The sequence below is a fragment of the Trichechus manatus genome, unplaced genomic scaffold, assembly GCF_000243295.1.
Source record: "Trichechus manatus latirostris isolate Lorelei unplaced genomic scaffold, TriManLat1.0 scaffold00006, whole genome shotgun sequence".
NCBI classification, from domain to species: domain Eukaryota; kingdom Metazoa; phylum Chordata; class Mammalia; order Sirenia; family Trichechidae; genus Trichechus; species Trichechus manatus.
The window spans coordinates 9,640,505-9,747,342 of NW_004443942.1; the positions used below are offsets into that span (position 1 = coordinate 9,640,505).

Consider the following 106,838-nt stretch of genomic DNA (forward strand, 5'->3'; position numbering starts at 1 on the left):
AAAAAAAAGAGTGCTAAGGGAGCTTGCCATTGGAGTGGAGAGATGAGAGACTGAGAAATGGAGAAAAACAAAAAGAAAAGGTAAAATAAAAAAATGAATAAATAAAGATTAGAAAAAAAGAAAAGTCCCCAGGGATCCCATATGTGCAGCTGCAAGGACTAGGGAAGTTGCTCCCAGGCCATGAAGTACAGCCTGGCTAGAAGGGGTAGAGGTGTCATCCATTGCCGGGTATTCAGGAGACAGAGAAGGTAAGTATAGAGAGATGAGAAACTGAGAAATGAAGAAAAACAAAAAGGGAAAAAGTGAGAAAAGAAAAACACAAAAGAAAAAAGAAATGCTCTCAGGGATCCCACTGTGTGGCTGCACAGACTGACGGAGTAGCTCCCAAGCTGCGCAGTACTGCCCAGCTAGAAGGGGCTTCCAAGCCGAGAAAAGAAAAAGAAAACAAATCAAAACAAACAAAAAAAATCCCTGGGGATCCCGCTAGCGTGGTGGCACTGGCCGGGAAGCAGTTCCACAGTCGAGTTGCATTTCACAGCCTTTCAGGAAGAAGAAATAATGGCACGCAGAGCCGGGTATTTGAGAGAAAGCAGGGGGAGGTGGTGAGAGGTATGGAAGAAACCAAAAGAAGCAGGAAGAAGCAACACCAGCAACCAACAAATGGCACTCAGGGAGCTGGCCAGTGCAGGCAGGTGGAATCCAAGTGGCACAGGGGTGAAGCTTGTGCTTCCCAGCCAAGAGACTGTGGCTGCAGGAAACAGAGGAGTCCGAGTGGGGATAAAGAAGGGTAGGGGGTGGGAAAGCTTGTATCGCTGGTTACCAGTTGTTCTGTCTCCTGCTGGGAGCTCCATGAAGCTGCTTTCCCAATGGGTCATCCAAGATGGCAGATCAATGCTGTGTTAGCTGATAGGGGACCTCTGCATGTATCTTTCCTCGCTCTCTGTTCTCTGTCAGTTCCTTATTACATTCGGTGCTTGCCTGAGTTCTTTATCTCTTCATTTGTTGCTTACGGTTTCAGGATTGACGTTTGTCTCTGTTTGAGTTAGTTTTTCGGATCTTTGCTGTGGAGAGATGGTGTGGTGCTCCTGTCTATAGCGCCATGTTGCCCAGAAGTCTAGAGTTCAGATTCTTAATATGACATGGAGGCGGGTATGGAGTGGGGCTGTGAAGGATGGGCTGGATTGTTAGAGAAGAGGGCTAACTATACAGTTCTAGTCTGTTCTTACATGATACTCTGTCAGTTGGAGTGCTTGGCCCTTGCCTTGTTTTCTGTGATTGAACCAAGGTAGCTGATGCCATTCCTAACTGGACATAAGTGTGGAGGCTTACCTAGGACAGAGGCTGACAGGGCTGTGGAGGGTCTCATGCCAGGTAATAGACATGTGTAAAGTACAGCGTAGTTCTGAGTGCAAGTTATCAGGAATCCTGTGGTTGTGTTTCAGTGCTTTTGCAGGGCAGAGAAGCCCTGTTCACATCTCTACTGAGAGTTTGAGTAGTGACCTGAAAAACAGTTCTTAGTTCACTCTGGAGGGATACAACGAACACATATATGTAAGTCGACATGGCTTATGACTGTCTCTTGGCTTAGAGACATGAATAGAATAGACTCCCCATAGCTGACCTCCCACCTGGGGGTGATTTAGAGTGGCTTTTAGCGGTGGAATATGGGGGATGCAGCATTAGTGTGTTTGGTGCCTATTACAAGAATGTACTATAACTAGAGGAGCCAGTGAATCTCAAAGCAAGAAATGGAAGGAGGAACATGGCAACAGTTAGAACCATGGGACCATGAAGTAGTCCAGAGCTGTTTTTAGTGCTCAAGAGAATGACACCCTTTGGAAAAAAGTAGAAAGGCAGTTAACATCTTATAAAATTAAGTAAAAGAAATTATATAATGTAAAGATCATAATGGAATAGTAAAGTAATATGAGGGAAAAATAGAAATGAAATAAAGTTAAATGGGGAAAATCACAAATGGGCTCTTTTCATAGGAAGATTAAAAAAATTAGATGTAAAATGTGGGTGATTGTTGAATGGACATTATTGATTGGGTGGGAGTCTATCATATAGAAAAAAGAAAAGGCATCAAGGAGTTGATAAACTCAGAAATAAGTATGCTGGCCAGACCTTGAGAGTCCTGAAGAGAGAGACACAATAGGCAGAACTATGGAATGCCTGGCATTCTGCTTCCGAGAGTGGGAAACCAAGGACACAGTAGGGATTTAGCAAAAAAGAATCAAAGTCTCAGTCAGAACTGCATTGCATTTACTTTTCTCTTGGTTGCCCTGAATTGAAACCACCCCTTACCCCCCACAACCATGTGTTATGAGAAGAGCTGGAATTGATCAAATGAGGTAAAGAGCAAACAGAGACTGTTGGTAGTGGCCGTAGAGTTGACTCTGACTAATGGTAACCTTATGTACAACAGAACGAAATGTTGCCTGGTCCTGCAGCATCCTCACAATTGCCAGCATGTCCAAGTTCACTGTTGCAGCTATTGACAGAGGCAAGGCTACCCAAAGTCCAGTTAGCTTCACCTTGGGTACTGATGGTCTGGGAAAGAGGAGTTTGGGATGTGTTTGCGCTACAAAGAAGGATACCAGTTTATGAAGGGGAGGTATATGACTAACATATAAAAGGGTTTTATAACTTAAGCCTGAAGAAAGCTTCTGGGTACTGCTGACCTCTTGCTTCTCCCAGTGAAGGTAATAAATTTTGTAGTTGCATATGTCCTTTTTTTCCAGGAAAAAAGAGCCAGAATTTATTAAATTTATACTACATTACAGGTATAGAACTAGATGTTAATCTAATTTTCAATATTATTTAATCACATCTACTCTGTAATATAGGTATTATCCCCACACTTCACTTCCTAACTCCTAATATCCCAAAGCTCATAAGAAGCATAGCTAAAATTTGAACCCAGATCCTTTTAAAAAAATCATTCATTCATTCCTATAATTAACCATTAACTTTCATGTACAATATTACTTGTATTTTGTACACAATATTCTTACATAATAAAGATATAAAAAATCAATTTTAAAATTGGGAGACATTTTAGCAATCAGATTGAATCAATGGTATGGCTTAACTGGTCAAGTGGTTGTTGAAATAGCCCCACAAGGTAAATCAGTGATGCCATGCTATGTAAATATATGTCCTGGAGTAATAAGCAAATACATGCCTTTTATAAAATCTAAAGATATGCCTAATAACTATTTATTGTAGTAAAATATACAGTCATGCGCCGCATAGCATCCATTCAGGCAACATTCAACTGTATATACATCCGTGGTCCCATAAGGTTATAATAGAGTTCAAAAATCCCTATCAGAGAACAAGACGTAGCAGATGTAACTGGGTGGAGCGAACATAACTTCTCGCACACAACATGTGTATCTCATGTCTCTTGTATACAAAGCGATTGCACTGCCAGGCGTATAATAGTAAAGTACATATATAACCTATAATACATATGTCTTGATAGTCATAATAAACGTCTATGTTACTGGCTTATTCATGTACTGTACTGTACTTTCAGTTGTCCTTGGGTTATGAATATCTGACTTAACATACAACCAGTAGTTATGAACCAACCCCCACAAAGCCTATTATATTAAAAATTCAAGATACATACAATGGTTTATAATAACAAACAGGTGCTACTTCATGACACACATCAAAACATTATTATTATTACTGTATTATTAAGTTAAAGATGTATCTGGAATTGTTTCTTTAATGTCTTCTATGCATAGAAAGGTATACTATACACTATATACTAAGACAAACATTTGACTAACTGATGTTAGATACGAACCATACCTAACTGTTCCAACTTATGTACAAATTCAATTTAAAGACAGACTTAGGAGCAGAACTCGTTTGTAATCCGGAGACTGCCTGTATATAATAGGGTGTTCTTATAATGTCCAAATGACATAGTGTCTTATTTCACAGAATGTATCATGGACATTAAACGACGCATAACTGTATACAGTGCCTGGAAGGAATCAAGGTCAAGGGAAGGCAATAGTTCATACTTCTGTACCCAGGTTGGCCAATCTAAACAGCCTGCACTTAACATCACTCCAGAATTGGGCCTCCCCAGGGTGGAAATAGAATAGGATGTAGGCAACATCTGCTCCCCTTTCCAAGAAGCTATACAACACCTCAGATGGGTGCACCTGGCAAAGAGACTTCTCGTAACCTAGCTTCTAGGGCAAGAAAACCCACTCTCTGATTCTGATTCTGACTTTAATCCCACGGTTCTTCCTTCTCTTTCAAACTGGAATAAATCTGTTGTTCTTCAGACCTGCCCTGGTTTGGGGTCAGCATCACCATGACAGGCAGAATTCGTATCTTCTTCCTCAAAGTCTTCTGTGTGCTTTGGTAGAAGATAGGATGTCTGATACCTGGACCTGGGGAGACCTCAGAGGCTCTGGTAAGCCCAGAGACCTGTGGGGAGCCAGGCTGCTCTGTTCCTGTGACAGCGAGTGGAAGTTCTTTTCCCTAGGAAAGAAGGAAGATGTAGGGCGGGCAGCTCCAGTGCAGGGCAGAGTTGGGAGGATGCCACCTGTGGAGAGGAAATGGGTCCTGCAGAAGTGGGGTGAGTCCTTTCTAGCAGAAGGGCCAGAGTGCACCTTGTGGGTCATATGTGCGTCTCATGGTGAGACTGGCTGGAGAAGCCAACTCCATATGCTTAATGGGCTAGTTTTTCCAGACTAGCAATTCCATTTTACTACAGGAAGAAGGTGGCCTGGCTTCTTCTCCCTTGTTGAGCTCAGAACTAAGGCCTAGGACAATGTCACACCATCTTGTGTGAGTTGGGGGAAGACAAGGGTGGCAGATGTGTCCCATCAGGCTGCATTGCCACCTGACTGGCTTGGGGGAGCCTAGGAGCAAGGGGGAAGATGGAGTGTTCATCATGCACATCTCATCTGTGAGTTCCTTCCGGTTCTCTGGACATGTTGGACATTATTTAGGCTGTTGGCACAGCTAAGCCTGCCATCAATCTCAAAATCAGGGATCTCAGGGAGGCCCAGGGACCTCCTGAGTTACACTTTCCCTCTTGTTCTTGGTCTGGAGACAACTGTCTCCCTGTGGTGACTTGACACTTAGAGAAAGGTGGCACCCCTACTGAAAGCTGAAGCTCAGGTCAGTGGGATTGAGGGCAAAGAGCAGGGCTTTGGCATTGGGCAGACTCAGGCCCAAAACTTGGATCTGCTACTTCCTAGCTGTGAGACTTAGCAAGGTAACTTCTGATCCTGTTTCCTCACCTATAAACTCGCAGGAGAACAGCACCTCCCTTGTAGTACTGGACCACAATGCTTAATGCTACTTGCCTTCCCCTTTCCGGGGGCCTGGAGTGGAGCTAGCTCTACATACAGGGTGTGGACTAGCTTGGACTGACATGTGATGACCTATGCAGTCCTGGAGGCAGAATATCAGAAACCAGATTCTCACTGAAGTTTCTTTTGGGCTCAGAGGAGCTCCCTTGTCCAGGTTAGGCCAGTGCCTTAGAGAGGGGGGTGCCTCTAGTTGGAGTAGCATCATCAGTAGGCAAGTAACCCCAGTGGGGGAAGTCAAAGAGAGCATGGTCCAGCTGCCTCCCCAAGCTTGGAGTTTTACAGCCCCTCCCTGAGCAAAGCCTTAAGCCTTAGAATTGGTGGAAAGCCTAGGACCAGTGGCCTTGATTTTCTGCGGTCAAGTAGGTTATCCCTGTGGCCAGCAGGTGGCAGTGAGTCCTCAGTTCTGCCAGCCTCAGGCTCACTGTCACCAGCCTGTGTGCCTGTGAGCACACGGGGAGTTTATTCCTGATGGGGCCCAAAGAATGGGCTGCTGAGGGGCTCTTCATCTGTAAGTCTGGCCCCTCCCCTGGCATTAAGGACAGCCAAGCTGAGTCTCAAGAGCCAGGCTCTGAGCAGCTTTTTATCGCTTCTCCCTCTAAACAAGAAACAGGGCAGCTCAGCAAAGAAGAGAATCAACAATGGGGAACTCTGTGGAAGCAGGGATGGGGCAGCTCAGAACTTGGACCAGCAGCAGTAACTTCCTGGAGCCCTGCCTCTGGAGCAGCCTGGGACAGATGCTTACTGATCAGACGAAAACCCAGGCCTTACACTGCAGCAACAGCCCTGGTTTATTGTCCTGTACACTTCTTCCACCATTTGTTCATTCATTCATTCATCTGTTCATTCATCTGGCACCTACTCAGTTCCTGGTATAGTGCTGAATCGTATATAGTCCCTGACCTCAAGGAGGGAAAGAACCATTTCTTCCCAGAGGAATCAGGGAAGGCTTCAAGGAGGCATCATTTGGTCTAGACTTCTCTGGATTTCAACAGGCAGAGATGAGGCCTGGGCAGTCCAGGCAGAGGGAATAACATAACAAAGGCTCAGAGATGGGAAGGTCAATGTTATGTTCAAGGAGGGGATAGTGAGGCAGCCAGGGCAGTGGGTGGGTGCACAGGGTCCTGGCAAGACAAGTGTAAAGGCTAACATGGCTGGCTAAGGGGTCTAGCCTTGACCCAGAAGGCGATGGGAAACTACTGAAGGTACTTGACATGGGAGGGAATGATCACAACCATCTTAAGAGGACCACTCAGATGCACTGCTGGGGGTGAGACTAGAAGAAAGGAGATCAGGCAATAAGTGTCCCAGCACCTGTAATCAGGGTCTGAGTTGGGAGGGACACTGTGTAGAAAGTAAGATCAGACAAACTCATTACTGAGAGGAAATAAAAAAGGACCTTCTCTCTTAACATCTGCTTGGTCAGTTTTCTCATCATGTGGCTGATTCAATAGCAATTACAACTGTTAACATTTAATGAACACTTATTATGGACCAGGCACTTAAGCATTTTACAGACATTTTTCACTTACTCCCCACAAAAATTCTGTGAGGTAGGTACTATTAGTATACCCATTTAATAGATGAGGCAACTGAGGCACAGGGAGATTGAATTACTTGACTAAGGTCTTGTAGCTAGAGCTCAAGAGCTCATGCTCCAATTACCACACTGATACATACGACATCCCCGCCTCTCTCTCTGAGCACCCCAGCCTTCCAGCAGGGCCCAGGGGTATAAGTCCAATGAATGCCCAAAGGTAGAGATGTCCAGAGGGCTGGGCCATGTGAGGCATAAGGCGGAATGTCCCTCTGACCTGGGGGAAGAGGAGTCAGATCCAGGTTCCTTCCCTGGCCTCCTTGCTAGGGTCCATAGCACCTCTTGAGTGTGGGGTGACAGCTGCCAGCCCCTGCCCTCCCTGTCCACCAGCACACTCGCTGCACCAACGTCTCTGCCTCCCCAAGAATAGCCCAAAGTTTATGTCATGAAGGGAGAGGCTTTATTGACAACGGAGAAGGCAGAATTCTGGGCAAGTACACACAGCGCTGCCCCAAGAATCCAGGTTCAGGACCAAGGGCTTCCTTGCCTCAGGGACCTTGTTCACGCCCACCATCCTGAGCTTTCCAACACCTCCTTTTCCAGCAACCCAAAGATACCCATGGCCATCCTCTGGACAGACAAGGTGAGCAGCAGCCACAGTCAGGGGAGCCAGAACCCGAGTTTGGTCTGAGGCCTGTAGTGTGCGGCAGGCCCCAGGATGCCTCTCCTCAGCCTCTAACTGGCATGTCAGTGTTTGCAGCAGCAGTGGCAGCTGCTGCCCCAGTCCACCCCAGCCTCCCAGGGAGGGGGACAGAATGGGCACTGGCAGATGCAGCAGCCCCAGCTCATGGATCCCTCACTTCAGAAGGCTGCTGTCAGGGGCAAGGGGCAAGGGGCACAGACTCCATCTCCTCTTCCCTGTGCCTGAGCACTTGTCCTCCCATGTCATGAGCTTCCCAGGGCTCAGCCAAGGGAAGCCTCCTCATGTCATTTCCCTCCACTCCCTCCCGCTCCCTGGCCTGAGCCTGCCCCTCAGAGGGGAGCCCTGTCCTCAGCCTGTGCTTGTCTATGTAGGCTCCACAGCTCCAATCTTCCAGCTGGAATGTGCTCCCTCATCAACCGCCCTCCCTGGCTGGCTGGGCCCACGATTAGCCCATCATGCTTCCAGGGACCAAGTAGGGCTGGAGCCTGATCACGGGCATCTCTTGGTGCCACAGAAACAGAGCAGCAGGCCTCCAACCTGGGGATTGTTCTTCCCCACCCACCTGCCCACCTTGTGGTTGGTCGATCTTGGGGGCCTCAGACTGGAGACTCAGCTCTAGGTCCCAGCACCCCCTACAGCCTCGTGCTGGGTGGGTGGGGCACGAGCCAGTCCTGAGCTGGGGCTGGGAGGAACAGGGACAAAAATAACCCAGTACAGGATCCTGCTGAGGCCAGAAATAATGTAGTGACAGTGCCTTGTAACACCGTGGCCACGTAGCGGTGGGGGAGGCTGAACTGAAGAGGGCCCAGCCTCACAGGTCCTGGCCTCACCATGGGGCCCACATCACATCCACTCTACATACCATGCACACTGCCCATGTGAACACAAGGGTGTGTGGGGCCCGAGGGTCCATGGCTCAGGACAGGACATCCGGAGAGATGCTAAACTTAGGCTTGGCTTTAGCCACAGCTACGCTGCGCTTGCGCAAGGGCCCACGGGCTGAGGCGAGGGGTAGGGCATCCAGCAGGCTGCGGTCGTCATCAAGCTGACGGGCTGTGCAGAGTGGTGTGGGCACTTTGATGGTGTTGCCAAACTTGGAGTAGTCCACAGAGTAGCGGCCATCCTCCTCTGCTACGATGGGCACAAAGCGCTGGCCCCACAGAATTTCATCAGCCAGGTAGGAGGTGCGGGCCTGGGTGGTGATGCCCGTGGTTTCCACCACACCTTCCAAGATGACAACGATCTCGAGGTCCTGGTGGTGGTGCAGGTCACTGGGTGCCAGGTCGTAGAGTGGGCTGTTGGCATCAATGACGTGGTAGATGATGAGGGGGGCCACCAGAAAGATGCTGTTGCCCCCCACACCATTCTCCATGGGGATGTCTACCTGGTGGAGGGGCACCACTTCGCCTTCAGGGCTGGTGGTCTTGCGCACCACCTGCATGCGGATGGTGGCACTGATGATCATGCTCTTGCGGAGGTCGCCCACACGAAGCATGAAGCAGAGGCGGCCGTGGCGTATGGCGATGACTGCATGCTTGCTGAAGATGAGGGTTTCTGCCCGCCGGTGGGCCTGGGCTGTCTTCATGAAGATGCAGCCCAGCATGATGGCATTGATCATGAGCCCCACAATATTCTGCACAATGAGGATCAGGATAGCCAGTGGGCATTCCTCAGTCACCATGCGCCCGCCAAAACCGATGGTCACCTGGACTTCGATGGAGAAAAGGAAGGCGGATGAGAAGGAGTGGATGCTGGTTACACAGGGCACTAGGCCGCCCTCACCGGGGGCCAGGTCACCGTGGGCAAAGGCGATGAGCCACCAGGCCATGGCGAAGAGCAGCCAGCTGCACAGGAAGGACATGGTGAAGATGAGAAGCGTGTGGGGCCACTTCAGGTCCACCAGCGTGGTGAACACGTCCTGCAGGAAGCGGCCCTGCTCCCGGATGTTCTTGTGGGCCACGTTGCAGTTGCCGTTCTTGGAAACGAAGCGTGCCCTCCGTTCACGGGCATGGTACCGGGGTTCTGCAGGGTCCTCCGCAAGCCGAGTCAGCATATACTCCTCGGGAATGATGCCCTTGCGGGACAGCATCTCTCCAGCGGCCCCCTGGGAGGGGTTCCCCCATGGGGGGTGGGGTGCCCCCTGACCAGACCTAGGGCACCTGAGCGGGCTTCACTCTGGGGTCCCTTCTCTGGCACCCTCTCACCCTGGGACCACCCTCAGCCTGTGCTGGCCTCACTTTTGACTCTTCCTCACCTCCACCTGGTCTCTGCCTCACTTCTCTATACCAGCTTCACACCTCAGCCCACCTGCCCATGCCTACTGAGCCCTTCACCTTGCCTATTCTCCACCTAGCCCTGGATCCCACCGCAGCACCTCCACCAGCCAACCATTCCTGGACTTCCCCACCCAAGACTCCTTCTCCCTACTCAGCCTTCTTTTCAGCCCACCTCCAAACTTACCACCTCCATATCTTACTAACTAGCCAGACCTCACACAACCCCCACTGTATCTCCCACCTCACCTACCCCTACCTCTCCGCTCCCCTCCAAGCTCCTGTTTCATAGCCTGACCATCCCCAGTCTCACCTGCAGATAAGCCCCTATTTCTCCCGGTAGCTCTCCCGCCGCTCTTCGGATCCCCCTCCAGCTCTCTCCTCCCCTGTCTCCTGGGGATCCCGCGCCCTCCGGAGTCGCCACCCCGCCCGGCTCCACTCGGATTCCCTCGCCCCCTGCGCGACCTGGCCCGCTCAGTGAGAGTCGCGGCCGCCCGGCTCCCCGCCGCCCGCCTGCCCGCCGGCGACACCCGCCCGGCGCTCCTCCCTGCCCCTCCCGCTCTTCGCCGCGGCACCTGCTCCTGCCCCTCAAGCTGCAGCCGCAGCCTCCCTGCCCCCTCTCGCCGACGGGGCGCTCGCCGCGGGCCAGCCCCTTGTCCGTGCGTCGGTCAGTGCATCGGTCCGCGGAGTCGGACCTGTGCGAGGTGGGGGTGGAGGACTGCGGGCCGGGGGACGCCCGAGGAACGGAGGGCGGCTCCGGGGCCGCCAGGGGGAGCCCAACCTATTCCTGAGCTGGAGGGGGGCGGGCACAGGCGCAGGTCCCGCCCCTTCCCGCCCTCTCCGGACTCTGCCTCAAGCTCCTTGAAGTTGGGAGGAGGGAGAGGAGAGCCATCTCTCCTTGACTCGCCCTTCCAGTCTGGAGACCGCAGCCCCTGTCGCTCCGGCTCCCCTCTCCCAATTTTCTCATCTGCAGTTGGGTCAATACCCTCCTCGAGCAGTGGTGGGCTCTGCGGGTCACCAGGGAAAGGAGGCGCCGAGCGGCTGCGCCACGCATGGGGTAGGGGCTGGAGAGGGATTAGGTGGTCCGAAGACTTCTCAACTGACCGTTTCTTCCTTTTGGGGGACGCTCTTAATCTTTTCTGGGGCATAGACCCTTTGAGAATTTGATGGAAGCCACGGACTCTCCCCAGACGATTATGTATCTTAATGGATGCAGGAGCACAGTTTAACATTCACTACAGGGGATGCTAGATGCTCTAGCTCAGAAGCCGAGGTGGTTCCATTCTATCAGGACCCCCTCTCCCATCCAGCCCCTGCATGTTAAAGAGGGCTTGAGCTACTGACATTCGCTTTACACCTCCTCAAATCTGAAGTCTGATTTCTTGCACCTTAGGCAATGGGAAGGAGCCCTGGCGGCACAGTAGTTAAAGCGATTGACTGGTAACCGAAAGGTCGGGTGATTCAAAACCATCAGCAGCTCCGTGGGAGAAAGATGTGTCAGTCTGCTTCCGTAGAGATTTACAGCCTCGGAAACCCTGTGGGGTTGCTATGAGTCTGAATCTACGCAATGATAGTGGGTTTTTTGGTTAGGTAATGGGAGGCACCTGGATGTGAGTGGTGTATTGGGGCTAGCTTGGGCATCCAGGCTCTTGGCTGGGACATGGGTAGTGTTTCCATTGCATGCATCAGCCTAGGGTTGCCCTATGGCCTGGGTCCCAGATGGGGTCCCCAGTTCTCAGCTGGGAGGGAAAGCCTGCTGTTGGAATAGTAATGGCCTCACCTTCTCTCTGGGCTCAGATCCTTGTGGAGGAACCACTGACCCATGTGTGGCCATTTGTTAGAGTGAGGACTTCAGGCAGGGGCTGAAAAGATAGGGGGCAATGGGGATGTGGGCCACAGTGGGGGCAGGGTCTGACTTTCATATTGAGTTTTGCTCTTTCTCTCCTATAAGCACCTGCTGGCAGAATGGACACCACCACTTATGGTAAACATGATCTTGGGCTATATTAATAGAGAGGTTCAGTGTCTAGGCTGGGGAGGGGAAAACAGACTGAGCAGAGCGGGGAGCTCAAGGAGACAGAGTTACATGGGAAACCTCTGAGGCGACTATAGTTGTTCAGTTATCAGAAGAGGAGCATTAGAGTGTCCCCCGGGAGGTTTGGGCACTATTGCAGACATCTCTGGGGTTGAAAAAGGACACACTAGTTTGTTTTGAGTGGCTCAAAGGGTAGAACCAGGACACTGGGTAGAACAGAGACAGGCTTTGATTCACTTATGGAAGAGACAATTCTAATAACTGGAGATGTCCCACAACTGTGGGGTATCCAAGCCAAGGTTGGTGGACCATCAAGGATGCTACAGAGGGCCTTGGGCATCCCTGCCCTGCCAGTTTCCTCCAATTCCTTGGCATGGGGAGGATCCTCTTTTCCCTCCCCCATTTCTGCTCTTGGGAGGGCCACAGTGAGGGGAGCTGCTGGGCCCCTAGAGGCATCTCAGAGCAGCCTTGAGGCCACAGCCACTCCCTGCTCCACCCAGTCCAGGAGGGTGAGCCCTCACCCAAAAGGTTCAGCCTCCTACTCTGTTTCATTCTACATCTGCTCACACTCATCTCCTCCAAACACTGTACTTGTCATGTCACTTCTTTGTTCAAAACACTTCTCCAGTTCCCTTTTGTCTATAGGTTTCTCCCAAACTCCTTGTCCTGACATTCAGGTTTCTCTGATGTCCCTCCCTTCCACCTTCCTGACCAAGTAACACTCCCAACTCATTCCTACCATCACTCTTTAGCTCCTGCTGCCCCACCCTAAAGACCTTTTCTCTACCCTTCTGCCTATCCAAATCCTACCCCTCTGCCTATCCAAATCCTACCCCTCCCATTGCCCAACACAGATCCTGCCCCTTCCAGGCAGCCAACCATGCTTCACAGAGCTCTCCTTTCCTGAGCTCCTCTAACTCCTGGAGCATCCAGAAGGATCTGTGCTGGGCCCTCTTCCAATGACACTGGTAAATTATGGCCTTGATGCCCCTGGACCCAAGACTCCTGGGTCTGCACCCTCCGGGCCTGAAACAGCCAATATTAGAGGCAACATGTAAATGATAATAAAATGATGTATAAATGACATCTGACATTTCTTGGTTGAGGGTAGGTGTACACTCCTGTTTCATGATGCAGATGGAGTCTGAGGATAGCTGTTGTTTTGGTCTCCCTGGTGTCTGGGCCCCAGCATCTCCCAGCCACTACCTGACCAACTTGTGGTACGTGTACTTTGCGTTCCCTCTGAAAAACCACCTTTCTCTCACTCTTGAATGTCCCTGCTTGAGGAACTGAGATGGGGCCATGTGATCCAATCCTAACCAATCAGTGTATTCTATCCCTCTGGTCACAGATTGTGTGGGGGTGAGGATGTGACGCAAATTGGTCCATTGAAATTCACTCCTGGAATTTTTGCTGGAGCTATTGGGAAAGAGCATCTCTTTTTCCTCTAGGGCTACTAAGTGGACAGGATGTAAGCTGGAGCTACTTAGTGCCACCTGTCAATGAGGAGAGGAAAATGGAACCCAAAAATCGGGACACATTTCTAATGTCAATACCTGGATCCAGCCATGCTTGAAGTAGTACACCTCCTGGCCTTTTCATTTACCTAAGACAATAAATTCCAGCTTTTGTTTAGGCCACTTTGCATTGGGTTCCTGTCATCTGCAGCTGAAATACAGCTAATCCAGGGTACCCAGGCCCCATACTTTTAATCCAAGAATGAAAATGGGAAGGATAGGGAAAGGGACCAGGCTGATGGGGTCTGATACCTTATCTGATGAGATCCTCACAGAAACCCTATAGCTCTCATTGCACAGAGAAATACGCTTTTGTCCAAGGTCACACAGCTTCTCCAGGTGTACCCAATGCCAAAGCCGAGTCAGCTCCACTGTACCCATGGCATGCCACCAGCCCCGGCCCACCAGACCGGGGCTTTTGGTAAGAAATAATCAATCTCTTTATTTACAAGTGATTTACAGTTAGAAAACCCAGTTGAGGGGTGGGGCGGGAGTCGGGGATGGCACTTGGGTGCCAGCTGGTCACTTGTCTGCGCGGACAAAGGAGGCAAAGACGCTGTCCTTCCGGCTAAGTAGCTTCTCTGGCTTGTCAAACTCAAGGATGGCCCCACGCTTCAGGACGATCACCAGGTCTGCACTCAGGATGGTGTGCACACGGTGCTGGGCGGGGCGGAAGGAGCTGGTCAGGGTGGTGGGCGGGGGAAGGGGCGGGGCGGGCAGCTGAAGGGCTTCCCTCCTGCAGCCGTGAGGAGGCTGTTGGGTCGAGTGGCCAGAATGCTCTATCTCTGTGCTGACTGCCTTTTACCGAGATGACTGTGACTGCCAGCCCTCCATTCCCTAATACCACCATTCGCCCCTCATTCTCAGCTTTGCCCCTACCTTCAGGCCTCAAGATTCAGAGATTCCCCTGATACCCCCACCTCCCACTTCTCATGGAGAAGTAACCCGAGCCTAGCTCACAGGGCCTGGGAAACTGGATAAAGAGGGGGGTGTCTAAGGGAAGTACAGGTGCAAATCCTCCATACCCCAAATCTTGCAGCCCAGGCTCCCTGTAGCTCTCCAGACTCCTTGCCCTGCACTGCTCCAGGGTCTTCTCTTGATTACTAGGTCCAGGTGAGCCCAGGGGCTGCCCCACTAATGACAGCCCCGGAGGCCAGCCCTCTCTCCAGGTGTCCCCTCCCAGCCCATCATTGAACCCCTTACCGCGATGGTGACCACAGTGCGGTCTGCGAAGGCTGTCATCACCACCTTCTGGAGGATGTTTTCCTGCCAGGTGGGGGCAGCAGCTGTTGGCTCACCTGCCCAGTGGATGGGGTCAGGCCTGGCTTTGGGGACTTGGGGCCCAGGTTTATAGCCCAGCTCCCATCTGACCCCAATCCCAGCTCCACCTCCACCCTCTACCTCCACCCAGAGGACTGACCAGGTTCCCAGCATTCAGGAGTTGGAATCAACCTGTTGGGAGCTTAGCACTGTGTGTGTATGTGTGCTGTGTGTGTGATGTGTGTGTGTCTGTGTGTGCATGAACATGCCCTAAGACTAGACAGAGTCAGGGGCCCCCAGCCTTTGCCTTTTCTGCCACAAATGATTCTGGACATTAAATGTAACTTGAGCTTCAGGATTACTTTGTGTAAACTTCTCCCTAAAGTCCCCCTCCCCGAAGACCACTGCCCCATGGATGTGCCCAGGACCGACCGTGGCCATGTCGATGGAAGCTGTGGCCTCATCCATGATGAAGATGCTAGTCTTCCTCACGAAGGCCCGAGCCAGGCAGAACAGCTGCCTCTGGCCCTGGCTGAAATTCTCCCCTCCTTCCGTGATGATGGCATCTGAAAACAGCCCCGGGAGGGGAAACAGTGCTGAATAGGGCAGATGGCATGGCTTGGGGGGTGTTGAGGAATGTGTGTATGAGCGTGTATATTTGGGTGTGTGTGTGAGTACAGGTGTGTGCAAGGTTGCCACACCTTGTACAACTCCATGGGCACCATTTGCATGGATAACCATGAGAATGGTGCCCCCTAGAGTTGTGCACTGCTGCAGCCCTGGGCAGCACCGGGAGCAGGCCATGTGTGCACTGAGCATGTATGTGCTGCACGCATGTGGACCTTAGTGGGGCTTCTCTGGGTGACTGTCTGCAGCCAAGGCTTGGCCAGACCCACTGCTCCAGGAGCTGTAGCAAATAGACCAGGGCTCTACTGACTGCTGGGGAGGGGCAGAGTCTTCCCAGCACCCTTGCTGAGTGACCTGAGCCTGTGATTTCTCAGTCTGGCCTCTCCAACCCCAGGGCAGAACTGAGCAGGCAGGTAGATAAGGCAGGGCAGTTCTGAAGCCACTACCATCATAACAGGGACTTGCAATATGGGACCCATAGGGAGCCCAACTTTTCCCCTGAACCCTGCAGGAGAGGCTGGACCTTGAACTGACCAATTATGTGACTTGAGGCAAGGCACTTATCCTCTCTGTGCCCCTCTAAATGGTCTCTGGGGTCCTGCCAGAGCCCAGCCTCCAAACTCTGGGCACACTTAGGACATGGGTGTGAGGTTTACCTCCCCAGCCCCTACAGGGGTCCTTTAGAGCCCAACCAACCCAGCAGCTCAGGCAAGAGTAGATACCAAGGCCTCCCGGCAACGCCTTTACCACCAGCTTCAACTGGGCGATCTCCAGGGCCTCCCACAGTGTGCTGTCAGAGCATTTCTTCTCAGGGTCTAGGTTAAATCTGGAAGGTGACACAGAAAATCCCATTAGGGAGAGGAGCAGGGTCCTAGCTCCATCCCAGGGAACTCACAGAGGGTGAGGTTCTGAAGGAAGCAGTGACTGAGAATTAATTGACTTGGGTAGTCTGATTGGTATAGGAGCACCAATGTGGTAGCAGTGAGTGAGGAGGGCATCTCAGATCTGTGAGTTGGGGTACCTGCCTAGACCTAATGGGAAGAAGAAGAGCATGAGGGTAAAACGTGGATTCTCTGAAGAACCATTGCCAGGCCACAGTGCCCACAGCCTGAGCAGGGCTACTTCCCTAAGAAGCTTGGAACCTGGCAGGGCTCTCCTGGCCTGCCCTATCCTTCTCTTCTTCATACCCTAGATCTGCTGGAGGTGAGCCAGGCACAGGCTCTCCTGGCCTACCCTGTCCTTCTCTTCTTCATACCCCAGATCTGACCGAGCTGAGCCAGGCACAGGCTCTCCTGGCCTGCCCTATCCTTCTCTTCTTCATACCCCAGATCTGCTGGAGGTGAGCCAGGCACAGGCTCTCCTGGCCTGCCCTATCCTTCTCTTCTTCATACCCTAGATCTGATGGAGCTGAGCCAGGGACAGGGTTGGGGCAGGACAGGCAGTGGAGTGGGACTCACCGGATGGTGCCACTGAAGAGGACGGGGTCTTGAAGGATGATGGAGAGGCGTGAGCGCAGGGTGTGCAGTGGCAGTTTGGCAATATCAATGCCATCAATAATGATTCGCCCTGCATGGAGATGACGTCACAGGTGGGACACTGCTGGGGGGAGCAGGGCTGGGGACCAAGGAGGCAGGGGAAGGCAGTGATTGCTGGGCCTCCCGTGTGATGTCTGACCATACACTAGGACTGATGTCCTGTCTGGTGGCTGTAGGTACACGTGGGGTGCTCACCATACAGTCAGAGGGGCTGTTATGTGTGTGTGTGTGTGTGTGTGTGTGAGCATGTGCATGTGGTCAGGGAGGCCGGTCTCACCTTCGAACATGTCCACCATGCGGAAGAAGGCAAGAGAGAAGGACGACTTCCCACTGCCCGTGCGGCCACAGATACCAATCTAGAAAGAGAGAAGCAGGCCTACCTCTGGAGCTCAAGGGGCTACTGGGAGTGGAAGGGCTCCCCCTAGTCAAGCTCTGAGGGTGTGAGCAGGTGTGGGAGGTCACAGCTTCTCTTCTGGTCCTGGTGTTTTGACCAGCTTCTGTCTGGCCAACGCTAAGTCCCAGGTTTGGGCTTGTTTCCTGCAGTGGGTCCAGAGGGGCTCACGCAGGGACCCAAGAGCATGCACAGGGGGTGTCTGCATGTGCAGGGGTGTAGACGTCTGTTTGCCTGGGCCTTGGTGTGGGTCTGGGTAGGTCTGGTACTTGGCTGCAGGGAAGCTGGGGGCACTGGTGAGTCTCCACATGCATGGGTGGGTCGGGAGGGCGTGGGGATGGCTAAGTGTGGGAGTCCAGGGATGCGTTTGTGCCCTGCTTTATATTTGAGCCATCGCTGACTCCATTGCTGCCTGGCTCTTTGATACCAGAAGAAATTAAGGGACTTATACAGAGACAGAGATAGTGACATAGAAGGATGAGAGAGGCCAATACAGAGATATAGCCAAAGGTCAGAGATTGTGAGACTGACAGCCACAGATAATGACCAAGCGACAGAGACAGAAGAAGAGTGGCAGAGGCAGAGAGAGACACAGGGGGAGTGAGGATGGAGTCAGAGTTGGGTCACAGCACCAGACTAGGGTTCCCTCCCCAGGGACCAGGATGGCCTCACTCTGCCTCTCAGCCCCTGCTCTGAAGCTCAGAGACGGGTGCCCTGGGGAAAGCCCCTGACCATTTGCAGGGGGGCCCTGACAAAGCCTTCTAAGCCAAGGGAGTCCCGGGTGTCTGTCTTGTTAGTGGACGGGCAAGGAGGCAGGGTCTGAGGGCAGCAGGAGAAGGGAAGAGGGAAGGAGAAGAGGAGGGCTGAGCCTCGTCAGTGTGAGGGGCCTCGGCGAGGAGACTGGGGGGTCTGAATGGCTAGGAGGCTGCACTGCACACTGCTCACTGCCCTTACGTCAGAGCTGCCATCTGACCTTCTGTCCTGGGGAGATGAGGGCATTGACATGCTTCAGCACAGGCTTCAGGGAGCTGTCGTAGCGCACACTCAGGTTCTGGATCTGGATCTTCCCTTGGTCTGGCCAGTTCTTCGGGATCAGTGATGGTGCTGGGGGCCAGGCTTGGGGTCAGCTAATGCCCAGGAATGCCAGCCCGCCCCCAGGCTCCCTCGGGGTTTCCAACCCAAACGCTTCCCTCCTCTGGGCCCTTCCCCCAGGAGTCCTCTTCTGGTGCTCCTCACCCAGCAGCCCCTCGTAGCTCTCTGCCTCAGTTTTCAGGAGCCCATGGATACGTTTCACAGCCCCCAGCTGGATCTCCATGTCTGCCAGGTTCCTCACCATCCAGTTCAGATAGTTGGAGACCTGTGGGGAGAACAGGGCATGAAGTGGCAAGCAATCAGCCACAGTGATCACCTGGTCCTATCTCCCACCACCAGGATGGCTCTTCTCATAGCTTGAGGAGGGGAAAGGAGCCCTCAGATGCCTTTTGCTGCCCATGAATTGGCCATTAAGGGTGGCCCTCCCTGGAGGTAGGGGGAGGGTTACAGTGAATATGAGTTCTTTCCCACTGCTTCTCAGGCTTGGGGCTTGAGTAAAGAGGGATCTACCAGTCTGCTTTCCTGCCCACATGGGCCCTCTGGCATCACACTCAAATCAGCTTAGGGTATGGTCTAGGGGTGTTTTGGTTGGTGAAAGTGCCCTGGGATTTCCTGAGTGCTAGTGTCTGACCCTCCCCTGCCCAGCCGCCCACTCACCATGAGGGCGTAGGTGAGGCCAAGGCCCACCAGGCCAGCTGAGAGCTCCCTGTGCAAGGAGTTGGAAATAGAGGTCACGGCTGCAATGAGGACCACGCATGCACCAATGTACTCCTGCAGAGGGAGAAGAGATGGCCTGGGCAGTCAGGGGTTGGCGCCACAGGGCCCCCCACCCTACCACATACTCACTCCCTTCCAGGGCAGAGAGCAGCCCAGCCATGATTCAACCCCAGCCCCCATCAACTCACACACACATCATCAGACGACACAGGGGCCCCCGCGAGACAAGTGCACACAAGCTTATGCTTTCCCTACTCCCCATCTACCTGCACACACCTAAACACATGTACCTCATCAGCTGGCTCATGCATGTATACAACATATATGTCATATGACACACACTCATCACAGTTAAACACACTATTCTTGCACACACCTCAGATACACGACCCCCTAGGCAGTGATATGGAGGAAAGGGTCTCAGGTTAGACACTGGGAGGACCACTGGGGCTGGGCAGGAGGGTTCAGTGTCCACTGCGCACATGCACAATCCTATATCCCTTCCTCTCTTCCCACCCTCTGGTCCACATTTGGCCCTTGCTCTGGCTCCACACCACTATCAGAACCCCTTGTTCTGGGACCCAGGGTAGAGGTGGGTAGCACTTGCCATGCGAACTTCCAGCCATCTGTTGGCGGCTGTGAGGAAAAGGGAGGCGATATTGTTGGAGTCCGTGTATTCCAGGAGCTTCTTCTGGAACCGGGCCTCATACCTGGAGGGAAGATGAGGAAGGTCTGAAGGAGTAATGTTGGTCTACAAGGTCTCTGGGACTCCCTAACTACAGAGGGGGCCATGTAGGCCTCCCAAACCCTTTGCCACCGAGTTGATTCCAATTCATAGCGACCCTATAGGACAGAGTAGAACCATCCCATAGGGTTTCCAAGGAGTGCCTGGTGGATAACTTTTGGTTAGCAGCCATAGCTCTTAACCACTGTGCCACCAGGGATTCCATGTAGGCCTCATCAGCCCCCAAACATGACATCTCTGCCACCTAATGAATGCTTTTCCTCCCTGGAATGCCAACTCCTTTATACTTGTTCAAAGTGGTTGAGTCTCCTTCAAACTCTTGTTTTTCACCCCAAGACCCATTCTTTTCTCCAGGTCTTCCCCATTACAATAAAGGGCCCCTCCACCCATCACACTGCGCAGGCCAGAAACCTAGGAATCATCCTGGATTCATATTCGATTTATCACCAAATCCTCTTATTTTCTACCTCCACAGTAGCTCTTGGCTCTGCCCACCTCTCTTCAGCTTCCTGTCCGCCACAAGCTCTCACCTGGAGTACTGCATCAGCTTCCTAACAGGTCTATCTGCTGTCTCCTTACAGTCCCCCTTTGCACCCAGCAGCCAGCATCTTTCTAAATCACAAATTGCATCATCTCTCTCTACCTCCTGCTTAGAATATCAATTGCTTCCCACTGCTTTTAAGATAAAGAATCATCTCCTTGCCAGGAGCCTGTGAGAACTGGCCCCTGCCAACCTCACCAAACTCCTCCCATGCCACAAGTCCCTTGGCTTACTATGCTGCAGCCACTCCAGACATTTTTCAGTTTTGTGACAATACCAAGTTCTTTCCCACCCCAGGGCCTTTGCACATGTTGTTCCCACTGCCAGGAATGCTTTCTTCCTTGCTGTACACAAGGCTGACCGCTTCTCAACCTTCAGGGCTTATCTTAAATGGTGCCTCCTCAGAGACGCCTTCCCTGACCACTACCTTACCTAAGGGATGTCTCCCTTATTATTCTTTATCTCTAAAGCCTGTTTTCTTCATAGTCTTTAGCTATTTGCTTCATTTCTTTAGCTGTTTATGATCCATCTCCCTCAATAGACTGCATACTCCAGAGGACTAAGATCATGTCTGTTTTGTTCACCAATGTACCCCAGAACCTGACACTATAATAAATATTGAATTAATAATTGAATGGAACCTTCCCTGATCCTCTAAGGTAGATCTCTCAGTACATGGAACTCTGGAGGGCTCTTTCCTACCCTTGTTTCCTCATCGTGTTCTCCCCTGTGTTACTGTTCATGGACCTGCCTCCTCTCTCTGACCAGCCTGTGTCCCTAGCATCACGCTCCTTGGCCACCCTCCTCAGACCTGGCTGACTTGAGCAGGGACCAGAGGAGGGGGCAGGGGCACTTGTTTGATGATGAATAAAGGAATAAATGAAAAGCTGTCTCAGCACCACTGGACCTGAAGACTAAACTCAGGGCACTCAGAGGGACTTAAGACATGCCTTGTTGGCTATTGGCTTGTCATTCCCAGAAGGTGTTTGCTCTGCTTTGATGATTTCTGGGTGGAGAGTGTGTGTCTGAACTATGTGTCTGAGGAAGTTGAAATAAATCTGGTGTGAGAGACTGTGCGGTTGCACAGCCAAGGGGTGGACGTGTGCATGTGAGTGATGTGTCTGAGGTGAGTGTGAAATCATACATCTGATGGGTTGAAATGAGTAAGTGCATGTTGAAGATGTGTGTGTGTGTGTGTGTGTGTGTGTGTGTGCAAGTGCACATGTGTGAGATGAGGGACTGGAGCACTCAGTGTATGTGGGTCTGAGGGCCCTGTGTGACAGGAGGGTCTGAGGGGTGTGTGACTGATCTGAGGGGTGGGTGTGTGCATGAGGATGTGTGACTTGGGAGCTTCTGAGTGTGCGACCGCGTGTCTGAGGACTGAGGAAAAAGCTCCAGCTCTGGAGCCATGCAGACCCAGGTTGGAGTTTCAGCATCATTACTGGCTGTGTGTCAGGATCAAGCCACAGTTTCCTCATCAGTAAAATGGGAATAATACTGCCTCCCACACGGACCAAAACAATCTCTGTAAAACACTGAGCCAAGTGCTGGGCACTCTTGAACCTCTTTTGGGAAAAAGCAGGGTATCTCGGGAATGAACAGAAGGTTCCAAGCTCAACCCCAGCACTCACTGTCTATGTGACCTTGAGTTAGTTACCCAGCCTGAGCCTCGGTGTCTTCATCTGTAGAATGTGGCTTCTCCTACCTGTGTCATGGGGATGTTGTGAGGATTAAATGCAATAATACATGTATTGCACTTTTTAGTGTCTGGCACACAGTAAGAGCACAATCAATAAATGGTAGTTCGCTCTCAACAGAGCAGGCTAATGGGCTAAAGCCAATTAATTAAACACGTACAGAGATGATTTAAATTTACCCATCACGTAAGTGCAGGGTGTGGGAGGCCTCGCTGGGCAGCAGTTCCTCTGGCTGACTGACCACAGGCTTGGCCTGAGCCAGCAGCATCTGAGAGTGGTTACAGGATGTTGGGATCCACTCACAAGAGGGTCTGGCCCACTCGCGGAAAGTCACAATCTCTTGGCCCCAGGCCCAGCACGAAGGCTTCTGGGATACCAATTATAAGGGGGACATTGCCAAAACAGAGCAGAGGCTGGGCCTGAAACCTGAAGGAATAGGGGAAGTTCAGGTCAGAGAAGAGAAGGAGGCTCAGAGGTGACCCTAGAGTCATTTGCTAGTCTCTAAGGAATTTTTATGTGGAAGACATTGCAGGCTTGTATGGGGCTACAGGGTGTCCAGGGAGCAGAGCCAAGGCTGGCTTAGAGCTGTGCTTCGCTTTGCTTTGTTTAGACAGGACTCCTAAGAGGTCATCTTCCCACTGGCCCTCTAGAACCCAGGGAGTGAACAGAGGCTGCAGTGCTGCTCCAGGGGGTGGGGTGGGGCTTGGCATCTCTCCCAGGGCTGCAGCTGGGCCTTGGAAGTTGGGGCGAGGAGATGCAAGCCTCTCTGAACTCTCGGCTGGTCCTTGAGCCCTGAGGTTACCTCCAGACACAGGGCTTGGTGTCGAGTGGTCACTGCCACACTGTGCAGCTGTGCCATCCTAAAAATAACCTAGAATCACTCTCTGGGTAAGACTGAGAAACCAGAGCCCAACTATCTGGGTCAGGGGTCTCTGGCCTGCCTGGCTGGAGGAGAGATGCCCTATAAATCAGATGGAGGTTAGGTAACAGCCCCCCTCCACCCCCAGGCAGCCTCAGATGTTCCTGTCCAGCCCACCATCACCACTCAGAGTGTTGGGAGGATGGCATGGTCACTGTAGTTTTGAGGGAATTCCTCCAGCAGGGTGAACTCCTACCCATCCTTTGGTCTCAGCTTTGATGATACCTCCTCCATGAAGCCTTCCACAACTGCCACTCTTCTATACTGCCACAACCCATGTTCCCGCTTCTTTCAGAGTATTTGTCACATGGGTTTGTCCTGGCCTGCTCAGGGTCTGGACTGTAAATGCTTCCAGGGTAGGGGCTTGCCTGACTCATCTCTGTCCTGGCATGGGGCTTAGCACAAGGTAGGTGCTCAGTAAATGTTTGTTGAATGAACAGCTATGTTCAAGTCTGAGCTTTGTAGGACCTTACACAGAGAGGTCTGAGCCTCAGTTTCCTTGTCTGTGAAACAGGAATAATCATGCTCACCACCTAGGGTTGCAGTACAGAATGAATGAGATTGGCATGTAAAGTACTCAGCATAGTGTCTGGCACACAGGAGATTCTCAATAGTAGAAGGCCTCAGGGCCAACCCATATGATCTAAAGGCCTCTCTAGCATTGATATGTGAGGACTTGTCCCAGCCTTGCTTCTTTTCGTGTTCCGCCTTAGTTCACAGAGGCCCTGGGCTTGTCTGCAGGGCTGAGGTTTTTCTCTCTGGGGCTTCTCCTGGATCATACAGCTGGAGCCCACCTGGCTGACCCATCTGGTGGAGATCTTGTGGGCCTTGGGGCCGAGGAGGGGTTGGCAGAGGTGTATCCTGGGCCTTACTAAGTGAAGCCCTGATAATTAAATCTAATGACCTGTGACCCTGGCCCCACCCACACTCCACCCCCAACCCTGGAGGGAATCTGGACTCACCTGAAGGCCCGGATGGTGGTAAGGCCTTCCACAGTTTCAGCAAAGTGCGAGAGCAGCGGTAGCTGGGTGGTGTCATCCAGCTGCTGCAGGTCCCTGTGCCACGGGGAACAGAGTAGAACGGTTAAGAGGGTAGGCTCAGGGTTCAGCCAGCATTCGAATCCTAGTTCCACCCCCTACTAGTGGGTAAGCAAATGACTTCACCTTTCTAGGCCTCAGTTTCCTCATCTGTGAATAGGCAAGACAATGGCACCACCCTGTGGAGCTGTTGTGAGGAGTTCATGGAAAATGAGTAAGCAGAGCATGCTAGGCGCTGTCATTGTCATCACCTGCCTTACCACATCTCTATCTGGCTGTGCACATTTGCTGCACAACCTTGCTCTGAGGTCAGGCTGGCAGGCAATGCTAGTTCCGTTTCACAGGTGAACAACCTGAGCCTTCAAACAGCTGGTCAGAGGAATCGAAAGACCAAACTCAAAGCTTTCAATACACTGCCTCACCACCCCCCACCCCCAACCACAATAGGTTTCTGCACATCGCAAGCCAGGATCTAAAGCGCCTTGGGGAGGAAAAGCCAGAGGCTTCCATGGCAACAGAATTGCCTGCCGCTCCCCACAGCTGCACCTAACAAAGTGCATTAGCGCCAGGAGGCCAGGTTGGGATGGAGGAAGCAGCTTCCTGGACCAAACGTCTCCAGGGCCAGAGTGAGCGGCAGAGGAATGGGCGGCTTCTCTGGCAGAAGACATGAACTTTGTAGAACAGCTCATACAATGTTTAAAAAGTCACCGTAATTTTGTGAATATCAGTGCGCTATGTTCCTCACGGGTGCCAAGGGGATTCAGGATCACACAGGCAAAAAGCCAGTTAACAAAAGTTGATCCTTGTGGGTAAGGTAATTATGGCCAAAATGAATCTGAATTTAATTATTATTGTTGCTAATCAGCATTTTTCCCTCCAGTTTCTAACCAACTATGTGCCCTGGGGAAAGGTACTTAGGATTCTGACCACAGCTCAGAGTAAGACATTTCACGTTGCCCATCAGTACACATGCACACCTACGTGACCAAAGGTTTCACGCAGCGAAGCTTACTGTTACTATGTGAATACAGTCTGATATTTTCTACTCTATTTCATTAAAAAACAAAAAAACAAAACATGCTGATTGTGAGCCACAATACTGATTTCATGACCCACTAGCTGGCAGTTTGAGAAATTCTGGCCTCAAGGTCCCTTAAAATGTTCCCTACAAATCTTTGAATCTTTGAGTTAAACAGAATGATTCCCAGAAAGAACTTCCTAGAGAACGTTCTTAGAAAATTTTGAGTAGGAAAGAGGTGAACAGCTCCAAGCCTCACGAGGGCAAACGCAATCAACAGGAATGGCTGTGAGAGGCTCCCCCGAGTCAAGGTTTCCTGGATCACGTGGGCTGGGAGATGTGATTGCTGTAACATCCCCCACACCAGGCACCCTCTGATCACCAACCCCCTGATTTCACCCATTAGCAATTAGCCTGGCCACTAGAATCACAAAACCCTCCTGGAAGCAGTTTGGCAAAATTTAAAAAGAGCATAAACATGTACCCACCCTGACCTAGCAATTCCAATCCTGACCGTAACTCCCAAGGAAATAATTCTGATATTAACTGTGGCGTGTGTGTGTGCTAAAGGATAGTTATATTAGAGCAGTACATTACGAGTATTTCTATTTCCATTTTTATTTTTATTTTTTGAAGAACATGACTGTAATACCTTTATGGTGCTAAGTCTAATAAGGAAACCCCGGAACCCCGGTAAAGAGCTACAGCTGCTAACCAAAAGGTCAGCAGTTCAAATCCACCAAGTACTTCTTGGAAACCATATGGGGCAGTTCTACTCTGTCCTATAGAGTTGCTATGAGTCGGAATTTACTCGACAGCAACAGGTTAGGTTTTTTTTTTTTTAATCTGATAAATGTACAAGCTGTCCACTACGACGTATCTCCCACCCCTCAACCCGCCCCCCTTCCCACTTGAGGCTGGCATAGAGTGCCATCACCTGGATGCCACCCGGAAGTACTTCTGTATGAAGTAGCACACGATGGCCAGGGGCAAGAGGGCCACGAGGAACACGGGTGTGACATAGGAGATGACGGCCAGGGCTGAGACACAGAGCAGGGTGGAGCGGCTCAGGCACTCCAGTGTGGACGGGATGTGCTGGGGGAAGAGAGAGCGGGAGATGAGGTCCAGGAAGGGGTGAGCTCCAGGAAAAAAAGACCTCAGGGAATTCTCAACACTCCTTAGGGGAATTTCTGTTCCCACATGGAGCATCTTGTTTAATTAAGGAGGCAAGTCCTTCCTGTAGGGTTAGGGCACATTTCAAAGCAGCCATGAAGCCTAGTCCAGTGCCTCAAGCCCTACACTTCAACTTTTAACCGCTCACTGCACTTAAAGGTCCTGTATGTTTTGGTATTTAGTTATGTTCAGTGTACCTGCCACCATGTTTTGCTCCCTCACTTTATTACAGGCACATGTCTTAATCTCTCCAGCTACACTGTAAGCTCCCTTAGAGCAGGGATCAGGGCTTTTTTTCTTACCATCTACCACAATGGCAAATAAAAAATACAGACTGAATGAAAATGAATATTCCCTACAAAATCAGCCACCTTGGTTCAGAATATGCTGGAACCTTACTGGAGTGAACCAGTGGGGTCTCAGACAAAAGCCAAAGTGGTCTGGTTTTCCTCAGCCTTATTATTGGAAACCCTACTGGCATAGTGGTTAAGAGCTACGGCTGCTAACCCAACCAAAAGGTCAGGAGTTCGAATCCACTAGGCGCTCCTTGGAAACTCTGTGGGGCAGTTCTACTCTGTCCTACAGGGTTGTTATGAGTCGGAATCGAGTCAACGGCAACGGTTTTTTTGGGGGGGGGGTTTCATTATGAGGTTTGACCAGAGAGGCCCCAGGTCCTGAGACAGCATTATAATCAGATGGAGGGGCACTGGGTTTCCCCCTCGGGGCTCTGATCACCTTATCTGGGGAACCCTGGACCAGGCGGGAAAGGCCCCCAGGAGCTTGGCCTCTCTCTGAACTGGGGGAAATGGGTCACGGTCCTGTGTACCTGGTCGATGGTGTTACAATCAGATGAAAATCTGTTCAGGATGCTTCCCAGGGGTGTGGTCTCAAAAAACCTAAGAGGCAATCAGAAGAGCAGTTACTCATTCGTTTGGTCATTTACTTCCTGTTTATTGAATGAGAGTAGTTATTTATTTGATTTAAGTGTCTCTGAAGTCATCTGTGGAATGTCTAGGGAGCCGGTTCTGCCTCCCTGAGGGCGGTGACCTTTGCAGTTTGGCAAACATCTGGCCTGTGCCCCTGAGAATTCTTTTAGCCACCCAAAGGGTTGCTAGCCCCTCATCAGTCTGTCTATAAGCCCATGAGTGACTGCTGCCACCTGTCTCAGCTCCTAGGCCCGCCTGACTCATTCAGCAGCTGTCCTCCTGGGGACACACAGGGCCCTGGGGACAGCCTGTCGGCTGGCTGACCCTGCAAGGCCACTCTGGCTGTCATCCCTCTGGCTGTGACCTGGAGTCAGCCCAACCTAGAACCACAAGTCTGGGGCAAGTGGAGGATAAATAAACTTTGAGGCCATGTTGGTGGGACATGGAGACAGCTCATAAGGCTGAAAAGTAAAACATGTAGTCAGATGGTGAAGTCTAGCATTGACAAGGGGCCAGATAACCTGTCGGCCTATTGTGGGTTTTTGTTTGTTTTTTTTTAATAGACTTTATTTTTTAGAACAGTTTTAAGTATACAGAAAAAATTGAGCAGAAAGAGAGTTCCCCTGTACTCCCCTCCCCTGGCACATTGTTTCTCCTATTATTAAAATCTTGCATTCCTACGGTACATTTATTAATACATTATTATTAACTAAAGTCCCTAGTTTACAGTAGGGTTCAAGGTTTGCGTTGTACAGTCCTATTAGTTTTGACAGGAGTCCCCCGAGTGGTGAAAAGAGTTAAGCACTCAGCTACAAACTGAAAGATTTGTGGTTCGAATCTACCTGGAGGCACCTTGGAAGAAAGCCTGGTGATCTGCCTCCCAAAGGTCACAGCCATGAAATACAGAGCACAGTTCTACTCTGCAACACATGGGGTCGCCATGAGTCAGAATTAACTTGATGGCAGCGAGTTTATGGGTTTTGACAAATGCATAACATCATGTGCCCACCATTACACTATCATACAGAATAGTTTTGCTGCTCTTAAAATGCCTTGTGCCCCACCTATTTGTCCCTCTTCCTTCCTCCTGACCCCCTGGTAACCACTGAACTTTTCACTGCCTCTATAGTCTGGGAAATGCAAAAATATAGACACTGAAAAGTTCAGTGGTGGCCTGTCATGTTTTTAAACTGAATTGGCCAGCTGATCTGGCAATGGGCAGTGGCAACCTTAAAACTCTTTCACACCAAGAGGAACAGCTCCCTGTGTCCCCGTGTTAGCACCTGCAGGCTGGCTGAAGGAGAAGAGAGAGGCAGGGGAAGGGTGGGAGCAGAGCTCGTGGGTGGAGATGGGCAGGTAGCATCTGCCAAGGGAAGGGAAACAAACATTTACCCAGAGCCTGCAGACACTCACTTTGAAGGGCGGTTGTGACAATTAGGTGAGATAACCATACAAACTGCCTTGCACATCTGGCTGAGTAAATACTAGTCTCTTTCTGCCTCTTGCACCAAGGACACTTTTACACACACTATATCCATGGGTCCTTCCCACTAACCAAACCAAACTTGTTGGCCATGGAGTCGATTCTAACTCATGGCACCCCCATGTGTTACAAAACTGCTCCATAGGGTTTTCTTGGCCCTGGTAGTGTAAGAGTTAAGCACTCGGCTGCTAGCCAAAAGGTCAATGATTCAAACCCATCAGCCACCCTGCAAGACAGAAGACTTGGTGATCTGCTCCAGTAAAGATTAGAGCCTAGGAAACCCTGTGGGGCAGTTCTACTCTGTTCTATAGGATCACTATGAATTGGAATCGAATCCACGGCACACAACAACAATCTTTAAGGAAGCAGATTGCCAGGTCTTTCTTCCATGGCCCCACTTGGTGGGTTTGAACCGCTAACCTTTAGGTTAGTAGCTGAGAGCAAAGTGTCTGTATCACCCAGGAACAGAGGTCATACAGCCCCATCTTACAGATGGGAGAACTGAGGCTCAGAGAACAGTGACATGCCCACAGCCCCACCACAGCTGGGGGACAATGGTACCTCATGGGGGCTAGTATGATCCGGTTCAGCAGGCTTCGGTGCAGCCTCTTGGCCACCTTCAGTCCCGTCCACTCCACGGTGACAGACGTGATGAGGCACAGCACAATGCCCAGGCTGCAGAGCACCGTGAACACCATAGCGTAGACTGTCTGGTCAAGGGAGCACTCCTGGGCCAGGCAGAGAGCGAGGCTGGTCCCTGAGCTGTCTGCTGGGTCAGCCCCACCCCCACCCGGTCAGTGCTGAGGGACAGCCAGCCACACCTGGCTGAGGGAGCAGTTCCTGGCCATGGGGCTCAGGGTCAGGGCACTGTCAGTCCACTTGGCCAGCCAGTAGTCGATGGCCACCAGGACCATGTGCTTGAGCAGCTGGGAGAAGACCAGCAGTGACAGGAGCAGGATGCCAGCGGAGGACAGGTACTTGGTGCAGGCTCGCCACGGGATCTTGGCACGCTGGTGCAGCACCGATGACAGGTTGTCTTCCTCCTCGCTCTCAGCCGCTTCCTCTACAGGCACCATGGACCCACCCTGTTGCTTCACATTCCACATCCCTCTAGGGATGAACCAGGGGGTATTTTATCCCCACTTACAGATGGGAAAATTGAGGCACACAAGGATTTCATCAAAGGCTCACTATCTCACCACCCAGGAATCCCAAACCTTAGTGTCCCGTGGTTGATCAGGCCTCAGGCCAGAATCTCACACTCAACCCCACTGCCTGTACCTTCCTCCTCTTCCTCATCCAGCAGAAGGCCATCTTTTGAGGACATGGCCCGGGGCAGGCCCTGGGATGGCTCTGTGGCCTTTCTCTCCATGACGGTCTCCTGAAAGACAGACGGGGTCTGGTCAATGTCCTCAGGCAGTACAGGGTGGGGAGAGGAGAGTGGGAGGCAACTGCCCTGGTGATGACCAGTGTAAGGTTCCCAGGTTGCCCCTGTCTGGGGGAGGGTTCAGAGGAGTATTGGGATGGGCTAGTCTGAGCTGGGGAATGCCGGGCTTGGTCTAGCCTGGCCTCCTGGGCACTGGCATCTGGACTCTTAATGACCTAAATCATGGAAAGAAGGAGCAGTAGCTAAGGTCCAGGGCTCCTGGCTGGGCCCTCTCCCATCATGATGAGTCTGGTCATGCTGCAGACCTCAGATGGTGAAGGCCAGACTGGGGAGAAGACAAACAGCCTGAGGTTAGGGGCGGGGGGTGGAGGTAGGCATACTCTGCAGAACTGAAGGTTCTAGGTTTCTACTAGAGGCAGCTGCTAGGAGTCAGGAATGCAGGTTCCAAATTGAGTGATAACTCATGGCCCCTCTCCCATCGATCATTGTGCTCTACCATATGCCAGGCACTGTGCTAAGAGCTCCAAATGTTATTTCATTTATTCCTCATGGCAACGTAGGGAGGTTGGCTTTATTATTCCCTTTTTACTGACAGGCAAACTGAAGCCCAGAGACCACGAATACCTTGTGGAGGTGGGATTAAGCCTACACCTGGGGCAGCTATACATAACCTGGGGCCAGGCTCTGGGGAAAATATAAAAAGGAGAAGAGAATCCAGGAGACCCTCCTAATTGTATATGAGAGATAACACCAACCAGAGGAATTTTAGTAACAAGATCTGTGTGTGTGTGTGCAGGACTTTCACGTTACAAAACATTTTACACTCAGAAGTCCACCTGATCCTCAGGCAGACCTAGGAGGTGGTATTTCACAGAGAAGAAACTGAGGCCCTGAGAGGCCACACAGGGACAGGACTGGGACCCAGTCCTGTGTGTTATACTATGTTGCCTTCTAAGGCGCCCTCCAGCCACTCTTCCTATCCTTCCTCTTCTTCAATATGCATCAACAGGGTCTGTTTCCTGCCAGCAGCACCCAGTTCCTCTCCACCACCACAGCAGCCCACCCCAACACCTGATCCTCTGCTCACCTGGTTGACAGCTAATAGCCCAAGAGGAGCGAGTGATGAGGCTGAAGTGCCTGCATTTTAACAAAGCACTCTTGCTCTCAAAAGATATAAAAAACCTTCAAAGAATGACTTGAATAGTGAAATTACAGCCTTAAAGAAAGAGACATTTGAGGGGCTGAGGAGCCCCCAAATCATAGCCTGCAAGCATGCTTTTCTATGCCCATTGGTAGACAGGTCTCACATCTGGCAGAAACTGTGCCTCACTAGCTCCCTGAATGAACCAGGAACAAGTTCAGCCTTTCTGGGGCAGGCCCTGGAAGGATGCCTACAGAGTGTCAGTCACTCCCATTCCCTCCTCCCATGACTTTAGGATGTGTCCCTGGCACCTGGGAAGAGGAACTTAAGGACACACGGTGATTGTGCCAGGTGGTACTTAACTCTTTGACTGACAGGGTCAATGGGGTCCACTAAGCGGACTGTTTAGGCAGGTGCTACAGGGGATGAACCCATGTTTGTCTTGCTCAACATTTACTCCTTCCCATTCATTAGCTCACAGCACCCCAACATCCCTGTTGGGGATCACTTTGTCCCAATCTTAATCTGTGATTCCAGTAGGGCTGATCATTCTCCCTGGCTCCAGGTGGACATATGACCCAAGACTCGCCAATCATCACATTCCATATCCCTGGTCACAATGATTTGTTCAGAGATGGGCACATGACCAAGCTGGACCATGAGAGTCCACCCTGGGACTTCTGCTGAACTATTGAGAAAGAGACACTCTCTGGCTCTTTATTGAGCTCTGAGCTGAGAGAATGTAAACCTGAGATGCTGATGGCTCTCACTGCTACCATGAGAATGTAGCCAATATGCAGGGAGCACAGCCAAGAGATAGGGAGAAACAGATTCTTGATGACATTGTTTGACTGCCTAGATCCAGCTGCACCTGAAGCTATGACTTTTTGGTTTCATGAGCCAATAAATCCTTAACTCCCTCTTTTTTCTTTGCTTAGCAATTTTGAGTTGATTTTCTGAAATGTGTAACTCAGTGGTATATGACTATTTCAGGATAAGGGTAGGTACCCACCTGGTTCTGCCCTGGGGAGCTGGTACAGGTACTGGCTCTCTTCTGCTAGCAACAAGTTCATGCCCAGCTCCCACATTTGTCCTTTGGGGGCTTCCAGGCTCAGTGAGGGTGAGAAGTCCTTTCTGAAGGCTCCAGCAGAAACTTTTCCTTCAGGGATGGCTGTCTAGACCTCAGAGTACACTCACCTTCTCTAGCTCTTGGTCCTGGCGGTTCATGAGGGTCTTCCAGTGCTCAAAGAGCTGGCACTCAGACCTCTGGAAGTCCTTGAGCGTGCCCTCCCTCTGGATGGTGCCATCCTTCATAGCAATGATCTGGAAAGGCAGACATGAAACTGGTCCAGGGGCTGGCTGGAGAAGGGGAGTGGCGGTCATACCCCTTCCTGACTGAGGAATCTGAGATGGTCGTGCACATGTCCCTTCCCTCATCACAAATGGCCTCCGGCTCACCCTCTGCCGTTGGCCAGGAAGTGATGACCTACCTTCACCAATGTACTCCCAGTATTCAGAATTTGGTACAGCTAGCTTGAGTAGGATGCACTATTTGTAAAGCAGAATAGTATATCCTGCTCAAGCTAGCTGGTCCCCCTCAAGGACTCCATAAGTGGCAGTTGTTTTCGTATACTTAATGGGATAATTGCACACTACTCTTAGCTACTTTTGATGGCATATTTGGTAGGTTCCACCAGCGCTTAGCAAAACATCTGTTGGCCTAAGTGCGTATGTGGCCACACCTCTTTGAAATCAATAAAGCTTGTTTCATTTGAAACACTCAATGAGAACATCATTTATACTTGTCTTTTTCTTGGAAACCCTGTGAGGCAGTTCTACTCTGTCCTATAGAGTCACTATGAGTCAGAATCTACTCGACAGCAATGGATTTTTCATTTAGACCCCCACACCTACTCCTCTCACTCCTACCCACCTCATACTGGGGTTTAGAGACAAATGGCTGGGAGTCCTGTTGACTGATGCCTTAAGTAACTGGGCACCTCTGTGTCTACCTTCTTTCAGCTCAGGATTGTCCTGAACTGCCTCACTCAGGTAACCATAGAAACTCAGAAACAAACCTTCTGCACCTGTTTTAATAGTTTTTTTTTTTAATATGCATTTTTCTTTTTGATCTTTTTTTACATTGGGGGTTCTTATCACATGTGGATTTATTTGGGCAGGGTCATTTGGCACAGGGACAGGTTTTAAACTCAGGGGAGTGGGCCTCAAATTTTGCTGTTCGGGGGCAAATTTATACAGGGAGTCAGGCAAGGCCCGGATTTCAAAAGCCACATAATTTGCATTTTAGAAATGAAGTGCTTTCCAATTAATCCAAGTCTGCATAGTGAATATTATACAAATTTAGTTAATGTGCGGTTTCACAACATTGCATTTTACTGATTATATTGAAGTTTTTATTACTATTGCTATTGTTTCTTTCTGTATTTTCCATATGATCCTAACTGAAACCCATCTGCTTCAGGTAAGTCGGAGGCTGGGATTACTCCCTTCCAAACGGGAGCTTCCTAAAGTTAGAGGATAGGCCATCAATTGGTAGGAATCAGCAGAAGGTGGAAACTGAGTGTCTGCTTCCTTCTGAGAATTCTTGGTGCCAGCATTGGGTATGTCCGCAGGGGCCCCGAGCCAGGTTGAGGAATGTCAGTGGTCTTAGGTGATACCAAACCCCCAGCCTGTGCAGAGTCTCCCTGAGCTGCCCAGTCTAGTGCCACCCAGTCTGCATGAAGCTGTCCAATGCTAATCTCTTCTGCTTCATGACCCTCAGTGATTGTTACCAACACAACTGACTGACTCCTTTGCAGATGCCTGAATGCCCCCTCCTCAGCCCTCCACAGCCTGACTCCCCTGAGTAGCCCTCACCCAATCTGCATGGGGTAGGTATTGTAGCTTGTGGGTCACTAGGACCACTGTCCTCTTGTCATCCCGGAGAAGCTCAAGAATCCCAGCCTGCATCAGATGGTCACTCAGATGGACATCCAGAGCTGAGAAGGGGTCATCCTGGGTAGAGGAAAGATGGTAGAAGCAGGTATGGGAAGAGGGGTAACAGTATAAAAACAACCAGTTATAGCAGCTCTGGTCCAGGGCCTGACACTAACTAGTTATGTGGCTTTTGGACAACTCATCTAACCTCTCTGGGCCTCAGCTGCCTCATCTTAAAATGGGCTTTTACCAGTTATCACTCTCAAACAGATTTAATCATTCGACTTCCTGACTCTTGAACCTTCAATGGCTCCCCAATGTCTATAAAGTCCAAACTCCTTAACATGATACTCCAAGCTCTTCACAACCTTTCCAGCCTCACCTGTCACTTGCCCCATCCTATGCTCCAGGTCTCCAGGGAACTTGCCATTTCAGGCCTTTGCCCAAACTGTTCCCTCTGCCTGGGTTGCTGCTGTATCTTTTGTCTGCCTGGTGAATTCCTACTTATTCTTCAGTTCTCCATCTAAGCACAAGCCCTTCCAGTGTCCTGTGTCTTGGAAGTGTGTTTAGTGAGGAGTGTTTGCCTGTGTTCGGGGGAGAGGAATAAAGCAGGTGTCAGGGACTGAATTTTCTTGTTCCAACCCCCTGTCCGAATGGTTTCCTTCTTTCCTTCTGTTTAACTGACTCATGATTCAAGGCCCTCCTCCAGGAAGCCCTCCCTGATTACTCCAGCCCTCATGGTTGACTCTCTGGACAAGGCCCCTCATAATCTGTGTCACAAAGTTGGGTCCTAAATTGAGCTGTGGCTCCTAGTATAGATAAACTATGTTTCTCTAAACCTTTGAGGCCAAAAGCTGGGTCTTAGAATTCTTCAATATCAATCAAAGCACCTGACACAGAGTTTGACATGAAGTAGGGCAGGGATAGTTAATAAGCTTTATCTCATGTTCAATTCTTAATAGCTTCCTGGAGTGCTGTGTTGAGAAGGATTCTAAGGCCAAGTTTAGTTTCTGTGGGAAAGAATGCTGTGATCAACTAGCAATGTCTGTCCTGGACATGAATAGGGAAGTAGCAGCACACATACCACGTATTTTCCATTCTTATGGTACAGGCTAAATAAGTGTTGGCCGACTGGGGCTGTCCTACAGGAAGGCAGCCTGTAACCACTACTCGCCTCCCCACATGGCTGCTGCAAAGCTCAGTGTGAAGTACTTGGTGGGTAATTTGCACTATCCTTGCTTCAGTAAGTATACCCTTGCCCATCAATAAGATGAGTGGGTAACATCTATGGAACGAGAGGTTTGTCCCTAAGGTTGTTGGGTGATGGAGTGTGTGTGTAGGCAATGAGCCAGGGAGGCAGCCACAGGTGAGGGCCCCAAGGAAAGCGCCAGCTGGACTGGAGCACTCACCAAGAAGACGACATGTGTATGCTGGTAGAGGGCTCGGGCCACGCTGATTCGTTGGCGCTGACCCCCAGACAGGTTGATGCCCTGTCATCAAAGAGAAGGAACAGGTCATATCCTCATGGCTTTTCCAGGAAAGCACGTCTAGGTCCCTCCTCGACTGCGAGCTCTTTGAGACAGAGGCCTGGCTCTATCTACTCTTTGCCCTCTCTTCTCCTTGCATAGAGAAGGAACTTAGACATGCTTACTGAATTCATTTGGAAGTGGGGAGCATGATCCTTAATACTTTGAAGATTTATCATGTAGGTGCTAGGGACCATCAGACCAGGGAAAACCAAGACAGAGAACGTAGGGATTCAAATCACACACAAGGAGGACTGCTAGCAGTAAGGACTGTCACAGCAGTCCTATTTAAGCTGATAGAAGAGAGGTCCCACCTGGAGAGTGGACACAAACAACACAATTCTGGACCTAGCAGAGAGCTGCAAGGACTCTTAATATACACTTGTTGTATGAACGAAGGAGATGTCAAGTCCTCCTCAACTCTAGCCTGGCCTTTCCCATCAAGTAGCCCTGAAAACCTATCAAGGACAACCACCAGCCGCCCAGGGCTCAAAGCAATCATTTTTAACTCTACTGCAGGCAACTCTTTAGCCTTCACCCCTTTTCTATTTCTCAGTTACCTGCTCTTCCTGAGGAAGAGTTTGGGGTGTGGTGGGGGTGGAGAGGAGGGAGACCCGTGCATGGGGAACAGAGGAGGATTGGGGTCTCGGCTTTGAGAAAACCCCTTGGAGGCTGCTACTAACCCGTTCTCCTATCTGGGTCTGGTCTCCATGAGGCAGGATGTCGATGTCCGGCTGCAGGGAGCAGGCTTTGATGACCATCTTGTACCTGGAGTGGGTGGGGGCAGGGGCACAGCTGACTGGCCTGGGCAGAGTTGGGCCTGAGCACTTGCTAAGGGTCATTAGTCTCTGGGCAGCTGTGCAGGGGCTGAGCAATGGTTTTAATGGGCCTCCCATGAGGGGGCAAGCAAACACCATGTGAGCTAGAAAAGAGCTGAGGTCAGCACCTCACACAGTCTTGGAGCAAGTTAAATATTTGAAGGATGAAATTGGATGGGAACAAATATGCCAAGTAAATGACAAAGGGGCCCCATGGTCCCTGTGCAGTGGGAAAAGCTGCAGCCAGAGCCTATGCTTAGGGCACTGCTGGGGTAAATCACTGCTGGTTGGCTTAGGCACTAATGATGATGGCTGGTCAAATATTTGCCCAGCCTGTTATGCTTCCCTAGCCAGCCCTTAGCCTGGGCAGGTGCCAGCCAGGGTTCATGGAGGCATCAGAGTGTCTGGGTGACGAGCATGTACTTAGGTGTTAGGCAGCCTAGGACTTGAGTTCCATTTCTGTCACTTACTGCCTGGGTGGCCTTGAGCACGTTACCTAACTTTCCTGAGCTTTGGTTTCCTCTTTATAAAATGGGGATAATAATTCTCCATTGCTATTGGGTTGATTCTGACTCATGGTGACCCCATGTGTGTAGAATAGAACAGCACTCCATAAGGTTTTCATGGCTGTGACCTTTTGGAAGAAGATCACCAGGGCTTTTTTTTTTTTTTTGAGCTGTCTCTGGGCGGATTTGAACTGTCAACCTTTCGGTTAGTAGTTGAGCACTTAACTGTTTGCACCACCCAGGGACTCACTGGGGATAATAATAGGATCTGCCTATGGAGGCTGTCATCAGCATTAGAGGAGATAACACATACAAATAGTTTGGCACTGTGCCCAGCACACGGTAAGAGCTCGCTCAGTGTTGGCCATTATTATCATTGGAGGGAAAATAATGCACGAGCCTTGGAGCTGGGGTGGGGATGGGGGCAGGGCAAAGAGGATGGTCAGGCAGGGGCTGAGGCAGAATCGTGGAGAGTGGGGTCAGCCTTCCCACCAGCTCCGGGGCCTCACGAGAAGGCAAACAGGACTCGGCATCTCCCTCCCTTCCTACCCTCTCCTCTACACAAGTTGGGCTGCCCGAATGCCCGGGCACATCTGGATCTGTTTCCAGATGGACCATACGGAACAGGCTGGAAACCAGACCAGGAGCCCGGAGAGCAGGATGGCCAGGCGTGGGTGATCGATGGCGGGGGAAGGTAGCTTGCTGAGGCTGTGGGGACTAGGCAGGCTGGTTACGACTGCCATGACCAAGTCCTCCCTCCCCCAGCCTACCTCCTTCTAAGGGACTTTTACCGTTGCTTGTTGAAGGGACTCTCAAAGGTGATGTTCTCCTCCACAGTGGCATTTAGCAGCCATGGTTTCTGAGAAGCATAGGCCACAGGGCCTCTCTTCCTGGAAAAAGAAGGAGAGCGAGAGGGTGGAGGGAGGAGGGCATTCTCAGGGGCTCTCTGAGGCAGTTAGTTGTCAAGCTGATGTACAGAAGAAGTGCACTCCATAAGGTTTTAATGGCTGGGGCAAGGGGGTGGGGCAGTGCTCAGAAGGGGAGACGCAGTCGGAATCTGCTTTGTGTGGTCTCTGGTGGCCTCTCCCTCTCCTGAGCCTGAGAGGCTTGGTGAAGCATTTGACTTTGAGGGTCGGAGGGGGTCAGCTGACTGGAGGACAGGACCTCGGCCTTCCCTGCCCTACACCTGGCCTGCCCCACTCCTGCAGTCTGCTCTTCTCCCTGACTCTCCACAGAGCTATGGAGGGGCTCAAAGTGTAGCAAGGGAGGAGTTCAAAGCACCACCAGACCAAGTAAAAACTCAACCCTGCCGTCCTTCCTCCTCAGTAGCCCCTCAGACGGCTGGACTTTGAAGGCAGCAAGTAACTCTCCAAGTTTTCTTTGTTTATGTTTTTAAAAGAGTCAAGGAAACCACAATTAGCGTGATGTGGTTTTTGAAGACAAAAAAAAGGTGAAAAACGACTGACTATGAGATAGAGATGATCTGGGGGGAGGGAGCAGCTTGGTGCACAGAAGCAGTAGCGGCTTCCAAATCATTACCCCATAGAGTCCTGAGCCCCTCCCAAGCCTCTCCCAGCAGCAGGACCTGGACTGGGGGGCTGCCCCCCAGAGCTACAGGCTCTTCAGGCCTGAGAGTCCCTCTGACGAGCCTGTCCTGGAGGACAAATCCCAGGACATAGTACCTGACATCCGAGTAAGCCGATGTCTCCCGCTCCGGGCTGCAGCAGGGGAAGAAACACACACCTTCAAGCTTCATGTGAGCGGACCGAGTCCTCCAAGAACATTTTGAGCTCCCTCAAACCCAAACATGAGTGTGTCTTTATCATCCTTGTGGCCAGTCTGCAGCCACACATACATGGAAGGGCGTGGGGAGTGGGTCATGGCCATCTGGGGGGGACCTCCACTGCCTGAACCTGTGTGGCATCCGGAATATGCCTATGGGTGTGTGAGGAGAGCCCTGGGGAACCTGGTTAAGTAAGAGGGAGAATGTGGGAAAGGCGCCAGTGGCTCTTGGCAGAAAAAATTTCCTGGGGCAGAAGTGTATGAGGCCCAAAGTGTGGCTCCTCCAGACCCAGCTTCTGCATTGGGCCCAAATGAACAGGCTGACATCTCAGGCTGACACACTGCACAAACAGCTCAGACAGGGAGTGCTTTCTGGCCAGCCCAGGCCTTTGACATCAGAGTCTGCTTGTGTGGGTGGGAACCTACAGCTGATGGAACTCGGGGTGGCAGTTAGAGCTAGAAGGGCTTCAGGCGAGCTTTGCAGTCCTACGTGGCCCTGTCAGAACACAGCTATGGGATCTGGGGGACCTGCCAGAGAAGGTGCCATCAGCTGTGGTGCCCATGTGCCCTGGCCTGCCTTGAACTATTTCCGTGTCAAATATTCTGTCCCATTGTTCTCATCCACATTCTCATACTTGTGCCATACCGTGAGGTCTGATTTTTGGCTCAGGTGATATGATCACTATGACTAGAGAGTCTGGGCTTGTCATCATACCCTGGCACTTGGGACAAGGTAAGAGAAAAGGCAAAAGAAGTGAAACTTCTTTGGTGTTGGAGGGTGAAGGCCAGAGGCTTAAACTTATTTACAAAGTTTTATCAACCTTCCCAGTTCTGACTTCACCCGCTTCTAGTGTGTGTCAAATGTTCTTGGGAAGAGGTGACAGTAGGAAGGGTTTCGAGGCTCTCAGAACCTCATTAATCTATTTATTTCACTTGGATTTTTCAGATCTGCACATTGAATATAAAGTAACAAGACTGTTTTGTTTTTGTTTTTTCTGTTTGGCCTACAGGATGCCCATCTCATCTCCTTACAGCAGTGCTTGTCAACTTTTTTCATTTTCACCCCTCCTAAAGAGCCTTTATAGATTTTTGTTTGTAAAGTGTCTTTCCCTAGCAATGATTTTTTTTTTATTTTCAGTATAGTATTTTCTAGTATATTCACAAAGTTGTACAACCATCACTACTATCTAATTCCAGAACATTTTTATCACCCAAAGAAGAAAACCTGTACCCATTAACAGTCACTCCCTCTTTTTTCCCCTCCCTCCTGCCCGTGGCAACCATTACTAATCAACTTTCTGACTTTATCAGCCATGAAATTTGAATACCACAGATACATTGTATATCTATGTATGTACTCTGGAGGGTCACAAACCTTGTAATGTCTAAGATTTTTTCTCCCAGTGAGAATGCATGCCTTAGACTTGTGCCTCTGAAAAGTAAGTAGGCTGCACACCCTGAATCCATATACAGAATTCCTCACTGCCACACCCAGTCCCTACCCTCTGTCGGGTCCACTTCCAACCCAGCCCCAAGGCTGTACCTGGCCTCCTCTCCCGTCTCGCTGTCAGGAAGGCTGTTGGGGCAGAAATGAGAAAGACCAACACCAATTACTTTCCATCTACTTGCCTTTCTCTCCATTACACTGGATCTTTTGGGAAGAAGAAACCCCTAGCTCCCCTCCCCAACCCTCCAACGAGAGGTCCCCCAATCGGCTTCCTTGGGGCAAAAACTGCTCTTCTTAATCTCTGTCCCTTCTGCAGCACCTGGATTGGCACTTCCAAACAGTAGGGGCTAAAGCAGTGTTCCTGGCATTGACTCGGAGCAGCAGTGCTGCTGGTTGGGCATCAAGATGGTTAAGTCAGACTTTGTTTTCTAGTTGGGAAGACTAAAGCTTGCAGAGGGAAAGTGGCTTTCCCAAGGTCACAATCATTTCACATTGTATTTTTCAAACTGTAAATTGGGACCCAATAATTGGGTCTGAAATAAATGAGTTGCAACTGCATTAAAAAAAAAAAAAAAAGAATAGAACACTGCATGTGGTCAAGATCTATATATTTTTGTGAATTTTAAAATTTATTTGTCAATGCATGCATGTACTGGACTGTGACAAAAAATGCATTTCATACTGTTCGTTATAGTAAAAAAAATTTTTTTTTGAAAAACACTGAGTGAAGTGACCTTGATTTTGGTGTCAACTTTGTCAGTGCTCTTTCCCCTGTCCTAGGCCACCTCTTACCTTTCCAGAAGCAGCCCCCTGCCCATGAAATGTGTACTCTGACATGCACATTTGGGGAAGAACAATCTGCTTTGTTTTCATACAGATCCTACTTTAATAATACTACAAACAGCTAACATTTATTGAACTGTTACAAGCATTGTGATTGCACTGTAATAGTATTATCTCTTTTAAAGCTCAAAATAGACATACGAAGGAGGTTTATTTAAATTGCTCCCCACTTTACAGATAAAGAAAGTGAGACTCAGAGAGGTTAAGTAACTTGCCTAAAGTCACACAGCCAGCAAGTAGCAGAGAAAATTGATCTGATTTCAAAGCTTTATGCTCTAAATTACCCTGCTACATAACTTCGTTGTGATTTCTCACTATATAGCTCTGACAAACGCCTTCTGTCAGAAAAACCAGGATAGACAAAAACAGGGATGGGAAGAAGTCTGATGAAATTCCCTTCTGTCTCTCTGCTGAGGGTCAGAAGCAATGGGAGACTCTGATGGATATGTAGTTACCAGTCCTCTCTGGGTCCTGTTCTCTGATCCTTGTAGTCTCACTCCATCCTGTCAACCCAATCTAACCTCACTCTCCCCAGTTACCAGAGTGCTGTAATTTATGGACAAGCTGGTAACATGAGACAGATAAAAAGCAAATTCCAACTTTGTGGCCACAGCCCAGATAAGCCTATCTCTGGAGACTTCCTGCCTTGACTGTTTCCAGAGAAGCAAAGGCTGTTATTTATCTGGGGGAAGACATATCTGCAGTCTCCTGAGGATCCCAGCATCCAACAAGCTCTCTGGCCTAACTAAGTTTGCATCATTGTCTGGGCTGCTCAATTAGCCCTCATAATGGACTACCCTACTCTCTAATCAGCGCCTGTGTAACTCTTTTATTCCTAGTGGGATTTTAAGGCAGGAAGAGCATCTCTTTCAGCACCCAAACTGCTTAGCACATGACAGATCTCTAAGAAATGGTAACTGTTAACTGACATATTAATCATTTGGGAAGAAGGAAGAGGGAACTAGGACTCATTTCAGCCAGAACCTGTGCTAAGTTGGTTATATTATCTCATTCAGTCCTCACAACTACCCTATGATGAGGTGTTAGCATCGCATTTTACAGACGGGAAAACCAAGGCTTGCAGTTTGCATAACAGGAGCAATGTTATAGAGCTAGGAAGTAGGAAAGCTGGGGTGTGAATCCTGGTTTATCTGCTCCTCTTTCCAGTGTGGCATCCAGACTGAGCCTCCTGGAATGAGCCTCAAGGCTTTGTATTTTCAGTCTGAAAAGTAATGAATGGTAGATCTGACAAGCACTTTCTCTCAGTGACTGCTGGGGCCTTAAATGAGTGTTGGAGGCAAAAGATTCCTCTTCTGTCTGCACTTTTGGGACAGACCACTGAGCTGAAAGGATGATTCCCCTCAGCTCTTCAACCTCATGACCTTCCCTGAATCCAGCTACGAGCTGAATTTATAGTACATTCTCCTGATGTCATTGTGAGGTTTGTACCATTACCTCCACTTTATAGATAAGCAAATGGAGGCTTCCATAGTTAAAGGGGCTTGTTAGAACTAAAACCAGAGTGCGAGCCTGGCTCTTCATCTCCACACAGCACCCCTTCTGTTTGCCTACTCCAGTGGAAAGCCAGGTGCACCCAAGCCCCTGGCCCCTTACTCCCCAAAGGTTCTGGGAACCGTATAGGCAGATTGGTCTACAGGGTTATCCTGAGAGGAGCCAATTGCTCACTTCCTGGGGAGTCAGCCTCACACCAACCACCACAAGGCAACAGTGTTCTGAGGCAGGCCCAGGGCATGCAGGACCTAGCCCTTCCGAGTGGACACAGACAGGAATAATAGTTGATATACGGGAAGCTGATGGCTCAGTCTGTGGCCGCAGCAGGTGGTGGCGGGGAGGGGCAGTAAGGAGCTCCGGTGAGAATGGACTTGCAGTTCTTCAGTGGGAGGTGCGGAGGACCCCTCCCTGGCCAGGCTCTTCTCAAGGCCCTGCTTCCTCTTGGCTCCCTGGGGTGTGGGGTTAATGTCATTCTACTGCAGATATTAATGGCCTGACTCACCTGCATGTATCTGCTAATATTGATTTTTTATCAAAATGTTTTCCTCTTAAAAATTAAGGACATAATTTGAGAATTCCCAGGATGACAGCTTATTTGAAGCAGAGCTAGGCAGGGGCGGGTGACTGTTTTTAACGTGGAGGCTTGGTAAACCTAAAACTGCTCTAAACAAATAAAGTCTACAGTATTAAAAGAAGAAGAAGAAAAAGGATAAGGTAGACTTCTAGTACTGTACATGAGAAGATATTCACAGTGTATTAAGTGAGAAACAAAAAGTTGCTTTGCATAGCAGCATGCATAATATAATCTCATTTTAAAAATGGTAACTGTTAACTGACATATTCATCATTTGGGAAGAAGGAAGAGGGAACTAGGACTCATTTCAGCCAGAACCTGTGCTAAGTTGGTTATATTATCTCATTCAGTCCTCACAACTACCCTGTGATGAGGTGTTAGCATCGCATTTTACAGACGGGAAAACCGAGGCTTGCAGTTTGCATAACATGAGCAATGTTATAGAGTAAGGTCTGGAAAAATATGAGAAAAAAAAAAAAAAAAACAGAGAAGGGTTGGGAGGTGCATGGAGCCAGGCTGCTGACATGCAGGGCCTACTCAGGGCTGTCACAGTAACTGTCTAGCCAGGTGTGCAGGACCTCATTCGATGACCTTCTATGCCTACCCTGGGGCTTTGTCTGTGCACCTTTCTCCAGGGCTGGTAAGCTCCCCAAGGATGGGGGCGAGGTCTTTGCAGTCTGCACAGAACAGTTTGCAAATACAGATCTTGCAATTACTCCTGTGCTGGGCACCTGGGTTCCAACGTGGAATAATCCCCTGGCCCTGTCTTCAAGGAGCTCAGTGTCATGGGGAGACAGAACCATTAACAGATAATCACAATATAGTGTGAAGTATGCACTAATAAGAAGGCAGAGGTCCCCAAGCTGTGGAAAATTTCACTGCCTTAAGCAGTTTGCTTAGCTCTACCCACAGCTTTGCATTAGAATTCTGTTTCCTTTGCTTGGCACGATCCATAATTTTACATTAAAATCCTGATAATGCATGAAGTCATATGTAAACCCCATTGCACCTGTGTGGCATGATTAAGAATGTTGCTGATGTAACTTGTATGAACTTCCTACTTGTAAACCCCTTAAAAGTAACCTTTCCCCTAGCTATTGCTGAGCAGTCTTGGCGGTGGCAGCTTTGACTGCCTCCTTTCCTTGCGCAATGAAACAAAAGTGCCTTTCTGCTCTCCCACCTTGGTCTCTTGTTTATTGGCCAATACAAGTCACACAGAGCAGAACCTGGCGTTTCCACCCAGTAACAATAGGAGTTTATTCATTCCAAATGTTGATGGAGAAGTTGGGTGGGGAATTCTGGTTTAGGGGACAACTTGGATAAAGGCACATGGCAGAGAGAGAGATAGCAAGACATATTAATAATGGCAGTATCTTGAAGGTCACAAGTTGTTCCTGGCTCATTCATTTAGCAAACATTACACCTACTATATTGCAGACATTGTGGATACAGAGATGTAAATAAGATTTGGTCCCTGTCCCCAAGGAGCTCATAACTAACTCTCCAGTGAGATATGCTGTATTACAAGTAAAGGGCAGTAGGGGATTCTGAATTTTGTTCATGGCAAAGAAGTATACTGTCAAATAATAATATTTATAATAATATTTATGGGGTACTTACTACATGCTGGAGCCCTGGTGGTGCAGTGGTTGAAAGCTTGGCTGCTAACCAAAAGGTTGGCAGTTTGAATCCACCAGCTGCTCCTTGGAACTCTATGGGGGCAGTTCTACTCTGTCCTATAGGGTCGCTATGAGTTGGAATCGACTCAAAGGCAATGGTTTTTTTTTTTTTTTGGTTTTGATTACTACATGCTAGGTTAATCCTCATATCAAGTCCCATGGGTGATAAGGAGAAACTGGTACAGAAAGGTTAAGGGATTGCTCAAACTACAGAGCTGGTAGGTTATGGAGCCCAGATCTGAACCCAGCCAGCCTGGTTCCAAAGCCTTTGCTCAGCCACACTGCTCACTTGTTCACTGGAGGAATGAGCTAATGGTTGTGCAAACAAAGCATCTATTTCCCCTGAGCATTCTCCATTCTACACCCCTAGCTCTCTACCTTGTGCCTCCTGGAACACTTTCTGGTCGCCTGGTCAGCCAGCCTTGTCCTGGTGTGGATGGGAAGTCAGGTGCCAGAGCAGCCTGGCATTGCCCTCGCCTCTAGCTGCAGACAGGCCAAGTCAAGGGAAGCACTGCCAGGTCAAATGTTATCTTGCTCTTGGCTCACTTTGCAAGTGCATCATCTCCTTGCAGACCTGGGGCCTGGTATCTGAGGCATGGAACTCCTGCCAGTAATAGAGGGGGGCCTCCAACACACAACCCCAGAGCATAACTAACTCATCATCCAGGATAGGTGGCAGGACAGAGCTATGAACGTGCCCAGGATTCTGAGAGACAAACAGCGGATGAAGTCAGCTGAGTCCTGTCTTCCCAGACTCCTCCTTCTCCTAACCACTGTAATGAGCTCTGAACTGGTCTCCCTTTCTGCAGTCTTTCTCTCTCGGATCCATCTTCCTTTATCGCCAGCATGATTCTTCTATAGCCTTCAGTGTAAATCTCAATTCTCAGCTTGGTATATAGGGGTATCTGTGATCTAAGCCAGGCTCACTCTTCAGTCCCTTCTCTCATCATTGCATTCTATGTACCAGTGCTCCAGGTACACAGATATTCCTTCACATCAGCAAACCTTTGCCCATGCTGCTACCCTGCCTGGAATACCCTCTGCTCCCATTCCTGCTTTTTCATCTCATGAAACTACACTCATCCAAGGTCAGCTCAATACCACACCCACAGTGAAGCCTTACCTCCTGACTGCGTAGGCAGAGTTCATTACTGTTCCTCTGTGCATGAGATATTTTGTTCTTGGCAAAGAAGTATATCATAGCACTAATCTCATTTCCCCTCCCTTAAAAGCAGGGACCATGTCTTAATCATCTTTGTATCCTGTTGCTGTGCACAGGGTCTGGCAAACAGTAGATGTTCAGTAAATGCTGGGTGAGTGAATAAATCAATGTAGAGAAACTGGAGCACAGATCACATTCTCACAACTTCCAAGGGCTGGCTGCAAGCTCACCTGATGCCCTCACTATGTTTGGGAGGGAAGCCGGACAGGGGAGGAAACAGTGGATCTTGGAGAAATGAGAACCTTTTTTCACAGCTGCTCCCCACTCCCCCTCACCTTCCCATCTTGAACAGAACCAGGAGCTGGGGCCTGACTGTCCGTTGGGAGAGTGAGTGTTGATGAGTGAGAGCTGTGAGGACTGGTGGGATGGCTCAGCTGAGGAGGCAGGGTGTGTGTGTGTCACTGCCCCAGGAGCTGGCTTCTGCGTGGTTGCACTCGCTATTTCTTCATGTTGCTGTTCGGCCCCCTTCTCTTTAGGCACATAGTGAACTTGAGCACCAAGGTGCAAATCCCATTTCTGCCACTGAAGAGCTGGGTGACCTTGAGCAACTTGCTTCACCTCAGTTTCCTCATCTGTTAAGTGGGGATAATAATAACACCTACCTCACAGAGTTTGGTGAAAACTGACTGACACAGTGAAGCAGTGAAGTGCCTTGCACAACCTTTATTCTTGAGAGAGAGCTACAAACCCCAACTGGATTCCTTTTTCCCTTGGCTACCTGGAAGCTCAGAGCCAGCCTTTGTGTGGATTGCAGTGGCTGTCCTCTACCCAGATTTCTGTACATCTTTTACACCCTCTCCTTGGACTGTTTTTACTTTTTTAAAAAAAGATTCTATTTTATAATGTATCTTTTACCAATTAGCTTCTAGTGTTTTTTGGAAGTAAAAAAACCAAACCCAACCTGTTGCCGTTGAGTCGATTCCAACTCATAGTGACCCTATAGGACAGAGTAGAACTGCCCCATAGGGTTTCCAAGGGGCAGTTGGTGGATTTGAACTGCTGACCTTTTGGTTAGCAGCTGAGCTCTTAACTGCTGAGCCACCAGGGCTCCTTTGGAAGTAGGTGGTTATAAATTATAATACAGTCATGACTGACTCAGCCTGAGGGCTCTGGTTCTTTAATTAAGATAGTGATCTTTGCCCAGAAACCCACATTTGTCTGGGTATCTCTGGCTCCTCAAAACACCCACTGAATGGTCTATGTCCACTTTGCTGATAACTCAAGCCGGAAATCAATGTTTGCAACTGCCCACACTGGGAGGTAGTGTAGCTCAATGGTTAAGAGAATGAGATTTAGAATCAAGCAGAACTAAGTTGAAATTCTGGCTCTGCCACTTATTAGCTCTGTGAATTAGGGCAAATAGTTTAACCCTCACTTATAAAATGAGAACTGATAACAGTATTCATCTTGCTGACTGCCATAAGAATGAAATAAAATAATGCAGGCAAATGACTTACCATAATACCTGGCACATAGTAAGGGTTTCATAAATAATAACAATGATGATGATAACAATTAATAGCATTTACTGTGTACTTACTGAATGTACAGTACGTACTCAATAAATGCATGATGTATCCTCAACTGATAAGGAGGCCCTATTTCTTTTTTTATTGCTGTAAAAATATACATAACATTTGCCAATTCAATGTTTTTCATGTGTAAAATTTAGTGACATCAATTGCATTAATCATGGTGTGCAACCAACACCACTATCTGTTACCAGATTTTCTATCACTATAAACAGAAACGCAGTGTTTGCCAAACAATGACTCCTTCTTGGAAGGGGCCATTTCTGGCTGAAAGGAGGGCTACCCACCTGAGTCTCTCCTCAACTTAGCCCTGAGGGTGGATTTATTACCTGTTCCAGAATACGGCCCCTGAAATCTTCTGCATCTCCCCCAGTGTGGCTAGGAGGAGGGAGGACTTGCCGCAGCCGACCTGCCCCACAATCATGGTCAGCTGACCTGCAGGGAGGTGGCAGATGGGAGTGGAGGCAGAGGGAGTCTGAACAACCACCACCCCGAAAGACAGACATATACACCTAACCCTGGGGCCCCATTTTCTCTCCTTCTACCTAGAATCTCTAGCGAGTCCTCTCCTCCTTTAGGCCCCTTCCTTCTGCAATCTACATCCCCTTCTGGCTCCCCAGGTCATTCCTCCACCTCTGACAGCCCCTCCTAAGCACTCACTTCTCCCCCCGCCACTGCTCCCCAGGGCGAGCTCTGCTCCTCCTGGTTGCAACAAATGCCATCCTTGGTCCCACCTCCAGTCTGTGCTCTTGGTGCTGCCTCCACCAGAATGCGCTGCCTTGTGGCCAGAGGGACATCGCTTAGTCTCAGAAACCCCACCTCTTTCACAACACCTTCCCTGACTACTCTGATCTGATCTTCTGAGACTCACCCAGACTGTCTGCAGCAGATGGTGTGACACCAAGTCCCAGTGTCTTGCCTTGCCTTGCTGCTGCACTCCCACCTGGCACATAAGCTCCTCAAGGATGTAGCCTCTCCCTCCCCAGCTTTCCTATCCCAGAGCACCCACTAAGAGTGAGCATACAGTGGGTATTCAATAAATGCTGGTTTTCCCTTCCCTCCATGTCATTCAGTGGGACATGGGGAAGGGGCACTCAGATATGGCTATGGAAGTACCCCCTGAATTCCTCTGCCTCCAAGGGGGACACCCCTTGACCACGATGGAGAGGTGAGCTGGGCATACCTCGAGGGATATGGATGGTGATGTTGGACAGTGTTGGAATCCCATAGGGGGTCCAAGTGAAGAAGCCTCCGATGATCTTCATTGGCCACACCCCATCACCCAGAAGAGAACAGAAAGGAAGCTGAGGGGTCAGTATGAATAGTCCCTTGCTTTCTCTTCCCCATGAAAGCCAAAAGACACTGATTCCAGTCCCTGGATCATTTCTAGGCCAGGGGAGTAGGGGAACTGGCCTTCTTATACTGACACCTGTCCAAGGTGCCCTCCCCAAGAGGAAGGTCACCATTTTTTTCACTGGGGTCGCCTCGCTGATAATAGTACTTATCTTGTTGATTGTCATAAAGACAAATAATACTTGGTAAATGTTTAATAAATAATGATGATGATGACAGCAATTAATCCTTTTTTGGGCAGGGTCACCCCATTCAGTGGAGATGGAAGCATTGCCTCTGGTTTCAGGACTCCTATGGACAAGGGACATAGCAGGGCTGGGTGACCTCTTGGGCAGAGGACTCAGCATGGGTCTCTAGTGTTCCAGGTGCTGAGCTCCCTGCTGGAGGTGGTGCTGAGCTCCCTCCTGGAGATGGTGCTGGGTGACTTGGGGAGGCGCAGAGTCTAGGACTCACCTGGACACAGCAGTTGTCGGCATCCCCGTCTGCCCTGGGGGCCAGCCCCTGCAGCGGGCCCTCAAGGCCCCGACAATCCTCCCGTACTGGACGCTTGCGGTTCACAACCTTGAGGGGCTGGAGATGGTTAGGAGCAGGTGAGGGCCCACTGGGCAGGGAGCTGTGCATGGGTTGGGGGAGCCCCTCCTCCTGGGAGGAAGGGCTGAGGCTAGACGGAACAGGGCATGAACTTCAGGCAGTAGCGAAAAATGCTGGGAGCAGTAGGGGAGGCCCGGGCACTCACCACCGCTTGGTACTTGCTGGTTTGGCCCTGGGGTGCAGGCTCACGGGGAGCACTCTGCTCCGCCAGGATCTCTGCACTGGATAGGAACTCGCTCAGCTTTTGCACACTGCAGAAAAGCACAGAGACACCCCCACCCCTGCCAGGGGCAGAGGGGAGGAAAGAAGAAGAAGGGGCAGCCTGAGAGAGCAGCTCTGAGAAGGTACAGGTCCTGAGATGTGTCCTCCATGCAGCTAAGACTGGAGGGAGGAACAGAACAGTGGGCATCCTCATGTCCCTGAGGTTAGAAGTGTGACAGACAGGGTTTGTTAGGATTGAGAAGTGGGCTGGAATAGACTGCTACCATTGGGGGGTGTGGGTTAGAGGTGAGATTGGTTAGTTTTAGAGTTAGTTTAATATTAACATCAGTTAGTCTAGGTTAATCAGACTTAAGGATGGCTGGTGTTGGGCTTTATTAGTTACTGTTGGAGTTATGGTTGGTCAATGTTAAGGTTAGTTAGCATTCAGATTGGTTATTAATAACTATAGCTAATATTGGTGGCACAGTGGTTAAGCGCTCTGCAGCGAACCGAAAGGTTGGCTGTTGGAACGCACCAGGCATTCTGGCGAAGAAAGATGTGGCAGTCTGTTTCCATAAAGATTACAGCCTTGGGAACTCTATGGGGTGGTTCTACTCTGTCCGACAAGGTCAATATGAGTCAGAATTGATTCAATAGCAAAAGGCTTTTTTTTTTTTGGAATATTGTTTGATCCTGTATGCCAGGCACTGTGTTAACTACTTTATAAACATCATATAATTTAATTCTCGTAACAATCTGGTAGGGGAGGTGTTATTAGCCCTAAATCATCAAGAACGCTGTTTTCTCCCTGGGAAATTTTCCTGTGGACCCAGAGGAGACACCAGAAGCTTTACCCTTACTGTTCCTTCTCTCCCATCCCTGGGTTTGTGGAAGCTGTCTGGAGGAGTTAGAGAGATAACTGTTTATAATCCCCCTTTTCTCCTTTTTGCTGAATGTTCAATAGGTCTTGGGCCAAACAACCCCCACACCCTAATCCTCAAGGCAAGAACAGCCTAGGACTCCAGTCAGGCCCCTGGTCCCTGCTCTGTGGCCTCCCTTTCCTGCGGGAGAAGACTGCAAGGCTCCCAATATCTGCCTCCAGTGTCCCCCCCCACCCCCGGCACTCTCGCAATAGCTGGTGACTGGGAAGGGTGACGATGGCCCTCATCTCCTGGGGTACAGCTTCAGGTGTGTCCTGCACCCCACCGTCACCTAAAGTCTAATCGCCGTCATTAAAAAGGCCTCAGCTACCCTGGTGTTTCTGATTCCTGGAAATGTGTGCATATGGAAATGATTCTGGATCAGCTAAAAAGGTTTCTGACAGGTGCAGCATCCTTGACTCTGTGGTGTCTACACAGAATCAGAGGGCTTGGTGGGAGAAGGGTGATCATTAGATGTCACTAGGCTATGGCCACTAAAAGTGGGGCCACTGGAAATGGGAGCTACTCTCTCTCCAGTCAGCTGCTCCCCGGTCAGATATTCCTTTGATCACAATTCTGCTGAGTTATGTCCCCTTCCATCCTTGAGTGCCTGCTACAGCTTCCTCATACAAGCTTCCCCTTCCATCAGCTACTTCATTCCAGCAGCTACTCTTTCTTGCCAGATGCCTGAGACCAGTCATGATCCTATGAGACAGGGGTGTCACCTTTCTCAAGGCTAAGGGGGGCTTGGGAACAGAGGACATTTTTTACTGTCTGGTCCCATTGGCAATGGTAAGGGCATAGCCAGTTCTCCCCGAGGCATGACAGGCCCTTGCTTTCAAAGAGCTATTTAAGAGGCCCAAAGGACATCTTTACTCTCCAGGTATGGCATTCCCCAGGCAAAGCCTCAGCCCTCTACCTTCAAGTTTTCATTTCAAGAGGGTAATGCCTCTGGGAAAAGTGGCGGAGTCACCACTGGGAGCTGGAGCCTGGAAGGGGGGGCTCCTCCTAGAGCTGAGGGCCAGTTGGAGACATGATCTGCAGGTGCTTGGGGGAAGCAGCTTCATTGACCAGGGCTGTGAAGGCTCTGGGACCCGTGGAAAGAACAGGGGATGGTCAGCCTGGAGAAGACAAGAGCCAATGAATACCTGAGAAACTGTCATGTTGGGGGGCAAGGAGTGCGTTCATTCTGGGTGGTTCTGGAAGGTGGGAGTAGGACCAATGGATAGAAATTTTCAGAGGCCAATTTTGGCTCAACATTAATTTTCTTTTTTTGGTTTCCTGACAGTGAGTCCCCTATCCTGGGAGGTGACAGTTAATTCCTTATCCTTGGAGGTATGTAAGCAAGTTGGGTAGCCCCTTCTGAAGGATGATGTGGAGGGAAGCTGCATATGGCCTATATCCCTCTGACCAACCACAACCAGCTTCAGTGAGGCCACCCAAATCAATGGAGAGGCATGTCCTGGGACCAAACAGCTGTTGATCCAGTGGTCACGAGAGCAAGCCCTAGGGTTGACACATGAGCTGCCTGTCCAGTGCCCTTACTCAGACGCTCCTCTCACCTGACTAGAGCTTTGACCGTGGACCGGACCACACTGGACAGCAGGAACAGCGGCGTGACCAGGATGTGGAAGAGGGAGAGGGAGGCGAAGGCCACCGAGGGCGAGAAGTCGGCCTCCTTAAAGAAGCTGACGTGGCCCACAAAGGTCTGTGGACAGAGGCACAAAGGAGGTAGGGGGTGTGTCAGGGCGTGGGCCTGCATCCTACACTGGAAACACAGCCTCGGGGAAGGAAGCGACAGGGCTGGGGAGGACCTCAGGGGACCTTCTGGTTAGAGGCACCTTCATTATGGAAATGTCTCTAGGGAGCTCAGGACTTCAGGCTGGAGGGAGGGGGCTGCTCTCTCTCTGACCCGGCCCCTCCTTACCAGGAATGACCAGGGAGGAGCTGCCCTTCCTCAGGTAGCAGCCTGAGTGCTTACTTCTCCAGCTCTCAGCGTGGGGGTGGGGGGTGGAGGGGAGGAATGTAAACACAGTAATTACGAAACTACCTTCTCTTCGTGCCTGCCCCCTGGCTACCTGGCCTCGCCAGTTCAGTGGCCGCTGTAACCCAGAGTTTCCCAGAGAGCTAAGCCCATAAATCATGTTGAAAGTGAATTCCCAGGCATGGTAGATCAGGGACTCTGGCTCCAGGGGAAATAAATGCACCTTTTTAAAGAACTGCAGCCATCAGGGAAGCCAGGGATGGGAGCTCTGGGTGAGGGGGCTGCAGGTACATGGGGGCACAGCCCTTCTGTAGGGGCACTACCTGCCCTACTGCTGAGCTCACACACAGCTTTCATCAAAGTCACTTCAGAAAACCACCACCATGATATTTAATGACATGGAGAATTGTTTCCGGCATATTCTTAAATGTAAAAAGCAGGTTATAAACCTGCAGGTGCAGCACAATCCTATTTCTGTAGAAATGACATATCATAGGCCTTAAAAAGACTGGAGAGAAACACAGTAAGGATATTACCAGTGAGATTATGGGTGAGTTTAATTTTCTTTGTGTTTTTCTGAATTTCCCAACATTACAACAATAAACATATTTTGCTTTTGTAATTAAAACTTTTGATAGCTATTTTTTTTAAGCAAAACTTAATTTCTCTAAATATTAAGGCTTGGCTCTCTCAGGCCTGGAAGCAGAGTCCCCTGTCTGCCCAGAGGAGGGGAGGGACCCACTCTGTATATAGATTTCCAATCGCTCACCCTATTTTTGGCCCTGCTGCTAAGCCTAAAGGAGCCCTGGTGGTGCTGTGAAAGTGCTCAGCTGCTAACCGAAAGGTCAGTGGTTCGAACCCACCATCCACTCCTCAGGAGAAAGATGTGACAGTCTGCTTCTGTAAAGATTTATAGCCTTGGAAACAGGGGCAGTTCTATTATGTCCTACAGGGTCGTTATGAATTGGAATCGACTCAATGGTAGTGGGTTTTTTGGGTTTGCTGAGCCTATCTTCCAAGGTGCCTGAGCAGAAAGGCCAAACCCTGCGTGGCCCTCACTACAGACATCCCACCATCACCGCCAGCCAGGACGCAGAGAAAGGGGTCCCACTTACGATGAGGACGGCTGCAATGGGGATTGCCGTGTTCATGAAAACTGTGGAGGAAGCACAGGGAGAGTTTAGCCAGAGGAATGAGACAGCTAAAAACGAAGAGTTGGAGGCAGTCCAACTATGGAAGCCTCTCCCCAGCCTACAGGCTGACACTGGCGTAGGGAAGGGGCAGAACTCTAGCCCTGTGGCACCTCTAGTTCCTTACCCTGTTTCCCTCAGGACTCTTGTCCCACAGGCCCTCGCCTCTGTTTCTGAGACTTAAGCCTTTAGATAAAGGCTTAAATGTACTTATTTTGCTCCATGTGGACAGGGTGAGGGAAGCCCCACGGGAAAGTGATGGGAGAAGGAATGGAGAGCTGGCTGCCTGTAGTCAATAATAAAGTCAGCAGGGTGTGTTTCTGGGGCATCATGCTGCTACCCCTTCCTCTGTCTTTGGCTTCTGCATCCTCCCTAGCCAGGTCTCTCTGAGGCTTAGAGGTTTCTTAATCTCCAGTGGCTCTTGAGAAGGATTTCAAAGTCATTTGTACTTAGGTATTAGTGACTAAGGACAGTCTTAAGCAGGACCTCCCTCTGATCTAAGGCTTAGAGGCCATGCCCAGGGCAGCTGGTCTTGGCTGGGTCACATAATCAAAGACAAACCACCAAGGGTCACAGGAGGGGTGTCACAATTATCTGGTGCTGCTCTAACAGAAATACCACAGGTGGATGGCTTTAACAAAGAGAAATTTATGCTATCACAGTTTAGGAGGCTAGAAGTCTGAATTCAGAGCCTCAGCTCCAGGGGAAGGCTTTCTCTCTCTGTCGGCTCTGGGGGAAGGTCCTTGTCATCAATCTTCCCCTGGTCTAGAATCATCTCAGTGCAGGGATCCTGGGTCCAAAGGATGCGCTACGCTGCCGGCTCTGCTTTCTTGGTGGTAGGAGATCCCTCTGTCTCTCTGCTTCCTTCTCTCTTTTATATCAAAAAAGAGATTGACTCAAAATACAACCTAATGTAGATTGAGTCCTGCCTTATTAACATAACTGACTCTAATTCTGCCTCATTAACATCATAGAGGTTAGGATTTACAACACATAGGAAAATCATATCAGATGACAAAATGGTGGACAATCACACAACACTAGGAATCATGGCCTAGCCAAATTGACACACATTTTTGGGTGACACAATTCAATCCATAACAAGGGGTATCTAATTAGTCTCATTTTGCTGCAACAGAAGCCCCCTCCTTATTCTGCTAAAAGTGTGGTCTTCAGACCCTTCACTGGGACCCCAGAGATCAAAGAGAACTGGACTAAAAGTCAGAGAAGGGGGAAATCCCTGTTGCTTATAAGCTGTGTAAGGTAATTTACCTTCTCTGTGCCTCTGTTTCCTCACGGGATTTCTATAAACGTGTACTTGTTTATACACCTGGGCTGTTTGTTCCAAGAGCAGAGGAGATACTGTAGGTGACAGGCTCCTTGAGCCCTGTGTTGGCCAAATATCAGACCTCACATGCTACGAGGTTAGTCCTGCTCCACAGGGTCACCTCTGCTCTGGCCCAGGGTATGAGATGCCAGAGAGAACACTGGCCCCAAGCCTGAAGTCCCATGCAGGGGCTCCAGGGAGTAAGCAGTAACCATCTCAGCTGTCACCTTTCCATTTCATCCTTCTGCCTTCCATGAACCTCTTCCAAGCCAGCTCAGAAAGAAGCCTGGTTCTGCAATTAGCCAAATTAAAGCGGAAGAAGCTGGGAGCCAGAGACAGAGGACTCAGCCTGGGCATATGACCTGTATCTAATAAGTGGCAAAGTCTGACACTCTAAAGAAGTCCAGATGGTCAACAGGATTCCAAGAAGCTACTGCCCACTTATTCCAAGAATCCTGCATCAGCTAATGCATACACAGTGTACCCTGGAGATGTGACCTTAACCTCAAGGAGACCCAAATGGGTGAAAGAGACCTGGCCCCTGCCCTCTGGGGGCTCCCAGTCTAAGGAAGGAGACAGGAAGCATGCTCCCAGGAGCCCCTGATATGATGGGGAGACAGGAAGCACGCCCCTAAGGAGTTCCTAAGCAGATAGGAGAGACATTGTCCCCATCTTTGGGAGATTCCTAATCTGATAGGGGAGACATGGCCGAGCGCTTGGGACTCTGAGAACCTCTCTGACCATTGGGTTTTTAATCAACATCAGTATCACACATGACTGTGCTTTAAGTGCCCTGTCTGATGAAGGCTGGATGGTCTCCAGGTGCCCACCGCAATGCCACAGCCCCTCTCTCAGGGTCCCCAGCAGGGGGCAGTGTAAGCATTCTTAGTTTTACCCAGATCTGGGCCATAGGACGGAGCCCTGGTGGCTTAGTGAAGAGATTGGCTGCTGACCAAAAGGTCAGCAGTTCAAATCCACCAGGCGCTCCTTGGAAACCCTATGGAGCAGTTCTACTCTGTCCTACAGGGTTGCTGTGAGTCAGCATTGACTTGACAGCAACAGATTTGGGCCATAGGACATAGCCAGCAGCATGTTCATCACTGTCTGGGAAGTGAGGAGTGAGGGGAGGAGGACCTCATCTGGCCTGGGCCCTTGACCATCACTAACCCTATAGCTCTAAACATGTGGTAGCCTTGCCCCTTCGGTGCCGGGCCAGTTATTCCAGACAGCTCCCTCAGGGTGGGGGCCTCTCTTCTGCCCCTCCCCTTCCGTCCCTATCCCTATAAATTACCACTGAGGGAGGACTCAAGCTAGAGGAGATGTCTACACATCACTCTTCAGCCCCTTGCCCCAGGCCAAGATCCCTCCCACAGGGTCTGGGGCTCCACTCCCAGCTACAAAATAAGATCAGAGATGTAGTGTAAATTGCTACTGCTTGCTTGGAAAGCAGTCTGGTGCTTTGTAGCTAGAGCCACACAGAAGTTCAGACCTTCTGACCCTGTAATCCCTCCCCTGGGAATTTATCCCAAATAATCATTCAACAGAAGCACAAAGCCATGGTCAAGATGGTGTTAGCTGTCGCATTATCTGTCACATCAAAACAAAACCACCACCACCACCACAAATCACCCAAAACTAAATAAATGAGGAAAGCCAAAAGGAGGGGCTGTTTTAGTAAAGGATGGCCCATCAACTCTAGAGGAGATTTTGTAGTCAGAAAATGTATCATAATTGACATTTTATTCTACGGCATGTTTTCCCTGGTCCTGATTTTTTTTTTAAATTTCTATTTTTCTATTTTATTGTATTTACTCTTGTAGCTGCCTGAACTCCTTTGACGAATGAGGCTAAAAATAAATTAAAAAATGAACATTCTGAAGCTGATGCAGCAACACGGAGAATGCTTACAATTTTTGCCCTGTTCTGGCTGTTGTATGGAGATGCTAAAGAACAAAATGTAATTTTCCATTTCCCTCACCCTCTCCTGGAAGGACAGCCTTTGCGTATGGGGTTCTAAGACTCCTTCCCAGTGATATTTGGAGGGAGGGGCGGAATCTACAGCTGCTTGTGTTTCAGAGGCCTCTCTGGAGACACCCCCCCAACCCACCAGGCCCTGGGGTGGATGTGGCTGGGACGCAGGATGGGAGTGCCGGAGCCTGGGGAGCCCAGGGATGCTGTAGGTGCTGGTATCTCTCTGAGCCCAGCAGACACCCTTGCACTCTAGCTGGGGGAGGGGGAGGGGAAGGAAGGTAGCTGGGTGTCCATTTGTCATGGGTTAGACTCCTGCTTTCCAGAACCACATGAGGCCCTATAAGCTTCTAAGGTGGTGGAAGCATGGGAAATAAGACCAAGAATAGATTTTTCTCCAACTTTGGTGGGGGTTGGCTGACTCAACTTGATTTGATTTGGGGGAGAAAAGAAATGATCATGACAGTGCTCAAATCTTGAATGTTACGGAGGAAGAAATACTGGTTAAATAACATTAAGTGAAAACAGAAGATTACAAAATGATGCGTGTAACTGTGATGGCAATTATGGAAAATTCAGCGGCATGTAGGCAGGACTGAAAGGCAACCTCTATAAAAGGGAAAGATCTTTTGTAATGGTGTAAAATATGGATAGTGGTTTTTTCTGCCAAAAAAAAAAAAAAAAAAAATCCTTTAGGCCTTATTCATTCCAGAATTATTTTTTGAAGGTCTACCCTGCTCCAGGCACTATGCTAGGTGCTAGGGGTGCAATGGTGAACAATTGTGTCAGCTTCTCATAAACACCTTGCTCCCCAAAACAAAATAGCAAACTAAAGAAACAAAACCAAAGCAGGGCCCAAACACCAGCTCTCCCTGGCTTTTCCCAGGGAATGTTGCCTGACCTCATGGGTCACAATAATACTAGGAGCTCTTCATTTCCAAAGCAGTGATAAGTATTTTATAAGCCCTGTGTCAGGAAGACAAAGCTGGCTGTTTGTGCCTCTGGTTAACTTCGGCTTTGCCACCTCCCTGGGCCTAACTGCAAGTTGCACCTGCAGGAGTGCATGGGGCTACTCCCCATTCAGTCTGAGAGCCCACAAAATCAACAGAAGGAAAGCAGGTGAATGGTGCATCTGTTGCTTTCTGCAGAGGAGGTGGCACTGATTTCTGCCTCGTTAACTGATGAATCTTCCTAGCTCTCCCTAAGTCACCCTCCCTCCCAAACCAGGCCAGGACATGCAAAGCAACCCACTGTGGCCACACCAACTGGCAGAAGAATTTCAGGAAGCTGGAGAAGGAAAGGGGACCAGGTCATGAGGTCACCTTGTCCCTCTACACTGGCTGTTCTGAGCTGGGATCTCCAGCAGGGAGGACAGCAGAGAATAAGACTTATAAGGAATATCAAGACCCTGGGTTGTGGAGAGGGGCAGGTGCTGGGTCCCCTGTGAATGGGTTCACTAGCACCACCCTACCCCCACCCCCCGTGCAACTGATGGCAGAGTTGGTTATTTGTCTGTTTGCTATTTTTAGGACAGAGTGTGAACCCAGTCACGTTCATCCAAGGAGGTCCCGCCTGCCTGACTTGGTTTCAGACCTGGGCTGGGAAGGGAGGGAAGACCCCTAACCTGTGGAAGAGATGGTGAAACACATCTTTGCCTAATTTAAACTCCTTCAATGGTTCCTCTGGCCCTCAGGATAACAACCAAGGGACTGAACACAGTGCACACAGTCGTGCATGATCTGGTCTAGTCTTTACCCTCTTTACACTGAATTATGTTTAAGTCTTGAACACACCATCATCTTTCTCACCTCTAGGCCTCAGTGACTGTTGTTTCTTATCCCTGGAACACTCTTCCCCCATGTGGATAACTTGTCATCATCCTTCGGTGCTCACTAATAGGTTTCACCTCTGACAAGGCTTCCCTGCCACCCATTACCCTGACTAGGATGGGGACAACTCCTCTGGGTGCCCAGAATACCCATTCTGTCCCTATCACTCATAACACCATTGATATCACTTGCTTGATTATCTGGCTTCCCAACTAAACTGTAAGCAACCTTTGGGCAGGAATCGACATGTCTTCTCACCACTGCATTCTCAATGCTGAGCAGAGGGCCTGGCACATAGTAAGTGCTCAGCAGATATTTGTTAAATAAGTGAATGGAAGAAACGAAACAGGTCTTGGCCAGCTGACTATCACAACAGAGAAAGTGGAGCAGCTGCAACTGACCCTGTGGCTCTGACCACATGCACAGCTCCTGCTCATGGGCTCCATCTCCCACAGGACTGGGAGGTCAAAGCCCCTTCCCACCTCCTCTAACCCTCAGGGCTCAGTAAGGCCTGGCACAGGAAAAGGGCTCCAGATTGGATGCTGCACAAAAGACAGCAGGAACTGGTAGCTTGCCAGTTGGTTGACTGGTAGGGCCTGGGATGCCTTCATCACCTCTGCAGAGCTTGTCCTCAAAGACAGGCCCAGTTGGACACCTGGGGTTATGCTGCTTCTGCAATGAAATAAGAATTGAACTGACTTCTAAGCGGGAGTGACCACAGCATTTGCCTCCATCTTTTTTCCATGGATTCTTCTACTCATGACAGTCCTTCCTGCCTATCTTGCAAGGTGCAGTTCAAGCCTCCTCTAGCATGCAGCTCTGTGTGAACTCCCAGTCCAAACAGGCCTCTTTCTTCTCTGTTCTCTGCCATTTACAGGCTGAGGGACCCTAATGAGTCATTTCGCCTCACTGGGCCTCAGTCGTCTCTGCTGTGAAGTGGGGACCATAGAGATACACACCTCACAAAGTTGTTAGGAGGAGTAACTGCAATCAGGCTTGCTAGGCAGCCAGCACAGAGCTGGCCACACAGCTTAGCACTCCCTGTCACCACAGTTCTATATATGTTAGTTCTGACTTCTCAGCTAGAGGATAAACTCCGTGAGAACAGGCAGCACATCTTATCATCTCTTGCTTTCACAAGGCTGGGCACACGGAAGGGGCTCACTCAACACCCACTGAGTAACATAATCTCTGTGTTTCTCCAAGAGGAAATGCTGATTCTGGATTTTGATGTCCGGGGAATGGTACCGTTTCCTTTGTCAATGCCCTGCCCCACCCTGCACCAGCTCAGGGCTCCAAACACAGGGAGCTCTCAGTGATACTGATGCGAGACCATCAGATAAAGTGTCAGAGATAATCTTGCCTGCCTGACAGCTGGACAGCTGGTCACCACATGGGTGACCGGGCTGAAGTCCCCGCAGGCTTCACCAGGACGGCCCCATCAGGAAATGTGACTCCAGGGCTCCTCTGCGGTGCCAGCACCCCATGGCTGGCGCCAGGGGAGAGAACCAGAGATACCCCATTACCTCAAGTCTAATGACCCGTGTCTTGATCCCTGGTAACTGACAGCAGGAGGCAGGAAGTCCAGGAGGAGGTAAATGAAAATGCACTCAAGGTATGGTATATGCCTATAGCCGGAGGTGCCCCCCACCCTGCCAACCTGTCTCTCTCCCCCTCCCACTGCTGACTAACAAAAAGAAACATATCCTGGAAAGGGCAAACACACTGAGCAAACAGCACTTGGCTTTCATACCTCTCCCTGAGGGCTCTTCCCTTTCCCTTCCCTGCTCCCCTCTTCCAGGGACCAAGCTGAGCTGCTCTGTTTATCCCTCTGGATTGCTGAGTCCTGGACATGTGAGGAGCCCTGGGCAGGGCCCTGCATGGCTCCAGGGTCCTCACCCCTTCCAGAGTTACCTCAGGTCTTGATGACATGAAATCTCTTTTCTCTAGGTCTTCCTGGCCCCAGGTCCTTCAAAAAGTCATGGGGTGGGGTGGGGGCAGAGGGAGAGCAAGACTTGCAAAGAATGTCCAGACTCTAGGTTGAGGAGAGGGAGAGGTGCTGAGTGCCCTGCAAATGGGATTCATTAGCACCACCTGAGGCTAGTCTTAGGCGGGCTCCATGGGACAAAGAGCACCTACTAAATAGGTCTCAGTGGACTAGCCTGGGGACCTAGGCATCTATAATGCTGTTTACATAGGAAAACATGTCCAAGGTTGCAGTTTGGAACACAGGAAATAAGTGTACATATCCTAGGAGCAGCCAAAGTAGCTGCTACCTGCCCTCATCTACATGACCGAAGGCTACCCCCAATTTGCTGCCTGCGGTGTTAGGCATCTAGGGGACCCAGTGCCCCCACTTTCCTTGCTGCTTCTCTTCCCTCTCTCCCACTAAAGCAATGGTGAGCCCACCCTCCCTCACCCTGCTGTGCTATTGCTGGGAGAGGAAATCCTCTGTCTGTGAGGGTAAGGCCTCCCCCTCCTCAGCAGCTGTTCCCACTGACAGGGTATCTGGAAACCAGGTGTCTGTAACTCAGGGTCTGTATACAAGTATGAGGTTACTGTTAATACAGCTAGCCCCTAGGGGAGCTGACAGATAAAAAGTTGACTAGGGCGTAGGGCTGGGTACACTGGTTTCTCTGAGCTCCCCAGATGTTCCTCTCCAATTTCTCATGTCTTATGGAGTACTCCGAGGGTGCTGGAAGGCTCTGAGCACCACTGAGTCAGAGATGAGGGTAAAGGGGGGATGCCAGGACCTTGAGCAGTGTCTGGGTGAGGAATCGAGGAAGCAGGCTGCCTGCCATGCTCCCAGCCCCATTTTGAGAAACTAGGGCCCCAGCAGGACTTTCTGCATAAAGACCTCATGGCTCATGTGTATTGAATGGACCTCCCCACAATGCCTGGCCACACTCTGGCTGAAGCCTAGGGCACCATGGTCTGGCTGGACACAGAGAGAACAGACACCTGGTGTGCTCAGTGCAAGCCCTGCCTCTGAGAATCCTCATATTGGATGGTGGCAACCCGACCCCACCAGACCCTCTTTCTTGGGCAACATGAATGTCAGGAACACACAGATGACCTGAGCAACTGCCTCATTCTCCATAAAGTTTGTTGTACATGCCAATCTGGGAGACACTTCCCAGTACATCCGCCACTATTGTCCCACCACCTGCCACTCCCACGAGTGTGTCTCTTCCCAGCACACCAAAAAAGCTGGAATTCAGCTAGGAGAGGTGGTCAGTAGTGTCCATCCCTCCTAGTTTCCTTCTCTGTTTCCCACTCCCACTCCTGTCAGAGCCCATTCTAGCTTGTATCGCTCCTACTAAGAGAAAACAGCCCAAAAACAGTGCCCCATGATCCCCTGAGTTTTCTTCACCCTACATAGGTTCCCAGCTCTTTGTGGAAAATATCACAAGGCCAGGATTTAAGAGAATCCAGAGGATCTAGTTTGAGCTATGCTACTAACTTACTGAGTGACCTCAGGAAGATGCCCCCCTCTGGGTCTCAATTTTTCATCTGTAAAATAAGGGGGCTGGACTGGATTTATAGTTCTCAAATCATATTCCCACCAAAATTCCAGTGTTCTTTGAGCTGGACTGAGGTGTTCCATTGCTAAAACGAAGGACAATAGTTCTCCCAAGTTGCAGAAAACATTTTCCATTTACCTCTTCTTTTCACATTCTGTGTAATTTCCACAGACCTATCTTCTAATTCACAAATTCTCTCTTCAGCTATGTTAATTTGTTTAACCTGCACACTGAGCTGTTTTCTGTTTCCATTCTTTTCCTCCCCAGGGGCTTCCACTTGGCCCATCCCACCATAATGACTCTTAAACTGCCCAAGTCAGAGAAATAGCGTAAGATCTGTCAGTTGCTAAATATATACAATCCCAATTACACACTTGGGAAGTAACTACCATGAGTTGGGTCTATTGAGCCACTACACCGACTGTGAGATTGACTGAGATAAACCAAGGCCAGAACTCCATTGATCACCTGACTTTCATAAGCCCCCTCTCTAATCAGGGGACCATTGTCCACTGAATTAATTTCAATAACTAAAATTTTCATTTCTAGAACTTCTTTTGGTTGTCTGTTCCCCTCCATACTTTCCTGTTTTGCCTTGTTGGTTTCATACCTTCTTCTAGCTCTTTATTTTATGTATGCTTATTTTATTATCTCTTTCAGATTATTCTATTATCTCCAGCTATCGAGGTACATATTCTCCTATTTTTTTGCACTTATCTACTCTCATTCTTGGTGGTATATTTTCTCTTGTGAATTTTTATTTATTATTAGCTCATCATTCAACAGGATGTTTGCCATGGGAGTCTCATGTTCTCTGCAGAGTTGTCTTAATGTGTTGTCTGCTGGAACGCTACGAGTTTTACCAGTTTTGATCTTTTTTTTGTTTGTTTTTCCCTCGTTTCTTGGCTTGGGGTTCCCAAACCACATGAATAGTATAAATTTAGTCTCTACACCTCTGAGTACCTTAAGCTTGGGCTATTGATTTTTAAGGACAACTTTTTTACTTCCTATGGCCCCCAGGTAGATGGCAGCTTCCTTGTAATTTCCCCAGGGCAGTGGCAGCTCAGTCTGACGTATGAGAATTTGAAACTATTGTTATTTATTTGTTTACTGCTGCCTCTCTGTAACCTATCAGTTCCTTGAGGAATGGGACCTCAGGTTTCCTTCTTATCACTGCACCCTGAGGACCAGCACACTGCAGACACATAGCAGGCCCTCAGTACATATTTGCTGGATAAATGAAGGAAGAATACGGTGATTTCTGGGGCTGTGCTACCAGAGCCAGTTTGATCGGATAATCCCAAAGCGTCCCCCCTCTGCCACTCAACCAAGCCCTGACACCCTATCCTAGCATATAGGCAGCTGACCCAGGCTGCTAGTTGGAGTGGACTCACTGGAGATGGAGGTGTAGATAGCAAAGGCCCTGAGGCTGGTCATCTCCTTCCTGCGGGTTATCTCCACTCTCGTGCGGAAGATGTTCTCCCAGGCGTACAGCTTGAGTAGCTTGATGCCACGGAGCATCTCATTGGTCTGCTTCAGCCTGTCGTTGGAATACTCCTGCGGGGTCATCAAATCAGAGAGGTGTGTTCCTCTTCTCCACCCCACCCAAGAGGAAGGAGCTGAGTCAATCCTCTCACTACCCTGCCCAGCTTCTGCCCTGGGGATGCTCCTGCCTCACAGGGATGCTCCTGCCCTCTCCATTAACCTCATTTCACAGACAAAGAAGCTGAGCCTGGACAGGGGAAGTGACCTGCTCCAGGTCAATGACAGTGTGTGGATATGGGGGTGGGGGAGGGACTGTTTGGCCCGAGCAACACCAGAGGAGGTACCTGGAGGAAAAGTGAGCAGACGCACTGATGTGAGAGGACTGATCAGGGAGAGGGAGCAGGCAGACATATGGGGGAAAAAGGTGCTTGCACACCTGTGGACACTCACCAGAGTGCTCCTCTGGGCCTGGGAAAGCTTGGTGGCCACGAAGTACTGGACAGGGGCCAGTAGAATGATGACGGCTGCTCCTATTAAGGCACTGACTCCGAGGATGTAGTAGAGGAGAATTACAGCCACGATGATCTGAAGGGGGATCACAGGGGTGGAGGGGGTGAGTTCCCTTTGACCTGGTGGCTGCTCTGCCAGGGGGTGTTGGCAAAATCCCCCCTTCCCTAGGCCCCTGGTGGGACAAGCCCTGGTAGCCAGACTTCCAAATTGGGGCAGGGGATGTGACAAAGCAATTCCAGAGAGAGGGATTAGCATAATGAGCTCTCACACCAGCAGAGAGTGAGCTATGAATACTTCTGGGCTGGTAACTAACTGCATTTATCTACAAGGCAGGCTGCAGCGTCAGCACTCTCCAAGTCTATTTTCTAGACGGAAGTCTCAGAGCTGTGTCACAAGTATTACAGCACTTCTTGTTCTGTTTGCTGGATATTAAGGCTGATATTTCACACTCAATGAAAAAAAAGTGATAGATGAGCAGAGGAGTAAAACTGCTGCATCCACACCAGACAAAACCAGACCAGGGTCCCAGAGTTTGCATTTCATTCGTACGCAGGCTGTGTCTAATTTTTTAGGGAATCTGGCAAGTATTGTCTGAAAGGGGAACTCATTCTATTTCTGGCTTTATGTAAGTGATTGCCTGCTTCTGAATATTTATGAGAAATGTAAATCACTCTTTCCAGCCCCCAAGCATCAAAATGACAGTTTCTCAAGTTCCTCCAAAGGCAGGCACCTCTAATTACAGGGCTTATTCCAGAGGAACAGACTGCTGCCTTCCTTAATTGAAATAAAAAGATGCCTGGCCTGGCCCTGCACTCTGAGCCCTACACCAAATTGGCATCAAGCACCTCCTCAAGGACAGAAGAGTAGGTGGGGGGCTCTGTAATTTCCATTAATCACAGAATGAATGCCTCTTGCATGAACAGATATCATAGGGGCCGGTTAGTGACCCCTCACCACCTGCCTCCCAGTGTTTAATTGACATTAAATGCTGGCACAGATGGGCAGAAGAGCACATTAGGAGATGAAGAACCCTCCCACCCTGCTGGGCCATGCTTCCATCACCTTCCTGGATATTTGTCCCTGGCATCCAGCCCTTCATTAGCTGCTCATATGGAAGCACTCAGGGTGTCCTTCAGCCAGCTTGGGGTCAGCTGACGCCATGTAAGCTCCCAGGGCATGCCCAGAGTCACTCACAGGGTGCCTGCTGGGTCGGCTCCTGCACCAAAACTACCTCCAGGTGCTTGGAAGCCGCTGGGGCAGGAGCTGGAGACAGAGCTGCTGCTGCTCCCAGGCTCCTCCTCATGCTGCCCCTCCCCCTGCGCTCCCCAAACTCCTTTGTCCACTGTTCTCTTCTGCAGGCGTCTGAATGGACCTCTTGGGGGAGAATACCAGAAATCAGGGATTCAGAGTGTGCAAAACAAGAAGCGAGCATAAAAGGGCTATTCTGTCCCCTATTTATAGTATAGTGTAATGGGGACAGCACAGTCCTGGAGACTGTGGCTCTCAGTTTGAATCCTGCCTCAGTACTTTTCAGCTGTGCAAGCTTGGGCAAGTTACTTATCCTTTCTGAGTCTCAGCTTCTTCATTTTTAAATGGTGTTTAGAACGCCTACTTCGCAGGATTTCTCTGAAGATTAAATGAACATATATGGTAGGCGTCTAGAATAGCACCTGGATCTGGGATTTCCGCTTCTGGCCTGAGCACCAGAGCAAAGATTCATTCACAGGCACGGGATCACAGACTGTGTGGTGAAAGAGTTCTGGATGGGAGACAGAGCACAGGAGGCCAGGGGGCCGGTAAACCATGCTGGGGATTCTCTTGCTATCATCAGCAGAGAATGTGCCATCTCCAGAACCAGCGCCTAAGGTTGTCTGCCTTAAAAAAAAATTATGTTCTTGATTTCCAAAAATAATATGTGCTTATTGGAAAACTTAGAAAGACACACACAATAAAAATTACCTTCCAGTTCTTTTTTCTGTAGGAATCTGTGTGAGTGTATGCACACAAATATTCCAGTTTAGTAGGAAGCATACTGCATATTCTATTTTGTAACTTGCTCTTTTCTCTCAACAGTGTATCATGAACACTTTCCAATGTAATTAAGTAATTATAATTTCAAGCTAATTACTCTGCTACAATATGACTTTTATTGTTTGTAAGAGTGTTCCACATATTATTATTTTATAATTTATTTAAGCTTGGGTGCACTTCAAAAGTCTCAATGAGACTGCTTTGTCTGATCATCAAGAGAGATACCTAGACTGCTTGCAGAGTGTGGGGCAGTATAGGGATTCAGGGGTACATCCCATGGAGATCCCAAGGTATCCCAAGGGAGTAGAAGGTATAGGCAAACAAGTTTAGGTTCAATTAAGACAGGACTTTCTACAAGTCTGAAAAGAAGGAATGGAAGATGGTGGGCTCCCAGTCACTGGACAGGGACAATCAGATTTTGTTTTTTTTTGCGACCCCCCATCCCCAACCCCACCCTGCCGCATCCCATCGCTTACCTGTACTGGCATAGCCCAGAGGTTTGGGCACAAGAAGAAAAACCACATGAGCTGGTTGGTGTCGATGGCAACCAGGTTACAGATTTGCCCAGCAGTCATTTCCCCCATGGACAGGTTGGAGGTGGACAGGTGCATAATTTTATTGTAAATCTTGGTCTAGAAATGAGAGCAGAGTGTTTCACATGCATCATCATCCTCCAAATCATCACTTCAGATGCTGCACATCTACAATGTGCCATGGGTGTCTCAGACATTCATGGAACCCTCAGAGCAGCCGTGTCAGTGGGCACTGTATTCTTGTTACAATTTTACGAATGAGGTAGCTAAGGCTCAGAAGGTAAAGGGCTTTGATTACAGAACAGATAAATCTGAGAGGCAGCAGCATCCAAATGAGGAATCCTTGCCAGAACTTGCTACTTTCCTAGAAAACTGCTTCCAAGGCAAGCAGCCCATTCCCTTAGGAACAGGACTTAATTAGCTCTTAAATCTTAAAACCAGATCTTCATGTCCAATTGTGTTCTTGATTTACCAGAGGCCAGTGGAGTATATGCTTCAGAGCCATAAAAATGATGAAGTGGGCAGTCTCCGTTTCAATGTGGCCATCTCCCACAGGGGAGGGGGCACACCCTGGGGCAAGGCCTGGTTTAATTGAGCCTGCGAAGGTCTGATGTGAGACACGACAATGTGTGAGTGTCGGCTGGTGCTGTCCCTGAGGTCCAGCCACCCCTCGGACCTCCCTCTGCCTCCACAGGGTGGACGGAGACCAGCCACGGTAACGATCCTCCGGTGAGCTCTAAACCTAAAAGCTCTGTGTGCAGTGACCGCGCCTCCTGGGAAAAAAAACAGTTTTCAGGCTGCACACTCTTGAATGAAATCCTATTGTGCATTTTGCTGTAAGGCAGATCCTCAGTTCCTAATTCATCTATTGTGTAAACCTAGGCTTTTTTGTGTGTCAGGTTTGCTTAAAGCATGAATCGACTCTATGCCTTTGTCTGAGCTTATATGCACCAAGGGAAAGGTTTAAAATAATGGGAATGATTTTTTTTTTCTTTATAAATCTGTGCAAATTCGGGAGCCCTGGTGGTGCAGCGGTTAAGAGCTCGGCTGCTAACCAAAAGGTCGGCAGTTTGAATCCACCAGCCACTGCTTGGAAACTCTATAGGGCAGTTCTACTCTGTCCTATAGGGTTGCGATGAGTGGGAATCGACTAGATGGCAACGGTTTTTTTTTTTTAATGCAAATTCTGGGTTATGTGAAATCATGCTTCAAAGAATAATCACCTAGTTTCAGGGACAGAGTTCTCAAATGAAGCATTATTAACTAAAGAATGCACAGAAATGCACAACTGACTGAGAGCTAGTATATTTCAAAATATGTATATAATATATGCCATATATGTACATATTTTGAAATTGGCATATATTATATGCATATTTTGAAATATACTAGCTCTCAGTCAATTGTGCATGTATTTATAATGTAATGTATTATATAAGGAGCCCTGGTAGCACAATGGTTAAAACCCTCGGCTGCTACTGCAGGGTCGGCAGTTTGAACCCACCAGCTGCTCCGCAGGAGAAAAGACCTAGCGATCTGCTCCCGTAAAGATTACACCCTAGGAAACCCTATGGGGCAGTTCTTCTCTATCCCATAGGTTTGTATGAGTCAGATTCAACTCGACCACACACAACAACAACAATACATAAACCAAACCCATTCATTGCCTTCGAGTTGATTACTACTCGTGGCAACCCCACATGTTACAGAGTAGAACTATTCTCCATAGGGTTTTCTTGGCTGTAATCTTTGTGAAGTAGACTTCTAGGTCTTCCCTCCATGGCGCCACTGGGAGGATTTGAATCGCCAACCTTTTGGTTAGTAGCCCAGTGCAAACCATTTGTACCACCCAGGAACAGTTACTGCATTTTATATATTGTACGTATTATATAATATAGTACTGATAAATATATTATGTAATACATGAATAATATATATAAGGCAGGAACTATGCTTAATAACTTTTCATACAAGAAATGTGGTTGTTTTGGAACTCATGAAGACACAGATCCTTATCTATAATTTTATGTAAATCTCTGAAAGGAAGGTTTTTTTTCCTCTCTGTTTTCATAATGAATGTCCACATTTCCTTCTTGTGGCATATGAATTAATCTCTCTTACTAATGCAAAAAAATCTAGACAGTTTGATAAAAACAATTACTTGCTAAGACATTTTAAAAACCACTCTTGGCTCTTTTAGCATAATTGGAAAATACTAGGCTGATGTGTGATTTATAACATACAAATAGGGAGTAGATTTAATTACAGAACTTTCTCACCACAAAACCTGCTGTTGTTTGTGGTAGTGTGAGCCTGCTGAAGGAGGCTGAGCAGAGGCTGGGACTTTCAGAGAGGTTTTGTGAACTGAGCTATGTTTGATTCCTCCTAGCTCTGAGCTCCTATGATCTTACAGGGTCTTAGATTTTCCTGGGTGCTTTCCACCATTCTCACATGATGACATCCCTAAGGAAATGACTCTGCTTTCTTAGTGAAGAAACACTGGTAGTGGGCAGGGTTGTCATGTACAGCTGTGCAGGTTATGCACTACACAATTCCAGGGGGCACCATTTACATGGTCTACACCAAGATAACCGGAGTTTGGACCCTGACACTCTACCCAGCCCAGGTTATACCCTTCTCCTCTTAGACCCTTTTCCACAAAGCCTCTGATTCTGCTTCCCACAGGACCCAACAATGTTAATAATTCTGAGGAACATTTCTGAAGAATGAGGTGGCTTTTGGATTTAGCTGTAAAATCATGCTGCTGATCACATGGGAATTGCTGGATATGACAGAGTCTGCTAGGTGTCTTCCAGTACCCATTCTCTTCCTTTCACAAAGAGAACTTTTAGCAGGGCATACATAGCTATCAAAAATAGCACACTTTCTAGCCTCTGTAGGTATAGCCATGTGGCCAATTTCTCACCAACAGAATGGGAGAGGAAATGATATGTGCAACTTCTGTGTTATGGCCTTAAAGGGAAGAGGCATTCCCTCCTCTTGTCCTTTCTTTTTTCTCGCTGATTAAAAATCCGGATGTGATAGTGGAAGTTTCAATAGCCATCTTGGACCATGAAATAAAAGTCACACAAAAGTGAGGAGGTTGGCAGATCAATGTTATAGAAGGAGCCCATGTCTCTGATTATTGTGTAGCTGCCGTACTATCCCAAACTACCAGCCCTTACTCTTGGTGAAAATAAACAAATGTCTATCCTATTTAAACTGCTATCATAGTGGGTCTCTCTAGTCCAACAGCTGAACCAAAATTCTAATGAAAACACTGATGCTTGGACAACTCTAATGTCCACCTTCCCCAAAGGGGCCTTAAATCCTCCCTGACTCTGGTCATCCTTTCAACCTACTCAAAAAGAAACCCCCAGAAGGTAGGAGCAAAAGCCTAGGCCCATGTGAACTTTCAGACCAGATAAGTCCTCTCTCATTAGTGACCCAAGATTTAAGAGCTCAAATAGATCTACGAGGCTAACTGGTCCTAGTATGTCAAACAGTTTTCTTTTTTTGAACCCAAAGAACACTGCTTGGTAGCAGAACCCTAGAACACTATATGGAGAAGGATACTGCGGCTGCATTTGCACTCAGCAGGAGAGAGTGCTATAATCGATTAATAATGCCTGCCACATTCATGGCTGGAGAACAAGGGCTGAGTAGCTGATATCTCAGATCTAGTCTTAGGCTCTTATTTTACAAAGGAGAAGAGTGAGGCCCAAAGGAAGGAAGTGCCTTGCCCAAAGTCACATGGCTGCTATGGTACAGAACCAGGACTAGCACTGCATCTCAGAGTCCAAACCAAGGCACTTTCCCTAATCCCACACTGCACTGTCAATGGTTATTGTTTCAAAACATTGTTAATTAAAGGGCAACAAAAATTAAATTCACAGTAGAGTTTTTCTTGAGTGTCCATGGGGATGAATAATGAGGTTCTTACTGTGACATGAAAAAATAATCATCTAAGTACCTGTATTGCTCCTCTCAAGTTAATTCCAGTTTCAATGGCAACATAGTAGGATGCTTGCAGAAATGTCCTTTGCAGTAGGAGGGTGAGGAACAACAGCACAGCTAAGACGTAGGCATTAGCAAGGAACTCTTGGGATGACACAAAGTAAACCCCGAGAAATTGTGTCTGTTGGAAACAGAAGTTCAGAAATGGCTGTTATGGCCAGCAAAATGATGACCATTATTAGTACATAATACTGTGCCATAATGGTCATGGTTATTATAGGAACCTCCGTGCTTGCAAAGCCCGGTGCAATTGTTTATGAGTAGAAAATCAAGTTGATAAATTCAACTAAACATTTCTCTAACTACAGGGAGGGTTGCCTATATCCTCTTCATCCTCCACTTAGAGGAACAGAATAAAGCCCATTTCTAACCTGAAGCCCCATAAATATGACTCCCTGCATAGTAGCCACCAGGCCCAGGGGAGCTCACTCTGAATGGAACAAGAATAAATAGAACGAATCACGGAGCAGCCAAAACGAGAACTGCTAGAACAAATCCCATGATGTGTGTTCTCTATTTTTCTGCCACAAAAACAGAATTAACAGAGGCCTTGTCCCAGACTCACTGACAATCTGCTCTGTAGTGATTTCTGAGTAGAAAAGACCAGTGGAAACGTGGTACTGTAGTGTTCCTGCGTGAGAGATGGGAACTTACCATAGAATGGACTGATTTCAGACACAAGCCCCCCAGCATGGTGGGCTTCCAGGTCTTCTTCTTAAATTTAAGGTTCTCTTGCTGCACTCCTAGCAAGATCTCAGATGATAAGCAATGGAGAAAAACAAACGTTCTGACTTTGTTGCTAAAGATACCAGGGAACAACAGTGCTTCTGTTTTCAAATTCGGCCTCAACAGCTCCCAACACAATTTTGATCTTAAGTCCATTGCTCACCAGCAGCATCACATCATTTCCATGAAGACAGAACTCTCCCCTGTCAGAGACTCTGCCCTGAACTCTGCAAGCTGTTTGGAAGGGTGTGGAGCTGCTGCAGGGTAAAGAGTGATGGGAGCTGGAACTAGTGATGAGCAGGAGCCAGACGGCATGTCCAGGAGCGGGCTGAGAGGAGACCTTTCCCTAGAGTCAGAAGTTCCTGGGTCTTGGATACAGGGATTCCTGATGATGGAAAAGACCTCACCCCTTGGTCTAATGGGGTCCCTCTAAACCAGGTCTCACTGCTCCCTGGACTGTCTGGTCCAGCTTACAACTGTCTCTCCTTTGCTCTGTGGGATTGGGGTCTTCTCCTTTCGGGCACAGCAGGAAGCTGACATAGGGAGACCACTGAGGAGTACATGCAAGATCCTGCAAGGAAACCCCCTACCCCCTACCAAGGCCTGGAGCCCCTGATACTGTTCCATTTGCCAATATACCAGAGGGAGAGGTGGAGGGAGAAGCGAGAAGGATGGGGGTGGGCTGGAAGCACCAAAACGGACCTTAAAATTGGGTTGCAGGGGAGAGACCTGACCTTGCAGGGGTGAAAGGGCTTGGAAATAACATTTATCAGGTGCAGAACTCCATCCTCACAATTCTCTAATGAGGAAGGTACCATTCTTAGCCCCATCTTATACATGAGGAAATGCAGGTTCAACATGGTTAAGTGGCTGGCCCAAGGTTACCTGCTGGTAAGGGAACAGCTGAACATGAACCCAGGTGACGGCAAAGCCAACACCCCAGACCCATTGTCAAGGCCTCATCCAGATTTTTGACCTGGACTCTCCCATTGTCAGCTATAAGCTTGTGACTTGTAGGGGACAGAAACATGCCCAAACGGCTGGTTCTGGGTCAAAATTACAGGCCTTTGGGCTCAGGGAAACTGGGTCCTGTTTAACATGCCCTGGAATTCTACTGTACCACCCTCTGCACAGACTCAGCTCTGGAGAATGGAGTTCATTTTTTTAAAGTGTTATTGAATTGTGTCCCCCAAAATATATGTTGTAAATCCTAACCGTTATACCTGTGGATGAAACCCTATTTGGGAATAGGGTCTTCTTTGCTATGTTAATGAAGCTGTATCAGTGTAGGATGTGTCTTAAACCAATTACTTTTGAGCTATAAAAAGCAGATTAGGCACAGAAGCAAGGAAGCATAGATTGAGGAAGATGGATGCCACACCAGATGAAGATCACCAAGGAACTGAGGAACAGAAATTGAAAAGAGACAAAGATCTTCCCCTAAAGTTGACAGAGAGAGAAAGCCTTCTTCTAGATCCAGCACCCTGAATTTGGACTTCTAGCCTAAACTGTGAGAAAATAAACTTCTGTTCATTAAAGCTATCCACTTGTGGTATTTCTGTTACAGCAGCACCAGGAAACTAAGACACAAAGCAACAAAACATATTGTGAGACTTTATCCCAAAGGACATAATTTAACACAAGGAAATGGCTGCATGCACAGCCATATTTCTAGGTTATTTCAGGGGGAGAGTGGAAAAATCCATGTAAATGTCCAACTGTATGAAATAGTGAGATACGTTATGAAACTCATGGAAACACTATGCACCCAAGAACATCGATCATTATGAAAGCTTTCTAGCAGGATGGTGTGCCACGTAGTATGGAATGTTATGCATGTGCTGTGTTATAATGATCAGAAAATGAGGCTGGAGAATGAGGGCTGGAAAAATCAACCAATCATTTATGATGGTTATTTTACATGTTGTATTAGGTTGTTAGGTGTCATCCAGTCAGTTCCGACTCATAGCCACCCTACGTACAACAGAATGAAACACTGCCAGGTCCTGCACCATCCTCAAAATCATTGTTATGCTTGAGCCCATTGTTGCACCCACTGTGTCAATCCATCTTGTTTCGCTGACCCTCTACTTTACCAAGCATGATGTCTCTGTCCAGGGACTGGTCCCTCCTGATAATATGTCCAAAGTAAGTAAGACAAAGTCTCGCCATCCTCACTTCCAAGGAGCACTCTGGCTGTACTTCTTCCAAGATAGAATTGTCATTCTTCTGGCAGTCCATGGTAATATTCAATATTCTTCGCTAACACCATAATTCAAAGGCATCAATTTGTCTTCAGTCTTCCTTATTCATTGTCAATTTTCACATGCATATGAGGCGACTGAAAATACCACGGCTTGGGTCAGGTACACCTTAGTCTTCAAAGTGACATCTTTGCTTTTAACACTTGAAAAAGGTCTTTTGCAGCAGATTTGCCCAATGCAATGTGTTGATTGCTGCTTCCATGGGCGTTGATTGTGATCCAAGTAGAATGAAATCCTTGACAGCTTCACTCTTCTCCGTTTATCATGATGTTGCTTACTGGTCTAGTTGTGAGGATTTTTGTTTTCTTTATGTTGAGGTGCAATCCATACTGAAGGCTATAATCTTTGATCTTCATCAGTAGGTGCTTCAAGTCCTCTTCACTTTCTGCAAGCAAGGTTGTGTCATCTGCATTCATCTGCATATCACAGGTTGTTAATGAGTCTTCATAGAGTCCACCTTCTCAGATTATTTGCTCAGCATAGAGACTGAATAACTATGGTGAAAGGATGCAATCCTGACACACTCCTTTCCTGACTTTAAACCACACAGTATTCCCTTGTTCTGTTCAAACAAAATACTATATGGTATTTATTAAATGTCCTTGTCAGTATTTGTACCTTTTAAACAAAGCAATAAACTCTTTTATGTCAAATTGTAGGTCCTTGGCGTGTTATCTCCTGCTGTGGTGCATTCAGGGTGCTGGCAATGGCCACTGTCCTCACGTCCATTCCTGGATTCCCCAGGCCCTTCTCTCCTTGCTGGGCTCCCCCAGGGCCTGCCTTCCTTAGACAGCACCCCAGGCCTCTTGGCTAGTCTAGAATCCACTTCTTACTCAAAATTTAGTTATCCCAGGTTCCATTCCTTCTAAGCTGTCTCTCTCAAGAGAAATCCTATAATGGCCTAATGACTCATACCTGCAGGGAGAGTTGTATTTTAATAAGTCACAAAATTCTTGATCCAAAGAAATATAGTTTCTGGCTCCAGGGGGTGTCGGGGGGGCACTGGGGGGGCTGTTAAGGCTTTGCCTTTAGACCCCGATAAAGAAAATACGTTGCTTTTAAGAAATGTACTTGGACAAATATTCACAAGGACACTTAACAAATACCACCCATAGACTAACCAACGTAAGCAATCAGTTGATTTTTCCAGCCCTCATCCTCAACCTATCTGATCCCCAGTTTCCTCAGTTTTCAGACCTCATCCTCAACCTAAATGAGGCTATTAAGGGTCTCTATTTCAGGGAGTTGTTCTGAGGATTCACTGTAACAATGCAGGTAAAAAACAAACAAGCAAACAAAAAAAAAAAAAAAAAAAAACCAGTGTGTATAGGCACTCAATATATGGCAACTTCTGCATTATTTATTAAAAACTCATTTCCCATGTGCATCCTGGGTGTCAGGCACAGAGCCTGGTACTGGGCACACAGAGGTCAGACATTGCATTTCCTGTTTTAGGGGGCTCAAGGTCAAGCTGGGGAAGGAGACAAGGAGTGTTTTGATGGCTGAAGCACAGGTTGTTAGGGAGCAGGGAGGAAGGGCATCTAATCCAACTAGGGAAGGCTTCCCGGAAGAGGCGACATTTGAGCCAAGTCTTGATGACTGAGGAGTTGGTGAGGTGAAGGGGAGCCCTCCAGTCCATAGGAGCTACATAGGTATTGTCATGAAGAAATCAACACAAGTACTGACATTACAAAGTCAAAGAAGTACCAGTACGTATAAGTTCACAAAGTCACTCACAGTGATAGACAAAAATATGAACAGACAAACACAGACACACACAGAAAAAGACACCCTGAGAGACACAGGGACAGACTCAAGGACACACATGCAGATGCATAAGCAGTTCTCAGGAGAACTGATTCAGAAACAAAATACATACACACTCACAAACCTACACACATTCCCCACTGAGGTTTAGAAGCCCGTTAGAAGCTTTGGTCCTTAGGTCAAACCCAGACTGTTTTTTCTTTCTCCGGCTCAGCTGACAGCCTAGAGCAGTGCTGGCAGATTTCAGGCGCCAGCAGGTCTTTGTGAATCCAATGCCCTTGCCCTCCAGGCCAGATCAGTGCATCCATAGCAGGTGACAGATTGGGGGTGGGGTGGGGCCAGAGAGATGCTAGAAGAAGCGAGATCACGGGCCACGCCCAGCCTGGGACCCAGCTTTCCCTGGGGAGTGGAAGAGGGCAGGAGCATCAAGTATCTGACAGGCCCCAGACACTTCCAGTAATTAAAGAAATAAAAAATATTTGTCCTCGCAGATGCCAAGGGTGGTGTGTTTCTTGCCAACTATGAGTGTCCTATAAAGGGAAGACAGGACTGGCCGGCCACTGATAATGATGTAAACAATGGGTGCCCGGCTTTGCAGACTGCAGTGGGATGGACTCAGGCTGGGCAGAGAGCCGGACTTCCTCACCGAGACAGCTGTTAAACACTGCAACATGTGGTGAGGGAGATTCTTCTTTGTGGGTTCATAAAGACCAGAATAGTGCCCATCTCTCTAGGTTAGAGCCAGATGTCCTCAGTAAATGACTCCTTTTCCCATTTTCTGGGTCCAGAAGCCCAAATGAGAATGACACCATATTCCAGACAACCCCATGATTGAGGATTCTTTGTTGCTGACACTGGAGACTGTATTTACTTCCAACTCTCGTTTCCATGTCTGTAATTTGCTGATTGTATTTGGGCTGCAGGGAACAAATATTAAATCTGATAAGGCTGGCTGCCACTGAGGCAGGGCCATCTGGCTTAGGGATTTTATAATGCTGACAAGTAACTGGGACAAGTGCATTCCAATGAGAGGACAATAAATCCCAGGGCTTGTGTATAAACAAACAAAAGATGGCAAAACTAACATTCAGATGAATTGAAATTCTAAGTGTTGTTCTCATCACCTCTTTGGTGCATCCTGCCTCAGAACTCTCTCCTTAGGAGAATCCCATAAGTTTTGAGAAATGCAGGAAGAAAATGATGGTGTAGACAAGTTGCTAAGGGCTCTGGCTTGGGTCACTTCCCTGTCATATTAACAGCTGGCTCCATGTCACTATGGGATAGCCAACGAGGGGTGTTCTGGGTCTCCTATGGTCAGAGCAAAGCCGGAGGTGATACTCTCTGGACAAGGTAAACAGTCCCCTGTCCTCTCCCTTTTTTGTTTGTTTGTTTACAAATAATTTTAACATTTACTTTCAATTCTCCTCACTAGGAAACTGCTAAAACTTCTAGACTGTTGTGATTAAAGAAAATGTAGCAAATAGTTCCCTTCCGTTGCTTTCTAGATTCTCTTATAGTTTTTTTTTTTTAAATAGTATTTTATTGTGTTGTAAGTGAAAGTTTATGAAGCAAATCAGGTTCCCCTTTAACAATTTTTATACAGATTGTTCCATGTCATTGGTTGCAATTTTTACAATGTGTTAGCATTCTCATTATTTCCATTCTGTTTGTTCTGTTTGCATTGATCTAGCTTCCCTTCCCCTTCGTGCCTTCTCATCTTTACTTTTGGATAAATGTTGACCGTATGGTCTTATATAGTTAATTGTTTAAGGGAACATATTACTCACAGGTAATATTGTTTATTTTATAAGCCAATCTATTCTTTGGCTGAAAGGTGACCTGCAGAAATGGCTTCAATTCCAAGTTCAAAAGCTATCTTAGTGCCATAGTCTCAGAGTTCTTCTAGTCTCTATCAATCCAGTAGGTCTGGCCTTTTTTAGGAATTTAACTTTTGTTCTATATTTTTCTCCCATTCTATCTGGGACCTTCTATTTTGCCCCTGGTCAGAACAGTTGGTAGTGGTAGCCGGGCATCATCTAGTTCTTCTGGTCTCAGGCTAGAAGAGGTTATGGTTAGTGTGGGCTATTAGCCCTGTGGACTAGTTTCTTCTTTGAGCCTTTCATTTCCTTCATTCTCTTTTGTTCCATATGAGGAGAGACCAGTAGTTGTATCTTAGATGGCCGCTCGCAAGGTTTTGAGACCCCAGTTGCTACTCACCAAACTAGGATGTAGAACATTGTCTTTGAGAACTATGTTATGCCAGCTGACTAAGCTGTCCCCCAAGACTGTGGTCCCAAGCCTTTTAATCCAGTAAACCAATTCCACAAGTTGTTTGGATATGTCTAGAAAGACTCCGTAACTGTGCCCCCTATGTGGTTTGTTATATATGTGGATATATATATGCAGTACACACAAACGTGTATATACACATGCCTGCAGATACTCCTATACATGCAAATACATTTACTCTCATATGCCTTCTATACACATATATGCATCCATATCTACCTACATAACCATATACATTTTTTTGGTTGTTTTTACTGTTGTTGCAAAATTGTATATGCTATAGCATTTACCAAAATTGTCCCTTTTTATCATATTTCTCAATGTCTCTATTTACGTTGGTCAAGTTGTGTTGACTTCACGCATATTTGGGATTGCCTTCCCCATCACCAAAAGTGACAAGTGTCTACTATCTAGAAAGTGATTGCCCTTTCCTCCCCATTCCATCCTGGGTAACCATCAAAGAACCTTTGCTTTCTGTGTATATATCTATTTTTGGCTTTGTATAATAGTGGGACCATACAATATTTGTCTTTTTGTGATAGACTTACTTCACTCAGCATAATGTCCTCCAGATTCATCCATGTTGTAAGATGTTTCGTGGACTCCTCATTATTCTTTATAGTTGCATAGTATTCCATTGCATGTATGTACCACAATTTGTTTATCCATCCATTCTTCTGTTGATGGGCACCTTTTTGCTATTGTGAATAATGCTGCAATGAATGTAGGTGCGCAAAAGTCTATTCGTATCACTGCTCTTATATCTCTAGGATATATACCTAGGAGTGGGATTGCTAGATCATCAGATATTTCTACTTCTAGCTTTTTGAGGAAGCACCATACTGTTTTCCCTAGTGGTTGTACCATTTTACAATCCCCTCAGCAAGGTATAAGAGTTCCAATCCTCCCATAAAACTTTCGGTTTGTTTTGTTTGATCATTGCCATTTTTTCAGGGGTGAGACGGTATTTCATTGTAGTTTTGATTTGCATCTCTCTAACGGTTAATGATCATGAGCAGCATTTCACGTATTTGTTGGCCACCTGAATGTCCTCTTTGGTGAAGTGTCTGTTCATGTCCTTTGCCCATTTTTTTACTGGATTGTTTTGTCTTTTTGTTGTTGAGTTGTTGAAGTTTTCTATATATTTTAGAGATTACACCCTTATCAGATATGTCATTGCCGAAGATTTTCCCCTGGTCTGTAGGTTCTCTTTTTACTCTCTTGGTAAACTCTTTTGAGGAGCATAAATATTTAATTTTTCGGAGGTCCCAGTTATCTAATTTGCTTCTGTCATTCGTGAATTTTTAGTTTTGTTTGATTAGGCTATTTATGCTGAAAATTAGGTCCCCTAGTTTTGACCCTATGTTATCTTCCAGGAGCTTTATAGTTTTAGCGTCAACATTTAGGTCTTTGATCCATTTTGAGTTAGTTATTGTGCATGGTGTGAGGTATGGATCCTGTTTCATTTTTCTGCATATGGATATCCACTTTTGCCAGCACCATTTGTTTAAAGAGACTGTTTCTTCCCCCAGAGAATGGACTTTGACCCTTAGTTGAAGATCAGCTGCCTGTAGATGGATGGATTTACTTCTGGGTTCTCAATTCTATCCCATTGATCTATGTGTCTGTCATCGAACCAGCACCAAGCTGTTTTGATTACCGTGTCTGTATAGTAAGTTTTGAGATCAGGAAGTGTGAGGCCTCCTACTTTGTTCTTCTTCAATGTTGCTTTAGCTATTCAGGGCCTCCTTCCTTTCCATATAAAGTTGGAGATTAGTTTTTCCATTTCATTAAAGAATGTTGTTGGGACTTGGATTGGGATTGCATTGTATATATAGATTGCTTTTGGTAGTATTGACATGTTCACAATGTTAAGTCTTCCAATCCATAAGCATGGAATATTTTTCTGCCCGCTCTTTTTAGGCCAAGTAAAGTTCAAAGACTAAAAAGCCACAGAAGGCCTCAAAAACCATCAAAGTCTAAATAAGCAAAAATAGTCCTCACATTCTTGATTGAACAAGAAACCTGTGCATCTCAGTCTGGCCAACTCCTACTCATTCATCAAGGCCCATTTAAATACCTTCTCCTCTTTGAAGCCTTCTATGATCACTGGCTGAGTTAGTCACTCCGTCTCCCCACAATTCCCTGTATGTATATACTTCCTATAGTTGTATTTAACACATTGTATAAAAATATTTTATTTCAATTTCTCCTTCTCCCATTGGATTTCACAATCCTTGGACCCAGAGGTGATGGAGTGATAATAATAATAATAATAGTCAGTTTAACATCATGCTTGTAAACACCCAGGTTATGGGGCAAAAAAGACTTGGGTTCAAATCCTGACTTTGTCACCTACTAGCTGAGAGACCCTGGAGAAAGTTACTTAACCTCTCTGAGTCTCAAGTTCCTTATCTGTAAAATGGGGATGAGAATATCTACCTCATGAATTGTATAGTACATAAATTATATCTCTATGAAGTTGCTTAAAAAAAAAGAACTTATCTTAAACAGTCTTTTTAGGGATTAAATGAGATAATACAACCATAGCTACTGTACACAGTCAGGTACATATTAAGCGGTCAGTAAGTGGTTGTTAGCATTGTTAACAGTCCTTGTCATAACCATTGCCTCTTTATTCTCAGGACCCAACCCAGGTATGGCACACAATAGAGTTCAATAAACATTTTGCTGAATAAATCAGACAAAGACATTTGAACTGTCTCATATTCCTGACCAAAGGTGCTCAGATGATTAAATATATCTGCAGAAAAAATTAATATAAACTTCCTGAGGATTAACTACTGTCTGTGATTTTGGAGCCCATGAGATGAATAACATTACACAAGGGGGTATCATAAATTATTAAGATCCCTAATTGCTAATTCTCTGAATTGTTTTGAGACTGCCTGTTTGTGGTTAGAAGGTTATAATGATGTCCAAGCTGGAAAATAAATCTCTGAGTCTTACTAGGGGTGAAAAGTTATCCATTTTGTGACCATCTAAACCTAAGTGGCAGCGAAGAAATGAACAAAAGAATAAAGGCCTTCTTCCATGAGTGGATGCAACCTCCTCAAGTAAAGGAAAATAAACCCCCAGGGAGATTTTCTGTCTCTTTTGTCTAACATATTTCAGTTTACAGCAACTTTAGAGCTGGAAAGACCACTGGATATCATCTCGTCCATTGACTTCCAATATTTTTAAGCTGTGGAACCCTTTTTTAAAAAGAAGGTTTAATGTGAAAGTCCAACAAGTTAATAAAACTGGGACAGCTTTGAATGAAGTTTGGGGAGAAAAAGCCCTATCATGGAGGTTTGCCTCTCCTCTACCCCCTTCTACCCCTAGAGCAGCCCCCAAGATGCCCCTGCAGAAGCTTGTGTCAGTCCATCCTCACCTCTCAGCTGCAGAAATTGAAGCCCAGAGAGGTGAAGTAGTGACTTGTCCAAGGTCACACAGCAAATTAGTGGCAGTGCTGGGGCTACAGGCAGGTCTCTTTACTTCTCTCTACTCCTACTGTCAACTACACCTGAAGGGTCAGGACAGCCCCCAGAAATTTGCCTTTGTAGTGAGTAGAAAATTCAAGGGCTAAGGCTCTGAGATTCCTTGGGGCTTTGTGAGCCCTTCTGTTCTCTGAGCACCAATTGAAAGATTCCAAGTTGCTTCGTGAGCAGTCTTCCTTTCCCAAAGGCCAGATGCCAGATTCCTTTTCTAAAATTAAATTTCCCCTAGGACAGATACCAGCCTGTCTCTATACCATTGGGAACTAACTCTAATTAGCCACAGATTCTCTAGGGCTCAACTAAATGGATCTTTCCCCAGGCATTATGATGATCAGTTCAGCCAGTTCATTCCATCTCAACCTCATTCAACATACCTCAACTTCACTCAATCTACAGGATACCAATTCAACACACAGTTCTTAACCCCTACTATGTGCAGAGTGCCCGGAAGGGCCTATGGCAGAGAATGCCAGTTGTTTCCTAATATACCTTTCCTTCTTTTTTCCTTAATACAGAACCTTAATACAGAATTGTGCATGTGGCTGCCTACAATAAAGGCTATATTTCCCCACTTCCTCCGCACCTGAAAATAGTCATGTAACAAAATTCTGACCAATGGGATTGTAGATATCCCTTCTACCTTCCTACTAGCTGAAAATGTTGACTTAGGGCTGGAGCTAGAGCAGCCACCTTGGGCCACAAAGCAAAAGCTATGTGCTAAAGATTGTGGAAAAACAAGATGGGGGGAAACGGGGTCCCTGCTCATGAAACCACCATACCAGCCCTGTACTGTTTACCTTTTGTTAGGGATTGAATTATGCCCTCCCCCACAAAAAATATGTGTGTTGGAGTCCTGATCCCTATACCTGTGGATGTAATCCTATTTGGAAATAGGGTGTTCTTTGTTATGTTAATGAGGCCATTTCAGCATAGGGTGTGTTCCAAACCTAATCACTTCTAAGTGATATGAAGAGCAGTACAGACACAGAGAAAGAGCCCTGGTTGCGCAGTGGTTAAGCTCTCGGCTGCTAACTGAAAGGTCAAACCCATCAGCCACTCTGCGGGAGAAAGATGTGGCAGTCTGCTTCCATAAGATTACAGCCTTGGAAGCCCTATGAGGCAGCTCTACTCTCTCCTATAGGTTTGCTATGAGTCGGAATTGACTCAGTGGCAATGGGTTTGGTTTGGTATACACACAGAGACAATTGAGCACAAACAAGGGAAGACAGATGCCATGTGAAGATTGCCAAAGAACCAAGGATTGCTGGCTACCAGAAGCTGAAATAGACGAAGAAGGACCTCCCACTACAGCCACACTCTTAATTCAGACTTCTAGCCTCCTGAACTATGAGAAAATAAATCTCCGTTCTTTAAAGACATCGACTTGTGGTATTTCTGTTATAGCAGCACTAGGAAACTAAGATGCCTTTGGGATTTATGTGAATGAGACATAAATATTTATGTTGTTCAAGTCATTATTATTTTGAGTTTTCTGTTACTCTCAGTGACCCTGATCCTAACTGATGTATGTGCTATGGATATACAGAGTTGAAGAAGACAGAATCCCTGAAAAGCTATTTAGAGTCTATTAAGATGACATGAACCAAAAGCCAACAATTTCAAAAAATCACAGAAGCTCTAGAAACTGGGTAAACAAATGCATTTCCTACAGCTTTGTAAACAACTAAACAACCAGGAGAAGTATTATGGTGGTGATGGTGTGGTGTGGGGAGTAGGGCAATATAAAACCTCTCAGAACACAAGCTTGCCTCCTGGCATTTCTTTTGACCAGATTCCGGGCATACTCTGGTTGGGGGGTATTGCTGATATTGCTGAGGACTACGTGCCTGTGTGAAAGCCTCCCGTGTGTGGCCACCCTTCACACACAGTGGCCTCTTGTACACACATTTCACTCTCATGCATGAGTTAAAACCTTCCAGAGGGTACTCTGCCCTAACCTGGGGCATCCTACCTTGGGCTGGAAGACCCGATTCTCCTTCCTAAGGTGGTCCACGATCCCGAATATGCACAGTGGCCCGGCGAAGCCCAGCAAGTCGGCCAAGATGCGGAAAGTGCTGCTGAGGATCAGGCGTCTCCCGAAGGCACGGCAGAGTGCCCGCCAGATGGCCCGGGCACCCTGTGTGCTCTGCGTGTCCTTCCACTGCTCAGAGAGACCCATGGCCAGGTCAGAATGGCTGAGGGCCTGTTCACAGCAGGGCCTGGCCTCCTGGGAAGCCCCTGGTTCCTGCTACCTGGGGAAACCCAGTGGCCATTTCTGTGTGAATTGGTGAACTCTGGAAAGAAATCATGGAATCACCAAGCACACAGTTGGGTGGGCCTTATCAATGCCAACATGGCCCAGATGGGGAGACTGAGGCCAGAGGGGGATGTGACTGATTGAAGTCACACAGCTGGTCAAGAATTGTGTGATGAGCACAGCATTGTAATGAAGGGGTAAGAGGTAGTGGCATCTAGGGCACAGACAGTGGAAGGGGCACTGGACTGGGAGTTGAGAGAGTGGCTCTGCCACTTGCCAGCTATGTGCCAGCTCTGGGAGGCTCACAGCCTCCATTTCCTCCTCACTATTATGGGGATATCCCTGCCTGGCCCATCTCATAGGGTTATTGTAAGGATCAGGCCACTAACACCCCCTACCTTCTAAATCTGGTGAAAATTCCCACCTTTGGAGTCATTGAGCTCCAAAGGGAAGAGCATAAGGAGTGAGTGGAGTCCAGTGGCATCATTTCCCTTCTCAGGGCCTCACTTTCCTTGTTTGGACAATGAGGATGTTGTACAAGATGACCTAAGCTGTTCCAGCTGTGTCTGTCCTATGTTCTGGACTTGTTCCTGCTTCACTGGGTGACGACTTTGGTCAAGTCTCTTCCCTTCACTGGGCCTCAGTTTCCCCACCTGCCCCACCAGGGGTTTGACCTGATGCCTTCTGAGGTTCCTGTCTGTGACTCTAAACTAGAGGGCTGGGAATGAACAGTGTGGCCATGCCCCCACTGACCTCCTGGGCATCAAAGGCCTTGCAGAGCCGCCGGTAGTTGGTGAGGGCTCTCATGGCGATGGGCAGCTTCCCAATGGCTCGGAGGTCAATGGGCTTCTTGTGGGCAGTCTTGATGAAGGCATTCATCCACCAGTAGGTGCCCTTGGACAGCAAGTTTACGAAGGGCTGCAGGAAGCGCACTCCCAGGTCCTGCAGGTCCTCAGGGGGCTTCACCTCCCTTGGTGTCTTGAAGAAGATGTATCTCTATGAGGCACATGGGTGGCAGGGGTGGGTAACTGCAACTTCTCACCCCCTATCCTGTCCCAGCAAGGATCTGGGGTTGTGACATCCCACCCTCAAGTTCTAACATGTGGCACCATCTCCTGCCTACAAGTATTCCCAATGCCAAGGCCTCCTGACTTTGTAACTATTCTTTGAGGTCTACTCTGAATACCTCTGGCTGCACTTGAAGTTGGGCCGGGAAACAGCAGGAATTTCCCATATACAGTCCTCTCCACAGATCTGAGGACATCACTATGTTTCATGTAGGATTCACAGAATTTGGAGTTATGTAGACCTGGGTTCAAATCCCATCTCCTCCACTTACTAGCAAGGTGTCTTTGGACGAGACATGTCTAAAATGTTTTCTCATCTAAAAGGGGGTGTTACTTGGCATCACATGGTTGCTGTGAGTGTCAGTTGAGACAAGGAATATGAAAGGGCTTAGAATCAGTGACAGAGAGAGAGATTTATTTACTTCAAAGAATAGGCTCACATATTGTGGGGGATCTGGCAAGTCCAAAATCCACAGGTCAGGTGGCAGGCTGGAGACTCCTTGCATAATGTAATTCAATGTCATATAATGTAATTTAATCCATCAATCAATCAGCTAAAGACCTTAAGGGCAAAAAGGGCGTTTCCTTAGGGTATGTTCTACCTCTAGACTATAAACAGATATTTTGGCAAACTCTTACTCTCTTCCTGACCTGCGGAGCTTGGATGCAAGCCTGCAGGAGTCTCCAGCCTTGCACCTCACCTACAGATTTTGTAGAGTCGATTCCAACTCATAGCAACCCTACAGAACAGAGTAGAACTTCCCTATAGGGTTTCCAAGGAGTAGCTGGTGGATTCAAACTGCCGGCCTTTCGGTTAGCAGCCGAGCTCTTAACCACTGCGCCACCCGGGCTCCTTGGACGTGCCAGTCCCCCATAACTGCATGAACTGATTCCTTGAAGTAAATCTCTTTCTCTACATGTATCTCACTGGTTCTGTTTCTCTAGAGAATCCTGACTAAGACAGGTTTTGTACCCAGAGAATCACTAACTAAAAGCAGAGGAGTCAGAGAAACGCAAATTAAAGTAGTACTTCACACTCATCAGACTGGCGGACATTAAAAAGAGATACAACCCTCATTGCTGGTTGGGAGGCAGGGAGAGGGCTCACTCATTCATTGCTGGTAGATTATGGTCTTTCTGGAAGGCGATCTGCAACACCGATTAAAAAATAAAAAAATGCACAGACCCTTTGACCCAGCCACTCCACTCCTTGGAATCTCTCCCACAGAAATAAAAGCAGGAATACATAAAGATATAAGTATGTTTAATACAGCATTATTTACGAAAACTTGGCAACAAAGTGGATGCTCATCAATAGGGTAATGGCTGAATAACTTATGGCTCATCCACATGGTGGAATGTTACACAGCCATTAAGAAGAGTGAATTAGAGTCATACCAGGTAACTTGGAGGGAGTCCTAAGAGATATTTGTTGGGTGAGAAAAGCAATGTGCAGAAAACTATGTATAAAATTATCCCATTTTTAGAAAACAAATATTGAGGGAAAAAACTCTTATATTTATATGTGTTAAGAAAAAAAAAAAAACCTAAATAGATACACATTTAGATAGATGTGTACAGCATTATATTAATAATAAGTTAACAAAACATGGAAGGGCAAATTAGATTGTTAATCTGGGTTGCCTGTGAAGGTGGGGGTTTGGGAAGGGAAGGTTTGAATCTAAGGTGATGTAGACAGAAGGAAGGAGGGTAAGCAAAAAGGATAATGAAACAAAAGACATGTATGCAATCACATTTACTCATTTATGTATATGCATGGATATGTATGAATAAAGTAAAACAGAAACACCAAAAAAACCATACCCATGGCCATTGAATAGACTCCAACTCATGGTGACCCCATGTGTTACAGAGTAGAACTGCTCCATAGGGTTTTCTTGACTATAATCTTTACAGAGGCAGATGGCCAAGCCTTACTTTCATGGACTCACTGGTAGGCTTGAACCACCAAACTTCAGGTCAGTAGTTGAGGGCAAACTGTTTGTACCACCCAGAGGCCTAAACAGAAACAATCCCTCCCTCCCTTAAAAAAAAAACAATAACTGAGAAACCAGTACCTGAAACTTTTTTTCTCTCTATGGGGTTAAACACAAAATCTTTCAACCGTGGCTAACACATCCTGTCACTTCCTCTCCCTCTGGGAGCCTGGGGTAGTGGGCAGCTGGCCACTGGCTGAGCACTGGCCTCAAGCCCCCTCTGTGGGAGGTGTACAACCAGCTGGCTCTTTCTTGGACTTGCCTACCCAGAGGCAGGTCGCAGGTCTGAACTGCCCCGCCCCCCACTGCCCTGGCCTGGCCCAAGCGGTCCTCGGTGCTGGGGTGAGCAGCAGCCTGGGTGTGGCCTGGGCCCAGCCTGCTTACCCTCACCCTGATGACGTTGACCTCCACAAGGAGCAGCATGCCGTAGAGGATCACCAGCAGCCCTGTGAGGCAGAAGCGCAGCTGCGAGAAGCTGATGGCATGGTGGTAGAATTTGACAAACTTGATGGTCTTGGTTATGAAGGCCAGGGTCCAGTAGACTAGCAGGGCTGCGGAGGAGAGATGGGACAGCATGGAGGATGTGTGTGCGTGTGTTCACGTGTGTGCACACTCATATGTATGCAAGTGTGTGGGAAGGAAAGAGAGAACATGAATGTGTCAGCAAAGGAGGGATGTATGTGACAACCACGTTACAGGTGTGAGCATGCACATTTCTGAGTAAAGGGATGTGAATGCATGAGTATATGAGAGTGCATAGCTTTGAAACAATGTACAAGCATTAAAGCATTCATGACGAGTGTCTTCAAAAACATCAATAATCTCATAAATCAAGTTGGCCCACCAGACTTCTCTTAACAATAATTAATAAGGATAGGAAAATTATTGCTTGAGTGTAATTAAGCTGCAGTTTCTGTGTCAAGTAAACACTTTAAATACATTATCTCATTTATTCCTTACAATTACCTTAAGAGGAAAGTACTGCTGTTACACCCAGTTTCACAGACAAACTTAACAAGGCTCAGAAAGGTTAAGTAACTGAGCCAAAGTCACAAAGCCTGGGCTGGCTTAATGCCGGAGCCCATGAGTATAAATTCCATGCCAGAATGGTGTCCTCGTGGAATTTCCAAGCTGAGAAGATCTTAAAGGTCATTTAATCCAGCCCTTTCATTTTACAGATGAGGAAAATGAGGCCCAGAGAGAGGAAGTGACATGCCCAAGCTTGCAGCAAGCTAGTGACAAAGGGAGTGAGAGTCCAGGTCCTGGTCTCCCAGCCTGGAGCCTGCCACCACTTAATGATGCTCCTCAGGGAGCCCGGGGGAGGGTGGGGATACAGAAAAAGCAGAACTTCAAACCGGTTCACTCCGGTTTGAACCCCTGCTGAGAATTTGCATTTCCACCCCAGATAAACTGAATCAGAATCTACACTTTAACAAGATCCCAAAGAGATTCTTATGTATAATAAAATTTGAGAACCACTGCTCTATTAGTAGTTCTTAGAATTGGTCTCTAAACAACAACATTAGCATCGCCTGGGAACTTGTTAAAAATGCAAATTCTCAGCCCTGAGAAAAAGTGAGTCACAGCACTGCACAGCAGTGTAGTAGAGTGGTTACAACTGGGGCCCCGCAGCCAGACATACCTGGGCTCAGATTCTGCAGCTTAATAACTATGTGGCCTTGGATAAGTCATTTAACCTATCTAGTTTTCTTATCCATAAATGAGGATAATAATAGTGTTACCTCAAACATTGTTGTGAGCAATATATGGCAAGCATTTAGCACAGTGAGCCTGGCACACAGGGGGTGCTCTTTAGACATTAGCTGTTAATATTTTTACTACCTCCAGAATCTCATACCTCTTGGCTCTGCCTTCTCTGGGGTAGGCAAACATTAGAAATTATCAGTGGATTCTACATCTACCTATCTATCTACCTACCTATCTACCTATCTACTTGTCTACCTACCTATCTTTCTCTTATCCATCCATGCCTCCATCCATCCAACAGGTTTGGGTTTTTTTTTTGTTTTTTTTTTTTTTTTTGGTATAGGATCACTATGAGTTGTAATCAACTCAATGGAACGAGTTTGTTTTTGGTTATCCTGCAGTGCTAGGGACTGAGCAGACACAGCAACACTCAGCAGAAGCTTAGTGCTTAGTTGAGAGAGGAGGGAAAAAGGAGGTGGTATGAGGCAGGGGCTACCGGTGAGTTCTAAGCTCTGAATTCCCATTACTCCTTTCTCCTGCCCTCTTCTCCTCTCCCTCAGCTCCGTATCTTATCCATTCCCAAGTTCTGTCCATTCTGCCTCCTAACTATCTTGAATCCATCTACTTCTCTGCACCTCTGTGGTACCACCTGAGTCTAGGCTGACCCCATCTCTCCCCCAGACCACCTTGAGAGCCTTCTCACTGGTTTCCCCACTTCCCCTCTAACCTTCCTCCAATCTGGCCTCCATAAAAAAACAACATGATCATGTTTAAAACCCCTCATTGTCTTCTCATTGCTCTTGGGATAAAGATTAATGCCTGTTGTGTGGCCTTTGAAGTCCTTCCTGCCACTCCAGCCTTCAAAGTCCAGCTCCCCTCTGCACTCCAGCCTCTCTATTGTTTTTCCAGATTTTCTAAATGTGCTCTGTTCTTCCTGCCTCAGGACCTTGGCACATGCTGTTCACTCTGCCTGAAGCACTCTTCTCCTTTCTCTCAGTTATTCCTATCTACCCTTCAGTTCTCAGCTCAAGCATGACTTTCTCATGGAACATTTCCTTGATCTCACTGGGGCTCCAGGATCCTGGTTCTTTCATGGGACAACGTAAGCCACACTGTAGTTTATCTTTCTGTGGGACTCCAGACCTGTGACCAAACAGCAACCTCTCAGAGATCTGGCTGTTCCCTCAGGACTCACTGCTCCCTATCCCAAAGCTCATGGGATGCATTCTCTCCACATTTCCATGTTATAGAATTTCTGGCCCAATGGAGCCTCTTCCCAGGAGGAACAGAACTCAAACAAAAGGTAATGGAGAGAGTTATGTAGTCCTTGTTCCTTGGAATATGATCAGTCATAGGTGGTAATTTGTGCTTTGAGGAGAGACCATTATGCGCTTGCTGGAGAAAGTGAAATGAACTCATCAGATACCCAGACAGGGTGTTTCTGGGGTGCCAGTCAGTCAGGCCCCAAAGGTTAATGAAGGGTTCTCTGTGGATGAGGAGCTGCTCAGAAATTGAGTGGGCAGCTCTCTGACACCTGTATTTAACATCTCTTCTCTCTCAACCTGCTGCTTCCCACCCTCCATCCACACTCACACAGGAGCCCTGAGGTGAGGGGATCACCTGGGTGTTCCTAATGGAGTCCACCTACCTTACATGGGAAGGCAGACCTGTGATTAGCCTGGGAAACACCCTTTGCCTGTTCATGACACCATAGTGTCACTGGCTTAGCACAGAGTATTCCAGACTTGATGTCAATTAGATGCTGTGACTGCTAAAAGTCAGTCTGATTTAATGACCCACAGTCTGAACTCAGCTTAACGACCAGATATACAATCCGACCTTAGACATGAGGACTGAGCCCAAAACACAAAGGCAGACCTGTGGATTTATACCTTTGGCCCAAGCACACAGTCTGAAGACCAGACACATGTACAACACTTAGACACTCAGTCTCAGAAACAATTAAGAGCCTGCTTGCGAGTCAGACGCACAGGGATCTAAACCTAGCTCTGCCCTTTTACTAGCTGAGCTCTGCCCCTTTACTAGCTGAGTGGACTAGTGCAAGTTACTTAACCTCTGAGCCTCAGTTTTCTGCTCTGTACAGGAGAAACAGTTGTGGTTCTTACCTCATAAGGTTATTGTAAGGATTAAATGCGTTAATATAAGTAAAATGCTTAGGAAAGTGTCTGGGTCAATGAGTGACCGCTGTTATAATTTTACCTCTCTGAATTTCAATGTCCACATCTGTAAAATGGGGGTAGTAACATTACCAAGAAGCAGATTGTGGGAATTAAATGAGATCATCTGTGTAAGGAGCCTAGCACACAGCCTGGCACACAATACAAGTATCACTATTATTTCTGCCTGGGACCTCAGTCACAAGCATCAGAAACTCTTTTAAATGAGCACTACTTCCTGAGTCTCCTTTGCCAGCTTCTCCCTCCTTGATCCCCTCTAAATGTTGGCAAGCCACAGGGTATGGTCACAGGGCCTCTCCCTTCTCTCTCCATGAAACCTCATCCCGTCTCAAGCTTTAGATGCTGCCAACAAGCTGCCCACAACTGCTAGATGTGTAGCTCCAGCGCTAACCTCCCCCCTAAATGTCCAACATGTTTACCCAACTGCCCAGCCAACACTTGAGTTGGCTGTCTTAGTGACATCTCATACTCAGCGTATCCAAAACAGAACACTTGATTTGCCTCCCCCCTCCAAAAAGCCTGCTCCTTCCATGGCCTTTGTCATATAAGTTATTAGTACTGCCACTCACCCAGGCGCTCAGGTCCAAAGCCTAGGAGTCTTCATCTCCTACCACTCTCCCCTTCTCTCATTTGACATTACCACACTGGCCTCTTTGCCAAGTTTGTTCCTGTTAGAAGGTTTTGCTGTTCCCCTTGCAGGATACACTCTTCCCCCAATATCTACATGTTCACTCTTATCAGAGACCTTCCCTGCCCTCCCCTATAAATAGCAACACCTCCATCATCCTCTAACCCTTACACAGCTTTATTTTTTTCATAGCATCACACCATCTAGTTATTTATTTGTATTTGTTGACTGTCTGTCTGTCTCCTCCATGAGACTGTAAGCTCCATGAAGGCAGGGACTTTTTCTTCTTCACTTCTGAATCTCTAGCACCTAGAACAGTGCCTGACACATAGTAGGTCCTCAGTAAATATTATCTGAAGAAATGAATGAAAGTACCCATCCCTCCCCTTCCCTCTCCCCTGCCCTGCCCCTACCGATGAGCAGCTTGGGGAAGTTGGAGGTCTCGATGTTGTGATAGTAGACTACAGAGGTGACGGCAGCCATGAACGCCATCCCAGCTGGCATGTACAAGTGGAGATGGCGGGATTCGGTCACCCTGAGATGCGGGCGAGAGAGAGAGAGAGACAGCATGTGGATGTGCTGAGTACCCCAGCAGAGCAGCCCCAGGCCCCATGCTTAGGGCTCAGCACACAGTAGGTCCCCCAGATCGTGTCTACAGCTCTATTCCATATATTGACAGCTCTGCCCACAGCCCATACCCCAAACACGCCCGTTAATTAAGGGGCTCAGGAGTCCAGAGAGCAATGCTGTAAGGGCTCAGAGTTCAGGCTTTGGAATTTATGGCCTTCTTGCCCTGGTTTCATGCTTACAGAACCTGGCACAGGGAAGCAGGTCTTGGCAATCAACAGCTGCAAAGACTCTGGTCTGAAACCAATTCTCCTGGAGTGAACACAGCTGGGGTCCTCCGTCCCTAGGGCCCTTTAGGCAGTACAGGGCCCTGTACATTGGAACACACTTAGTGACAGCCCCGTTTAACACCAACAGCACAAGTCAGCGTTGACACCCCTCCCCAGGTAATGTAAAACAATACCAATGACAGTCAACGTTTATTGAGCACCACCTTTCTAAGCATGGAGTCCCTAGGTGGCACAAACAGCGAAGCACTCGGCTACTAACCAAAAGGTTGGTGGTTTGAATCCACCCAGAGGCACCTTGGAAGAAAAGCCTGGCAATACTTCCAAAAGGTTACAGCCATTGCAAAACCTGTGGAACGCGGTTCTACTTTGACACACATGGAATCGCCATGATTTGGAATTGATTCCGTGGCAACTGGTTTGTTTCTAAGCACTTGACGTATATTAACTCATTTAATTTTCATAAAACCCCATGAAGTAGGTACTCTTAGTCTCCCTATTTTACAGTTGAGGAAAGTGAGGCATAGAGAGGTTAAGTAACATGCCCAAGGTCACTGCTTTTGTTCCTCCCTTGAGATGGGAAGATGGGGACGGTCAATACCGCTCATCCCCTTCCCACTTTAACTCACAGAGCCTTGCCGGTGGGTGGAGCCTGGCCTGGTGATAAGACCCATAGGGAGTCAGAGCCCTCTCCCAGACCTCAGGCTCCCCCACAGCTGGTGAGGAGGCTCACCTCAGTTGTCCCTGATTGTGCCCTTCCATGGCTCCCTCATGCAGCAACAAACCCCACAGTCCTCAGCCTGACACCAAAGGCCCAGGTGATGTAGCCTCAAGCCATTTTTCCAGCACTGCTCAGGCTGCTCATTCTGCTCCAGCCATGTCAGGACCCTCTCCATTCCCCAAAGGCCTCCTATAATCTCCTGCTGCCCTTGCTCATGCCGCTCCTTCCATCCAGAGTGCCAAGGGTCCCTTCCCTGGAGATGACAGCCAGGAGGGGCAATCATACCCAGAGCTAACTACCTAACTAGCCAGTCTCGGAAAGTGATACCTCAGATGGGCAAATAGCTTTCTTCCCTTTGTCTTTGTTAAAAGAACCATAAGTTTGCTCCAGCAACAATGTGCCCAGCCCCCAGAGATGGATCATGATCAGTCCAAAAAGCCATGCAATTCCATACCCCTTTGCCAGTGATTGCTTTAAAGGTGTCCACATAACCCAATTCCTGCCAATGAGATGAAAGTCTGTAGAGGATGATCTCCCTCAGAAGAAAGAGGCAGATGAAAAGCATGCCCCCTTTGCCCTTGCTGAGTGACACCTCATGTTATGGATTGAACTGTAACCCCCAAAAATGTGTATTGTAAATCCTACCCCTGTAGGGGTTATAATCCCATTTGGGAATGGGTTTTCTTTGTTATGTTAATGAGACAGTATTAGTGTAGCATGTGTCTTAAATTAATCCCTCTTGAGATATAAAAGAGCTTAAACAAGCAAGCAAGTGAACAGAGATGGGGGAAGATAGATGCCATGCCACATGAAGATCACCAAAGAGCGAAGGAATAGAAGCCAAAGAGACAAGGACCTTCCACAGAGCAGAGGAGCCTTCCACTAGAGCTAGCTCCCTGATTTTGGACTTCTAGCCTCCTGCCTGCGAGAAAATTAAACTTCTGTTTGTTAAACTTGTGGTATTTCTGTTATAGCAGCACTGGATAACTAAGACACATCACTAACCTATGCTGCTTTGCTTGTTCTGAGTTCAGAGCATCACACACAGAAATAATACTCAAAGGAAGGCAGGAAAGCCCTACAGGTTTAAGAGACTTTAAACCAACCAAACCCGTTGCCGTCGAGTCGATTCTGACTCATAGCGACCCTACAGGACAGAGTAGAACTGCTCCACAGAGTTTCCAAAGAGCGCCTGGTGGATTCAAACTGCTAATCTTTTGGTTAGCAGCCATGGCTCTTAACCACTACGGCACCAGGGTTTAGTTAATCATTAAATGAGACTTAACCCAAGCCAAACTTGAGTTTGAAAAATCACTGTCTTAACCAGCCCCTACTCCCACTTGCCTCCCACCACCCCCCAACTTCCAGTCAGGTCTGAAAACCCAAGCTGAGAGGGACTGGAGGTGTCACAGGAGCAGGGTCTATGGCTTCTCCTCCTGTCTGCCCCTTTTCCAAACCTTCCCCCATGCTTGCCTGCCCAGGGATGTGGGTTCACAGATGGAGGTCAGCAAAGACCGGGTGAAAAGTGCTGACCTGCCCCTTGGGGAGGAGATGGCTGACTGCACGGAGCTGAAGAGGACTGGGGTGTGGGTATAGCCCCACACAGGAGGAGTTGCTGGACAGCAGGCAAGAGGGAGTCCCTGACCTGACTCCTCCAGTTTCCGAAGTTCTGGAATACACCATCGTGAGGCTTTACTTCTGCTCAGGTCTCTGCCACTCTACGCTCTTCACTCTCCATGCTGGAATTTCATCTTCCATGGCTTCATGAAGCAGGCCAGGCAGGGATTACCATGCTCATTTCACAAGTAGAGAAAGTAAGGCCTAGGAAGGTTGGATGACTTCTCCAAAGCTGGTACATAGCAGAAGCCATAGCAGAAGACCAGACCCTGTCTTCCATCTCCACAGGCAGGGTGTTTTCCTCTCTGTCACCCCCACTAATTATAACCCAGGGGTATTTCTGGTCTGAGGGTTCACAAGGCATCCCTCCCTCTCTAGCAACTGTGCTCCTCTGGAAGGGGTGTTGGGGGTGGGAGGCAGATGTGTCACCTGCTAGTTATTGAGCAGTATGCCTTCTGACCTCCTTGCTGGTATAGGGGACTTGGATAATCAGGAGTTGCTGCCATCCCAAGGCAAGCAGTTATCACAAAGATGACTGCTGAAGCTGGGATGCAGGGTCACTGGGAGGTGACGGAGTGGGAGGTGTGGGGGGAATGCGGAACATCCCATCCCATCCTCCTGCCCTCCGGCTGCAGGAGCCAGGGCTGGCAGGAAAGAAGCCTGGGCATGTTCTGATTCCAGATCAGAGGGGCAGTTCCTCGGATATCTAAGCCAAAGGTCCATGCCCCCTCCCCCACTCGCCACCCCTTCACCCAGGCAATCCCTGAGCCTGCTGACACTTCAACACTTCATTCGTGAGATGGCTGCTCTGCTGCTGACACACCATTTCCAGCCGCAGTTATCTCTCGAGTAGACTCCTGAAATCATCTCCTAAATGTGTGTCTTAGTTATCTAGCGCTGCTGTAACAGAAATACAAGTGGATGACTTTAACAAAGAGAAATTTATGCTCTCGCAGTCTAGTATGCTACAAATCCAAATTCAAGGTGTCAGCTCCAGGGGAAGGCTTTCTCTCTCTGTTGGTTCTGGGGGAAGGTCCTTGTCATCAATCTTTCCCTGGTCTAGAAGCATCTCAGTGCAGGGACCCCAGGTCCAATGGATGCCCTACGCTCCTGGCTCTACTTTCTTGGTGGTAGGAGGTCCTCTTGTCTCTCTGCTTGCTTCTCTCTTTTATATCTCAAAAGGGACTGGTTTAAGACACAGCCTAATCTTATACACTGAGTTCTGCCTCATTAACATAACTGCCACTAATCCCACCTCTGCCATCATCATAGAGGTAGGATTTACAACACATAGGAAAATCACATCAGATGACAAAATGTGGACAATCACATAATACTGGGAATCATGGCCTAGCCAAGTTGACACACATTTTTGAGGGACACAACTCATTCCATAACTATGCTGTTTCTACCTCCAGCCTCGCCCTGCCTCCAACCTGTCCTGGACACTACCCTCTCCCTGCTTAGGTTCTCACCTAAAAGTTGATTACATCACTGATTACATGTCTCTTCCGCTCCAAACTGCTGGCCAAACCCAACCCAAACACTCAGTCTGGCATTCAAAACCTTCTCCGAGATGTCCCCAACGTGATTTCCAAGCCTCGGCCTCCATTGCTCTCCTGTGTATGTTTTATGTCCCAGCTGTGCTGTACTGCTCCCCACCCCCACTGCTTTCCTCCTTGCCTTTGTCCCTCCTCCCTCCAGTGCCACCAGCCCTTCCTCTTCTTAACTCCTTGCCTGTCAAAACCCAAATCATCCTTCCAGGCTCAGTTCAGAATCTCCCTTATCCGTGAAGCCTGCCCAACCTCCTAATCAAAACCAAGCTCTCCTTCTTCTCCCTTCCCAGAGTATTTACCTATAACAGTATTTCATTTAGTCTCCAAAGGACTCAATAAATGTTTAGTGAACATCGTCACTGTGAATGTAAAGATGAAAGAGATCCAGATTCCAACTCTGAGATGCCTTCTGACTCTGGAGGAGACAGTTGGGCAAATAGACAAATTTTAACATACAGTATAATCTGTGTGCTAGCAGGGGTGAGAGGAGTGAGGTGTGAAGATTGTGTGGTGAGGCCCACGGGGAAGGTGGGCGTGGGGAGAAGGGCTGGGAATGAGGCTACAGGCAGGTGGGGCTGACTGTGAGAAAGCTGGATGCCAGGCTGAGGAGCTGAGACCAAATCTTGTAAACCACTGGGAACTAAAGAAGGGTTTCAACTTTTAAGCAAGAGCGAGTGACATGCTTAGAATTTTTTTTTTCCCAAGAAGGTAACTCAGGCAGCATGTGGAAGACGCCTGGCATCTACCATGGGAGCTGAGGCACTCTAGGAGGCTCTGGGATTATTTCACCGGGCCTTGGCATTCAGGTCTGTGTTCCTGCTAGCCTCCTGGACTGAGGACAGGGCCTGAGTCTCACTTGTTTCCATGTCTCCAGGGCTCAGCACAGAGCACCTCACACACAAGCTGCTGGGTAAACAGTTGCTGGATTTATTGGCAAATAATGCTGCCTCACAGAATGCAAGTGAGCTGGGGGACTCTCTGGGCCTTTCGGGAAGCACTGTGGAGCAGATCCACTCTCCTGGGTCCTCAGACTGTCACTCACCCGTCAGACAAGATGCCCTCTGCGATCTCACACACCAGGACGAAGAGCAGCATGAAGGTCAGGATCCAGCGCAGGTTGTGCCCAGGAAAGTGTAGCCACGTGCTGTGGTGGATGTGCACCTTGGAACTCTGACTGCCCCATCCTGCAGGGAGAGACAGTGAGAGGCAGGCAGGCCTGGCCCACCTGGGGGAGAGTTGGTGGGCCCCAGTAGGGTGCTTATGCATTAGATCCACAGGGGGAGGTGGGGAGTGTACCCATTTGTACATCTGTGCGGGAGGATCCCCAGTGGTACACATGAAGCCAGACTCTGCAGGCCCACATGGGCGGGTACCTCATTTTATATGCTGGCCCTCTCATCAGGTAAATAAGCCACTGGGTTGAGAACAGAAGTGTGAATGCTAGTACAATTTTTGATACACATATATGTTGCATATGCTTCCCACTTTTGCCTAGTTAGCAATCCTGCTTCTGCAGTACCCTTCTCTTTTTAATTTAATTTTGTGACAATCTTCCCTTTCCACCCAGAAGCTGTATGTAAATTTTAAGGGTTTTTTTCCCCTTAATTAAGGGGGAGGTAGGGGACACCCTGTGAATTGACAGAGCTGGCCGGCCTGGGGGATTCCAGGTCTTGGAGCGCGGCGAGGGGGAACCGAGCGAGGAGGCGCATATTGTAGTCCCGGCAGGGGCGCCCGACTTTGCAGAACGCTTTCGATGCGGAGCGACTGGGGACGCCGGGGTCGCTGCGCCCGCGAGTCCGGGCTGCTCAAGCACGGAGCCTGAGAAGTTGTGCGACCGAGAGACGCGCCCCAGTGAGGTAGCTGAGGAAGGGGATCCAAGTCCCTGGATCCCGCCTCTCCTCGCCGAGGGCGCGCGGGGCCCAGAACTGTCAGAGGCAACAGTCTGGCTCGGCCTCGGGGAAGCGCAGGAGTTCGCGAGGCCTCCATTCTGGCCTCGGAGGCACAGGTTGTCCTCCTCCCTGGGCCCAGCTGCGACCCGCAGGGAGGCTGTCTTGGAGGAGGGGTGACCCCGGCTCCCTACGCTTCTTCACCGAGGGCGCGGCCCGGCCCCCTCCCGACCTTTCCAGTGAGTACGGATACCTCTGCTTTCCCCTTTCCCCATCCCAGCTCCCGCTCTGCTGTGGCGAAACTTGGGGGTACCCTGGGTCAGGGACGTCCGCTGTGTTCGGCGCGGGTTCGGGGACACCCTGGAGAGTCAGGAGGCCCGGGAGTTGGGGGTGCCCGGGGAGTGAAGGGATGAGCGGGCATGTGAGTGCAGTAACCGCCGGGCAGAGCACGGAACAGGAGACAACGAGAGGTAGGCGAGCGGCGGTCGCAGGGCCGGAAAGGGACGCGGAGCGGAGCGGCGCACGGCGCTTCCTCCTCCTGCTCCCTCTTCGCTTCTCTCCTCCCCTCCTCCGCCCGTCGCCGCGCTCTCTCACCGATGAAGAGGATGGGGAAGGTGATGAAGAGCAAGAAGACGTGCGGCACCACGTTGAGCGCGTCCACGAAGCAGCCGTTGTTAAGGACGCCGTGGTCCACCCGGTAGGCGTCCGAGTGGTTCTCGCTGCCGCAGAAGGCCAGGGGCATGGCGGCGCGGGCTCCCGCTCTGGGTAGGGCTGCAGCTGGCTCCGCGCGCCTCCCGCGCCTCTGTCCCTCGCTGCTCCGCGGCCCGGCCGGGCTGTCAGGCTCCCGCCCCTCCCCCCCGGCCCCGGCCCGCTGGCCCGCCCGCTCCCTGTCCTGCTCCACTACCTGCCCGGCCCCGGGAGCCGCGCGGAGCCCGACAGGCGGGGCCGCACAGTGTCCTGCGTTTCAGCTGTGCGGCCCGCGCGCCCAGATGTGTACCCGGACGCTGTGTGAGTGCCCGTTGCGCGCATGCGCAGGGAGAAAGGAGGACCGACCGGGTGGGTGGGTGGACACGCTCGAGTCTGGGTGGGAGGGTGGAGGGCGGCGCAGAAGAGAAAAGGAAGGTCCGCGTGGGCCCGGAGTGGGAGGGTTCGGGCTCTCCGAGGGTGAGTTCACTGCCCGGGGGGTCTGCGATGTGGGCTTGCTTGGGCAAGGCGCGGATGGATATAGTTAGATCGCAGGGTGCTGGTGGGCACAGAGTGGCACGAGCCCCCACCCAATCTGGACAAGAAAAGTGGTTAAGGACGTTACCTTGGGGGACGCTCGGAATATTTTCAGAAGTGGTCCTAGGCTCTGGGCGCTCAAAGGTGCTTTACAGTGTATCCAGCACTTTCACAAACGAGTCCTCTCAACACCTCTACTAAGTACAGGTTATAATTTCTCCCGTGTTTCTGATGAGGAAACTCAGACAGGGAGGTTGCATGACTGACCCAAGGTCGCACTGGTAGCATGTGGGGAAGCAGAACCTGAACCCAGCTCCTCAGATACCCCCTCCCCCCATCTCCCTCAACGTGTGCCTCCAACACATTACAAGCATGGGTAGATGGGTCTGGGGCCCAGTTGAAGAGAGGTAATTTTGGAATAGTATCTGGCAAGAGGGATGCCAGGCAGCAAGGAGGAGCCAAAAGAGGGGATGTCGCCTTAGGCTGTGTTCTTAACCTGACAGACTTAGGGGTTCCAGAGCCTCATGAAATTATAAAAACAGTATTTTCTTGCTACAAAGATAACACTTTCTGGAGAGATTCTCACCGGTCTGTGCCTAAAAAAGTTTACGACCTATGAAGAAAAAAGAGAAATGGGATTTTAGCTTAGATTTAAGAACTTCCTGAGTTAGGGGTATGGAGCATAAATGCATATGTTCTCAGGAGGAACCAGTGGGACACCAGGAGAAGATCCCTTCAGCCCTAGAAGCTTCATCTCTACTAGCTTCTTTGTTATGAGACTACTCTGAGCCCCCACCCCAACCCCCCCACCCCCACCAAGCCTTTCCAGGATGCTGTCAGGCAAGGCCTTGGCTCTGCCCCTGGCCCTGGGAGAGGCAAGGGCAGAATCAGGCACCAGGGTGCAGGGCAGATGGGGATGGAGGGACAGGCTGGGGAGCACAGGGTCCAAAGGCCTCTGACCATCTCTGACTTCTGGGAATGTCTCTGAAGCTGAAAGATGTTTCCTGCAGCATCAGCCACAAAATGCTGAAAACATGGTATCAGTAACTGTCCAGTACCAGCGTCATGGATTGAATTGTGTCCCCTCAAAATATCTGTCAACTTGGCTGGGTCATGATTCCCAGTATTGTATAATTCTGTACCATTTTGTAATCTGATGTGTTTTAAATTCGATCACTATGATCTAATGAGACGGATTAGCGGCAGTTATACTGATGAGGTGTACAAGATTGGATAGTGTCTTAGGCCAATCTCTTTTGAGATATAAAAGAGAGAAGTGAGCAGAGACACATGGGAACCTTATACCACCAAGAAAGCAATGCCAGGAGCAGAGCATGTCCTTTGGACCTGAGGTTCCTGCACAGAGAGGCTCCCAGACCAAGGAAAGACTGATGAAAAGGACCTTTCTCCAGAGCTGACAGAGAGAGAAAGCCTTCCTCTGGAGCTGATGCCCTGAATTTGGACTTGTAGCCTACTAGACTGTGAGAGAATAAATTTCTCTTTGTTAAAGCCATCCACTTGTGGTATTTCTGTTATAGCAGCACTAAATGACTGACACAACCAGGAACAGGAGTTAATTAACCAGGGTGAGTGCAGCTGCTGCAAGGGTGATACCTGGGTCCATGTAGCCAAGTGGAAAAAAGCTTATGAGATAATGTCAAGTGAAAAAGCAGGAAACAAAATTGTGTGTTTCCTAGATTACAGCCATATTAAATAAGTATGTTTGAAGGCAAGCCGGAAGGGGAAGCTCAGGCTTGGAAATGGCTATTGCATTAGGGTGGTGCTCAGTATACATTAGCTACCATTGCTGTGATGGTGGTTATTATTATTGCTGTTGTTATCATCCCCATTCTTTAAAAAATGAGACAACCGAGACTCATAGACCCATGGTCACACAGCAAGATTTTTTTCTTTTAGATTTTGGGGTTTTTTTGGTTCCAAGTTTTTTCATACTTTCCTCAATGTTGTTAATTTGGTTTTTGTAGTTACAATTTCTGTTTTTCACACTTTCAGCAATGCTATTTTTCTTTTTAATAGTAATAATATATGTATTTTTAAGAACGGAGTCCCCAGTCCTGGCTCCATCACTACTAGTTATGAGATTTGGGACTAATCACTGTTTTGTGCTTCTGTCTCCTCATTTCTAAATGGGGAAGATAATAATACTGACCCCAGAGAATTAAAATAAGGGAATGGGTGTGAATGTGGTGGTTTGTAAGCTGGGAAGATGGCCCAGGTTACAGGGGTGCTTCTGAATCAATGTTACGGGTTGCATTGTGTTCCCCAAAAAGATATGTTGAAGTCCTAACCCCTGGCAACTATGAATGCAGCCTTAGTTGTAAATAGAGTCTTGCAGATGTAATTAATTAGAGTGGATCCTAATCTCTTTATGATTAAACCAAAAAACCAAACTCATTGCCACTGAGTTGATTCTGACTCATAGAGACACACAGGGGAGAATGCCATGTGGTGTGGGGGCAGAGATTGGAGTTAAGCTGCCACAAGCCAAAGAACTCCTGAGGCTACCAGAAGCTAGAAGAGACAAGGAAGGAGCTTTCCCTAGAGCCTTCAGAAAGAGCATGGCCCTACCGACACCCTGAATTCAGACTTCTATCCTCTAGAACGGTGAGACAATAAATTTCTGCTGTTTTAAGCCACTCACTTGGGAGTAATTTGTTACAGCAGCCCTGGGAAAATAACACAATCAATGAGGGCTATTTGGTGGTCTCTCCCTCCTTTCAGCACACAGTGCCTGGCACAGCCCACACACTTGTCTCTTCTGGACCGTTTGAAATAAACAAACAAAGCCTGGTCCAGCCCAAGCTGGACCCAAGCATAAAGGACTCTTAAGGGAGCATCTTCTGGGACTGAGACAGTGTTCAGTCTGGAGTCTCAGGGGGCCTGAGTTGCCATCTCTAGCACAAATGTACATGTGACTGTGGGTAAATTTCACCATTCCCTGAGCCTAGCTCTAGAAAGTGAGGATACCCATAACATGGCCCACCGTGTGGGTATGAGTTACTTTAAAAAGTGTGGAGTCAGGTGCACAAAATGGCACGGAAGGACTTCTCCTGCAGCATGGTTTGTAATCTTGGAAACAACCCAAATGTCCACCAACAGGTTAAAACATAAATGAAAACAAAAAACATGGTATTATCCATACTGTGGAGGAGCCCTAGTGGTGTATCGGTTAAGCACTCAGCTGCTAACTGAAAGGCCAGCATTTCGAACCCACCCAGCGGCTCTGCAACAGAAAGACCTGGTGTTCTGCTCCCATAAAGATTACAGCCTAGTAAACCCTATGGGCCTAGAAAACCCTGTGGGGTAGTGCTGCTCTTTCACATGGGGTCTCTATGAGTTGGAATTGACTCAGTGGCACTCAACAACAACAATCTTTACGGAAGCAGATCACCAAGTCTTTCTCCCAAGAAGCAGCTGGTAGGTTTATTCAAACCACTGACCTTCAGTTAGCAGCCGAGCGCTTAATGGTTGTACCACCGGGGCAGTTCTACTCTGTCACATGGGGACAAAATTGACTTGACAGCACCTAACAACAATAAGAACACCCATACTGTGGAATACTGAGAAGCAAGCACAGAGAATAAAGTAGGATTATGGAGTTGCCATGAGTGGTACTGGACTCCATGGCCATGGACTTGGTTGTTTTTGTTTGTTTGTTTGTTTGCTTTTTTGTTTTTTTAATACATACTAGCGTGGAAAGTTGTGCTAGACATAGATGCAGAGCAGCATGTACCATGTGAAACCATTCATCCCTGAGACAAAAGAAACAGACATACAGCTGCCCATGTCTCTGTGGGGAGGCACTGCGTCTCTGCAGCTTCCCCAACTCCAGTGATGCCATCCTGCTTCTGATATAGCGGGCTGGAAAAAGGATAGACACAAGGAGCTTGCTCTGAGCAAGGCTGCCCCCATTCGAGAATTCACTGCCATCCTCCTGGCAGAATGGAAAACCTGGGCTGGGTTTACAGGACTTGGATTCTCACTCTCACTGACACACTGGGTGGCGTGCACTCAGGCAGGAACCCTTACCTCCTTGTGCAGGGACCGGTTAGCGGTTAGCACAGAACTTCAGAAAAGTCTCTTCCTCCCTGAGGGACCAAATTAATGGGCTGAGGGTTGTGGGGACCGTGGTGTCAGGGAACATCTAGCTCAGTTGGCATAACATAGTTTATAAAGAAAATGTTCTACATTCTACTTTGGTGAGTAGTGACTGGGGTCTTAAAAGCTTGTGAATGGCCATCTAAGAAACTCCACTGGTCTCACCCTGTCTGAAGCAAGGGAGAATGAAGAAAACCAAAGACACAGGGAAAGATTAGTCCAAAGGACAACCTTCAGACTGAGTCCAGCACAACTAGATGGTGTCTGGCTACAACCACCGACTGCTCTGACAGGGATCACAATAGAGGGTCCTAGACAGAGCTGAAGAAAAATGTAGAACAAAATTCTAACTCACACACACAAAAAAGAAAAGACTTACTGATCTGACACAGACTGGAGAAACCCAAAGAGTATGGCCCCTGGACACCCTTATAGCTCAGTAATGAAGTCACTCCTGAGGTTCACCCTTCAGCCAAAGATTAGTCAGGCCCATAAAACACAATGAGAATAAAGGGGCACACCAGCCCAGGACAAGGACTAGAAGGCAGGAGAGGACAGGAAAGCCAGTAATAAGGAACCCAAGTTCGAGAAGGGGAGAATGTTGACATGTCGTGGTGTTGGCAACCAGTGTCGCAAAACAATATGTGCATTAATTGTTTAATGAGAGACTAGTTTGCTTTGTAAACCTTCATCTAAAGTACAATAAAAAAATTAAATTAAAAAAAAAATCTCCTCCAGCTGTATGTTGCTCAAGCCTTAGTGCCCTGTCTCTATCCAGTGACCCAGGTGTGCCAATGGCCGTGGTAGAGGAGGTCATCACAATAATGGTGACATAATGGAGTAGGGTGATAGTTTAAAAAATTAATCCTTTCAATAACCCCAGTCAATAGGGGGCAAGTTAAAAACCAACAGAAACAAACATGCTATTATCCATTCTGTGGGATACTGTGCAACAAGTACTGAGAATGAAGTAGGGCTATATGTACTGACTCAACAATGAACTTGAACATGCTGCCAGTCTCCAACATACTGGTAATCGTGAGGATGACGCAGAACCAAACAACATTTTGTTTTGTTGTACATGGGGTCACTGTGAGTTAGAGTCAACTTGAAGGCAGCTGTCTATCCATCTATCTGCACTGATGTGGAAAGATGTCTTCTTTTCCCTTTCCACCCCCTTCAGGCAGATGACTGAGGTTGTGGCCAGGTAGAAAGTAGAAAATTGTTGTTTCAAAGTCTATGTCCACAGTGGAACTTAGAAGTGTGTAGGGTCAGTGAAAGAGAGAAAATTGATATATAGACAAAATGTCTTGGCCGAAACCTGGGAGGGACAAGAGATTTCTCCCCTCATCCCCATCCTGCCTGCTGTCAGGAGAAAGAAGGAGAGAAGTTCAAGAGACAGGGAGCCTGTGCTTGACCTCCCTGTCTGCCTGCTGTGGGCGTGGGTGGGGGACAGCAGCCACACTCCAGAAAGGAAAAGACTATGCGTGGACTGTGTCAGAAAGTTGATGCTTTGAAGAAAGTTTCCCTTGTTCCACAGCAAAGCTACTAGGCTGACAGAGGCAGGGAATCCTTGGCTATAACTTTCGTGAGTGGGTGATATGAGAATAAGGTGGAGCCTACCTGGTCTCTAGGTAATACATAAGCCTTCTAAACTTTGACACAAATGGGGATGGGGAGAGGAACTCCAAGAAACTCCAAGGTTAACATTTTCTACCAGACTGGTGGTATGGGAAATCCCTGGGTGGTGCAAACAGTTGGCTGCTAACTGAAAGGTTGGAGATTTGAGTACCCAGAGGCACCTCGGAAGAAAGGCCTAGAGATCTACACCGGAAAAATCAGCCATTGAAAGCCTTATGGCGTTAAAACCATAAAATTCATAGAAGAAAATGCAGGGGCAACACTGTTGGGCCTAACTTTTAACAATGGATTATCTAATATAATAACAAAAGCACAACAGCAAAATACAAAATAGATAAATGAGACCGAATAAAAATTAAAAACTTTTGTTCACCAAAAGACTTTACAAAAAAAGTGAAAAGACAAGCTACCCATTGGGAGAATATCTTCAGAAACCATATATCTGATAAGAATCTAATAATCAAATATACATATATATATACATAAAACTTCGACAATTTAACAACCAAAAACAAAAAACACAAATAACATAATCATAAAATGGGCAAAGGACTTGAATAGATATTTTACCAAAGAGGACATATGAATGGCCACCAAACAAATGAAAAGATGCTCAACATCATTAGCCATCAAAGAGATGTGAATCAATACCACACTGAGATACCACTGCACTCTCACTAGGATGGCGAAGATAAATGAAAAGCAGAAAATAACAAATGTTGGTAAATGAGGATATGAGTAAACTGGAACCCTTATGCATTGCTGGTGGGAATGCAAAATGGTACAGCCATTGTGGAAAACAGTGTGGCAGTTCCTCAAAACACTAAAAATAGAACTATCATATGACCCAGCAATTCTACTCCTAGGAATATACTCAAGAGACTTGAGAACAGAGACTTAAACAGATACTTGTACACCAATGTTCATTGCAGCGCTATTCGCAATAGCCAAAAGGTAAAAACAACCTAAATGGCCATCAACGGATGAATGGATAAACAAAAGTGGTATATATATACAATGGAATACTACTCAGCCAGTAAGAGAAACGAAGTCTTGTTACGTTCTACAGTATGGATGGAGCTTGAAGACATTATGATGAGTGAAGTAAGTCAATCACAAAAGGACAAACATTGTATTGACTTCATTTATATAAAAAGAAAAGAACAGGCAAATGTATAGAGACCAGTTTATTAGTAGCTACCAGGGGCAACCCCCACACATCTGTCAGCTTGTCATACTTGGGGGGGTTGTATGTTATATGCAAGTAAAATTTTGCTAAAGATCATTCAAAAGCGGCTGCAGCAGTACATGGACAGGGAACTGCCAGAAATTCAAGCCGGATTCAGAAGAGGATGTGGAATCAGGTATATCATTGCTGACAGCAGATGGATTCTGGCTGAAAGAAGAGAATACTAGAAGGATGTTTACCTGTGTTTTATTGACTATGCAAAGGCATTTGACTCTGTGGATCATAACAAATTATGGACAACATTTCAAAGAATGGGAATTCCAGAACACATAATTGTGCTCATGAGGAACCTGCACATAGATCAAGAGGCAGTTGTTTGAACAGAACAAGGGGATACTGCATGGTTTAAAGTCAGAAAAGGTGTGCATCAGGGTTGTATCCTTTCACCATACCTGTTCAAACTGTATGCTGAGCAAATAATCCAAGAAGCTGGACTATATGAAGAAGAACGGGCCATCAGGATTGGAGCAAGACTGATTAACAACTTGTGTTATGCAGATGACACAACCTTGCTTGCTGAAAGTGAAGAGGACTTGAAACACTTACTGATGAAGATCAAAGACTACAGCCTTCAGTATGGATTACACCTCAACATAAAGAAAACAAAAATCCTCACAACTGGACCAAT

The 106,838-nt window shown here is 48.3% G+C and overlaps 2 protein-coding genes across 6 annotated transcripts; both read right to left on the reverse strand.

Annotated features, from left to right (window-relative positions):
• Positions 1–8,270: 8,270 nt before the first annotated feature.
• On the reverse strand, positions 8,271–10,590 carry KCNJ11 (potassium inwardly rectifying channel subfamily J member 11). 3 transcript variants are annotated; one of them, XM_004369684.1, is made up of 2 exons: positions 10,440–10,590; positions 8,271–9,435 (listed from the first exon to the last, which is right to left on the reverse strand). In XM_004369684.1, the coding sequence occupies exon 2, from the start codon at positions 9,417–9,419 to the stop codon at positions 8,508–8,510; it is 912 nt and encodes a 303-aa protein (XP_004369741.1). In that variant the 5' UTR covers positions 9,420–9,435; positions 10,440–10,590; the 3' UTR covers positions 8,271–8,507. The 3 variants fall into 3 exon arrangements, with proteins under 3 accessions (XP_004369741.1, XP_004369739.1, XP_004369740.1); XM_004369683.1 differs by lacking the exon at positions 10,440–10,590 and adding an exon at positions 9,607–9,680 and having other exon boundaries at positions 8,508–9,435; XM_004369682.2 differs by lacking the exon at positions 10,440–10,590 and having other exon boundaries at positions 8,314–9,828.
• A 3,248-nt stretch (positions 10,591–13,838) lies between these two features.
• ABCC8 (ATP binding cassette subfamily C member 8) lies at positions 13,839–98,778 on the reverse strand. Of its 3 annotated transcripts, XM_012557090.1 has the most exons (40): positions 98,575–98,722; positions 97,137–97,278; positions 91,760–91,881; positions 87,198–87,364; positions 84,503–84,745; positions 83,465–83,653; positions 70,903–71,067; positions 66,873–67,028; positions 64,306–64,440; positions 63,765–63,927; positions 53,648–53,688; positions 52,111–52,256; positions 49,573–49,678; positions 49,290–49,406; positions 48,667–48,742; positions 47,813–47,918; positions 44,474–44,476; positions 40,218–40,250; positions 38,575–38,610; positions 37,684–37,782; positions 36,252–36,336; positions 35,452–35,532; positions 33,983–34,120; positions 32,303–32,428; positions 29,859–29,958; positions 29,399–29,640; positions 29,139–29,305; positions 26,995–27,064; positions 25,933–26,090; positions 23,903–23,995; positions 19,646–19,748; positions 18,979–19,092; positions 18,466–18,586; positions 18,203–18,333; positions 17,116–17,194; positions 16,761–16,869; positions 16,026–16,129; positions 15,109–15,242; positions 14,620–14,682; positions 13,939–14,076 (listed from the first exon to the last, which is right to left on the reverse strand). In XM_012557090.1, the coding sequence occupies exons 1-40, from the start codon at positions 98,720–98,722 to the stop codon at positions 13,939–13,941; spliced, it is 4,749 nt and encodes a 1,582-aa protein (XP_012412544.1). The 3 variants fall into 3 exon arrangements, with proteins under 3 accessions (XP_023592403.1, XP_004369742.1, XP_012412544.1); XM_023736635.1 differs by lacking the exon at positions 44,474–44,476 and having other exon boundaries at positions 13,839–14,076; positions 49,290–49,478; positions 98,575–98,778; XM_004369685.2 differs by lacking the exon at positions 44,474–44,476 and having other exon boundaries at positions 13,842–14,076; positions 98,575–98,778.
• Positions 98,779–106,838: the final 8,060 nt, after the last annotated feature.

Excerpts from the sequence above, each read along its gene's own strand:
- KCNJ11 (XM_004369682.2), bottom strand. The coding sequence starts at position 9,680 with ATGCTGTCCCGCAAGGGCATCATTCCCGAGGAGTATATGCTGACTCGG.
- ABCC8 (XM_023736635.1), bottom strand. The coding sequence starts at position 98,722 with ATGCCCCTGGCCTTCTGCGGCAGCGAGAACCACTCGGACGCCTACCGG. Across the intron at positions 40,251-47,812 it reads GGGGCCGTATTCTGGAACAG|CCTTCCTGACAGCGAGACGG; the intron begins GTAATAAATCCA and ends CTGCCCCAACAG. Across the intron at positions 23,996-25,932 it reads TACTTCCGGGTGGCATCCAG|GGACCTGCAGCAGCTGGATG; the intron begins GTGATGGCACTC and ends CCCGTGGCACAG.